This window comes from Diadema setosum, chromosome 12 (genome assembly GCF_964275005.1).
Source record: "Diadema setosum chromosome 12, eeDiaSeto1, whole genome shotgun sequence".
Lineage (NCBI taxonomy): Eukaryota > Metazoa > Echinodermata > Echinoidea > Diadematoida > Diadematidae > Diadema > Diadema setosum.
Genome location: NC_092696.1, coordinates 1661170 through 1798833, shown reverse-complemented (window position 1 = coordinate 1798833; position 137664 = coordinate 1661170). Strand labels below are relative to the sequence as shown.

The 137664-nt window shown below is 38.5% G+C and overlaps 1 protein-coding gene across 1 annotated transcript; it reads left to right on the top strand.

Annotated features, from left to right (window-relative positions):
- The first annotated feature begins 53635 nt into the window (after window positions 1–53635).
- On the top strand, window positions 53636–114391 carry LOC140235654 (uncharacterized). The gene is made up of 14 exons (XM_072315663.1): window positions 53636–53714; window positions 62698–63003; window positions 64619–64966; window positions 66103–66228; window positions 66661–66745; window positions 67511–69218; window positions 70081–70242; window positions 84371–84553; window positions 87693–87875; window positions 92751–92933; window positions 109987–110172; window positions 111508–111687; window positions 112458–112528; window positions 114286–114391. The coding sequence occupies exons 1-14, from the start codon at window positions 53636–53638 to the stop codon at window positions 114389–114391; spliced, it is 3906 nt and encodes a 1301-aa protein (XP_072171764.1).
- The last annotated feature ends 23273 nt before the right edge of the window (window positions 114392–137664 follow it).

Here is a 137664-nt window from a genome sequence, read left to right as displayed (position 1 = left end):
TATTGCAATATTTTGAAGAATATGTAACAAATTATTTTTTGAGAAACAGTATGAAAAAATTTGTATTGTATAAGGTAAAAACAGAAGTTGGAAAAAGAACTCTTTCCTTTAGAGGAGTCCAGAGTTGGAATCAGTTAGCCTATGACTTGAAAAGTAAGCTCTCTCTCACCAGTTTCAAACGAGCTCTTGATATATCTATGCTGTAGCCTAAGCAACTGCCCAGGATTTTTTTTCTCTCTTTCTCTATTTGATATTGTTAACATAACATGTTACCGTAGGTATTTGTTCCGTTTTCCTTTTTTTTCTTTTTTCTGTATAGTACATTTTTTAATTTATCGTTGTTTTTGTTGTTACCTGACACTTGTTCCTTTCTTTATCATTGTATATGCAGTTTGTATGTATTTCTGCTATTTTTATGTTGTTCACGGATTTGCAGAAGAACAGCTTTGCTGCAGCAAATTGCCGTGATTAAATAAAATAAACTGAAACTGAAACTGAAACTGAAACCAATCTTTTTGCACTACGGTAATCTTGTTATTGTAGATACTGGAAGGAAAACAGACTCACGAAGAAAAAAAAAGGCAACCTATAAGCAAAGACGGTAATGCCTTTGGTATAATATGTAATGTGCATAAAGGTGCGTGTGTATACTTCATATCATTTTTAACTGTGTCCAAAACCTGTGTGTGTGCCATCACACAATAGTATTGTGTATGTTTCTATTTGTGCCATGTATAACGATGTATAGGCCTACCAGCCTACAAACATTACCGTGGCATATAACACGTATCAATATGTACACGACAAATAAAAAAAATTGTAAAAAAAACATAATAATAGTCCTAGTAAAAGAATTGTATGTCAGTTTATGGAAGAAGAAAGGAAGAGAAAGAGAGAAAACCAAAACAGGGAGCAATAAGGAGAAGAGCGATTTGAGTGGTTTGAATAATTTTTGAAGTGGAAACAAAGTACGATTGAGCCTTATACGTACAAAGTATTTACCTCCTGCAAATTATAAAATAACAGCACTGCATGCATAGATACACGCACACACTCATGATATATAATTATAATATATGATCCCACATACAATATTTATGTACGTATTAAGACAGACAGAGAGAGAGAGAGAGAGAGAGAGAGAGAGAGCGACGGAGAATTGTGAATCAGAATCATTGCTTTGCCCTAACATAGCAATTACTCTTACAGTACATTATTGCTATTATTTTTCCTTTGTTTAACGTGTAAACCGCTGTGTGTGTCGTCAGTTGCTAGTGCTTTTTTTCCGTCCTGGTCGATTGTAGAGATATTGCATGACATTGTGTGAATATGAAGCTATGAAAACTTGTTGAACATTGTAAATCAGATGCTTTAAAAAAAATCAAAACTTGTGAATGAAGAGAAAACAAACCATACAATATTGAATTCTCTCCATGCAAGAGTAAATTGCAAGAACATAAATGTTTAAGATTGTGGTGGCTCAATTAAGAAACATCGCTGACTGAGCCTTATAATTATGTTTAAAAGGGAAAATGTGTGAAATAAAGGTCATGTTCCACACTATCCAGATATCTCTGTAAATACTGTCTACATTCTATTGATAAATCAATGCCGATAATCTATTTTCTAAAATTTTATATTTCACAGAATCCAAATGGCATGGCATGTACTAAGCATGCGCAGTATTTATACTGCGCATGTATACAGGGGGGGGGGGGGAGGGGGTGGTGGCTGATTATAGATACATAGGTCTGTAATAGTGAAACTAAGTGAACAGATGTTGCCTGAATACGGCGAGAAATTTAGAATGTCAGATAGTCACCATATATACCAGGAGCAAGGCAGGGCACACAGGTGCGGATAGGATTTGGATTCCCCCGCCGGATCCTCCATGACCAAGGGGGAGAGTTTTAGAATAAGCTGTTCCGCTGGCTTCAGCAGCTCTCTTGAGTTCAAAATGCCAGGACCACTCCATCTTACCAGGAGGAAAATGGGAAATCACAACGCTTTAACAGAACTCTTCTGTCAAAGCTCAAAACACTGACAACAGATGCAAAAGCCATCTGGAAGGAGCACCTAATAAGCCACAGGCTATGCTCTAGCCTACCTAATGTTTGGACGGACTTCGAGACTTCCCACTGACTTTGCTTTTGGACTAGATACGGAGATCGCATCTGGAGGGGACCACAAGGCCTACACATAACGATGGAAAGGAGCGATGCAGGAGGCTTTTAATACACCTTGGCCAAGCAGATATCCCAAGAAAAGGCTGGCCAGTCAAGGAGATACAGGGATAGAGCCCGGCGCCCTCTCCAACCTGAGGAAGGAGACCGGATGTTGGTGAGGAATCTCATCCCACAGTCTGGACCTTCAACACTACGCTCATACTGGGAAAAAGACATCCATGTGGTCAACCGCCACCTGTCACCCGAGATTCCAGTATATGAAGTCCGCCCAGAGAAGGGCCAAGGCCGTGTACGTGTACTCCATCGCAACCTGCTGTTGCCCTGTGACCACTTGAATCCCAAGTACCAAACGAACAAGTGATAACCATCGACATGTTACTCCAGAACAGAACCCACAACCACCCATCCCACGCCTTGGAAGACAGGAGGAAAGTGACTTGGAAGGTGAGGAAGTCACATGGATCCCAGATTATGGTAATGGGGCCCATCCATTGGTACCAGGGACAGTCTCGGATGCCCAAAACAGTCACCTGGATGTACAACCACCTCTGCCACCTGTAGGTCATCCTCCTTCCCCACCTGAAGGACCAACCTCAGATCACCCGATACAATTGTCTGATGGTAAACAAGCGAGACTACATGACCAAACCCACACACCTCAACCACCGGTACCACTGCCTGTCTATTTTATACCACCACCTTCTCCTCCCCCATACAACCATTGCTACTGCCCCCCTCTGACTCCCTCAGTATCTCAACCCATCCATGAATGTTCTGATTCCTCCCCTACAAGTGTAGAACCACCACCGGCACGACGTAACCCACCTAGGTCCCGACGTCCACAGTCCACCGGTCATGTACTTTAATGGAGTCTACTGTAAAACAGTAATGCTTGACTCAATGGATTACATAAATATATTGAGAGCAAACAAGTTAGACAGATTGCAGAATCAATCCAGGATTATTATGTTTATCTATATGTGCCTTCTTCAAAAATTGTTTAGCAGTGCACGATGAAAGCATATGACCAAAGTAGAGAAACAGACCATCAAAAATGGCCGCCAATCTATTGCGTTTAAAGATGTTTCCATGATTTAATTTTCATAAAATCTCCACAGAAAGGCAGAAATAATAATTTCAGTAATGAAGGTGCCAAGACAGTGACTAGGTAAACAATTGTTCATAACATTCACTTATATGCAAATTAAAAAGCGAAAATATGTTAATTAGGAGTTACCAGTGATAAACCAAAGCATTACAGCATACGATGCACATGTACAGTAGTAGTTTACTTCTGTTTTTAAAGGCATAATTTACCATCTACAGATGAAACAAAAACCCAGCATTAGTGCTTTAGAATAGTTCTAAAATGTGAGATAGGGGGAGAAACAACCACTGTGAAAATTTGAATCAGTACAATGGATACTAAGCATTGTTAAGTATAGAAAATGTGAACAATAGCTATAATAAAATGTTTCTATACTAAACCGTATACTGCTACGGTTTATTGAGAAAAAAAAACTGACATCTCCTGATATCTTAGGCTTTATTGCAAAACTTTAATATGGGAGGGTGTTTTGTGGTACAACAGATCTACACATATGTATGAAAGGCGATATCTTGAACACTTTTTTTTTTCAAATGCCTGCTCCCAAAGGTAAACTGGACCTTTAACCATTTTGACAAGTTATCGGGCAAACAAAAAGTACATTGTGTCTTCAGAGTCCTATGCAATTTAAGTCCTTCAAGCAATTAATTCAAAAGAACAGAATAATACTTAGGCAATATCTATGCAAATTGTTATGCAGGAGTATACAAAACTGGCAAGTTTCTATTATAACGCATTACCGCAATAAATGAATCTGAATCATAATCCTGAAAATAGTTATCATTATATCAAGATCGGTTCACGATTCCTAGCAGCTAGAGTGATAAAGAGATACATAAACCAAGTTTAGTTATAAAAGAAAAACGACTTTGTGACCCCCGCTACAACAAAAGGATCCTAAAGTCGCTGACGGGTGAGCGAGAAAATTGAATTTGAAATCAGATCATCAAAATCTGTCAATACATTCGGATTTCTCTTTTTGACAGAATTTTGTAGTCTAATGTATATTCTATCATCTGCCGAAATTTCGAAGGTAAATGGTACAGAGAAAGGCAATAAAATAAGATTTTTCTAGGCCATGATTTTCCGACTTTCAACGGAACAGAAACGTGTCCGAAGATTTGGGTGTGGCGCCGCAGCTGGACTCCGCCTCTAGCAACGAGGGAGTGGTGTCATTGGTCACTGTGTGGCATCCTGGTTATTGATTGGTCGTGCGTAGACTGCTGGCGCTAATCTTGAATGAACATCGCGGAGCGTACCTTCTACTGTCAAACGAGGAAAACAGATGAACATGAACAGGCTGTTTTTTTTTTTTTCGAAACGCTGATTTCTTTAACCACTCGACATGCGCTTATAAAATCATCCATATCTCCGTAACCGAGTACTTTTCCGAGATATGACATTAAAGTGGAAGAGTAAGAGAATAATGTCGTGTTATTTTCAGAAAATTGTAATCCCCTAACTTTCGGATCCTTTTGTTGCTGCGGGTCACTTTTGACCATTTTCTCAACATATTTCCCCCTAAACAAAGCCTTGCTATCAAAATGTACTTTGGTGTGGACAGTGTGAAATAGATAATTTATCGGTCAAACAAAGTGTACATGGTGTCATCAGAGTCAGAGGAACATCAAATACTGGAATCGACAAATTAAAAAAAAAGAGTAACACTATTTGCAATTACGTATACACGTTGGTATGCAATTGCAATTCAATTCAATTCAATAAGCCAGTTCGGAGTTAGCTCATGGGCACATTGGAAAGAATGACCTTTCTTTTTTCTCAGTTGGTTAGGGGCACTTCACTCGTTTTCAGAGCGACATAATGCATAAGCTTTACGTAACAATTTATGGATTCATCAATCCCGTTCAAAAAAAGAATAAACTTGCGTAGACAAGATGAGCAGAATGATCTGTCAATTCACACTTGAGAAAGCATCCATTTCATTATTTTGCATTGGATGTATTGACAATCTCTTTCTATTGATATTGCCAAATACCAATTTTGCTGTCAGGTGGATGTGCTGGCAAGCGGCATTTATAGGGATTACATGAATAATCATTACATGACAGATGCTTATCCCAGTAAATTTAAAAACCAACATGCCTGTTGGTCCGAATGACCTTGTTTGTGCTCATGCGCAAAGTGGAACTCCGAACTGGCTTATTCAATTCAATCATAGTTTATTTCCAGTCAACGAAAATCAAAACATAGTACAAGGTATACATGTCATGAAATAATATTGTTCAAACATTTGCAAAAGATTCATGTAGTATACGAGATAAATCATATTACGTATATATATATATATGAAGAGTTTGTTCGCAAAAACCGATAAGTCCATATTTGGCAAATGGAGATATTTGCGATTAAAGGTCAAGAAAAATAGAGAGAATAATAAGAAAATTTTTGCTTCTTTTGACCATAGCTTCAAAAATGTACCTTTATATGTAGTGACCAATATATCATTTAAAAGGTATCATTTTGTACTTTATGACAAAGACCGTACTTTAAAATCTTCAAAAATGGACTTATCGGTTTTTGCGAACAAACTCTTCATATATATATACACACAATAATTAGGAGGAACAATGCATATATACTTCGTGGACGTGCGGAAAATAAATTCGATTATGGAAAATAGTGATCCACTAATAAGCAAAGCTTGTGGGACGTGGATCACTAGATAAATAATGAGTAAGTAATATATTTTTCGACGTTTTTTATAGCTATTTTATTTGATATATATTATTTAAGTCATTTGTAAAGATATACATGTGGTTATTTTGAGATACGCAGGTCGGGAAAAAAATAAAAATAGAATATAAATGCCAATGCCCGAACACTGATCACTGAACCACGTGTACCGGGAAAATATGAAAAGGACAACACACTCGTACACACATTCAATTACCCATACACATATAAGACGCGAGACAGTACCGAGAGGAGAGAAGACAGTAACAATACAAGTCTACGAAGAACAAAAGACAGGAAAGGAAGAGGAAAGAAGAAAGAAGAGAGGTCTGCATACAGAACACGCCAAGTCGTCGAATCGTCGTGTGGGATAGTTATGTACATGACTGTTTCGATGAAATGAGTCGTGACATATTTTAGGTAAGAAGTTGCTGTTATAATTTAACAGGAACTGACCAAGTTGAAACATATACAAAATAATATTGTATTTCTTTTTTGTATTTTATGGTAAAAAAAAAAGCATCTGCACGTTCTCGGGTATGCAGATTAAAAACAATTCTAAGCGCTCTCTTTTCAATAAAAAAAGTTTATCAAGTAATATCTGATATATATTACCCCAAGCAAGGATCCCGTAGTTTAAATAAGGTAATATCAAACTAGAATAAAGAGTTAGTAATGCAGATGAAGGAAGATAATATCTTAATCTGTTCATTACGCCAATGTTACGTGAAATAATGTTACATATGTTATCAATATGATTCCTCCATGAAAGCTTGTTATCAACACAAACACCAAGAAATTTAAAGGAAAAAGGCTATAGAAGCGGCAGACTTCGAGATTCTAACAAATTCTTAGCACATTGCCACAATATATGAATGTTAATAATTATAGTTATCATACCAAGAGGTAAGTTGATGATTCCTGGTGTGATAAAGAGATATACAAAAAAACAAAACAAAACAAAACATCTATTAAAAATATGTTGATAATCTCATATGCATAATGAATTGTGTAAATAACTAGTCATTTCTATGCACATTTTCCATAAATCAAAGTCTTCCTATCAAAATGCACCTTGGCATAAGGGAAAACAGCTAATTTATCGGGCAAACGAGGTGCATATTATAGTGTTGTCAGAGTCCAAGGTAAGTCAAGTGCTGGAATCAATCAATAAAGAAGAACTGTAAACACTTCTGTAAATATGGTTGGAAATTGGAATTTAAGAGGCCGTAGACCAGGCAGGCTTCGACATTCTACAACGCACTGCCGCAATACATGAATATATTTCATAACAGTTACTACATCAAGACCTGTTCATGGTCCCTGGTGTGATAAAAAGATACAAAATTAACTGCAACTACTAAACAGCACACCTCTGTAATCTAATTTGCATAATAAATTATGAAAATTTTTACCCATTTTCTAAGCATATTTTCTACCAAAACAAGGTCTTGCTATCAAAGTGTTTCATGGCGTCATGAAAAAAAGGACAAGTTACGCAATCACATCAATAAACATTGTTTTATAGATAAGTGCAAGGTCACAGTATCTTTTCCTATACTTTGTCATTTTCGTTGGATGAGGTGGTATATAGGACCTAATCATTTTCAATCTGCAGGTGAATGTAAAATCAATTGCGACCCTGCATCACAAAACCACCAAAAAGTCACCAGACATGGATTTTTAGACGAGGGTAGATTCTGAAAGAGCAGACCCAAGCTTTAATCATGTATAATTCCAATTCAAATGGACTCTCCTAACCTAACTTAATATTGGTAAGAAAGCACATACCCTGGAAAAGCTTGAACAGAGAAAAGAGGCTCTGAAGTACAAGGTCTATTTAAGCGCTTAATCTTTACCAAGCCGCGCTAGCTGTGCCATTAAAAGGAACAAAACACAGGATATAAACCACCGGAGCAACAGCAATGAAGGTGACAATGAAGCTGAAATTAAACATGTTCTATAAAAACATTCTGCCCATGATTAATGCTAACTTTCAAAACAGTAGCGTCATCCTTTCAAAAGTTATTAGTCTTTAAGGTGAAGAGTGTGCAAAGATTTCAAGAAATGAAAAGCCCTCTAAGACATGTACCTGATCATTTTACTCTCCCCCAAAAAGGGTTGTAGAAAAACTGCTTACAACACACTTTCCCATTCATGATAAGATCTCAAACTGAAGAATAATATAGAAGGATAGCTCTTGTCTTGGTTGAGCCATTTCACCTTTTTTTTGAGTCCTTACGTAAAACCAAGCGGTGCGACTCTTCGTTTTTTTTGTGATGCACGGTCACAATTGGAAACTTTTATAAATCTCGTCTGAAAATACAGTATAAAATATCTCTCCACCTACTCTGTATAAGGTTCAAGCAAATAACAAAAGACAAAATGTAAGGAAAATCCTGTAATCTCGGAAACAGAAACTAATGATGACTGTGTAATACTTACGTCATTAACACCTTTATAATTTTGGCTGTCGAAGAAGCAATCTGAGTCGATAAGTCTATTACTAATCGAGCTGAAGGAATCTACGTTCATGCAAGATTTGCATCATCAGATTGTAGATGACATGCAAACACTGCGGTACATTGTAGGTTAAATTTATGACATTTGCATCGAAACGTTTTGCGTTGCTTTTAAGTGCACTTGTAATCATCTCAAGGCACATTTGCATGATAGAAGTTAGAGACATCAGTACTGGCTGTAGGCCAGATCAAAACGTTCCCACCCATTGAAACCTGATGAAAAAAGATCATGTCTGACACAGTGAACAGGTTTTTCATTTTTTTTTCTTTTTTTTGTACATGAGCGATTCTCCAGATTCACAGATAACACGTACAGTGTCAGACTGTGATAACCAGCGGTAGATAATACAGTGTGAGAGACTGTGATAGGTAACATAGTATTGGAAGCTTCAGTTTGACATACTGTGTTACCTACCAAAGTATCCACCCTGTGATTTTCCACAGTGTGAAAATAACACAGCTTTACCACATGTCCCAATTTCACAGTTAATCCTAGTGTGACATAACACACTGTGTTTCACATTGTGAATCACAGTGTGTTTTACTATGTGGCAAGACTTTGACTGTAGCAGTATACCATGGTCTAATGAATCGAATTTTTTAGACAAGTCAGCGTAAATCATAGCCAATGGAATTGTTTTTTCTCTCTAAAGCTGCTGTAATGTAAAAGGGCTGTTTCAATGGAGCAAAATGGGCGGAATCTAGACTGTTCTTTGATCAATAGGTCCTCTTCTGACAGGTACTTGTGCAGTCTTTAGTGCATGATACGCTAGAGGATTTAAGAGAGAGTATGGATGATTGAGATTGGTCTGTAATTTTCTACACCGGAATAACTTTACCTAATTTTAGGGGTCTGGAACTATGTCTGAGTAAAATGAAAGGTTGAAAACATAATACAATGGCTGAGCAATGAATTGAATAATTCTCTTAATAAATCTAAAACTTAATCCACCTTGTCCGCAAGAAGCTGAACTTTTCAGACTTTTTGTGATCTAAATTATTTCTGACTCGACGGCCGGCATGAAAAAAAAAATGATTAAGGAATTTTATGGTGAAAAAAACTAGTGAAATATTTTCCACCAGTATCAACATTTTTTTTTTACATACAGAAACACCAATATTAGAGAAATACTTTTTGAACTCATTAGCAATTCATCTGCCATCTTCAATCTTTTTTTCCGAGCACTTCAACAGCATTTTGGGAGCATGGATACGTTACATTTCCCCAAATTTCATTAAAACTTTTCACATTTTACAAAGGTCGGTTTTATTTCTCAAGATTAAGTTTTTGAAATATGTTTTGAAGCACGCATTGTGAGATGTAACGTATTTCTATACCACTGATATATCAGCTTATTTTTTATAACAAGACCTGTAAATATATGGACGAAATAATATCATTTTATGAATTTCAGAATGCCTTTCGTTACCCAAGGTTTTCTTGCAATTGTTTTCTCACTTCTGGGCCTGATTTCAACATACATGCTCGTTAGGTGATCAAAATATTATATCTGAAAATATCATACCAGGAGAAATGGACTTCTCCAAGACATTTGGGAATATATTGTCAATACATTTAAATGATGAGGATGTCACTCGGGTAGGCTTTGTTATTAATTGGAACAGGCCATGTGTAAATCTATTGTACATGAATTAATGGAGTGCTTCAAAATATCAAAGCTAAAATCACCTGCAACATGATACAACTTGATCTCTCTGGTAATACTTGCCACAAAAATCTCCAGCATTCCATTGAACGCTTGTGCATTCGAAGCGCCTTGTAAACCACACCTTCTATGCTTTTCTTGTTTTCCATTTCGATCTCAACGGCTGCACGTCATAACATACATATGGGCCATGTTTGTTTGAGGGCTGGTGAGTGTCAGAATCACAATAATAATAATAATGATAATAATAATGATAATAATAATAATAATAATAATAATAATAATAATAATAATAATAATAATAATGATAATAATAATAATAATAATATGGATAAAAGAATAGTTAATATGCCTGAATTGAAATTGGTAAACAATTCTTTGGTGTCGCCTTATTTTGATTACGGCGATGCATGTAGTGTGGCAATCAGCCAAAGGTGTACCTCTTTTTCCCAACGCCTGAAGACGTAAAACAGAGCCGGGAGAACAACTTTAAAAGTAAACAGTTATTCTCAAATTACTACTAGTGTTACCCGGGTCTCGGGTAACTGGGTTGAATTTACACTCCAATATCACTCTTGATCTGTATGCAGAGAAAGATAACACACGTCCAGTCAAGATGGATGCAGGGATGAAAGTGTTTCTCTTTATTCTGGTATAAATCATACCGAGTTTCAATAATGATCATATAAATCGCAATCAAAATAATTATCGATACTTCTTTTCATCAACACAACGTGAATGACACATGCAAATTGTTGATATGAATATCTAATTCCTCTTCAGTGTAATTCATAATTTACCTTGCTCAATATTATGACGCTTGATTTATACCTCAAAGAGTCTCTAAAATCAAAGGTTAATTATGACACTTACTCGTAACAATCAATCTTAATATTCCTTTGTAGTAAGCATAATTAACTGTTAAATTCTCCTTTAACAAAAGCAACCTTATAGCTTAACATTAACCAGTCATTTAAAATACAATTGATTTCATCAAATAAACGCAACTACATATCATTTGATTAATCCCTGTTTGTATCCATAAACCGAAACACAAATGATTAAATAAAGCTAAACCTGGAATGCATTCACTTCTTTGGCAAGAATTGTTTTGCAAGCAAGCGGGAAAACTAGTCATCTTGGTACACTGCAAAACAAATCTAACTTCTTTAGTTTTCCTTTGTTTCTCTAAAAGCCAGGTTTTCTCTCTCTTTCCTGCTCGTTCCTATATTTCATTCCTCTCATATAAAACAAAACGCTTCTATAACATCTTTTACAGCATAAACTTTAACAACATCTGAGATGATCCCTGCCGTCAGGCAAAAGCGAAAGTATTTCGGGAATGTTACTACAGTCGCTCTGAAGACCAAACTTTGGGGACGATCCCTGGATAATTCCTTTTAATTTCCTTATACCAAGTGAGGGACTGGCCAAAAAGTGAGGAACTGAGAAGCTGGGAAAGTGAGAGAGACACTGACCACAACTATAAACACACCGTCCAGAGAGCTGGTGGTCAGAGCTCTGGCCGATAAGGTGCGGAGGTTGGCGTGAGTCATCCAAACTGTGTTCACACCGGCCCTCCGTCTCTATCTCTATTCTACCTGTATCTACAAATGTACACTATTATCATCATCCGTCACTGTTTCCATTCTGCACAATGCTACACTATTCCACAAGCATCATGCCAAATATCCATGTATTTACAATAAGCATACTCGTTAAGGCATTTGGGTTTTCAGTCAGAATAACATATCCAATGTATGTCAGTCACTTCACAGTCATTCCCAAGATAGCCTAAAGGTCAACGGACCCTTACACGGCGCACCGCCTAGGAGAGTGTTTACACTGACCGTTCTACTCTTTCTCTTCCACAGGACAGTACAGCCTATGGCTTGTTCATACTTGCACAAGCAGCACTTAATCCGGAATTAAATCAGCTTAAGTTGTAATTTCAACTCTTACATCATGAAAACTACTAAAATCACTACACAAATATAACAGTAACACCATTTCTATTATTCACCAACACTAGCATACCAGTCATATCTAGCTGTAAGTGACAATAGATTTGTACAAATACATATACTTTATAACTTCACTGAGAACACCATTGGTGTTCAGAATTCCTTTTTTCTGAAGGAATAATTACTACATTCAACTACAAAACACTAAATGTCATAGAATCACCAGATTTACCAATAGGAAAGAATGATTTTGAATAATTGAAAAGGGGTAAAAGCAAGGTTTCTTACCTGTATGCAGAGAAGATAACACACGTCCAGTCAAGATGGATGCAGGGATGAGAGTGTGCTCAAAACCACATCCATCTGAGTGATGTCATTTTTCTCTGAATTTCAAGCAGTTTGGTTAACTCCACTCCGGGCTTTAGGGGTGGATGGATCAAGGTTGTGAGGGTATGTTCTTTCTTTTAAATCAGTGCAATTGTCCAAAACTTCTAAAATAAAAGGGGGGGGGGGTCTATTTTCTTGGGGTATCACATCTTTCCCTCCTGAAAGAAATGTCGTCCTCGACATTTACACAATAACTAGGGCTGATGCTATCAATGCATGGATTACAAAAATGTATGTTCAGATTAAAGTCAATAAAATCCATACCATATCATTGTCAACTGACATTATCTCATCTCTTAACCGTCTATTCATACAACACAGTAAACAAATAACTCCAAATGTAACATCATAATAACATATCCTGACACATGGCGCTCCTCCACATCACACTTTGCATTTCACTTTCGCAGGGTTAAACCCCTTACATATGCTACATTGTATAGCACACTAAGAAGTAATACAGCTTCCCAGGCTCGCGTTCCTGAGAGTGTATTCTTCTGATCCTTACAGATCCACATGCGAAATATTATAGTTTTACTCTATATTCGAATACAAAAATGATATGGCGAAAAGAAATGACTCTTGATCTGTAGAACTTCATAACTAGCGAAACATAATAAAGTTCTCCCACTTTTACACTGCGCAGTGTTTCTTTTCTGTTCATTTCTTTTACAATTTATCTTTGCCACATGATTCAGGGGTACAATTTCTGAGAGAAAACTGCTTTCCACAGAGGTTTAAACCACTGGTTATCTAAATCACAACTACCTTCATTCGACGAATTATCGTCTTACTCAGCGTACCCCTCCACTATGGGGCACACGTAATGTTCGGCGTATTGGTCAACTGCATGGTTCACTGTTGATTTCCCACCTGTTGTCCGTGGTCATACATTGTGGGGAATGCAAACGGCATTCCGTAAGGTACAAAAGGGTTATACCAGGGGTAGTGATAGGTCGGGTTCATAGGTAGGTTGGGAGGATACATATTATTATTTGGTGGCCTTGATACCTCGGGCATGGCAGGGTTTATGTCATTAATATACAATGGCATGCAATGGGGGGCAGGATTTCCGAGATTGTGGTATGTTAGGGTATTTGGGGGTTGCCTGTTTCTGCGAGGGCGGCCTGAGCTGAAGGGTGCGTCGTCAGGTGGCGTTGTCTGGGGTGCCGCAGGGGGTCCCTCAGGGTTCGTCGTCATTTCTGACTCCCGGTTGAGAGCAGCATGTTGTGGCGGCACCATCGTCTGCTGCCCATCTCCATCGATCGCGGTGTCCTCGTTATGATGACCCTCAGTATCTGCGTTGATTTCCCGGTCTGGCTGGTGGTGACCCTCAGGGGCTGGTACCGTGGTGATTTCCCGGTCTGGGTGGTGGTGACCCTAAGCGTCCGGTGCTGCGGTGGCCTCTCGGTCTGGTTGGGGCTTGGCGTCTGGTGGGGGTACTGGTTCTGGCTCGGGTTGTACCTGTTGTACCTGGTGACGGGTTTCAGTGAGGGTCTCTTGACGGCCTTCCTGCTCTCCATACCCACGGCTCTACCATTCATGATGGAGATCATCGTCAGAGCTCTCCTCCATGCAGGCATCGGAGGGATCTGGGGTCTCATTTCGGTGTCGGTCAGGAAGGTGTCGTTTTTGTCGTCTGCTCCTCTCCGGTGCTCCTCTCCTACTTCTCTCTACAGCCGGTCTTACAGAGGGAGTTTGTCGGTCAGCGAGTAGCGTGTCGCAGGGGAACAAGAGACTCCGATGAAGGGTACGAGTCCTACCCTTACCATCGTCTGGCTGAATGTCGTAGACGGGAAGGTCACCCTTCTTGGACACAACAGTGTATACTCTGTCCTCAAAGTATGACCGTAATTTTCCAGGTCCTGCTTTCGGAGAGCAGTCTTTGACGAGAACCCGATCGCCCGGCATCAGCACTGTACTCGCTGGTCTCTTATCGTGGTACTTTTTTCCTCTCTCTGAAGCCTTCTGCGCATTCTTACGTGCAAGGTCATAAGCCTCTTCCAGTCTTGTTTTCCACTTCTGAACATACTCTGGAAGATTCTGACACTTTGCCTGTTCTGATGTGGTCAGACCGAATGCAAGGTCGATAGGGAGCCTTGGTGAGTAGCCGAAGATAATGATAATGAATAACATTTATATAGCGCTTAATACTGATGTTTCTAAGCGCATTGATTCGGAAAAAAAAGAAGTTTGACATTAAAATAAAATACAGCATTATGTAAATATACAAATTATGATATAACATGCAACAGCAAAACAACATAATTAAAGTTGAGTAAACAGATAAGTTTTCAACGATGACTTGAACTTATCAATGTTATCAGCATTACGAATATGGAGAGGAAGTTTATTCCAGAGAGACGGGTAAATAACAAAAAAAGCCCTATCACCATAGCGGGTGCAGGTGCGGGGACCATGTGATAGTTGGAGAGTGGAGGAAGAACGAAGAGAACGGGTTGAAGTGGAGGAGCGGAAAGAAATTAAGTCTTTGAGGTAAGATGGAGCAAGATTATTACATATCTTGTAAACGATAAGGAGGAAGAGTAGGTAGTGGGGTGAGTAGTTGGTAGCATCATGTCGTGTGTTGTTGTAGGCATGGACGACTTTATTGATGTGGCGTTTCCAATCGTGCTTCTTCTCCTCTGCCAAGGTTCGTATCATGGCTAGCAGGGTCCGATTGAACCTTTCCACTTGTCCGTTGCCTTGGGGATGATACGGGGATGTCCTGGAGGCTGTGATCCCAGAAAGTTGTTGTAGTCGGGTGAAGAGTTGGTTCTCAAACTCCCTTCCCTGGTCGTGATGAAGCCGTTTCGGGAACCCGAACTTCAATATGAAGTCATTGAAGGTTCGGTCCACAGCGGTCTTGCCAGACTTGTTCGTAGTCGGGTAGGCCTGCGCAAACCGCGTGAAGTGGTCCATCACGACCAGAACATACTCTTCACCTCCTCGACTGCGTTCTAGGTGGAGGAAGTCGATACACACGAGTTCAAATGGTTCAGAGGTGGTGATGGGCACTAACGGAACTTTGGTGTTCTGAGCAGGTTTCTTCTGCATGATGCATTTACATTGCCTGGTGATGTATGTCTCGATGAAGCTCTCCATGTGGGGCCAGTAGAACCGTTGCCGGGCGAGGTCAACTGTTCTGCCAGTCCCCAGATGGCCCATCTTATCGTGCAGCTCGGTACACGCCAAATTCCGCCACTTCAAGGGGAGAACAAGTTGTGTTTTTGTTTTCGTTCTCCGCCTGAGAATTCCATCATGTCCAACCTCTAGTCTCCTCCATTCGTGCATCATTGCTCTGGTTTCTGGAGATTCGTCTGTTCGTTCATCTGCACATGGCCACCTTCCCTTTCGCTTGTATAGGAGCACTCGTGAGATGTCTGGGTCTTCACTGCTGGGCTGTTTTGATGTCAGTCATGGAGAAGGAGATAATGGATTCTGGAGACATGTCTGTTTGAGTGTCAGCGGGCTGTATGAATAGTGCCTGGACCAACGCCATTTCATCCTGGGTCTGGTGAAGGGAACCTCTCAGTGCGGCCTTGGTAGTCGTTGTCGTGATCTCTTGCGTACACGATTCCTGTCGTTGGGTGGGGGTCAGGGGCATTCTAGATAGATCATCAGCATCGCCGTTCCTCCTTCCTGGTCTGTACTTGATTGAGAAGTTGAAATCAGCGAGCTCACCAATCCATCGATGCCCTGTGGCATTGAGCTTTGCCGTGCTGAGGATGTAGGTCAACGGATTATTATCCGTATACACGGTGAAAGACTCAGCATAGAGGAGGTAGTTCGGAATTGCTCAGTAATCGCCCACTTTAGCGCCAGGAACTCAAGTTTCCCCGAGTGGAGATGGTAGTTTTTCTCCGCGGGTGTCAGGGTTCGCGATCCGTAGGCGATCACCCTGAGCTTCCTATCACTCTCCTGGTACAGTACCGCTCCCAGTCCCTCCTGTGAAGCATCAGTGTGTAGGATGTACGGTGCACTGAAGTTCGGGTACATCATCACAGGGGGCTGCACAAGGTCATCAATGAAGGAGTTCACGATTTCCTGATGAGATGGTGTCCAGGTGATTGGGGTGTTGGAGGGGGCTTGTCCGTGGTGCTTTGTCTTGCTTGTCCTTTTGGTAGGTCTGTGTGTCCGTGGTTTTGCGTCCCTTGTGGTCACTGGTGCTTTTAAGAGGTCGTAGAATGGTTTGGCACGCTTTGCATAGTCCTTGAGGTATCTGCGGTAGTAACCAGTCAGGCCAAGTATCTTGCGCAGGTCTCCTACCGTCTTCGGGGTGTGGCTCTTAAGTGAAGTGAGGGCCTCTGTTTCACTTGGGTCCGCCTTGTACCCTTCCCCAGAGATCACTTTACCCAGGAACTTCACTTCCTGCTGGAAGAAGCTGCACTTTGCTGGATTCAGCTTCACTCCATTTTCCCGAAGACGCTGCAAAACTGTCTGGACATGCCTGAGGTGATCATCAAAGGTCTGGCTGTAGATAACAATGTCGTCCAGGTACACCTCACAGATGTTGTGGTTGAGGCCCTCGAGGATTGTCTCCATGCACCTTTGGTATGCAGCTGGTGCATTCTTCAATCCGAATGGGATTCTATTCCACTCGTGGAGACCCCATGGAGTGATGAATGCAGTCATCGGTCGGCATTCCTCGGCGATGAAACCTTGGTGGTACGCCTTACCCTGGTCTAGGGTAGTGAACCACCGGTTTCCTCCCAGTCCGTCAATCAGGTCCTGCATTCTCGGTATTGGTTGTCGGTCAGGTATTGTTTTCTTGTTAAGTCCACGGTAGTCGATACAAAGACGGAGGCTTCCATCTTTTTTTCGCACACACACTACTGGGGAGGCATAGGGTGACTCAGATTTCCTGATCCACCCACGGTCAAGGAGATCCTGTAGGTAGACTTTCACCTCTTGGTAGAGTGGGCGGGGAATAGACTGGTAGGTCTTCTGTACCGTGACGTTGTCGGTGAGTCTGATGGTCATCTTGAGATCGGGGATACATCCCATGTCCTGGTCACCTGATGAGAAACTCTCTATTTCCTGGTGAAGGAGTCCTTCCACAGCCTTCTTCTCCTCTGCTGCCAAGTGGTCAAGCTTGAAGGAGGGTCCTTCCATTTTCTCATCGGTACCTAACACTGAGGCGATGTAACCATCGGTTTGGGGTTGGTAGTTGGTGGGTTGTGGGTCACGTGGATAGTCAGGGAGTATCGAATGCATTGATTGTAGTCTTCCCAATTGCGTATACCGAGGGACTACAATCGTATTCTTGGAGTAGTTGTACACAGGGATGTCTAGACGAGGAGACTGACCTTGGGAGACTTGTACAACACAGGAGGGAACTTCTACATCTTCGGGCAGGTTGCTGTTGATTCCTGGCTCGAACAGAAGTGTCTCTTCCCTCATGTTCCCAAGCCTCACCATTACTGTCAACTTCGTCCAGGACTCCGGGCGCAAGAGGATCGGAGAACGACCAGTTCTTACGTTGCACAACTCTTCTGGTGGTCCTGTCCTCAGTAGGGAGATTACTTGGTCAGCTGCTCTAGGTGACACTTGCATTGAGCTTCCAAGCTGTCGTGTGATGCCAGGAAGGCTTCCAATTGGTGTTGCCTGGACCAGCTCACTGGTCACATTGTACCCAATGATGGTCTCAGGCAGCTCCTCGGGTGTCACTAGAAAAGGTATGAGTATGGTTGATGATGTGTTGGTGTCAGGGTCGAGGCTAAACCAGACTTCTATCCAGCCTTTGTATGGTAGGGAAGTGCCGTTGGCCGCCTTGAGCTGGAGGTCAGTATCTAGTATTTCCTGGACTTCCCTAAGTTTGACTTGTGGAAGCACCTCTCGATAAATTCTCTCTGGCATCACCGAGACCTGGGCTCCTGTGTCCCAGAGAGCTGTAGATGGAATCCCATTGAAGGAGCATTTAACTAGACACCTATCACCAACAAGGTTCACAACACGTCCCCTTTGTTTTGACGTGGGGACATGGCCAGGGCTTTGTGGGAAAATCTGGTTTACGTTTGGTTGTCCGGGTCTGGTCGTGGTTGGGGATCCTGGTCTTGGTTGGGTTACACCCTGTCCCCGCTGGGTGCCCCCTGGTCGTTTCCCTGTCGTTTTCTGCATCCCCGAGCGAAGTGTTCACTGCTTCCACACTTATAACAGTGCTATCAATCATCCCCTGTCCCTTCTTGGCGGCATGATGGGCAGCCCCTTGGTCGCTGAGGTGGTCGACGTCTGGATCCTTGTGGTTGTTGTTGTTGTGGGGAGCGCTGAGATGTCGACATTTTCCCCTGAATAGCTTCAATACTCGCTCTCAATTCTGCAATCTGGGCAGCCATCTCTTCGCGCAGGTCTGGCTTCCGTTCCTTGGGGGTTTTGGGTGGGGGCTCCTCAGTCGTGATTGTGTTGATTCTTTGAGGTTTTACCCCAACCTTCTGGAGACGCTTTGCTTCTAGTGCTGCAGCCGTGGTCAGTTTCTCCAAAAGTTCTTCATCAGACACCCCTGGGGTGAGGGATTGCTTAATGTCCTGTCGGATGTTATCATTCGTTAACCCCGTGACCACTGCATGTACAAACATGCTCTGGACGAGATGGGGGTCATACCTCAACCCAGCGGTGGAGTCCTCAGATGCGAGGAGAACCCTTTGTTTCAGGTCGAGTGCCCTCATGACGAATGCTTGCGCTGTTTCGTCCTTCATCTGGCTGATATTCGACAGCTCTTGGTAGACTTCCGTGGCGTCCTTCTCCTGAAAATGGGCCTTCAAAACCGTCCTCAGAGTGACCAAGGTTAGGCGGATGTGATTCTCAAGGTAGGACCTTAAACGTAGTCCTGGGGTGATGGCCCTCACTACTGCCTCGATCACTTCCCTCTCACTGTAGCCCTTTGAGAGGGCAGCCTCGATCTGGTGGTTGAGGCTGGTGTAGGTTAAACGGTCTTTCTGGTTGGGTTCCCCGATCTGCCCACTGATCCGCAGTTCCTTCCGGAAAAGTGGAGGGACAGTCGAGGGAGTCGTAGTCGGCATTGCGTGGTCGGGGATGGTGGCAGCAGGTGGTGGGGTGGAAGGAGGCAAGGAATGCGGTTCATCTTTTCGAAGCGTGTTCTCATCAGCCCGGGCTTCCAAACGACGCAACCTCTCCTGGAAGTCACTCTCCAGCTGGCTCATCCTGGCCTTGTGAGCCTCTATTAGAACCAGCATTTCATCCTTGTCGTCACTGGAGCCTTGCTTAATCGCATCAATCCGCGATTTCAAGGTCTCCAGTTTTTTTCTTGTCTCCCTCCTCCTCCGAGCTTAACTTCCGAAGGGAAGACTGCACTATCCGTACTAGAGCTTGTCTTGACCGATCCTCGTCCGGCGTGGGTATGCCCAAGAGAGGACATACCTGCCGTAGCTCCTCGATTCGAAGACCAAACAGCTGCTCTTCTATTTTGAACTGAGATTCCTCGAAGGCTTCCATGTCGAAAGTGTCGAATCCTCGGATCTACAAGGTCAGGCTCTCCCGGCAGCTACTTTGCTGATATCCTGCCCCTATCTGGCCTTGAAGATGAGTTGTCCTTCGCTTTGACCCAAGCCTTCGCCGTGGAGTCTCAGTACGTATAGCTGTTAGCCAATTCGTCGTCGCATCACGAGGTAAACTGCTCATACCAGGTTCAGTGTCCAAGGACAGCAAGTCTTCATCCTTCAAACCCGTTGATTTGCTGTCCTGGCAGGGTCGCCAGAAAATGTTACCCGGGTCTCGGGTAACTGGGTTGAATTTACACTCCAATATCACTCTTGATCTGTATGCAGAGAAAGATAACACACGTCCAGTCAAGATGGATGCAGGGATGAAAGTGTTTCTCTTTATTCTGGTATAAATCATACCGAGTTTCAATAATGATCATATAAATCGCAATCAAAATAATTATCAATACTTCTTTTCATCAACACAACGTGAATGACACATGCAAATTGTTGATATGAATATCTAATTCCTCTTCAGTGTAATTGATAATTTACCTTGCTCAATATTATGACGCTTGATTTTTACCTCAAAGAGTCTCTAAAATCAAAGATTAATTATGATACTTACTCGTAACAATCAATCTTAATATTCCTTTGTAGTAAGCATAATTAACTGTAAAATTCTCCTTTAACAAAAGCAACCTTATAGCTTAACATTAACCAGTCATTTAAAATACAATTGGTTTCATCAAATAAACGCAACTACATATCATTTGATTAATCCCTGTTTGTATCCATAAACCGAAACACAAATGATTAAATAAAGCTAAACCTGGAATGCATTCACTTCTTTGGCAAGAATTGTTTTGCAAGCAAGCGGGAAAACTAGTCATCTTGGTACACTGCAAAACAAATCTAACTTCTTTAGTTTTCCTTTGTTTCTCTAAAAGCCAGGTTTTCTCTCTCTTTCCTGCTCGTTCCTATATTTCATTCCTCTCATATAAAACAAAACGCTTCTATAACATCTTTTACAGCATAAACTTTAACAACATCTGAGATGATCCCTGCCGTCAGGCAAAAGCGAAAGTATTTCGGGAATGTTACTACAGTCGCTCTGAAGACCAAACTTTGGGGACGATCCCTGGATAATTCCTTTTAATTTCTTTATACCAAGTGAGGGACTGGCCAAAAAGTGAGGAACTGAGAAGCTGGGAAAGTGAGAGAGACACTGACCACAACTATAAACACACCGTCCAGAGAGCTGGTGGTCAGAGCTCTGGCCGATAAGGTGCGGAGGTTGGCGTGAGTCATCCAAACTGTGTTCACACCGGCCCTCCGTCTCTATCTCTATTCTACCTGTATCTACAAATGTACACTATTATCATCATCCGTCACTGTTTCCATTCTGCACAATGCTACACTATTCCACAAGCATCATGCCAAATATCCATGTATTTACAATAAGCATACTCGTTAAGGCATTTGGTTTTCAGTCAGAATAACATATCCAATGTATGTCAGTCACTTCACAGTCATTCCCAAGATAGCCTAAAGGTCAACGGACTCTTACACGGCGCACCGCCTAGGAGAGTGTTTACACTGACCGTTCTACTCTTTCTCTTCCACAGGACAGTACAGCCTATGGCTTGTTCACACTTGCACAAGCAGCACTTAATCCGGAATCAAATCAGCTTAAGTTGTAATTTCAACTCTTACATCATGAAAACTACTAAAATCACTACACAAATATAACAGTAACACCATTTCTATTATTCACCAACACTAGCATACCAGTCATATCTAGCTGTAAGTGACAATAGATTTGTACAAATACATATACTTTACAACTTCACTGAGAACACCATTGGTGTTCAGAATTCCTTTTTTCTGAAGGAATAATTACTACATTCAACTACAAAACACTAAATGTCATAGAATCACCAGATTTACCAATAGGAAGGAATGATTTTGAATAATTGAAAAGGGGTAAAAGCAAGGTTTCTTACCTGTATGCAGAGAAAGATAACACACGTCCAGTCAAGATGGCTGCAGGGATGAAAGTGTGCTCAAAACCACATCCATCTGAGTGATGTCATTTTTCTCTGAATTTCAAGCAGTTTGGTTAACTCCACTCCGGGCTTTAGGGGTGGATGGATCAATTTTGTGAGGGTATGTTCTTTCTTTTAAATCAGTGCAATTGTCCAAAACTTCTAAAAAAATGGGGGGGGGGGGTCTATTTTCTTGGGGTATCACACTAGTGTTGTTCATGTATGGCATAGCTTAGGGTGAAATAAAGTAGCCAAAAGACAACATAATTATCTGCTTTGATTCACGTATAAAGATGCTGAATGGCATGTCCCCCGATTATATAAAAACAATTGTCTATAAAGTACAAGACAGCGCCTTACTCTCTCCGTAATTAAAACGATCTACGGCGAAAACAAATTACTGTAAGAGATAATTCTCATACAGAGCTGCAGCGGCGTATAATACTATATCTTTCCCTTTTTCCTGCTTTTAAGCTCAATTTGAACAGAACCGGAATCCCTTCCGCGTGATTTTTGCGTCTAGTGATGATATTCTGCAAAGCTATTAACATCTTTGTGTAATGTAATTTCAAGTGGTTATATCATTTTGTACAGATATATGAATTGATTGTGCTGTATCTTCTTCTCATTCTCAGTCCCTGTATTTCATGTGAGAAATAACTTACTTGCAAAACAGAGACCCATGAAAGACTAGATGGGCTACCCTTCTATATTTTTGTTGTTGTATTTATGTGTAAAGCGTTTATTTCATTGTATAGGATGTTTGTTACAACGGAAATTAAACAAACATTTGCGAAATCACACGCCTTAAAAATGCTTTGAGTCATTCAATTTCGCGACAATCTCTTTGTAAATTATGCACACCTACAAATCTCATAGTACAATGTTATCTTGGAATAAGACAGAGGGCAGATTTCGACATACTCTCTAAAAAAATCGAGTGAAAATATTCACTCTTGAAGGAGTGAATACAAAAAAGAGTATATTTAGAGTGAAATTAGAGTGAATTTTGAGTGAAAATGTCATTTTCACTAATTTTGAAGGGACCTTAATGATAACTCGAAGATTTTGGAGTAATCCCTGAGGTCACTCTAAAACTCCAATTTCACTCTAAATTCACTCTTTTAAATATTCATTCCTTCAAAAGTGAATATTTTCACTCGATCTTTTTTAGAGAGTGTAATTTTCGTTCGACTATCTGTTAATGACTGAAGTATATGTAAAAATTAAGTCATGTCCCAGGCTTCCACATTAACATTTTTATCTTACACACTTTAAATACCTTGTTTTCAATATTCTTTGTGTGGTCTTTGTTTTTCAACAGATTCGAAGTCTGGTGTTCGATTATCACAGAGGCTATGGTGATTCTCAATCTAAATGTCATGACGATTCTCAATATCAATCATTGCTTGGAGGAGACCTGGTACGATGGGTGTGTGCTCTGCCAAGTCTTGAGAAGTTCACTCTGAGGTGCTCCTACTTGACCGATGATTTCGTCTCAGCAGCTGCCGCCTCAGCATCATCCTGTCAGGTATGTTATCTTTCACTATTGAGTCATCTGCTAAGGGTGCGCAAACGCGCTCTCCTTTTGACAAATGACTGACAAATTATTAGTTTTCCTTTTCATGTTGGGTTTTTCTTTGTCATTCGAAGTAGCTTTGTAGTTCAATTTCGTCTCGAGAAATCTGGAATATGCCAATCCTAGTTTCAAATTCGTCTTTTGTCGATTGTTTTCAGTGTCTTTTCAATTAAACATCATTGTATATATTCACAATTCGAGTTCGTCCGTCACACTCGTTTCGCACAGACCCAAAAAGTATTTTCAACTTTTAGCGATCATTTTGTCAAACTTTGCTTCAAATTCATATTATATATTTTCTGTTGTGATCGCGACTTCATGATTATTTCCTTTTTCCTTCAACCATTTCATTTTTCCACGTTTAGTAATATCAAACAACACACACGTGTACAACATCCGTACACAAACACACACACACACACACACACACACACATACAAACATACCCTGATCTTAGTACACACGGATACAAACATATGTACTGTCACACAAGCGAAAACAGTTTCCCATGATTTCGAGACACCTATGATTTAAGACAATTTTACATGTGTAGAATCTTAAATGTAAATATATATATATATATATATATATATATATATATATCAAAAGACAGTGTGTTTTCTGCTGTTTTCCGTGTTGGATGAAGTTTGCCTCATATGTAGATGCAATAACATAAAATCAGGAAATGAAACATTTCAAGATGAGAGATTGTCTTGGTTTGATCTTATGGGTAAGAATTGGAATCCACGCACATGTACAACACATGTCCCAGGCATCTTCCTCGGCAATGTTGGTTTCTTCGATTTCTGTTACGTTATTCATTCTTGCTATTTTCAAATATATCTTTTAATACTTTTTCTATTAATACTTTGAATGGGCCCCTCTCCAGATTCAAAACCTGCACTTGATTTTGACAGCATTCAGGACGATACACAATATCAGGCCTCGATGGGAGATGACTTGGCCAAATAGGTGTTTGGTATGCCACGACTTTCTTGTTTCAGTCTGAAATGTCCCTACTTGCCTGATAATTTCCTCTCAACAGCCTCCACCTCATCATCATCCTGTCAGGTACGTGATCTTCCTGCACATTATGCGATGTGCCAATTGCTTTTGGAAGGGTTGTAGGCTTCCAACATGTAGACTACTGAGGGAGGATCAGGGTTTTTGAAGCCCTTGTCCTCACTCAGTATCGTCTGTATTGTAATGGTATATGATTGTAATGGCAAATGATTTATAAATCATCTCACACGTTAGGTTGATAAGGTCTGATGACCTGAACAGTACATTCATCCAATTTACCTAATTAGCTAAGTATTTTGATCCACTTTGTTTTGATATGTTTTGCCCTAATTTTTGCTTTGCTTTGCTTTGTATAAGATCAACAAAATTCGACCGTATATTGACAAAGGAACCACTGAAAGATTAGTTCATGAATTTGTTATGTGCTACATTGATCACTGCACAAGTCTTTTGTATGGCTTACCAGACAACCAACTCCAGAAACTACCCTAGAAAGTTATCCAGAATGCTGCTGCAAGGCTAGTGTACAGTTCTGGTCGAGGTAAGGATTTAGCTTTTAACGTTTTGCGAGATATTCAGAAACCACTCTATGAGATGTCAAAGAGCATGCAGTTCTAAGGGGTATCAAAAGTTTATTCGATGAAAATCGGTTTTGAAATGGCTGAGATATCCCAAAACAAGGAGAAACAAAGAGATCCTAATAAAGTTGTGGCATGTCGCCTTTTATTATTAGCACTTTTTTGAATATCTCAGCCATTTGAAAACCAACTTTCATCAAATAAACGTTGAATCCTTCTTAAAATTACATGCTCTTTCATATTTCATAAGAGGCTTTTCATTATCTCACTTAGGAATGTTCAAAACATGAATCCCCACCTCAACCAGTACTGTACAGTCCCTTTAAGATCTTACTGCTTGTTTATCAATGTTTCCACAAAATTGCTTCTTCTTACCTTTCAGATCTCCTTGTAAAATATGAACCTATGAGAGTTCTTAGATCATCACGGGAGGATCTATATGCAATACCCTCCATTTCAACAAACTCCTATGGCAAACGTAGTTTCAGGCATGCCGCCCCCAGAACTGTGGAACAGCATCCCATGTGATATAAAACATGCGAGTTCCATCAATAAGTTCAAAACGTTTTTAAAAACGTATCTGTTCAGAAAGTAACATAGTGATTGTAGATGATGATTTACGCAGCATTGTACTGTTTCTGTAAAATTTTATCTTTTTTGTATGTTTCTTTGTCTCTCTCCAAAGCGCATAGAGACCTTGCCAAAGGTATTATGCGCTATATAAGAACGGTGATAATAGTAATAATAATAGTAATAATAATAATAATAATAATAATAATAATAATAATGATAATGATAATAATAATTTGGTAAGCATGTTTCATTTGTGACCCTGCACCACAAACCAAACCAAAAGTCATCAGACATGCATTTTTAGTTCAGAGCATATTCTGAAAGAGCACACTTCAAGCTTTAAAATGATCTATAACTCAAATCAAATGGACCCTCCTAACCTAGCTAAATATTGGAAAGAAAGCACACACTCTAGAAAAGTGAGAACTAAGAAAAGAGGATCTGAAGTACAGTGTCTATTCAAGCGTTTAATCTTTACCAAGCCGTGCTACCTGTGCAATGAATGGGACAAAAAAGCAGGATGAACCCACCGGTTTAACCACAATGAAAGGATTGTCAGATTAAACTGAAATTGAGTATGTTATGTTAACACATTCTGTCCATGATACATGCCAACTTTCAAAGCAGTAGCATCGTCCTTTCTATTAAAAGTTATTAGAGTTGAAAGTGACGAGTGTGTATAGGTTTAAAGAAATGAAAGAGGGACTCTATAAAGACACACCTAATCACACTTTTATTCTTAAAAAATATTCAAGATAAACTGCTAAAAACACACTTTCCTGTTCATTTTATGACACAAAATTTTAGCATTATATAGAAGCAGTCTTGCTCTTTCGGAAAAAGAAAATCAAGATTGACCAAATTGACCCTTTTTACTTATTTTCAGTCCTCACACAAAATCAGTGCGTGCCACGTTTTGTTCGTTTTGTGATGCATGGTCACATTTTAAGATTTCCTTTTATGTGTTTGTAAAGCTGCACTTTCCGATTGTTTTTTTGTGTGTGTGTTTATAAATGTATCATCCCCACAATAAAGCACAAAAATACTAAAATGCGTCTCCTTTAGAATTGATTCGTCCACTGTCATATAATTGGAAAACTCATCAGAAGCGGGAAAGATTTGAATTGGAAATGTCCTGGATGTACACTTAAGTACCTCATTTTCACCAAGTCTTGGGACGACCACCCCCCCCCCCCCACAGTTACCGACAGTGTGATTGTACGTCACTAATGTGACAATGCTGTGTAGAGGTATAATATACATAAGTGCATGTAATTGAAAACTAGTTCTATTTTAGTGATTGATGTATTGATAAACAGTTATACCACACATAGACCTTCGCAATTTTTGAAAAGACTGTTCCACTTCTGTCAATGTTTTCAAATTTCCAAGAGACTACCTCTTCCCAAATACTAAGAATAGACAGTCAGTGTTCTCTTTTCTTGTTGTTTTTCCTGTGCGAGCCATAATAACCATGTAAGGTGTTTTCAAAGTATTAGTATATCTCCACTCCAAAGTTGGATGTCGTGAAAACACGAACGTATAGTGAAATTTTCTGCTACATCGAATAACGTAGATTTCTACTGCAATTACACATTTATTGCCAAGCTTTAAACCTTTACGATGTGAGGTGGCCTTGTTTGCGGGCTGAAAGTTCATAGGATCAGAACCGCTTAAAGTTGATGTAAGACCACGAATGATATACAGACAATTAAGATTCCAATGTATCTTTTTTTTCGGCATCAAGAATTTCAGACTTACAGATTTGAGGGACCCAAACGGGTCAACATAAACAACAACAACAATAATGATAATAATAATAATGATAATAATAATGATAATAGTGATAATAATAACAATAATAAAAGTAATAATGATAATGATAATAATCACAACAGCAAAACAGCGGCAGCAGCAGCAAAAGCAACAAAACAAGCATAGAGCCTTGTGAATATATCACCACCAATCACCAATATGAAATATGTACACGTATATACACATATACATGCAACGCTATTTCTAGCCATTAGGAAAAGTGTAGAATAATTCATAGTTCAAGGGAATTTTGGCAAATAGCAAAATGGATTTCAGAAACATGCAGTTGTTGGCTTTTTATGCCTTAAAAAACAGCCAAGTTTTATTTTCTCCGCTGGAATTCTCTGGAAAGTAATGCCGGTTTCATTGGTGCGATATGTTGTGATGTAGAGCGTAACAGCATACAATATTTGCAATCAGAACAGAAAAATGGAATATAAGAAGCTTGTGATTTCTGTTACAGATCCAAGAGCTTTCCTTGCAACTTTCCACAAAATATTCGAGCCTCGTTTCAGAGTCAGCTGCAGTCAGTTTGGCTAAATTTCTTTGTCGTCTGCCTCATCTTACACGCGCCAGTCTTGTAAGGGTTACTCTGCGACCGTCTTTCTTCATGACAATGGAGTTACAGGCTTCCAACTGCAAAGTAAGAATTAGTTATTGCAATATGTTCCTTACCTGTTCAAAATGATGGAGGAGAGGGGAGCATATCAGCGCAGACTTGAGGTCGATATTACAATCTATTGCTGAAAGTGAAAACTTTGCAGGGGCAGTGCTTACAGAAAATCTTTTGTCTGGTACAGTGATTTCTTTAATCATACAGGAAAATACATAATAAAAACATAATCATTTGAAGCATCACCATTATAATCATGTTCATTTCTGCCATTTCCCATCCGGCAAACTAGTCGTACTGTAAGCCAGGTTTTTTAATAGGAAATCAATTAAAAAGACAATTTTCTGCAGTGGTGGTGGTTGCGCCATTCCTTATGAGCAAGAAAAAAAAAACAGTATGATGCAATTTCTATACGCTATGTTGCTATAAATCAACTTCGTTCAGAGGAATAAGAATCTGTTTGAGCTTATAGACATGTTATGTCTTTTCCGTTTTCTGCATTACGCTACAGGTGGAGTGCATCACTATCAATGCCGAGCCGTTAAGATCTTTCCTGAGTGACAATCAGGGAGGCATACAGGTATATATTTTGTTATTAGGTATTTGATTTTTCTCATTCTTTTTTTTTCTCTCAATTATGCGATTATTAATAATAATATGTGATATCCATGAAGTGTATAGTTATTGATGGTCCAGCATTACCTTAGTAAGACATCTAGATGGAACCAGATTAAAAGTCACAAGAAGAACAGCGAAGAGATTTTACTGTCTCCTACTGCCCTCAGGTCAGGTCAACCCTTTACCGCCCCTGGTGTGTAGGGCAGCGACAAAGACTCTCCGCCCGTCTCTGTTGCTGGCCATCCTCTGGAGAGAAGCCCAGGACTGTCTGTGATCTGATATTTCACCTTCCACTGTTCTTTTCCATGTCTACTTGGGCCTACCACGTCTTCTTTCCCCTACAGGTGTCCAACGAAGGACCACTCTAGGAATGGAGTTTGCATCCATTCGTAAGACTCAAACTGCCATGACGACACAATATTTGAAGACCCCGTCACGCCAGCCTTACTCAATCTACTCTGCATTATTTTGGTTATTATGGTCGCCCCTCTTTTTTTCACAACTTTGGTCCTGCCATGTTTTATCTGCCATATTGAAGGAAAAGTTTGCAGACTTGGCCTTTTCATCCACTTTCGTGATTTCCATGTCAGGGCACACCTTGCTTACCCTTAATATATGACTTTGAAAATGTTATCTCAACAGGCTCAATGAACATTACCTGCGATTTATGATATTTTGATTTTGTAAAGAGTGGACAATAAAAATGAAATATTCCAAATTGCTGCAGAACACATTCTGAAGATTTAGTCGGCCGTAATGGAAAAAAGTTGTATATTCTATTACAAACTCTAGACATAATTTCTTGTCGAATTAGTTTGATGTACAGTGGTCGCGGATTACTATGGGAAATTCTCTCAAGAGTGTGCCGTCTAATCTTAATCCAGTTCAATCTTATTCAGCGGTACGTAATGGTGAACATTGAGGAGAAACAAGAGGGAGGTAGAATTAATCTGCTGCGAAGAATGTAGAATCAAGTTAAAGGACATCAGCAATGTGCTCTACACTTTGATCTTATACGATAGGGTCTTTAAGTAGTATCACATATTGATACATAGCTATTCAATTCCGAGGTAATGTCGGTAATTTTAGCGCCAAAAGAAAAAATAACAACAAACAAACCAAATCAAAACAAAACAAACAAAAACCAACTGAACTCAAAGAAATGTTTTAAATTCCAGCATAATAAGTTATTTGATATGAAGTGAAAGAAAATTATTGCACATTAGGGAGTAGAGCACAGCTCTAGTCATGAAGTTATTAGATGTGGCGTCCCTCAGGGCAGTATATTAGGACCTTTACTTTTCATCATTTACATAAATGATTTGTGTAGATCATCCGACATACTTTCTTTTATACTTTTTGCCGATGATTCAAATATTTTCTTCTCCCACCAAAATCCAATCACTCTTGTCCATACTGTTAATTCCGAATTTAAAAAAGTGATTCAATGGATAAGAGCTAACAAATTATCACTGAATCTTCAGAAAACTGACTATATGTTATTCAGTAAGTCTATAGAAGTTTTACCCACAGATATCATCTTTGATGACGTTCACTTAGAGTGAGTATCTCATACAAAGTTTCTCGGTATTACAGTGGACGATAAACTTTCGTGGAAGCCTCATATCATTAATATTAGTAAAATAATTTCGCGTAATATTGGTATTATTAATAGACTTAAATCTCATAGCCCGTTGTCTTCTTTGCTGACGTTGTATTTTTCATTAATATTACCTTATCTAAATTATGGAATCTTAGCATGGGGTAGTGCCCATCAAACTTTATTAGATAGATTATTGTTATTACAAAAAAAAGGCACTTCGTATTATTTGTGGCGTTTCTCCACGTTCCCATGCAGATCCATTATTTGTTAGATATAAGATTTTAAAAATCAAAGATTTGTTTTTCTTTCAGCTGGGTCAGTTTATGTTTAATTATAACACAAATGCACTTCCCAGCATTTTTGATTCAATGTTTCCACGAAATCAATATTTTCATAATTATCCCACCAGGCGATCAAATGAGTTTCATTTACCCCTTCTGAGAACGTTATTGGCTCAAAATACATTTATATACACTGGCCCTAGATTTTGGAATTCTTTAAGTTGTAATATAAAAAATTCTTTATCTTTGATAAATAAAAATATATTTTTTTTTTTTTTGTTGAACTCATATTAAGATATATACGATTCATTACTTAGCTGGTCTTTACAGCCTAAGGGTTCATCGTCAACCATTGATTTCATCATTGTGTATTTTTTTTTACATTACCTTATTTGTATAAACTTTGCTCGGCTGATTGAGCTGAAACACCTCAATTCCCTCATACGATCCCGATGTTCAGCGTGTTGGCTTTTCCTTTCATTTCCTTTTCCTTTCTCTCCTACCTTTCCATTATTCTTTTGTGTTTTATTACTGTCATGGTATACCCTACCGTAAAGTAATGTAATGTCGTTGTGTTTCTACTGTCTTGTTCTCTCCTGTCTTTGTAAAAAAAAAAAAAAAAAAAAAATGTTTAATGTATTCACAAGAATCCTTTGAGTGGTTCACAATTTACAAGCATGCTTTTCAGTGAACCTCTCAATTCTTTCTTTTTTTCCCCTCCAAACATAACTTTGTATTCTGCCGGTATGCATGTATAATTTCCTATTTGTTAACCACTATCTACCATGTAAAGTCAAATACATGCCTATGTTATATCTTCTGATTCATTTCATGTTATGTTTGACGAAAAAGAAAGAAGGAATGAAATAAATGAAACGAAATGAAATGAAATGAAATGAAATGAAATGAAATGAAATGAAGAGGTGTGATAAATGTCTCAAAAGTAGGCCTAGTAGTCCGGGAGCCAGCGGGGGTCAGCCTAGCTGAAAAGGTTACCAATTTTTATGTATATAGCAATTTAGTACATTTGCCCCTGAGTATGGAAATGCACGTCTGGCTGGTCATCGGTGGTGGGTGTGGCCAGGAGGGCCATAAAAAGGACCCCCCAAAATTAGGCTAGCCTAGCTGAAAAAGTAACCTCTTGAAACCTGAGGGACATTGTCAGACATAACCCAAGATTCAATAAAACACCATTGCCAGACGTTTTGGGTGGTGGGGCTTAGCCGCCAGACGCAAAATAGTGGCATGCCACAATTAGGCTAGCCTAGCTGAAAAAGTAACCCATGAAAACCACTAGAACTTGTTCGTTACACTTACAGGATAAATGCATGACCATTGCCAGACGTTTTAAGTGGTGGGGTAGCCGCCAGACGCCCTTAAAGACCCAACTTTTTTTCAGCTAGGCTAGCCTAGCTGAAAAAGTAACCTAATGAAACCCACTGGAACCTGTTCCTTACACTTACAGGATATATGCATGGCAGTTGCCAGACGTTTTAGGTGGTGGGGGTAGCCGCCAGATGCCCTCAAAGACCCAATTTTACCAGCTAGACTAGCCTAGATGGAAAAGTATAACCTCCTTAAACCCACTGGAACGTGTTCTATGTTTGTATCTCACCTGGCAAACACTGTCGACATAGTATTGCGGTGTTCTTTCAATAATTTTCCACACTTGAGCTATATATGACCACCAAATTCACACCTTAGATCATCTAATGATGGCTGTCAAGTGTAAATATTGGTAAAGTCCGACAACGTCAACAGTCAAAAAGTCAATGAATTGTACCATTTGAAAATCACTGTAATCACAAAGTCGATATGTGCACGAGACATCACTTTGCTTTTGCCTTGTTAGATGGTGAATATTGTGAAGCTTCCGTTTCTAATTCATACAGCATCAGCGTACATGTCTGAGAAGAGTGGTAAAGAAGATTAGAGACTTTGGCAACAACGTGCAAAATTAAATTTTGTGCCTCATTTGCTGAACAAACGTCGTAGGAGGACAACAACCTGTTAGACAATATGGCGGAACAATAACTCTATATTATTAGTGTTATATAATAAATGACAATGATGTAGTTCTGAAGCATACTTTTCATTAGATACTTTTGCAGTGACTCAATACTTTTAATCGAACTAACTATATATCCCTGACTTGCACATGAATTACGGCAGAACGATTCGGTGAATAAAGTTTTCTGTCATGTCATTAAGGAAGAAGTGAACGTGTCAATATTTTGCTGTTTGTTCCATAAAAATTTCTGAAGTGGTTAAATGTATTTTCCTAAAACAGTTTTTTCTTTTATACACGTTGCATCCAATGCCTATTCGTTGAAAAAGTGCAGGCCGTATATTCAAAGGTCAAAGATCATAGATTAATGGACCTAGGGTATACAACATTTCACTAGTTGTTAGTTGTTAGTTGTTTTGTTTTGTTTTGTTTTTTTTTGGAGGGGGTGGGGGACATGATTAAAAGTGTCCTAAAACCTTGTATAATACATGTATTTAGTTTTGTAGTCACGACACTTGCTATGTATAATGCCAAACTCTTCCCGTTCATACAAATGCAGCCGTTTCAGGGAAATATTTATGGTATTCTTATACTTCATGATTTGGTAAGTGCTAGTGGTTCATAACATTCAATTGATACTATGTATAGAACAGAAAGTGGATTTGACAATGGTATATGATATCCGCAATCTACTCTTTGACAGCCATCTATCATCCGATTAATACGTATAAATTTAATATACAGTAGTCCGGGCCCTATTCAGTAACTACAAGTTAGATAAGCTGCTTTTATTTTGCACGCGACCATGGCGTTATAGCCAAAGATGATCTGAAAATCCCTGTGTGCCTGCACAGGATTGGAAAACGAAACAACTTTCTGTGTTTAGAACAACGAAACACAAACTGGTGCATGCATTATTTTCAGTCACTTTGTTAGTCATAATGATGGTTTGCTCATTGCAGTTCCGGAGTCTCAGCTCGAGGGACTCGAATTCATCCAAATCAGTCGGAATGCGTGTATCACCCAAAACAATATCTGAACAGATAACTGCAATCCTCCATAGTCTCTATTGGTTGCCGATAAGAGCTGGTATCAAGTTTGATTTTCATATTATATACCTCGTATTTAAATGTTTTCATCGAAATGCCCGTGTAAGGTATGCGTATCTCAGTTAACTCTTTAAACCATAGTTGTAATCTACGTGCCAAGAATCTCATGTCTTAAATAAGTGTGAACTCCAAGACATGTCGTGATAAGGACTTTACGACAATTGGCATCGTCATTATAAAACAAATTCCCCTTTATTATAAGACATGTTTTAGATTCTAGATAAATTCATGTCTATGCCAGAAATATATGTTTTGACGACTCATAAAGACGTCACCGTTACATGAATATTGTACGCATAGAAATATGGATACGTCTAAATGCATACAAACAACTTCTTAAATCCTCTCACATTTTGTTTTTAACATATGGTTTATACTTTAGAAATTTAAGAAGCATGCTCTAGTTTTAGAGGCTTTGAGTACTGGTAAGAAGCATATCCTATTCTTATAGATTATGTGAATAAGTAAGCATTCAAGAACGTTTTGAATAAAACGTTTCTAGACAACTGCATATCATATTTTTAACTCCCCCTTCATGCAGATGTATACTCTTGCCTAGAAGGTTTGTTTGATAGATAGTGATAGTGCTCACATTATTGGAAAGGTAATTGGGTAAATGTTTGGTGTCAGTAAATCATTCAAACACAAATAAGTTAACTTTTACATTAACATTTTCACAACTCACAAATTCCACACACACACATTTCATGATTCACAAGATCCAAATTACACTAAACCTATTTACATCTCAGAGTGCTAGGGTTATAACATAAGTTTGATATACTGAGCAAAATAGGCTTACATCAGTTCGCACTATTCAAGGTTTAAAGTAGTTGAGTAACTAACGGGTACCCGGTGATGTGATGCTATTAAAAGTTGTACCTTGAGATGACTGGGCAATATTGCCCCTCTAAAGGAGCAGGCAGTGACACTGACTTGCTCCTTTAAAGGAGCAATTTTGCAGCAGTCATGGAGCAAATACGCACCACATAGGTGCAACATTATACCTATAAGGCACAAGATTGCACCCTCAAGAGAGGGTACATTCTTGCATCCTTCGGGTATAAAGTTGCACCTAAAGGTACGAGGTTGCGCTTTTTTCAAGGGGGCAAAGTTGCTCCCGAGAGTGCAACTTTCGCCCTTTCTTGCATTTAGCGGGTACCAAGCAGCACCCAAAGTTCCAAGATTGCACCCTCAAGCCAAGCCACAATCTTGGAAATTTGGGTGCTTCTTCGCACCCTCACGAAAGGGTGCAAAGTTGCGCCGAAAGGTAAAGGGTGCAAGATCGAACCCTCAAGAAAGGTGCAACTTTTTAGCAACACTAATAGTGTTGGTGGAAAGATGCACCCTCAAGAAGAGGTGCAAGTTAGCACCACTTAGTTTGGGTGGAAAATGCACCCAAGGGAACAACTTCTCACCCTCAATAAAGGGTTCAACTTTGCACCCTCTCTGGAGGTGCAATGGTGCACCCACATGGTGCAAAATTATACCCTTGTGCAGGATACAACTTTTGCACCCATTTCTTGAGGGTACGAAATAAAACCCATTGGGAGCCGCCAATGTGACATCACTTTCCATCCTTAAATGGTGCAAAAACGAACCATTTTTCTAAGTGTGTATAAAGCATGTTATGAGCTGGAAGTTTCTATTTTACTATTTTATCTTTGCTCGTCGCCGTCTTTTCAGCTACAAGGTAATCTTAGGTCCTATAGTACGTCCATATATGAGCTCATTGGCTTAAAGAAGTTGAACATTCAGTTACTGAAGCATTTGCTTTAAAACATTAGCATTTTAATCCCTCCAACCAAGTGCTGGCAGTACTATTTCATACACACGTGAATTCCTTGTTCCTGCGAGCTAAGTTTCATATGAGCGTGACCGAGTATCATTTTTTTGTATTGTTCAAAGGTCATTTAAAACAAATTTGAATATATATTTATCTTTTTTTCTAGTTCAGAGGAGCAAAAGTGGAGATCATGTGATACATGTTACAGGAAGTCTATATTTTTATGTGTACTCGTTTCTTCAACTACATAATGATTTCATGTAAAGCATGTTAAGGAAAGTTGATAGTTTGGTTATTTTATCATTACTCATCTTCGTCTTCTCAACAACAAGGTGATACACATGAGCTCAATGCTTAAGAAGTTGAAGGATGTTTAATTGCTGGTAGCCACGTATGGGCTTTTGTCTTATAATATTTTTGCATCTTAATCCGTCGAAACTAAGTACATGCAGTATTAGTTTATAGATGACAAAACATTTTTGTTGTTGCTGTGAGCTTATTCATATGAACGTGACGAATTCTTAGATATGCCTCTCATATGTTTCTGTCATATGTTTTAGTGAAGAAGAACAAATGTTAAGCTTATTGGCAAGAGAGGTTGATCATTACTTTACATTTAAGTTCATTTAAGTGCTGGAGCATAAACTTGTCTTGAAATATTAGCATCCAAAACCCTCCAAACCAAAAACGTACAATACTAGACACGACATGAATGTCTTGTTGTTGTGAGTTATGTTTCTTACAAACACTGATTTTTTTCTGCTTTTGCAATGTACTATGTTCAGAAACACTCTTGAACAATTTTCAGATTTCGTTTCTTTTTTCAGAGAAGAAAACGGTGAGTTCATGTGAAGCATGTTCCTAGCAGTTTTATTTCGTTAATAATTTGTCTTTACTCATCTTCTCAACTGCAACGTAATACGGTATGTATAAAGTCATATGCCAAAGGTGTTAAGCTTTACTTCCCATTTTAAAGTAAATTTAAAAGCGGGAGCATTTTCTTTAAAAGCTGGCATTTTAAGCCATGTACACCGAGTATTTACTGAATAAATTTCTTGTTGCAGTAGAATTTTGTTTTTTATGAGCTTGATGGAGTATTAGACGAGTATATCAAGTGTTTGCAAAAACTGTCAATGTATTCCCTTTTGCTATTGTCCAAACAGTTCATTTGCCAAGTTTTGATTGTCTTTTGTTTTAATCATCAGGGGTTTGTTTTATTATGGTCATAGAGGAAAGAAACTAAATTATAAAAAACCTTTATATAACAGGAGATACTGTAGGACACGATTTCATCGAAAGTTGTGATTTTCAAACATATCCAAACTGCAATTGATGAATATTTCTCCCCAAGGCATAGAAAGAAAATAGTTTTTGTCTTGTTTTTTTTTTTCTTCACGTCAGTATGTAATAATACCCGCGGGTTTACGCCCATCCCACCAATTTCCATCCGGATCGTGTACCCGGTCCTGTCTTTTTTTATTTGTTTGTTTGTTTGTTTGTTTTACACTGCATATCAAATGAGAACATGTTTGGGAAAAATCCCCACATATTTGACTGAACAATTCTTTTTTTTTTTTTGCTGCCTATTATTCTTTCCAAATAAGTTTTATGGTTATCACTGAGGACAAATGCAGATACCCCATTTCTTTTACCAAAACCACAGCACGGTATATTCTCATATCTCTCCAGTATTTTGTCTCAACACTTGCCCTATTGATATTTCAAAGCAAGTTTCCCTGTGCGCTCAAGAGACTGTGCGCTCAGATTTTTTTACATTTGTACAACTACAAATTAGTTATACCGAGGACAGAATTTCAGAATTTGTGATAATTGGGATGAAGGAATAAGAATATTGCACGCAATATTGGTGTTCTACGTAAATTACGGTATTTTCTTCCGGTAGAAACTCTTTTTGTATTGTATAACTCACTCGTTTTGCCATATATAAATTATTGCAACATTGTCTGGGCAACTTCATACAGTAGTACAAATTCAATATTTTTGCTCCAAAAGAAAGCCATGCGTATTTGTGCTGGGACTGATTATAGAGCTCACACAGACCCAATATTTCAAAAGCATAAAATTCTGAAAATTGATGACATCAATTTTTTACAGACTGCTACCTTCATGTTTCGCTACAACATTCAGTGTTTACCTTCTTATTTCATGAATATTTTCCAACTCAATAAACAAATCCACTCCTACCCTACAAGAAATGCCTCCAATATTCATCTTATAAATACCAGAACTTGTTTAGCTAAAAAATCAATTCGGCACACTGGCCCAGACGTATGGAATTCTTTACCATCTCAGTCCCGTGCAATTCGCACGATTGGTTCCTTCAAAAGATTTGTTAAACATATGAGTATATGAATATAAGAACGACCCAAGTCCATGGAGGATCATTTCGAGTAAACTAAAAAAAAAACTTCATATCTTTTTTATTTGTCCGATAATATTCTATTTATCTGTGATGGGAAGGCAACATTGTATATACAAATTAGAACATGTATTATTATGACAATTAACATTTACATTAATTGTGGAGAGGCCATTTTGTGTGGTGGACTTGGGTCGTTCTTTGATTCATATGGACTTGGGTCGTTCTTTGATTCATATACATGTTATTCTGCTATAGAGATGAGAGAGGGCGCTATTATATGAATGTAAGAATGACCCAAGTCCTTCATTCTTACATTAATATAAGATTTTACTCATTCATTTCAGGCACTTCCGGGGGAAATTAGGATTTATCATTTACACACAAGATGAGTCCATGCATAAGCTACAATTTCCCATGAAAAACTGAATTTGGCCAAAAATTGGACTTGGGTCATTCTTATATTCATATACTCATATGCTTATTGCTAAATATCAGTGACTTAATTAACATATCCAGAACATGAATTTCTTTTGTTACTTGAAGCATCTTCATTCTATGTTGTACTCTGCCTTCTGTTGTAGGCATGCCATGGAATATTTCTCTATTTTTATATACAGACGTAACTGGTCCGTACGTTGCTACACCCAGCCGTTACCTGGCAACAGGGTGTATGCACCTGCAATAGTGTTGTATTTGCACAGTGTGTTATTGTACAGTGAACGAGGAGTCTTTCTATTTCTCTCTCTCTCCTGTTCTTTCTCACCATCTTTCATTATCGCTGTCCCCTTCTTCTTTATTTTTCTTTCTTAGCATCACCTGCGTACATGTCCGTGTATGTTTTGTTATGTAACTGTTTCTGTTGTGTAAAACTAGTTTGTCTTGTTGTAGTTAAGTAAACCGACAGTTGGTTGAAACTGTTTATTCATTTATCTGTGTATGAGGCCCCAATATCAAGCTCGGCTTACTGGGGATCCTCCTCTATGGTACCTTGACTTTTTGTTTATTATCATTATGTCTTCTTTCTTTGTCACAAAGATTTGATTACCTGTCATGTGCAAAATCAGCCATGAATTATTATGAATCATGTGTTTATTTCTGAAAGTGATCAGAGTTGATTACATTGTGCCATACAGAAACAATACAAAAAAATGAATTAATATTTTCAAAAAATAGAACAAATTGCAATGAATAAGAATGATGACATGGCAGAGTCACCATAAGAATGCATGAGTTGGGGCTAAAGGAAGCAGAACAAAAGAAGAAGGCATGCATAGATTATAGACAGGTGAACTCGCCAGCAAGCGGTAATGTTATGGAATTACACTGCTATCATTTCTGAAATATGTGAACCTTCTATGTCATCATCCTTGTTCAGTGTGATTTTTTTAAGGGTTTTCAAAGTATTGTTTTCTCTGCTCAAGACCAACAATACATTCCACAAATCTATACCGGGAGCTGTCGATTTATGTACTACATGATCTGAAATAATATATGAAACTCGTCTGGAATGTCCCTTTAGAAAGCATTGATATTTTTGGTTTATATTGGGTTATGTCTGACAATGTCACGCAGGTTTCAAGAGGTTACTTTTTCAGCTAGGCTGGCCTAATTTTGGGGGGTCCTTTTTATGGCCCTCCTGGCCACACCCACCACCGATGACCAGCCAGACGTGCATTTCCATAGTCAGGGGCATATGTACTAAATTGATATAGGACCTATACATAAAAATTGGTAACCTTTTCAGCTAGGCTGACCCCCGCTTGCTCCCGGACTATAATGCTGGATGATTTGTTTTTAACCACTCATCTCTGTTTTCGGGTAAGACGTAGGCATGGTAGGCTATCGGGAAGCATTGATACCAATTACGCGCCTTACATGTCGTCGCGCAAACAATTCACCCTTTTGTGAGCTTGCGGCGTACGTTGCTGCCTGGACATGGTGAAGATGAAGTTAGTCATCTAATATTTGAGGTGCTGTCAGATTCCCGCAAACGAGGATACTAACTTTAATTTTAGAATTTGTAGGCAGCATACGTCGTCAAGGATCAATTGTTTCGAGCGACAATTATGCAACATCGCCTATTCGGGTAAAATGCAGTGCGTAAGTGCTCTGGTGGTAAACTTGTTCGGATGTTGCCACAATACTTTCTATTGAATGCACACCAGTGGCAAGGATGAAGGCCCGTTTACTCCGAGCACGGTATGGGCAACAGGCCGGGTTTTTGCAATGGTTTGCCAAAAAGGAACTATGTCTGGTTCTATTACAATATCACTTCCCTGCCAATAATTTTGTTACAAAATTGATCTTCTACTGTTTATTTCGTTGTTCATGATTTAGTCATAGGAATGACGTTTCGGATGATTTTGTTGCGAATTTCTTTCTTTTAACTGAACCAGACATGGGTCTTTTTGGGGCGCCATAGCAAAAACCCCGGCCCGTTGCTCGTACCGTGCTCGGTGTGGACGCGCCCCAAGGGTTCGCTAGCCGCGCGTTGTATACATTTATGTAACGGCCCAGACTAAAACCACATAATGTCAGTGATTACAATTTTCTTCAATGAACCAAAAATATGTCCTTTGGGTTGATCGTCATTTTTCTTTTGCCTTACTTTGAAAACTTATCGTTTCTCTACCAAATATCAAAATTTTGCAGCTTATGACGAAACTGAAATTGAGATATTAAAGTTTTACTAGACCATTAGCTACTGTATAATTTTATAGCTTAGTACTGATACTGTTATTACGTAAAAAGTCCGAAATTCGTATTTAGCCTACTTTCAGAAGAAGATTTCGAACTGGACGGTCTTTCATTTGAATAAGACAAGACAAGACAAGACAAGACCCAATCCTCTACTAGCTTGGAACATTGTCTTTCTATTAAATTCTACTCTCACTATCCAACAGATACCCTGAGTTATGACAGCAGCTCAGAAGACGAGAGCAACCAAGAAACAGATCAAGGTTCTGGGCAAGAAAACTTACCAGCTCCGGACGAATCTGAGACAAACAACTAAGGAAGCATGATACTTTTAGTTACTATTAATAGATATATTGTTACTTTTCGAGGAGTTGGTTTCTTGAGAGGACCAGGACAAGAAAGGACACGTGCAAGAGGAAGAAATCAAGCAGGAGAGGGGAACAAACCAAGGCTAAACATCATAAAAAGAGGAGAGGAGACACAAAGTTCTTTGGAATCATCTTCTTACTTATAGTCTTTCTAATATATCCTCTTTTGTCCTATGCGGTATTAAAAGGCTGCGTCTTTCAGCCAGGACCTGGCAACAGGGATGAGGCAGCAGAGGGCAATCCATCCACCGTCTAGGCAATGAAGCGTGCCATCTTCCACCAAGTGGTCTGCCGTGATCTGTCCATGGAGCTACTATTAGAGTATCTCCATGGTCTGTCTTTGGAGAATGATAAACCTGTGGCTGTGGGTGTGGCTATAGAAAATGAGACCATGGTGAAAAGAGGTCCCGAAGAAGAAAGACATTGAACCAAGATTTAAAATTCGGGAACAAAGCGAGGAAGAACATTAGTGTCTATGCTATGGGATTGCATGAAAACAAAATCTAATAAGAAACCTACACACTTAACAACTCCACATCAGGATTCAGAGAGCCACTGTACAGTCACCTTGACAGTGCGCTGAAACATTAACGGCAGAAATGTGAGAGCTCTTTATTGAATCAACGGAGGCATACGCCTATGTACTGCTGAAAGTTGAAAAATGGAGACACTGCTTGAACAACGTTGTGATAGCACCTTGTTGAGATTATCGTGGCTGAATGACGATCCTTGTTGACGTGTCTTGAAGAAACATTTCTCTTTCATGCGTTTTCCCCACTTGTCCTAATTGTTTTCCTCTTTATTATACTGTGTTTGCAATCAATTTGTATTTTAGTCGAAAAAATATTTTGGGGCTTCTCATAGAAGGATACAGCTAGCAAGAGTACTAGTACACACACAAAAAAAAAATAGCAATGACACTCTGATTGAGTAGCGATTATAGCAGCGAGTTATTTGTTTTATTCTTTCAGCTCATATTTATAGAAATATTGGTATCATGTTTTATAAACATGTCAATAACTTCAAGTGTGTTGTTTTGAATCTTCTTTAGTTTATGTAAATGGTCTCAAGAATAAATATGATTGTGTTAATAGGAATGGATATCGCTGTATTTGTTTATGAGAACACCTCTAATATTTCAATTTCTATAGGTACATTGTTCTTTTTGACCTAGTTTGGTAATTAGTCTTACTTTGGTTGATGTACAGATTTTGATCTGTGATTATGTTGAATTGAAATAATGAGATGATTATATCTTGTATGGACCACATGAACGACCAGATTTGTCGTGCTGTCAAAAGTGAATATCGGCAATCCGTCTTTTTTTTTATTTCTATCGAAATTAAATTCTATACTCCTATACGACGCAGATACAAACAGATAGACGGAAACACACACACACACACACACGCCAACGTTCTTAACAATTACATTATGGGGAATAGCAACTTGTTTCGATGAAGCCAATATGCACTGACGGTAGATTTAATGCGATAAATATTGATATCTTCGAATACATTTCGTAGGCATGTATATCAACATATACTCACTCCATCGTAAGATTATCTCTAAGAAATCACTTTTAACATAATATGTAACACCGATGCCAATATTCCTCCAAAGGTTTAGGAAAGTTATTACATAATTATTTCATATTTACTCTTGATGATGATTTTTTTTTTCAATTTTGTACAGTATTGTAACTCCAACTGAAAAGAGAAATTCGAATTACTCTTGAAGAGAGTAATTTTGTGTTAATAAAAGGAAATAGCAAAATAAAACTTGTAATACTCGCCGGAGACGTTGAAGAACGAGGGCATAACACCACGATGATCTATTATATTGCACGTAGGAGCTTTGGCACAATATCATTCTGGCACGTAGAACCGGGAATATATCTAATTGTTTACACTCTATTCATACCTGACAAAAGTCCTCAAATGATAGTCGGACAAATAGTCACATGATAAAAACTAATTAGAATAGATAGCTATGTTTCCTGGTTTGCTTGTAACCACTGTCATTGTTATAGACGCTGTTAAAAAAAAAGATTAAGTTTGGTATGATGAATTATGTTGCAGGACATATTGACGATTTCAGGCAGTTTGAAATAGAGCTGCATAATCATGAAAAAAAAAAGATATGATAACACTATTGTTGCTTTAGACCGTCTTTCGACATGTAGGGCTATTGTGTGTTCAAAAGGTGTACATTGTTCTGGTGAGACAATTTTGCATTACAATGTGACAATTTTATTTCACATCTCGTGGATACCGCTTGAATCCAGTGAGATTGTTGCCCTTTATAGATTATACTTCATGTCGTAATGATTTTTGAACATCTGATCTTTTCAGCGTTAACTTACACTAATGATACAGTTGAGTGGACATCCTTGCTGTCCTTGGGGCTTGAAGGTCACATGGATGCCTTCCATTTTGATGTGGTACCGGTCCAGCTTTGGGGTTGGGTTCACTCCTTTGAGAGTGAATTAACACTCCTATAGGACTGCACATTCAATTCGAATCTAATTAATCCGATCAAGTCCACATGATCCTTGTTGATCAGTCTTGTAGAAACACCTCTGTTTCATGCGTTTTCTCCACTTATTTTTTTTTCTTCCCTCTTTCTAATGTTTTGTTTTCAAATACTTTGTATTTGAGTTGAAAATATTGATTTATGGGCTTCACGATACAGATAGCAAGAGTACAAGTATAAACAAAAGGTAACAATACGCACACTCTGAGTGAGTAGCGAGTATAGCAAGATATTTCTTTGTTTTATTATTTCAGCTCATATAGGAAAAAAATGGTATCATGATAAATAAACATGTCATTAACTACATGTACGCTTTGTTATTCAAATTCATGATTTTCTTCCGTTGAGATGTTTTCATTGCAACTGATTGACAAATTGCCCTACATCGACGTAAATAAGCACTGAATTGATCAGTGTTTTAGTAGTAGCCATGTTAATCATGGGCGTACATACTCAAGCAGGATTCGAACCTACGACCTCCTGATCACCGGACAGGTGTCATCTCCACTAGACCACCGAGCTTTCGCCCGAAAGCAAGTGTTGGTTCTAATCCTTATAACATGCAACGGGTACTGTACTGCATGCTAGCATAGGAATTGCGCGCGGACAAAGACCTGCCGATTTCAATAGAGTACCCCCGCCCGTGGTCCGCTTAGACAAAAGAAGGATTAGTAGGCTCTTCCTTCTCAAGTGGACAAAAGACACTCTTCCAGGGCCCGGGACAATCACTTCAGTTTCAAATACAGGATCTGGGATTAAAGGACTCAGATTTGGAAATGAATTACTGAGGCAGAAAGAGAAATTGATAAGACAAAATAAACTGCTAGTATCTTTGGAATCATACAATTCTAGAACGCAATTTTGTTATCATTTGAAAGAGGAGATGTTGCTCTAAAACTTTCTTACAGAGTCAAGGGAGCGTTCTATTGAAGAAAAAACACGACTGACTCTTTTTTTTTCCATGCTACACAAAAATTTCTAATATTTTTTCTGATGTATCAATTATTTCTGCAATATTTCAGGTTCAGATTGATGTTATGGCAAACTGACTACATGACACGAAAGAACAAACATTTCTTGATAATTGTTGTGTAGAACTCAATTCAAAACAGTCAATAGTTTCAGAGATATGGCGGTTTTAAATTTCATTGTCAGTGCAGTTTTGAAACGTTCTGGCGTTAGGAAAAAACCTCTGGCACGTTAGAGGTTTTGGGCCTGGCACATTAAGAGTTAACATACACGAATGAGCCAGTTGAGTGGACAAAGAAACAACGAAGAAATAACAAAACAAAACAACAACAACAACAACAATCAAAAACGAAGAGTAAACCGCTGGTTCCGAGGGCTTCATAGCGGGAGTTGCCTGCACAGATTTTCATTCGTTTTGCCAATGAAACTTTGATATATAACCAGCAGCAGCTAAATCACGTTGCTTTCTGTGTGGCAGATATACTCACGCATGTTGAAATAACTACACGACAAGTGTACTGTTGCAATATCATTATTCATTACGAGGAGAGAATCTATCCATTTTAAAAGATACCACCTCATGCATTTGTGCCTGCAAGTGAATCTCGTTAGGATTTAGCTATGTACTGTGGAATTTTGCCCTATTTAGGAGCTTTAATAGATACAAATTCTTTTCATTCTAAAACAACGAGGGCTTCATTCATGGCAAAAATGTTTAAATACCAAGGTAAATAATATAATACTTTAAAGAAACTGCAAACAGTATAACTGCCCAATGCTTATGCGAGATCCTTGATGTGTTGAAATAAAAAGCGCTTGGTTATGAAACAAAAAATGAACCAGTGATTTATGATACTTGTGTGGAATGTACGAAATTGATATCTATTTGACAATCAGGTTTTTTTTACTGCATGTTGTGTTAAGTTGATATTTTGATATGTGTGTAGTATATTTACATGTACACCTCTACATGCATAGTCTTTGAAATCCGAGTAAATATTTCATATAATCAAAATAAAAACAAAATATATCTATGTCAAATTCTAGGTCATGCTGATTTGATTGTCTACTATGTTGCTGAAAATATGAAAAAGTAGTGCAGACATGTATGGTATGTATGTATGTATGATGTGTCTATATGTGTATGTGTGCGTGCGTGTATGCCTTTGTAGACGCTATAATATGACTGATCCTTTTTTTTAGGTCTTATATAAACAGTGATTTTTGATACCTAAATACTCTGTATTGTTTACACACACGTTTCTATACACAGCACACAAAAATAAAGATATACTTCAGCATTCCTTATGTAGAGAAACAATGTGTCATGCAACTCCAAGGCTGTCCAATGGAATTAGGAAACATAAGTCATAAACAAAGATATGTGACAGACTTGTGTCACAGTATCATTAAATGATGTTACAAAATACGATCTGAACATTCTCTATGTGTACAAAATACGAAGATGTACTCATAAATGCATCACCGTAAACACATAACCATGAAAAAAAAAATGGGGGATGAGTTTTCTTCAAGTTGTATCCCTCTGTTCATCTGTACAAAGAAAGACAAATTGAAGAAAACTCATACCTCATGTATTCACCCCCTTTGTTTCATAGTAATTTATTGATTTCAAAATAGAAATTGGTGGTGCATACATGAATAGGTTTACGAGTAACCTCAACAATCCCCTATAGTTTAAATTGTACAAATTTCTGTCATTCTTCTGTTCTCTTCTCCCTCTTGCTATCTTACTCTTTTATCCCTCTCGCCAATTTTCATGTCTTCGTCTGCTTCCTTCTTCTTGGCTGTCTGCTCCACCCTGTCTACTTCTCCCACTTTTCTTTGTTTCTTTTCTCTTTCTTCTCTCTGCTATACTCCATCCCTTGCTCTCTATCTCAGCTCACTCCTCTTGTTCTTTATCTTTCTGTTCTCTGACTTCCTTCATTCAAACATCGTTTATCGCTTTAACACACACACACACACACACACACACACACACACACACACATACAATTCATCTTTCTTATCTTAAAAGAAAGCACATACTCATAATAATTACGATGATTACATATTTGTAGGCCGGTTCATGATTTGTATTTATATCAACAAATAAGCCTATGTGTGTGCATATTGTTCACAAATGTATCTTTCACGGAGAAAATGTATAGCGTCGATATGACTCTGACTTTATTTAACCCTATAAATGCCAAGCTATTTTGACCCCTTCCCGGCCAAAGGGGGGGGGGGGGGGGAGGGCACTTTGTGTCCCCCTATATAAGTTCTTTTTATGATATATGACCGTCATATTTGGCACATGGGTACAGCAACTCATACTCTTATGACCCGACATTTGAAATTTCTCAAGGTCATCCACTGAGGGCGCGATTTACCAAAATTTGAAGAAATACATAGGAAATATGCTGAAATATTTTTTTCTTTTTATTTCTTTATCCCCAGCATATATGTTTCTATTTTATATCAATCATTTTCATATTTACCATAAAGGAAAAGCAAGTTAAACTTCACTATTTGCAAAGGTTGAAATTTCTCATGGTTAACATGTGGAGGCGCTATTCATTACAATATAAAGAAATATATGAAACCTATGATGCATTGCTTGAAATGGTTACATATGAAGGGTTTGTTTGCAAAAACCGATAAGTCCATTTTTGAAGATTTTGAAGTACGATCTCTGTCATAGAGTACAAAATAATACCTTTTAAATGGTATATTGGTCACAACATATAAATGTATATTTTTGAAGTTATGGTCAAAAGAAGCCAACATTTTTTTATTATTCTCCTTACTTTCCTTGACCTTTAATCGCAAATATCTCCATTTGGCAAATATGGACTTATCGGTTTTTGCAAATAAACTCTTCATATATTGGTATCACATTTCATATTTCAAAAGTATTGAGATATTGAGTTTGCAAATTGATAATATGATAAACACAAGATAATACAGGCAAAGCTTGTGTGAAGATAATACAAAATCAGCTAATCATTTTCTTTCACTTTTTTTCATTATTTTTTTTTCTAAGCTCATAATTTAGTTGTGTAGCAAGCTGCAGAACTGGGGGCATTTCATGAAGCAACTTTGTCGCAAAAAATCGTTTGTTTCAGCCAATCAGATGCAAGAACTTCTATAGCTTTTAAGAGTTTGCCAGAAGAAATATCTGCCAAACGCTTCATGAAATCCCTCCATACACTTCGCCGATACAATTGAAGTGCTAGATGGCGCTATCCAGTTCATTGACTAAATCTCCCGTCAAGGAATCGTCCTTTGTAGTGCATTCTGCATGCATAGAGATCAGTAGGTGTGATTAATGGTTCTTATAATGAGATCAACGGTTCTGCAGGTTAAATATTGTTTAAGCGTTGACGACCGGTGTCAATCCATGTATAACCCGAGACCGACAGTTCTACAGAAAAAACCAGGACAACACAAACAATAGATAAATAAACAAACAAACAAACAAATAAACAAATAAACAAACAAAACCAACACACACACACACACACACACACACACACACACACACACACACACACACACACACAAATAAAACAAAACAAAACTGAGTGAGCCGAGACATTTACTTTTTTGTTCGGGTTGATTTCGTTTGCTACTATACTCAGATGACATGACTTGTGCAGGTCATGATTATGGGTTGAAAAATAAAAGATAAATTATGTTTAAATCGGCTACAAACAACCTGTGTGACATCATGATGTGGCATACTTTGTGCAGATTGGGCTATAGCCCAGAATCGTCAATGCAGGTGTCAGCAATTCAACAATATTTCGCAGTGAAATATTGAGAAACGCCATTACTACTGTCATCTATTACAAAGGAAGTACAGGACCTACTTGTATTATGTATGACTTGTCGTCAGAGTACGGTCGTGGCTGCAATTGCTATTAAAGTTTCTTTAAACATGACACTGAGTTGGATGACTGGGAGTTTTTTTAACATCCTGACTTTATTTAAAATGATGGAAGTGGATATCTATAAATTGTAACTATACGTTGCACACTCAGAATTAATTACAGCTTTTCTTGAACATTTTCTTCTTCCTCCTCCTTTTCCTCCTCCTCATCTCTCGATCCCCCCCCCCATGTCGCTTTGCTTGTAAGAAGACGATTTACTTCCCTCCCCTCTTTTTCAATTCCCGATTGACATCATTGCAATGATGGAAGTATAGCAGTTTTTACCATTTATATAAAATGTTGTTTGCGACTGGGTTAATGTTTGCGTGAACTTTGCTAGATTATTCTTATTTTGTTGATGTTGACATGCAGACTGATATATCAGAAGCATATCGTTTGGAGGTGAAACGAAAACCCGCTATTAGTGCTTTAAAATACTTCTAAAATGTGAGTTGGGGATAGAAACAACCACTGTAAACATTCGAATCTGTATAATCGATGTTAAGCGTTGTAAATTACACAAAATGTAAAGAATAGTTATATTAAAGTGGTTTCCATAATAAACCGTCTACAGTCACGGTTTATTGAGAAATACACTGATATCTTCTTTATTGCGGAATTTATGGCAGGATGTTTCATGATATAACGTATTCGGGCAATTACCCCCAGAGGGTTACTCCCCGGTCAAATACTGCTTAATGGTAAGGTTAGAGTAAAGATTAGGGTTAGGGTTAGGAGTTTGGAATAGGGTTAGGGTTAGGTTCAGGATTAGGATTAGGATTAGGGCCAGGGAAATGGTGCGGGGTAATTGCCCATGGGGTAATTGTCCTAGACCTATGATACAAAGACAATACACATATTATGCATCAAATATTATGGTATCGTGAACACGTTTGAAATCCAGACTGCTCCCAAAGGTAAACAAGACCTAAAATCATGCTATTATTTTTCCATTTTTTTTTTTTCGGAGCTGTTATACTTTTTATCGTCATATATCATAGATATGTGTAAGACATGAGTAAGTGTACTTATTTGTGAATCTAATTCTCAGTGGGCTTCCAGACTTCTTCCTCTTCTTTTTTCTTTTTTTTTTTCCTTTTGTATTTATGATGCTTCAACTGATCTTCCCATTGATGTTATTATTACAGAGGGGCCCACATTCTACAAGCTCTGTCTTTTTAGTGGGTCTCTCCATTTTTCGAACTTTAACAAAGTTATACATGTACTTCATTTCGATCATTTCTGCTTCCTTTTTACTACAATGTATAATCACGATAAGGTTCTCAATTGTTGTACATTTTTTTGATACATAATGTTCTGTTTACCTTATTCTCTGTTGTCAAAAGAAGTGTGACTTAAATGTTTTGTCGAAAAATGAAATAAACTTTGAATTGAATTGAATTGAATTGAATATAAAGTAAGTCATGAGAGTGATATTTGCATCATACCCCTTAATCTGTATCTTAATCTGGCATGTGCATTACCCTGGACTGTAATAAAAACGCCTGGTGCAATACCGACTCTTTTATGTAACAATTTTTAAGCTAGCAACATCAAATATCTCTGTAATAACCCAAATGTAATGAGGGAAGCAAAATTTTAAATGCATTAACTGAAGTCAAGCTGCAGTGAGCCTAATAACTTTTAACGCAAAATATATAATGTTTCAAAGATTTTTTTTTTGTAATGTCAACCTTGCAATGTAAGGTGTAATAGCGCTAACCAGTACATGTAGACCTTTATACAATTTCTCTTTATTATGCTTATATGGCAACTTTACCTTGAATATGGCAGTTCTTAACCCAAAATGTAATATCGACCCTAAAGTTAGCTGCATGTATAATATCGCCACTGCATTTTGGGTTAAAGGTTATTACATTTAGCAAAGATATTACATCAAATCTTTTTTTTTTTTTTTTTTACATTTAGGGGTGATGAAGCTTAACATAATGGAAAAATGTACAAAGCTCTTCATAATTAGGCCCTATGTATTTCACGTTTATTATACATTTCGTTTATATACCTGTCCCTGTTTTCCAACCACAAAATTGGGTCTGTATTGTTCATGAACGCTCTGTTAGTCCAATAATTTTATGTTTTTGTCACGTTGTATTTTCTATGACACAATATCATCTACTGTTCTTTCGGTTAGGCATCAATATCATCATTAAAGGGGTTGGCTAGTAACTGATCAGTGGGAATCAGTGAGAATGCTGAGGGATGATTGTTCCAATCCTTGTGGGATTCATTTAAGAGTACATTATATATCTATTCTTGTGTGAAAATTATTTGCCTCAGAATGGTCTCATATTCAAGTAGTGTGCAGTTTAATGCTTCCAGGTAAGCGTCCCTGGTCAGTGACGGGTCATTAATCTGCACATTACTTGAACATGAGACCGTTCTGAAGCAAATAATTTTCACACAACAGTAGATATATAATGTACTCTTAAATGAATCCCACTAGGATTGGAACAGTCATCCCTCAGCATTCCCACTGATTCCCAGTGATCGATTACTAGCCATCCCCTTTAAGAAAGCAAGTCAAATTGAAAATAGAATGAAGTAGTAGCAGGCAGTAGGCCTAAAACCCTTTCATAAATCAGTACATGCCAGGAACGGCGCAGTGTTTTCAAAAGTGTGGGGGCCCACTTCCGGGTTTCATGAGCTAACAAAGTGATGACACCTTATGTATTCCTTTGTATGGTGCACAAAAAGTGTGGGGGCCCGAGCCCCCACGGCCCCCACGGCTGCGCCGGCCCTGCATGCCGCGCGATCACGTGACCACAGACTGGTGTGACTTCTATAAAGCTCTGTAGAGAGCAAAGGTTATAATGTTCATACTGTCAAGACGTGTGATTGGTTGATTCTGTTCAAACTCTGTGATGAGAACAAAGTCCATTTTATTGTATATCAAATATATCAAGTATCAAGTATATCATTGAAGTATATCATTGTGTATGAAATATGTATGTTACCTTCGCGCTATTAAATGCAAACGTTAGGGCATTCATGTACTTTCGTGTAATTATTATTTCACACAGTTTCTGCTTGGATGCTACATTTTCTACACGCTGTTCTGCATTGTAGTTATCGGACACTCACAGGTAGAGAGAGGGCGTATTGCCTACCTATATTAGGCATTACACTCAGCTGCAAACACGTGTTCATGATGTTTGCTTTGATATCAGCTCGATCAATGCCATCTTACTGCAATTTTGCCGATACTGTCTTTGAAGTAAACCAAAACCCCAAAAGAATTGTGAATTGAGTGAAAGCAGCAACATTCAATATGAACACATGTGTAAAAGTTTTAGGAAAATTGGATAATCAATGCAAAAGTTATGAATCTTTAAAGATTTGGTGTTGTAATGGCTTGATAAGGAGACTACTCCATATGGCACCATAGTGGACAACAATACCTGTTAATTTGACCACTTTCATAAGTGATTGATCTCATTCATTCAGATAGAAATTCAGTCTTATGCATGACATTTGTTCAGATAATTAGGCATCAATGCAACGAGGAAGAGTGTCCCTTCCCTCACAACCACAATTGCACTTTCCATATTAGTTGACAAAAAATATTATGAAGTAGTAACCCTCTAAAGTTAGATCACCTTTTTCTGATATGCACTGAGTATATAGGTCGAAAACAATGGACGAAGGCACACACAGTTTTTCTAAATAGTTATTCAAGAAAAACAAAGGTCATCGAGCTGATACAATGAAACATTTAGTTGACATCATTAACTGCTAGCAGCAGTTGTATCTTGAAGGCCACTTTCCACCTAGCAATGCTGAGCTTCGAATATATCATTTATGATTCAATGTCGAACTTATACACAACCCAGAATGATGTATTCAAGAGACGAAATGGACACCTATTAAAAAGTGACACCACACTTATTTGTTTCTTTATCAATTTACTGGCCATCTGAATTCGCATTTCATACAATGATTGCGTGCATTCTTGAACAAAGTTTCACATTTAATTTACAGAGGACATTTACGCTGTCACGTTAAAATCCTGTCCAATGATGTTACGAATCAATCAAATTATACAGCTAAATTAGCTGTGCCGTAATGTACATCTAATGACGTGTTTAGAGGGTAAATTGTGTCTTCTTCAGTCTTGTGATATATACATAATGTGGAGCACCGTCAATATCAGGCAGTTGCAAATATGCGAAGTCTCAAATTGTATATTTTAGACCTTTTTTTATTTTGTATTTAAAATCTGTTGCAACAATTACTCAAGTATGTCTTTCGTATATAGGTGCATTAAGAAGAAGAAGAAGTCCCCCTCCCCGCAATGATGGCAATATACGATGGTAGAACTGGCGTCGCCAAACTTCGTAGCCATGAACGCTTACTATACGAAGAAAACCCAATGTGCGCTGTAGTAATTATCTCAACTGGTATAACTCAACAGCCATTTGAATTTGGTGTCAGTAAAATCATGTGAGGATATTACGTCTACTTCCTTGAAAAGTACCCGCTACTCATGGGTGAAGTGGGTAACACAGTGAGTGTTGTAAAGAGCGTGAATAAATATGATTTGATTTCAGATGAAATATTGCTATTTCACCAGGTAGGGCCTGACACCGTATACACAGCGAGTACATTCATGACATTTTCATTGTAAGTGTTTGAGCCTGCACCACTTTATTCATCATAGCCAATACAATGCATGCTGCAGTGCCATGCGCTGAATTGAAGACTGTAGTTAGCAGTCCTGTATTTACGTTAGGTCCGACTTTGAGCGCGGAAAAAATGTGAATGCTTTGAACAAAGCCATTGTAATGCACGATGATAGCAAAGGGATAAATCTATCCCTCGTTGAACTTTGGACTATGTCTCCTATGAACTGTGTCAATAGTATGCTGTATGCCATCTATGTATTAGCAAGCAAACGGCTGCGCCCGATAAGAGCGTCACATTCACTTCTACGCACTCATTTCATTGAAGAATAATTCTGTCTCGGATCATGCAGGGCGCATTGGTTGGGGTGTGTTCGAATATCACCATTAAAAAGGCATGATCACTGTTATTACTTGACCATGTTGACAGTTTTTCGGACATTACAATCAAAAGGCTTATTCATCTTATTCTTCATGGATTTTCTCAGTCTTTGACTACGGTATGTGATGGATAGAAAATACGACCTCGTTCTCCTTTTAACATTGGCTGCTACTGTGCTCTGTGGCCACAGTGGAAAAGGTAGGTGTGACTCTGTTCTGCACTCAACTTAGCTTGGTAAGAGGGCCTGTCGTTGAAAAGTGTGTCCAAACTGATACAGCCAACAAGAAACTTTTACCGAATTCAAATGCCTGGTATTGCAATCACGGTGTATGGTCTGTCGTGACTGTTCAGTTCAGTTTATTCACCATCAATTTAGGAGTATACAATAAAAAACATACACAAAGATACATAACTATATAAAAAGCAAACAAAAACAAAGCAGAAAACAATTAAACTTGATGGTGGGAACCCCAGGAGAAGCAGTGCTTATAAATAGGGGCCCCAGTAATGCTTAAATATTAATATACATGTAAAACAAACAAGCAAAAGAATTAATATACATTTCAAGGTTGTACATTTGGTTTGGTGGGAATGGGAAAGGGAAAAAACAGCATACATATATAAATACATATATATGCACAGATACCATGGAAAACAACAGCGAAAATCCAGGAGAGATGAAAGAAGAGTAGAAAACAAGGTGAGTGTGATTGGGAAGGTGGGAGTATATAAGCGATAGATGGACTATAGACAATAGACGTAGTGCTCGCAAGCAATGATTTTCATTCATGTGAGTACAAGTGTGACTAGGATGACAATAGATTTGTTTTTTTTTTTTCAATTTTCCCTCGGAAGGAGCAAATTAAAGGACAATCTCTTAAATCGTGATAAAGTAGAACTATGCCTTATATCTTCTGGAAGAGCATTCCATAGTTTTGGGAATTTTACTTGGAATGAGTTCAGGGCTAATGTTGTGCGTACCTTTGGTTGTCGCAGTGAGTTTCTCTGACGGGTATCATACAAATGAACAGAACTATTTAATACGAATAAATCATTAAACACATTTGGTAATAAACCAGCGTGGAGCTTATACATAAAGACTAAAGAATTAAATGATATCGACTCAGTAATAGGTAATACACGAAGCTGAGAAAACAGGTTGCTCGTGTGGGCATAAATACAAGAATTAGTTATAACTCTGACTGTCTTTTTTTGGAGTATTTCTATTTTTCGAAGTTGACTTTTGTATGTATGACCCCAGATAATATTACAATAATTCAAATGTGGCATTATGATACTATTATACAACATTTTTAATACAGTTTGGGGTAAAGTGTGCTTCAATCTTCTAAGAACACCAAGGCTTTTTGCTATCTTGAGTGAAATGGCACTGATGTGAGGCCTCCAGGAAAGATATTCGTTTAATACAACACCAAGAAATCTTATATTATCCACCATTGACACAGCGTGACCTCCTATACATACATTTGGGTGGTTACATGGTATTTTTCTGTTTCTTGTTCTAAACAAAACATATTTGGTCTTATCAAGATTCAAAAATAATTTGTTACAATTAAACCACTCATATAAATTAACCAGTTCTGCGTTAACTATTGTTATCAGATCATTCAGATTTTTGTGGGATACGAGAATTGTTGTGTCATCGGCAAATAATAAAAACTTGACTATATTAGAAGAAGATACAATGTCATTAATATAAACAAGAAACAAAAGGGGTCCCAGAACTGATCCCTGTGGGACACCACAACAAAGATTACCAAAACTGGATTTAACACCGTCCACCGCAACGTACTGTTTTCTATTCGTCAAGTAATTGGTGAACCAATCAAGAGCAATACCACGTACACCATAACATTCCAGTTTACGTAACAGTATGTGGTGGTCGAGGGTGTCGAACGCTTTCGAAAGATCCATAAAGACCCCAACACAATAGTTACCAGCATCTATTTCGCGAGATACTGAGTTCACCAAGTTCAGTACACCGAGTTCGGTTGAGTAGTTTTTCCTAAAGCCGAATTGTTGTGGTATCAACACGTCATTGCGAACAAGGTGACCGTGTAGTCTGGCGTGGAGTACTTTTTCAAGGAGCTTGGAAAAAATGGGTAAAATGGCAATAGGTCTGTAGTTTTCTATACTGTTTTTGTCTCCTTTTTTGAAAATGGGAACTACTTTGGCTGTTTTCAAACTATCTGGAATCGTGCCTTGAGTCATGGATTGATTAAAAATAAAACAAAGAGGATCAGCAATATAATGGATGCACTTCTTAATAACTTGACTGCTGATTTCGTCAGGTCCAGACGATGCTGATGATTTCATACAGCGAGCAATATCTAATATTTCGGAGACTGTTGTGGGTTTCAAAAAAAGAGAAGAGAAGGATTGTTTTGGGAGAAATTTATCAAAATTCTTACTTGTCATTGGGATATGCTGACGGATACGTTTTCCAGTATTCAAAAAGTATTTGTTAAACGCTTCGGAAATAGACTTTTTGGTGTTCAGTTTATCTTGATGATGATACATAGTTGTAGGAAGATTATTACTCTTTTTGCCAAGCAGATTGTTTATGTGTCTCCACGTCTTATTCATGTCACCTTTTACAGAGATAAACTTATTGTGAAAATACTCTTTTTTTTGATATTCTAATAATATTCGTCAAACTGTTTTTATACGTGACATAAACCTTGCGTGTTTTATCAGTTGGGTTTCTGATATAAGTTCTATAGTATAGAATTGTATTACAATCTCTGCTTCCGTTTTATTGATTTCAAAATTCCCGGAGTTATCCAAGGCTTTGACATATTCTTTATGGCAACTCGAACTAACGGAAAACACATTTCATATAAATGACAGAATTTTTGAATAAACATATTATACGACTTGTTAACATTGTCAGTGTCATAGATATCAGACAAATCAACCGATTGGAGCTGCTGGATAAAATGATCTATCTTATTCACGGTTATTAATCTTGTCTTTGTCCATTTTTTGTTGGATATTTTCATTTGGGGTTTGTTTCGGTTACTGACATGAAATATAGGAAAATGATCTGAAATATCAGAATAAATAAGACCACTCTTGTAATTTATATCAATACAATTACAAAATATATTATCAATCAAAGTAGCTGTATGGGGCGTAATTCTTGTAGGTTTTGTAATAGAGGGAAACAAACCAAACTGAAAGAGTGATTCAAGAAAACTATTTGTTTTGTTATCTCTTTCATAATTGAGTAAGTTAATATTGAAGTCGCCCATCAAATAAAAATCTTTATTGCCAATATTGGTAGGGCCTATCTCTTAGGTAGTCGGAGAGAATCTGCGTGAAAATAGAGATGTCAGTATTGGGTACTCTATAGCAACAACCTACTACAATGGATTTATTCGTTTGGGGTATTTCAATAAACACTGAATCACAAACACTACTACTGGCTGGCATTCTAGAACAGAGTGTGAATTCCACACCGTTTCTTACATAGAGGGCGACGCCGCCACCTTGCCTGTTCGGTCTGTCAACATGAACGAGTGTATAGCCATTGAGAGAGAAAGACTCAATTGATGTATCATTACGAAACCAGGTTTCTGAAATACCAATGACAGTAAATTTGTAGTCTACAGCAAATAAGAGTAGTTCCAATTCTTCATGGTTTCGGACAAGGCTTCTTGCATTTACGTGTAATAATGCAAAATCATCAGAAGTTGCCTTAGTTTTATGAAGGAAATCTTCACAGAACAAATAATTACAAAAATTGGACTCATTGACACTGTCGTAGGCACTCAATGCATCATTAAAATCATTGGTTATCGGATTAAACTTGTTCATGCTCATTGGATTCACAGAGAGGGAGCAAAATCTTTCTTCATCAACAATTTCATTTAACTTAAAATATGAAAATAATGACCACAGAAATTGATCATTACTATCGTAGTGATTAAATGGAAACAATTCAGAATTACATGTACAACAGAATGAATTATAACGTAAACAGTTCTGTTTGGAACAATATATACAAGAGTATAACGGATTCGGTTTGACAATACCAGGATTTCGCTCAGCAGTGGAAAAAGGTAGTTCACAAAACAAACATTTGTCACATATCCAATCACATGTTTCATTAAAAATGGCGATGCTTGAGGGTGTGCATTTCAAATGGCACCATGACTTACACGAGACACAGAGGAGTGCGTTTTGATTGTTTCGCACGGAGGTATTACAAACGATACACGGGTATTTCGGAGGCATTTACGAAATTGAAACTAATTAGACGAGAATGTAACTACAAAATGTGTATGTACAGTTGCAAATAGAGAGAGAGTGAGAGGAGTAGAAGAAGGTAGAGAGGGAAAAAGAAGTCTCAGACTTACACGTTTCCGAGTTTTTCGAGGTCGTTTACAGTGTTTATTGGTATTTTCCTGTTGTCTGTGGTTAGAACTGTGATTCGTCCGTCTTGGGTCCACGTTCTTTGTACGTTCTTGCGACGTTTTGCTTGCATCAAGAGTCGCTGCCTGTAGGAAGTCAGAGATTCGTTGATGTAGATTCCCTTCCCTTTCAGCTTCGCTTTGGACTTGTAGACGAGTTGCCTCGCGTTGTACGTGGCGAAGCGGACAATGACGGCTCTCGGTTTCGGAGGTCGACTTGTTCGCGCGTTGTCGGCTTGTTGTCGAGGTCGCTGTGTAAGTCTATGGCTGCGGTCGATGTCCTTTGCGTGGAGGTCGATGCCCAATTCAGTCTTGGCGAACTGCGAGATGACGGTGTCTGTGCTCTCGTTCTCGTTCTCGGGGAGACCATGGATGACTAAGCAGTTTCGACGACTATATTGCTCCTGGTCGTCGATTTCCTCGTTGACTTCATCAAGTCTGCGATGAAGTTGCTTTAGCTGGTTGGAAAGAGCCTGAACTTCTTTCTCTTGTCGTTCCATGTCCAAGCGGAGGGACTCGTATACCTGTTGAGTGACGTCCTCCAAGACGGCTTCTTTCACGGCTTGAATGAGGGCCGCCATGACAGGTTGAGAAAGGAGGGCACGCCGTATCTTTTCAGATAGGAGACAATCAAGGTCATTGTCTCCTTTGTCTGTTGACTGATTGTCCGTGGTGTCGGTTGGGTGACCAGCTGAACTCCCTTCAGGACCGGTGGGAGTGGAATCTACCGCAGAGTTGCCGGGGCCAGTTGTGGTCCGATGTCGTGCTTCCTTGCCTTGTCGTGTCAAAGGCATCGTCACCACTTCAAAGTTGTCACAAAATTCAGTTATTTGAACGGAGTTGGTGGTAACAGAGCTTATCCCATGTTTCTTGAGCTCGACATCGTCGACGTCAGGCTGAAAATTATTTCTCAGATGTCATTTCAGCCACGTTTTCAGAGAGAAAACAGTAATTTTAGTGGAGCAACAAGCAGCGCATGACCCTGCGAAAATGGTGTCGAATGCATTCACTGTGAAAAGTAATCAATCATGATATAATTATCAATAGCTGCCTGTAGTCACTACTCTAATGTAAACATCCACGAGTCATATCATAAGTCCGCGAGCTATACTTAAAAATGTCCATAGAGTCTTAAAGTTTATACTGTAACGAGTCTAATTTCAACCCATGAGCCATATAGTCTGCACACCAAACGGTAAACATTATTTCCCGAAGGTTCTTTTACCCGAAAATGAAATAAGGGTCGCTCCTCCGAGGGTTCCTTAACCGAAAAAAATAATAAGGCTCATTATTCCTAAGGTTTGTTTATCCGACATTGAAACTTTAAGGGTTGCTGTTTCGGACGTTCTCTAACCCTAAAATGAAAAAAAGACTGGTTATCCCGAGGTTGGTAGATCATTTATTTGAAAACAACATTATGGTTCGTAATGCCGACAGTTCGTAGTATGCGTAGAACGCTCATCCTTTTCAAGCTATTGAAATAACCAACCTGATTTGATTTTTGAATCAAGGAAGCTTTCTGATATCCGACCTTCATTTCTTGATTAGCAAGAATGCAGAATAACGTATTTGGTTTCATTTTCGGATTACAGAACCTTTTGAACCTTCGGAGAAACGAACTGATCGGGAAAACGGTATAAAATGTTTGGATTGACTAATAAGCCTATTTAATTTTCGACAATGTTTGAATAAATCAACGTTTAGGTTAAGGGAATTTGTGTATTTTGGTATAACGAACATCCCCTTAGTAAAACAGATCCAAAAATGAGCTAGATACTCAGAGAATAAAGCCTATAGCTTGACACTAGGCTTATGAGCTCGACTTTTTTTTTAATGGAAAAAAGGTGCATGATCTCGACACTACGTAAATTATGCCGCATGATATCATTTTCAGCTCGTGTATTTCTTCTTTTTCTTCTTCTTCTTTTCTTTGCGTAGTGTCAAGCTTATGACCTTTATTTTCTCTTGTACGTAGTCAGTGGGCCTTATTTGCCTCTAGTTAGCTCCTAAACAGCACAGTTTGAGGGCCTTTTTTTCTTCTGATTTCATTTTCACTTATTGAATAAAGATTTTTAAAACAGTGTAGTATTTGAAAAGTTACATATGTTTGGTAAATTCAGTATAAAAAGAAGGCTATAATAATACTACATGACACCAAATGAATGTGAATCAGTATAAAGTGAGTTACATTCATATTAGATGGATGAGATTATGTGAGGGGGAACCTACACGGAAGCAAATGTTTTTTGGGGTAGATCCCTAGAAAAAGAATACACACACACACACACACACACACACACACACATACAATCAGTTACACTCACACACAAACACACACACTCATACACACTGCGCTCATTATTGTGTATGTGATGTCGCGCTCGTGAGCTGTATGACTCGTGGATGTCGAGCTCGTGACGTGCGCCCCCGAAGGTAGGCCTATGTTTACCAGTATCGTACTTACACTTTTCCCTCAGTTTAATGAGAGCACAAAATAAACTCGAACAATAAAGGTGCTCATTTAATGCTATACCAGGAATCACCTCTACGTCTGGGACCACAAACTTATTCACATTCACATGTTCATTACATTTGCACTATCTTAAATCCCCAAGGAATAAGATTTACATTTGTATTTTGTTTTGTGAATATAGTTCTTAACAAAGGAACTGAAGGGGATTATATCAATGACTTCTTAGGGCAGTACTCGTTTTGCTTCAATGGAGAATAATTACGTTGGTGACTTTAGTTTGGGTTTACCTCCCATTACCATTCTGCTCAAGTCAAAATATTTCCGGAAGACATTCTCAATTAACAATCAGGATATCATAATGTGTGTGGGAATAAGATCTCTGTGAACCTGGATCACAAAACCAACAAAAAGTCGCCAGACATGGTTTTTTAGTTAAGAGTAGATGCTGAAAGAGCAGACTCTAAGCTTTAAAATGATGCATTACCCAAATCAAATTGACTCTCCTAACCTATCTAAATACCGGAAAGAAAACACACACTCTGGAAAAGTGTGAACCGAGAAAAGAGGCTCCGTATAGTACAGGGTCTATTCAAGGGTTTATTCTTTACCGTGCCGTGCTTGCTGTGTTATGAAAGAGACAATACATTACAAGACATGAATCCCATGAGCAACAACAATGGATTATCAGAGTAAGCTGAAATTGAGCATGTTCTATAACACATTCTGTCCATAATTAACTCCAATTTCCAAAGCTGTAGCATAATCCTTTCAAAAGTTATTAGACTTGAAAGCGAAGAGTGTGCAAAGGATTTCAAAAAATGAAAAGAGGCCTCTAAGACATACCCGATCACTCTACTCTCTCCCAAAAAAAGGGTTGTAGAAAAACTGCTGTAAACATACTTTCCCATTCCTGTTATGATCCCAAACTAAAGAATAATGTAAAAGAAGGATAGTTCTTTCAAAATATATGAAAAACTCAAGATTGACTCGGGTGAACCATTTCACCTTTTTTGAGTCCTCACGTTAAAAAGCAAGGGTGCGAATTTTTGTTGGTTTTATGATGCATGGTCACATAATATATGCTTTTGATATTGCTAAAATCATATTGTAAATGTTTTCTTAATAATCTCTGAAATAAGGAGAGATAAAACAACTTATCGACAGGAGAAAGGTTAGCACTGGTTGTTTTGATGGCAGTTAGAATTGTTATTTTTTCATCTCTCAGATTAATCAATTATGGTCTTGAATGTAACACTAAACTCGATCACCGCTTCAAATTACAAAACCGGTACAACCAGGGCCTATAATTTAGTGGGAAAATTTTGAAAAACTTTGTTGTTGTTTTTTTTTCAAAGAGTAAAATGCACATTGACTGAACAGCTTTCTATAGTTATGCTTAACGAACTGACGCATCATGAACATAACATAGTCTGATCTCTTTGTTACTAAAATATGGTCATGAAGTCGAAGACAGGTAGCGTTCGTACGAGGAAACTACACTCGGGTGTATATCATTATAATGTGCATGTATAGTTTATGTTAATGAGGGCATATTTCATGACATTGATTGACTTTGCTCAAATTTCCGTTGTGTAGCCTCAGTGGCAGAGCGGGTTGATAGATAGAGTTGCGACACTGGGGTACAAAGGTCACGTCAAAATAGTTCCCCCTGGTCGTCGATGTCGACGAATTATTTGTACAGGGTTTTCACATAGGCGCGCAGTACCCGGACCCAGCGGCAGTGTGAGATACCAATTGCTTGCGACGGGAGTGTGACTTGTTGGAAAAATGTCCTGTTTTAACGGCAATCATGCAAACTTACATGAAGTAGAGAAGACTTAGAGAAAGGAGTATTCTGCTGTCGAAGTCAAGGAAACGGATGCAAACAACCGGTCAGGATGAAATGTTTTCAAAGTGGTTTTAACGCTCCTGGATGATGTTGATGGGCGAACGTCAAAATATAAGGACGAAAATATTATGTAGTCCCAGTCCTTTACAATTGTTGTTGTAATTCAAAATTCCGGGCTGTGGGTCTTTATTGTTGTTATGACGACTAGGGGGAACTCTCGCGTAGAACCCATGCGCGGAGCGCGTAACTCTACTTTGCGCGAGCCACAGAGCAAAATAACGATAAGTGCATTGTTTGCGTCATAATGGGGTACGCGGTTTTTCCAAGGTCTTATCGACATCAACGATCAGGGGGAACTATTTTGAGGGATTGACCAATCAGTGCGAACTTCCGGTGTCGCAACTCTATCTATCAACCCGCTCTGCTCAGTGGTAGGCAATGCCCCCAACGTTCAAGGATGGAAAGGAGAAAACATCCGACTGCCATGTGGCATCCAGGAAAAGCCTCTCGCTGTGGTCTGGGTCCAGGAGAGAATCTCAGAGGAGCAGCAGAGGACGATAAAGGCTGAATTCGTCGATGGAGACTTTCGGAGCAGGGAGGAACGGTTCGACATCGACAAGAACTTCAGCCTCGTCATCACCGACTTGGAGGTGGCAGATGAAGGTCATTACTATTGCCAGGTTGTGCTGAAAAATTTCGAGAATTTTGACAATTCTACCCTCTTGACGATTAGTGGTAAGTAACATGTATATATATATATATATATATATATATACGGTTACATCTCGTTATTCCGAAGATTCGTTATTCCGAAGGTTCTTTGGGCCGAAGGATCGTTATTCCGAAGGTTCGTTATTCCGAAGATTCGTTAATCCAAAATGTGATGAAGTTTGTTATTCCGAAGGTTCATTAATCCGAAAAAATAAATAAGGTTCGTAATTCCTAAGGGTTGTTAATGCGAAAAAGAAACAAAGCGCGTTGTTCCGAAGGCTCGTTACGGACGCTATATCACATGGATTCAACGAACCTTCAGAAAACCGAATCCTATTTCATTTTCGGATTAACGAACCTTCGGAATAACGAACCCAATTTCATTTTCGGATAAACGAGCCTTCGGAATAGCGAAACCTGTTTCATTTTCGGATTAATGAACCTTCGGAATAACGATCCTTCGGAATATTGTCACAAATGTTCGGATTTACGAACCCTTTTTCATTTTCGGATTAACGAACCTCTTGGTTATAGGGAATTTGCGTGTTTCGGATTAACGAAGTTTCGGAATAACGAACTTCGGAATAGCGAACCTTCGGAATAACGAACAGCACCCATATATATTTCCCTTTCCTCGTGCACTTTGTCATGTCATGAATTAGTAGGAGATAATCTTAGACGTTGATAAAATGAAGTATACATCAGATCCTAAAGGTAGGATACTGTTAAAGGAGACCTTCGCATAATTCTCAGATGTTTGGGTTTTTTTTTTCCATTTTAACAACTATAAATTAGTAACTAAGGGCAAAGTTTCAAAATGTATGATAATTGGTATGAAGAATAAAATATTTTCACAATTTATAACAAATTGAAATGAACAAAGATGATGACATGGCATGTAGGGTCATCATGATGATGATTAGAATGCATAAGTTAGGACTCAAGGAAGCAAAACATAAGAAGAAGTCATGCATAGATTATACAGAGGTTAACCAGCAAGCAAGCCGTATATTGTGTACTGTATTTTGGAATTATACGTGCTACATATTTTTTTTATATGTGAGCCTATAATAGGATGTCATCATCGTGGCTTGTTCAGTGTAATTCGTTTAACGTTTTTCACAGTATTGTTTCTCTGCTGAAGAACTACAATAAATTCCACTAATTCAGACATGGAGCTGTTGAGTTATGTACTGCATGACTGTGAAATCATGAAAGTCGTCTGCAATGCTCCTTTAATCTCTCTTTAGCTCTCACAGAGACGGGCGTGCTATTGCACGTTATGCAATATGCCGATATTAATGCAATCACATTTTCTTCCATTTTTGTTTTTAAATTTCGGTGGAGAGTTACTGTAGAATATTTGTACAAGTCATCCCCCTCCTTCAAGAGAGGGGGGGGGGGGGGATGGGGGAGGAGGAGTTACACTCCCCCGGGATTTGCACATGGATCCTGAGCATTAGGCAGTTTCAAGTCTCATTTGTGTTACATTGTAGATCATGTTGCAAAAGTACAACTGTCTTTATATGAAAGTATATAGGATAAAGTCAGAAAATCATTTTAGTTAATTCTTATGGAAAATAGGGATTTGTATCTAAAAAAAATTGTCATACCAAAAATGATTCATCTATTCCTCCAGCGATGACGTCAAGACATACGATTGATGAATGCGATGACAAGAGTCAATCTCATCATAGCCGGTGTACATACCATTCTCCCTCCAACAACCCTTCTTTTACGCTTACCTGTGTCGTGAGTGGATTCAAACCTAACATTTCCATGCTATGGACCGAGGAGTCGGGAGAGAAACTGAATTCCGTGGATTCACAGCAGAACACACTTTCTGACGGCACATACGAGAGGTTCGAGACAATCACTGTATCAGCTAAACATTGGACAGAGCAAACCTTCATGTGCGTGGCTACCGGTGACTCGCTGAATGGAACGTCGACCAGAGAAATCACCATTCTGCCTATACATATATCAGGTTCCGTGAAACTTTCCTACTTCTTTGTTTCTGAATAACATTAGGTAAACACGTTCTGAAACCTAAACAAATGTTCGAATTTTTAATAGCTTTGTCACGGTATAATCTAATACGACATTTTGAACAATCTAACATTACCACACACGATTATAAAGTCTACTAATGAAAAACAAATAAGTGAAGGCAGAAAAAAAGCAAAATAGAAAAAAAAAAAAACTAACGACTTTTCTCAGCGTGTCCTCTGAATTATGATTTTGACACACTTTGAGTAATGTATTCTGTGAAATCAATATGTATATGTATATATGTGACCCTGCACCTCAAAACAAACAAAAAGTCGCCAGACATGAATTTTTAGTTAAGACCATATTCTGAAAGAGCAGACTTTACGCTTTAAAATGATGTATAACTCAAATCAAATGGACTCTCCTAACCTATCTAAATATTGGAAAGAAAGCACAAACTCAGGAAAAGTGTGAACAGAGAAAGGAGGCTCTGAAGTACAGTGTCTATTTAAGCGCTTAATCTTTACCAAACCGTGCTGGCTGTGCGATGAATGGGACAAAAAACAGGAAGTAAACCACTAGAGTAACAACAATGAAGGGATTATCAAATTAAACTGAAAGTAAGCATGCCTCATTAACACATTCTGTCCATAATCAATGCCAACTTTCAAAGCAGTAGCACTATAATTTCAAAAGTTATTAGAGTTGAAAATGAAGAGAGTGGACAAGGTTTTTCAGAAATGAAAAAGGAATTCTTAAGACACACCTAATCACACTATTCTACCAAAAATGTTTGAGATAAACTGCTAAAAAAAACACACTTTCCTGCCCGTTTTATGACACCAAATTTTAGCATAATGTAAAAGAAGACCCGCTCTTTCAGAAAATATGAAAAAGTCAAGTTCGGCCAGGTTGACCCATTTCACTTATTTTCAGTCCTCACGCAAAACCAATGTGTGCGACTTTATGTTCGTTTTGAGGTGCACGGTCACATATTTTCTTTTGGAACTGGGGCAAGGCATAGAACAGAATGTCAACCTTTTACTATAGACCCATTTATTCATTGCCTTCTACATCCGGTGATAATTGAAAACTTGCATTATCTTTGTTTATATTTGTATCAATTTTCAGGAAAACGTGCTCATTTTTCTCTAATCATTGGACTCGCCATTGGCCTGCCTGCTGCCCTGATCATCGTATTTCTCCTTGTTGGAAAATTTCTTCAAAACAAACATCCGGACTACCTACCAAGAAAAGGTGTAGATGTCTAATACTTCCAGTTTTAACTTTTTTTTTTGGCATTCTTGTGAGTATGTTTGTTTGCGTGTGTGTGTGTGTGTGTGTGTGTGTGCGGGAGGAGGGGGGCTATAATGAGCCACTGATTATTTAGTTGAATAACAGTCAATCTTCATTAACATTAACCCATGAAGAGGTGCTAGGGAGTTAAAAGTTGTGCTGATAAATCAGTTCTTGATTATAGTTGTCTGACGTATTCAGCATAGGCTTATAAACAAAATGCTTGCCGTGGGAGATGTAAAGACAGAGTTCTAGGATAAACATACAATCAAAGATAAGTGCTAATCAGTCATCAAATATGATGATTTCAGTGAATCTAGGCAGCATGCATATTTGTATATATTTAACAATAATATCAATGATGTTGTTACCATTGTTCATGATATATTTCAGGATGTGGCTGGAATCCGTGCTGGCGAAGACCAAATAAACCAGAACGATTTAACGATGAAGAAGAATTAATGCTGAGTATGGAAATATTCATAATTGTATCCGTTCATTCATACATTAATCACTTGTTTTACATTCTAAATGTCGTTAAAAAGGCCAATAAAATAGAATCCTGTGTCAATTCCATTGAACTCAATTCAATTCAATTCAATCATAGTTTATTTCCAATCAACGAAAATAAAAAAAACATAGTACAAAGTATACATTTCGTGAAATGATATTGTTCAAACATTTGCAAAAGATTCATATAATATCCGAGATAAATTATATAACAACGTATATATGTTTATATATATATATATATATATATATATATATACACAATAATTAGGAGGAACAATACATATATACTTCGTGGTCGTGCGGAAAATAGATTCGATTATGGAAAACAGTGATCCACTAAAAAGCAAAGCTTGTGGGACGTAGATCGCTAGATAAATAATGAGTAAATAACATATTATACGAGGGTTTTTTTTGTAGCTTTTATATTTGATATAGATTATTTTAATCATTTGTAAAAATATCTATGTAGTTATATTGTCAAATAATGAAACGACATATCTTTAAATTCCATGAACAGTAATAGAAATAAACGCTTCTGTATTAGCCTGTACTTCATAAGCAAAATTTTCATGATTTATTTTCATGTATTTGCTTATTTTATTTCTTGTCCCGCCCGATTCTATATATATATGTATAAATATGATACATATTGGAATGCTTGTGTGAGCGTTTAGATATTTTCATATGTAATGAATATCATTTCCCTTTATCTTTATTGATTTATCTTCTAAGGATCATCGTCGCTTACAGAGGAACAAGTACAGAAATGCCAGGAAGAGCTGATGGCATATTACCGTTTGTCACAACGCAAGGTCACGGTGGAACCACTCAACTTTATGGAACGTGTTGAACTCGATGACATTTATACCAATTTGAGTATAATTGACCGAACAAGCAAGGGTAACACTAAGACACCAATAACGTACGAGGATCTTGTGACGAACGATGAACATACAAATCTTTCTAAGCGCCTCCTGATCCAGGGTGAGGGGGGTGTTGGAAAATCAACACTTTGCGCTAAAATTGCATGGGACTGGTGCCAGGGTAGGATTCTTCAGGATTTGGACATGGTACTTCTAATTCCTCTTCGAGATGTCACTAACAAACGAAGTATTGGTGGTATTGTAAAAACCTACCTCTCCGATTCAAATCCAGCAAAATCGTACCAGATCGATGACTATATTTCAAGAAATCAAAGCAGAATAGTCATTATTTTTGATGGATTTGACGAGTTTAACGGGAAATTAAGTGAGAAAGACAGCAGTGAGGTCATTCATATTCTAAGAATGGAGCAATATAAGTCATGCAAAGTAATTGTGACCACACGACCTTGGAGAACAGACGAGTTTGTGATGGAAAAGAAACTTGCTGACGCTTACACGTTTCTTAACGTAGAAGGATTTAACACGGAGAATTTATCAGCTTACATTAAGAGGTACTTTCTGATAAGAGAGAAGAATAATCGTGCAGAAAGTTTGATCAGTTTTATGGAGGAAAATGAAGTCATCCGGGCAAACATGGCCCCATTTCCAATCTACTGTGCTATGCTTTGCCTTATGTGGAACAATTGCAGTGAAGAGAAACAAGAGAAAATGCAAGAATTGAAAACTTTCTCGAAAATCTTTAGAGAAATGATCTCTTTCTTGAAAGAACACTTCGCATCAAAAACTTGTGGAAATCTTCAAAATCAGAACGTTCTTGAGCAATTGAAGAAAGCTCATGGGGCAATTCAAGACATTAGTGAGATTGCACTTAACGGTTTATTGGACAGGAATCTTTCGTTCCCTGAAGAACAATTCAGAGATTGTCATGATGCCATGGAAACATGCTGCAGCGTGGGTGTTTTGACTACAGAAACAGAGGTCATTCCAAGGGATCGTCGGCGCGATGCCAACTTTTTATCCTTGGTTTCATCAACGGTTTCGTTTCCCCACAAGTTGTTTCAAGAATATATTGCAGCGTTGTATATTTACAATCTATTTGCAAATGATCGCCCCCAGTACGAAAAGGTGAAAAGCGAATTTCTTAGTCGATGTCAGGAGTTCCGCTACCTACTCTACTTCACCTCAGCTTTAGGGAATGAACTTGGCCTTGATATCATCCAAGGCTTAATAGACTCTGCGCCACATTTCGTGATGGATTATACACGTGAAGCTTACCGAAAGAGTTCTGATGATCGTCGATACCGTGATTTCTGCGTTGACGTTGCGTTTGAATGTCATACTGAAGAAGCCGCCAGAGCAGTGGGAAAACGATGGAAAGAGTACGAACTCTCATCAGATGTGGCAGGATATGAACATACAACTTATACGTTTGAAAATCATACCGAGGAGGCCGCTAGAGTAGTGGGAGAACGACAGAAAAAGTACCAACTCTCATCATATTCACCAGAACATACAAATTCAGGAGTCGCTTTCATGATGCGCTTTAACCAAGTGGTGAGTGATTAAGCTAGGATATCGATTTGAACAGTGCTAAAAAAAAACTAGTACATAATAACAACGCATTTCTGAGCGTTAGTATGCATCTTTGTGTGTGTGTGGGGGTGAGCGCGCCCGTGTGTAATTAAATACAAACCCCTCAACTTATTATTTGTTATTATAGGTGTAAGATCTGGAGTCCTAAAACGCATAATTGTGGGGAAAAAATTGAACATAAAGTCATTGATGTAATCATATGAAAAAAAACACATAATGAAGTTGCAACAAAATTCGCTACATAAATTAAAATATTGAAAAATTCTAAACCACCATGGGATTTCTGTTGATGGTAAACTATGTAAATGTGTTTCACTGGCCTTTTCAAAAAGTTTGACTTAGTCAACATTAGGAAATAATTTCCACTTTTGTCATATGAAGAAGCACTATAAACTGGGGTAAAAGTACAACTTTTTCCAAAAATAAGAACGTTCCCTTACAAGTTACAGTTTTAAAACTACTATTAGTTAAAATCTTTTTAAGTGTGATCATGATTTTACCAAAGACGCTTTATATCGAAGGGATATGCCATACTACCAACGTGATCTGCAGAGTACCAGACCGATACAATACATTTACGGTTCACAGTATGAGTGTTGATGAAGTCACGTCAGTGTCACTCCTCAGCTCTTTGTCACAATAAAACAAGTTGAATTATGTAAACATTCTTTCTTTCATTAGCTCTGATTAATGAAATTAAGATATGATTGATTTTATCAAACTTATATCAGTTGCTCTGAGTTTCCCACTGCATGTACATTTTCCACCATCACCGTGGGTTATTACTTTTTACTACCTGTCGATTAATGTTCCTTCCAATTAGCCATCATTGGAAATAAACAGTGTGAAATGCGGAAGAACTGTGTCACGTGACTTGGCAGAGGGTATGTGTTCCAGGAGTGTACTCAGAAAAGTAGAAATATCTAACTCACAATTTCACACGGACTTCTACAACATACTTGGCGCTGAGGCTTCGAACTGTCAGGTAAGAACTTAGCACCATAGTTGCCCGTATGTTATAATGTATAGAATATATACTGATGGTGTGCTTTTTAAGTATTTCGAAGAGGCAATGCATACATTTCATGGTACTCCCATTACTTCCCCTTATCGTTATTATGCGTAGTAAGTCTAGCTGCCAGGGCGTCGTCTGTTGAGTCTTTTAATTCCAGAGGTCACCTGGACAGCAGTCTTGCACAAGATGCAGCACACTTTGGTCAGGAAACTTATATACACAATAACAAGAAACAACAAAATAAATAGACTTCGGTCGAGAAATCACTGCTTCATTGTGGATAAAATAATAGCCTAAAAATGAAGGAAAAAAAAGAAAATGGTAAGTAATACATCAAGGAGGTACTAGCTCGCGTGATACACCTCCTTGGCTACATTTGAAAATGTAATTTCGTATAGAGGTAATGCTTATGTTCACGTCTCGTGGAGCCGGGAAATGTGTGAACGTCTTGCCTGGAAATGTTCAAATCTCGAAATTGCTTTAACGAAAATATGCCGGGTTTGGTAAGTCCAGGCTGCCAAGCCACGCTAGGGCTTTTGTCGGGAAATGTGCGAACCACTCCCTTCACTGATTCTGTGCATGTATGGATTGATGATAAACTCATATTACCCCTTTCAGGTAATCGCGGTTCAATTATCCGCATCCAAATAATGCGGATGAAGTAGTCAAAATCGCGTTCATATATCCCATGAAGTGCGCACTACTTTTACGAGCACCCGTTCATATAATGGTGCGAGTTATTTGTGCGAGTTATTTGTCATGGTTACTGCGCACGCCTCTATAATGACGTACTGTTTCCGGTGAATATCCTCACGTGTATGCACACCTCTCGCGCGCTCAAGCTCAGCAATCAGCGGTTGTGCGGGAAATCGAGTGACCTTTGACCGAACTGTGGAATGTTAGTGCGGATAAGTCGTAAAACGCGTTCATGTATTCTCGATCTACTCCTCATGCTGCAATTATGCGCATAATAGCAGCATAAAAATAATGCGCACTTTTCTACTCCTCTCCCGTTCATGTAATCGAAATTTTACGACTTGTGCTCCTATTATCCGCATCCACGATTACCTGAAAGGGGTATTAGAGTCTCTATCAAAACTACACTGTACGCGTGAGCCATTACCGTTTTTCTTTACAGTTATCTTGTCTAAGCGACCTCCTGTACATAGCGGCCTCCTGTCTACAATGATTTTTTTTTTCATTTCCCTTCAGTGGCGGCTAAAGAAAGGTTTGACTGTACAGTACAACCTGTGTTCGCGACCACCAGTCTGTAGCAACCACCTGCCATAACAAGCACTAAAAAACAATTCCGTCGAAAAGAAAAAGCATTATAAAGATCCTGTCTATTCTATAGCGGCCACCTGTCTACAACATATATTTTCCGTCTCCGTTGTTGTTATAGACAGGTTTTACTATGGGCTACAGTCAAATCTGTCTTAGCGACCATTATGTCTACAGCGCCCACCTTCCATTTTACGACCATCAAAAATAATTCCCTAATAGAGAAAGGCATGTTAAACAATGTATACAGCGGCCTCCTGTTTATAACGGCCACTTTTTGTTTCCCTTGGAGTGGCAGCTATAGACAGGTTTGACTGTATAGTAAAACCTTTCTTAACACCACCACCTGTCTATAGAGCCCACATGCCGTAAACGACAACTAAAATTAATTCCCTTCATTTTCAAGAAGTAGCTGAAACTGTGGAAATTCCGTCTTTTCCGCCCATCCCTGCATTCGCCATACCAAACTTGACATTCATTAATGTGCTAATCACTAACAGGGGCGTCACCAGCTTTTTTCAAGGGGGGTGCGTTTTGACCCCAATGTACGAGATTTTTTTTTTTTTTTTTTTGACAGACATTTGGAATATAGGAAGCTCTCAATCCCTAGACTTTTACTGTTGTTGAGGGAAACCAAGCGGGGAAAGGGCACCGGCGTAGCTAGGATTTCATCTTTTACAGTGAAAAAACCATTTGGAGCTATATTTTTTTCGCTTTGGAAATAAAGGGGGGAGGGCGCACCGGGCGCAGCTGCCGGCAATTACTGGCAGCAACATCAGGAGAAAGGCATAACAATTAAATGCGAGCGAGCGGAGCGAGCGAGCTTGAATATGTTGACATTTTACAGTTTAAAAAAAACCCTGCCGTTTGTTGGTATATTTTTTCGCTTTGGAAATAAAGGGAGGGGGCGCACCGGGCGGAACTGCTGGCAATTACTGGCAGCAACATCAGGTGAATTGCATAACGATTAAATGCGAGCGAGCTTGAAAATTTTACATTTTACAGTCCAAAAGCTGCCGTTCTTAGCCATATTTTTTCGCTTTGGAAATCAAGGGAGGGGGGCGCACCGGGCGGAACTGCTGGCAATTACTAGCAGCAACATCAGGTGAATTGCATAACGATTAAATGCGAGCGAGCGAACAGAGCGAGCTTGAAAATTTCACATTTTACAGTCCAAAAACTGCCGTTCTTAGCCATATTTTTTCGCTTTCGAAATTAAGGGGGGGGGGGGAGCGCATGCCACCGAGCGCAACTGCTGGCAATTACTGGCACTGGCAGCAACATCAGGTGAATTGAATAACGATTCAATGCGAGCGAGCGAAGAAAGCGAGCTTGAAAATTTTGGCATTTTACAGAAGAAAAACTGCCGTTTGTAGCTATATTTTTTCGCTTTGGAAATTAAGGGGGGGGGCACCGGGCGCAACTGCTGCAGACAGGTAACATCAGGGGAATTGCATAAAGATTAAATGCGAGCGAGCGAAGAGAGCGAGCTTGGAAATTTTACATTTTACAGTCCCAAAACTGCCGTTCTTAGCCATATTTTTTCGCTTTGGAAATTATGGGAAAGGGCGCACCGGGCGGAACTGCTGGCAATTACTGGCAGCAACATCAGGTGAATTGCAAAACGATAAAATGCGAGCGAGCTTGAAAATTTTACATTTTACAGTCCAAAAACTGCCATTCTTAGCCATATTTTTTCGCTTTGGAAATTAAGGGCGGGGGGGGGGGGGGCGCCGGGCGCAACTGCAGACAATTACTGGCAGTAACATCAGGGGAATTGCATAAAGATTAAATGCGAGCGAGCGAAGAGAGCGAGCTTGAAAATTTTACATTTTACAGTCCAAAAACTGCAATTCTTAGCCATATTTTTTCGCTTTGGAAATTAAGGGAAGGGGCGCACAAGGCGGAACTGCTGGCAATTACTGGCAGCAACATCTGGTGAATTGCATAACGATTAAATGCGAGCGAGCTTGAAAATTTTACATTTTACAGTCCAAAAACTGCCGCTCCTAGCCATATTTTTTCGCTTTGGAAATTAATGAGGGGGGGGGGGGGTGGAGCGCATGCCACCAGGCGCAACTGCTGGCAATTACTGGCAGCAATATCAGGTGAATTGTATAACGATTCAATGCGAGCGAGCGAAGAGAGCGAGCTTGAAAATTTTGACATTTTACAGTAGAAAAACTGCCGTTTGTAACTCTATTTTTTTCGCTTTGGATATTAAGGGGGGGGGGGGGGGCGCACCGGGCGAAACTGGACGATTACTGGCAGTAACATCAGGGGAATTGCATAAAGATTAAACGCGAGCGAGCTTTAAAATTTTGACATTTTACAGTCCCAAAACTGCCGTTTGATGCTATATCTTTTTTTTGCTTTGGAAATTGAGGGGGCGCACCGGGCGCAACTGCTGGCAATTACTGGCAGCAATATTGGGAGAATTTAAATGTGAGCGAGCGGAGCGAGCGAGCTTGAAAATTGTGACATTTTACAGTCCCAAAACTGCCGTTTGTAGCTATATTTTTTTGCAGTAAGGGGGGGGGGGGGGTGGGGGCACCAGGTGGAACTGCCGGCAATTACTGGCAGCAACTTCAGGAGAATGGCATTACGACTAAATGCCAGCGACCGAGCTTGAAAATTTTGACATTTTACAGTCCAAAAACTGCCGTTTGTAGCTATACTTTTTGCTTTGGAAATTAAGAGGGGGCGGAGACGCCCGGTGCGCCCCTCCCCCTGGATCCGCCACTGGTAGTCAAGGGTGTCGGTTTATGTTCATGACTGGGGGAGGTATGACCAGCGAGGGGGCGTCGAAGTGACCAAGTATGGGAAGGATGTCAAAAATCTATGTATATAGTCAACACTGTATAGAATACACTTGCACTAGTAGATAATTATGTATAAAATCAGTGCTGCCAGAACCAGGGGTGCGAATTGCTTTTGCCCACGATTTTTTCTCTTTTTTTGTTTGTTTTGTCCCCGATGCAAAATTTCACAAAAATAAATAAATAGATAAAAAATGATAATCACTCAGTGTCCGGCGTTGAGGTCGCTCGCAGACTGAAGGTTTTTTTTTTTTTAGGGTCTGAAGGGGGGTGCGTTCGCACCCAACGCACCCCCCCCCCTCCCCCCCTGGTGACGCCCATGACTAAAGCGTTTTATTATTCCTATCACTTGTGGTTCCATATAGAAGATGTTTTTTTTTTTATTTTTTACAATCTAAAACTTGAGGCCTACGCCCCTCCCCTCCACCGGGCTTGTTGGCCATAAACCCCCCCCCCCAAAAAAAAAAACAAAACAAAACAAAACAAAACAAAACAAAACAAAACAAAAACAAAACAACCAAAAAGAAACCACACAAAAAGCAAAACAAAGACAAAAACACACAAGATATAGATGGCGCTGTGTAGCTGATGCCACGCAAGATGAAATCGGTGTGTTGATTTCTCTCGTTTTTTCACCTTGTCCTGAATTGTTATCGCAAAGAGACTTGCATGTGATGTTGATTGTACTACCAGGAACTTTACCGAGTAAGTTATTTGAAAAAACCGACCAGTTGTTTACTTCTGAAATGCATTTCGCCTGTCTGTGTGCAGTAGTGTTTGCTGTGTGCGGAATGGCGCCAGTAGTGAACGGGCCAGCCCCGGCCGCAAACTCAACCCTTGGAGCTTCTAAAGCTACGCAGCAGGATTCTTCCGCAGCATCCAAAGGGTTAATACGTACACATACCTATCACCGACTGACATACAGTGCCCATGAACTCCGTGAGTTACGTAACCCGCCATACAAATTGCCGAACAGAGCCTACTCAGCCATCAAAGAATGTGGTATTCTAAAGAAACCAAGGGGACGACGAGCCGGTAAACACATCCACAGGAAAATACCAGTTATAATAACTTCGTCACGCCAAACATCGATCGAAAGTGAAGATAGACAAAGACAGGTCACAAAGATTACGAAAGAAAGAAGAAAGTAACATTGCCCTTAGTGTACATGGTCAATGCACAGTCCTTGAAAAACAAATTCGATGAATTTAGTACCACAGTTCGAGACCAGAGCTTTGACCTAGTTTCAGTGAGCGAAACATGGTTCAATGATGACTATCCGGAGGGAGCTTTTGGAATTCCTGGCTATGTTTTGTTCAAAAAGAACAGAATCGGAAAACGTGGTGGAGGTGTTGCCCTTTACGTAAAAAGCAATATGGAACCAAGGCACATCGATCACGTCCACGTACCACCTGATCTTGAAATTGTTTGGGTGCAACTGCGCCCTCAACGCCTGCCTCGCTCTGTGTCCTCCATCATAGTAGCATCCGTCTACTCGCCGCCCAATAATGCAAATGAAGACTCGCTGATCCAGCACATTATTTGCTCCCTTGATGACATTTTGGCGAGACACCAAGATGCCGGAATCATCATACTGGGTGACGTCAACCGGTTGAACTTGTCGATAGCCATAAGTTGAAGCAGGTAGTTGACAGGCCTACGAGGAAAGACGCCATACTCGACAAAATCGTCACCAATCTGCAAGGTCTTTACTCTCCTGTGCAAATGACCACTCCAATTGGCAACAGTGACCACACAGGTGTTGTTTGGCAGCCCAAGGAGTACCACGTCCAGCACATCAATCGAAGCTATCGCAAAACAGTTCGACCGATGAAGGAGTCAGACTTGCGGCAGTTTGGGAATTGGTTAGTCAACCATGATTGGTCATCTGTCACAAATGCCAGCGGAGTGAATACCAAGTGTGATAATTTCTACAAAGATCTCGTTGATGCAATTCAACTGTACCTCCCAAGCAGAGAATCCAAAACCCACTGCAAAGACAAACCCTGGATTACCCCGAGGATAAAGCAACTTATCAAGAGCAGACAAGTTGCTTTCCGCACCAATAGCAAAGACTGGTCTCGTTTGAGAAACAAAATCCAGAGGGAACTCAAGGTCGCAAAAGAGGACTACTACAAGAATCGGATTCAAAGACTCAAGACACAGAATCCGAGCGCGTGGTACAGGTTTGTGAAAATCGCAACGACTAATTGTTCACCGATCAGTGAGATTCGTGTCCCTGGAATCGATGCGGGAGATAGCAAATCGATCGCCGATGCTATCAACAAGCACTTCATCGACATCTCAGCAGACACTCCAACACTTGCCAACCATGACCTACCGACATTCAGGCCTTTTGATCCCTCTACAATTCCCCAAATCCAGCCTTGGAATGTGTACTCAGAACTGAAGAAAATAAAAGTTGGTAAAAGCTGTGGCCCTGATGGAGTGCCTGCGAAGCTCATTCGTGAGTTTGCTGTTGAGTTGTCCTCGCCACTTTGTGACATCATCAACACGTCCTTGCTGGAAGGAGAAGTGCCATGTCAGTGGAAGAGATCCATTGTTGTGCCAATACCTAAAGAAACCCCGCCTACGATAGAAAGACTCCGGCCGATAGCCTTGACGGATCACTTCGCCAAAGTTGCGGAGTTGTTTGTCTATCGTGTCCTGCTTAACGACATTCGAGCAAGTATCGACACACAGCAGTTTGGAAGTAGACAAGGCATGTCCACGACTCACTATCTAGTGCACCTCCTACATCAGCTGTACAGTCATGCGGATAAACTGAAAACTATCTCCACCTTGGTAGTTACAGACTTTTCGAAAGCGTTCGACCTCATTAATCATAACATCGCATTAAACAAACTGTACGTCATGGGTGCCCGTCCATCACTCATCCCTTGGATTAGCAGTTTCCTTGACGGAAGACAGCAGATGACCAGATACAATGGTGTCCTATCCGCACCATTGACTCCTTCTGGAGGTGTACCGCAAGGGACAAGACTCGGGCCGCTCGTCTTCCTCGCTATCATCAACGACGCTCTCTTGTCTACCCCGTCTGTCGGTAGGTGGAAATACGTCAACGACCTGACATTTGTTGAGAGCCTTCGCGTGAACGAGGAAAGCGCCATGCAGGGTGTCCTGAACGAGTTCCAAGATTGGTGTTCTGTTAATAGCCTCAGTGTAAACCCATCTAAGTGTAAAGCAATGCGTATCTCATTTACACGAGACGTGCCACCACCAAACACCATCGGAGTATAAGCTGAACGATGCCACTCTGGAAGAGGTCGAGGAGCTTAAGCTACTTGGTGTGATACTTCAGAGGGACCTCCGATGGCAGAGTCACATCCAAGACATCACCAAGAGAGCCTCTCGAAAGTTCTACGTCATCCGCACGCTAAAACGTTTCCGTGCTTTCACCGAGGATCTCATGACCATCTATACATGCTATGTTCGCCCCTTGTTGGAGTACTGTGTACCTCCTGTCTGGCATTCTTCCATCACCGCCCAGCAGAGTGCAGAACTTGAGCGGGTACAGAAAAGAGCACTCCGAATCATCCTGGGAGATAGATACCTGAACTATGATTCTGCTCTGCAGCAAAGCGGACTCACAACCCTGTACCAACGACGCGAGGATCTATGCTTGAATTTCGCTCTTTCTCTCTTCAAACACTTCAGAGACTGGTTTCCTGAAATGCAGAGCTCTAAAAGACGCCTTAGGCGCAGTGAGAGATTGAGGGAATACAGATGTAGAACTGAAAGACTGAAAAACAGTGCGATGCCTTACTTTGTGAGAACGATCAATGCACGATTTATGTGAATCAATAACAAAGGTTATCATGATTATCAAACTCATACCAGATATGACGCCGGATAAGTTTGAATAATGTTGAATATGGGTGCGGTCCAGCAAGGTCAACAGTTTAACGTTCATGTATTTTCTTTTATAAGCACTACACACAAAGTATTACGATGTACTCTTCCTCTCCATCTCTCTCTCTCTCTCCCCCTCACCCCTATCTCTTCCTCTTTCTCCTTCCTTCTCTTTCCCCCTCTCTCTTTCTTGCTTTCCCACCCCTCTCCCCTCCTCTTCTATACCGCCTGCAACATTGTGAGACTCTTTGACAGAGAATTATATACAATGCCACATTACCTGGAAGATTTATACCAATGCAATATTTTTGATATGTTGAGAATGACTAATATATGATTATTTCCGTAATTTTCCATTATATGTATACATTTTTACTGTTGTTTTTTTTTCCTCTCTTTTTACTTCCCCTGGCAGCCACAATTTTTATAGCAATATTCTACGAATATCAGTTTACTTGGAAAACACACAACTCTGTCTCTTCCTCTTTCTCTTTATATCTCTCCCCATCTCTCTTTCTTGTTTTCCCACCCCTCTCCCCTCCTCTCTTTCTGTACCGCCTGTAACATTATGAAACTCTTTGATAGAGAATACTTACAATACGTGGAAGATTTACAGCAGTGTAATATTTTTGTTATGTTGAGAATGACCAATACATAACTATTTTTGTAATCTTATAATATATGTATACATTTTTATTGGCAATGTTTTCTTCCTTTCCTTTTCACTTACCCCAGCAGCCACAATTTTCTTTTTGCTAAGTAATATCCAACGAATATTACTTTACTTGGAAAACATACAACCTTTCAACAGGTTTGCGCAGCCATCTTTTTTTTTTCAGTGGTAACTAATGATAATTTGAATTTGTTCATTTGATACTGTTTTTAATTCCCGGGGATATATTATGAGAGTATATTAGGCATATTTTATGATATCACACCGCATCAGTTTATTTTATGATGCAGAATCTATAATTTTGTTGTACTTCGATCAATATTATTGTAAACATTCATTACATTGTACATTTGACTGTTTGTAAACATTATGTGATCAAACGCAGTCTAAGTGTGACGAATGTACACTTATAATCAGTAATGCCGCGTGGTGGGAGAATGAGAATTTGTAGTGTCTGTATGTGTTTATGTGTGTGAGAGTCACGCATTGGATGTGATGAAGAGATGATTGTGTGTATGTGTTTATGAGTGTACCTGTGTTTGCGCGTGCGTGTGTGTTTGTGAGAGAGAGGGAGGGAAAAGATGTGAATACAATGTAAGAAAAGGAAGTAACCCCATTGGTCCCTTTTAATCAGGTTACGTTTATTCGTCACGTACAGTGTGTTGAATGTAGTGAATGTAATATATTTTATAATGAATAATGTTTTAAATGATGTTAATTGTTATTCTTTAAATAGTGATGAATGATTTGAAAATTGTAAATACTTTCTCTTTTTAATCAACTATGTATTGTGTGAACAAATGTTGCACTTCAGCCTTTTGGCTGCGAGAACATTTCATTCAATAAACCATACCATACCATACCATACCATACCATACCATACCATACCATACCAAAAACACGAAATGACATTCTATTACACTTGGGATGCTTTACCTGCTACGTTTGGTTAAAGTCTGTCATAAGAATTTACAGAGAAGTTTAATACGTTATAAAAGATTTGATCAATCACCCCATGCCCCCACCAGTCCTAATGCTCGGAATTCCTTGATATGACATTAAATTTGACTTTGATAAGAAACTATAATATTCATCAATTTCTTCATAGCACGTACGAACCTAACTCTTTCTTATTTGACTATAGAGAAGAAGAATTTTTATAAAACCATTATAGTTTGGACCCCTCTCCCTCCCTTCCAACCCCTAAGAGAGTTGGGATAATCTAAACAAATCGAGATCCTACAATGTATCACCATAATGATGCTTCCAGCCAAGCTTGGTAGAAATCTTTCAAGGATTTTATCAAGAAAATATCAATGGTGATGGTTCTTGGGCAGTTTTCATATAGGGTTTATGTTCCATTTTATACCAAATATCAGGGAAGTAAATGATTTGCACATTGTTATTTTCCCGGCAATGCATCGTGCAAATATGAAATCATTTACTTCACGACGCTTGCTCATTTTCCGGTTCCACAAACTTACACTATGGCACTTACGGGTTCATTATCACTATGGATGTACAAACCTACAGCTGTTTCCTTTATTTAGTTAAAACCTTGGGCCATGCCTACGAGCCTCCATCAGGATCTACAAAAAAAAAATAACGAAAAATAATACACAGAGTACTATTAAAAATGAGCAGATATCAGTATTGATAATATGAATTATTGTACAATATATACACCACAGACACTGGCGCATAATGCATTTTGGCATACGGAACAAACACATTATTCAGATTATACTGTAGAAAATTACTCATACCTATTATGATGAGGTCTATAGGCTACATAGCAATTACATAGCGTGTGGTTGGTTTTGCTGAGTGGGTTTTGTTTGTGTAAAGAGCGTGTGTGGGTACCTGGTGTCTGTGTTTGGATGTGTGTGTATGGGGGGGGGGGGGCGTTTAGAATAACGATATCATTGGAATATTCATCGATACTTCTCAATTATTTTAGTGAATATACAGCACAGATGATAACACAAACAATATACATTAATGGAATTTATAATACATAAACAACTCATTTTTGTCAATGATTGTTGGGAGGGGAGCGGGCGTCAACCACAAATGTCAAAATCTGATTAACCACACATGTCATAACACGTCGACCACAAAATAATGTCAAAATGTCCCAATTTTACTGCAAATGTCATAAACGCGTCACAGGGGAGGATCCAGGAATTCCGTAAAGGGGAGGCGCCTTTACAAAATTTAAGGCTTGCGCACCCCCCTCCCACACACACACACACGAAGGGGAGGTTTTACATTTTTAGAAGTGAAATCCAAGAAGTGAAATCCAAGAAGATTACAAATATTCTGAAATGTACAAAATATCACTGGAGGGAGGAGAAGGGTCACTTAAATGGTGATTGTGTAAAAAGAAATAACCCGTATTAACGATATTAATCGAAGCAAGAATTTGGATCGTGTAAGGCAAGCAATAGAAAGGAAGTACAAAGAATGCATGATAAAAGTAATCCAAATTTACAAGGCAATATTTGAAACGATTTAATGAAATCTAATTCATTCCAGTGTGAAAATATTCAGAACCTCCTCGAAAATGTAAGAACAATACGTATTTTGAAAGCTTTTGAAAAATGTTAGAATATGTGTTACAATTTGGATTTCATAACTATGTTTGAGCTAATTAGTCTGAACTTACTTGTACGAGAACTTGTTTGTGTCATCCTCTTTCGTAGCGTTTGTGTTTATTGGTAAAGTCTATATTCCTCTTCTTTTTTGTTCTTAGTATTTTGTTTCTGTATGTTGTAATGCATTTCATTATGTTATGCTTGTTGTTGTTGGAATTCTTTGGTTGTTACTTTTTGATTGATTAGTTAACTGTTGTATGGTTTTGTTGTTGCTGTAACACTGTATTCACGGCCTCTCTGAAAAAAACAGCATCACCTGGCTGATCAAGGGCATTTTATCCCGTGATTAAATTAAATCAAATAAATAAAACAAACAAACAAACAAACAAACAAACAAACAAATGCAGCATTAATGGATATTATGTACGCAAAAAGAAGGCCTCATGTAGTCTGGATTGAGAAATGAGAGAGAAACACACACTCCATTGTCCTTTTTTAAGTAGACAAACTGATATCCATAATATGTCGCTATTATAATCTAAAGGTTTTTATGTTACCATGTAGAGATTCTCTTAAAAAGTATAAGTCTCTATGGCGAAATAAAATGATAACATGCCAAGTCGACTTCAAGATACACATACATGCATTTCACGTGTAGGTCTGTTGTTAGATCGTCATGGCGACATAATTATCATTCTACCGAATTAAACATGAACCTCTATCGAAGCTTTCTGGTGAGGAACAGGTAACATAGATATAGACATAGACATAGACATAGATATAGTGCACAGTACAACGTTGTGCAAGAGTGTATAATTGGAGCCACGGATTCTGACACGTAGGTAATTACTGTGAAGCGTTTGGGCACCATTATAAGGAGAAACGACTCCAGGAAATACAAAACTAAAAGATATCTCAGCAGTAGGAGGAGAATGTGAGGTGTTAATATGGACTCTTCCTTGGATACACTTGTTTATCAGTTGGAGAATTTCTGCTATTTTGAAAGGAAACAGATTATTTTTGAATGCTGACAACTTTTGATAGTGTCTGCCCACAAACTTAGAACCAGATGAAATAGTCATAGAAGAGGAAGATAGAAAGTTACTAAGATTATCGTAATTTTGTGCTTCTCCACCAAATTTCAACAGATTAAGATTTGAATGTAAATGACGTGGTGTTCTAGTTCAAACGAAATTTTCAACGTCAATACTACAATGTTTTATATTTATTTTTCGACGAGCATTCAACTTCTCTTTAAAGCACAGCGTCATATCATTTATCCACTTCTGTCTATACCATTTTATTTTCACGGGGTAACCCCTTCAGCGAAAGAACTGATTAACAATGTGACTCCACATATAGTACACACAATACATGCAAACTGCACCAGAATATGTAAGAACATGTTGATTAAAGAGAAATATCGTTTGTAGAACTCATCAGATATCAACTTCAACCTCTGAGATCCTGGCTCTAATGCATAGAATTATCATAATCAAATTAGAATGATTTCAAAAGCTGGACTAACTTTCAATTTTCTCCTGTAAAATTCATAATATTTCAAGTTAATATGGAAACACAAACCTTCTCTTCAAGTCCGTTCGAATTCATTTTGTTCTTCAAATAGGGACACAGCATTTCTTGTAATGTTCAAAATCAAAGAAAATCAACAATTTCTGTACTTTATTTTGCATTTCATTACGTCGAATTCCCCCTTTTTATTGTTTGATTCTCTTTTATTTTTTTCCGGTTTCTCTTTGTTCCTTAACAGTATGGATATATCACCTACGGAATGGTCAGCAGTATATTTTCTATGCTGGATAGTTCCCTCTTTTTACGCCTCCGCCATGAAGTGTCACCGGAGGAATTGTGTTTTGGGGTTGTCCGTCCGTCCGTCCGTCCTTCCGTCCGTCCGTTCGTCCCTCCGTCCGTAATCCAATTTGTGATTTGTGATGCTCACATTTATTTTTACATCTTGAACATCATCCCTTGGTAACTTTTGGACCGTCCAGTGCCCACACCTACGTACGCTGCTAAAATCAATCCAGCAGTAAAACGTATAGACCTGTATTTTTCCAAGAGCGTCTCGAGTTAGCAGCAATCTTCCTGGTATTCAAATGCTCCAGAATACCTAGCTACGTACTCATTCAAAATACCAATAATCTCCTAAAGCTGCCCCCACGGTTGTGTATTAATAAAGGTGTGTTCATGTATATGTTCAATCGATGACGTTTGATGGTAAAGTCCCATTTCAAGGTTCATGAATTTAGCTTGCATATTTTATTCAGGAAAATAAAGAGTCACGTATACAGGCGTACATAGGCCTACACATACACACACACACACACACACACACACACACACACACACACACACAAACACACACACACACGCTCTCACACACACAAAGAATAAGGAGTAACGAAAACCGATGCCAAACTGCTGTATTTGTAAGACTGTTTAAATGATTTCTTATATTCATGAATTTGATGAAATCTTGATGTATTCAGATGATAGAAAAACTCCACCTAAATAATTATTTATATAGTTAAAAGTAGATATATTCGATACACAACCTAATTAAAGTAAAGTAAGTGTTTAATGCACAAAGACAAAACAATCATAAGTCATATTACTTTACATAATAGTTGTCCCGAAATACAGACATGTACAGTGTGGAGGACTCAGAAAACCAATGTCATAATACCAATGATAATGATTTGTCATAATTTTAGTTGAAACTCATTACGATCGTGTTTTGCAAGCAAGCTCGTTCCGTATATTAATGGCCCCATCTTTAATGATTTCTCTTTATGAATTTTGTTTTCTGTAATATTTTGATTTTTTTTTCACAGATTGAAGATTTGATGTTGTATTATAGCAGCCATTATAACGATTTATGGCTTCAAACCTCAACGGGAGGTGACTTGGCCCGATGTGTGTGTACTATGCCACGTCTTTTGAAGTTCAGACTGGTGTGTCCCTACTTGCCTGACAGTTTCCTCTCAACAGCCGTCGCCTCAGCATCATCCTGTCAGGTATGAAGTTTGTTAGTTATGTGCTTTTGGGATCATAGAAAAAGTCATTTCAAAAATAGTTAACCACAAGTCATAATCATAAGGCTTTTCTTTCTCTCGCAGATTAACATTTAAGTGAGTTGATGTACTTTAACATTGTATGTAACCTTAGTCATCCCCAATGTTTAACCCTTCAATTCACTATGACAAAAAGGATCTGTAAAGACACTGCTATTTCAATGTTGATTTATCTAAAATAACATAATTTAGGGATATTAAGCAAACGAAATAATACAACCGGCCTCCTTGTCTTCTGCGACAGAAATTTTGACAAGAAAAGATCTCAGTTCTTCACTTTAGGCCTTCTTGGACCCTTAAAAACCGTTATTTTTTTTTTTAATCAAGAAATGATCTCTCGGTCGGAGGCAGTTATTAGTTTCTAGAATGAGGGGCAGCCTGTGATGCTACTGCTACACAAAAAAAAACAATAAAAATGAAGTTAATCGCCTCCCTCTACCCACGTACAGTCATAAGTACTCCTGTGGCGAACTGTGCATGCTTTATATACGAGCCCATTCTCGACCCAAGCAATGGATGAAGTCTTATTGATTCAACCCTCAAAGATGTTATTATATGCATATCGATCCTTGTATCACAACAGAATGGCTATAAAACGCTGACAACAACATTAAGGAAACTGAAAATGAAGTCTGAGGAGACCTCAGATGGAGAATGATATATAGCTAACTTAATTTGATGGCTCAGTCAAGGTCAGATGGCGTGGTCTGGACACTCCTTTGCCTTTTGTTTGTTTTTGAAAACCATGAAAACAGGGTAGGCCTACCTATCATAGTATACTCGATCCAGCAACAGATCATTAGCTGATCAGAAATGTCCCCATGAGTCCACTGGCCCCATACCATATCGATAACATGACACAATGTTGATATTCTTATATAAATTCACACGTTTTAAATGCATTAAACCATAAAGTTAGCGATACTCTCCTTGTGAATTATGTACTACTTCTGCTCTCTTTGCTAAAATGGTATCCTGGATTACGACAGAGGGGAGATGTTGTTCTCATCAAACCTTAGTTTAAAAAAATATATATAAAAAATCACTTGACATCCATGGCTTGCAATGCAAATACATTCTTTTCCTAAGCACTGTTCTCTCGTATTTGTGTTCCATCCTACGTACTTCCTATTGGAAATATATATTTTTTTCTTAATCCTTTCATCACAAAGTGTAGCCGCGGCCGGAGGCATATGTTTTCTGGTTGTCCGTCCGTCCGTATTATTGTGTTTGGACAGCATAACTTGAGAACCGTTTGAGATATACTAAAGAAATTAGGCATATGTATGTATGACTGGACCAAGTTGTGCGTATCTACTATTCATTGGGTGCAAATGCTCAATGTCAAAGATGAAAGATAAAAAGTCAAAGGTCAATTTAGTTTTAATGCTCAAAATGTCACTATTTCCTCATAGAATCATCTATGCAAGAGCCAAATGTGTTCTCTTTAAACCTAGAGTGAACATGTATTACGCCATACTATCTAGATAAAGTTATGAGGTGAAAAGTCCAAAGGCCAAGTAAAAAGCTAAAATTTCACTCTTTTCTTCATATCTTGGAAATGTTTCCAAGTATCTTGAGGGAACTCAATACATATGCATATGCAACTTGTTTTTGTACAGCGCACGTCAAACTTGTCAAGTATCTCAATACGTTTCTTTGTAACTCAACCTCATTCCGCTACGATTTAATGTTTTTAAATTGACTACCGATTCAGCAGACGAGGTTTCCGATAGACAAAATATGATCTCGACCCCATTTATCTACAACATACCCCGTACATATCAAACCGGGTGTGCACAATAAATGTTAACATCATATGTTTGATTTATACATGTATGTATACAGCATAACAAGAACCTGAGTCGAATACAAGTGAGTAGGGTATAGGTTTAGTGCAGTGCAGTGCCAAGTCACACAGCTAGGTGATAATATATTTGTGAGCATCATGACACAGTTATGTAAAGCAGAGGTACTACAAGTAGTATTATGTCTTAATACATGTAGTAAGTATTGGAACAGTGACAATATTTTGCTGGAGTACATATCCTGTTCATCAAAGTAATATTGGCAGTAGTATCAGCAATAATTATAATGATGATGATAATAATAATAATAATAATAATAATGATAATAATGATATAATAATAATAATAATAATAATAATAGAAATAATGAACAACATGCATACATGGTATGCATACCTATACTAGGTATAAAAAAAGGTCCATAACCTCTAACATGGCCATGATAGCGATAATTTGGTCACTTCCACAATCGCTAACCCACTATCTATTTTTCTCTATTCATATTCAAGACATGGTTGTCACTGTGTGTTGAATATGAACCCAGAAAATGGACTGTGTTGGTTGGTCTCTTTCTCTCTTTATTGCCAATATGATGAGCATCTATTTATTTTATTTTGAGAATCCTTTCGTACAAACTGATTTTAAAGGGTAGGAATCGAAAAAAGTCTAAGTAGGTCCTGCCCTGTTAGTATTGATGTCCCATAATATCTTTGAATGATTTTAGTATTTGATCAACATCTGAGCACAAATTTAGACAAACAGGATGAATTACAAAAGTTTATTTGGATCACCGGGTCAGCTGACCTTTTTTTTTTCGACACTTCTTAGTCTTCATTTGAAAACAGAGTACATCTTATTTTTTTTTCGACCCAGTAACTGATCACTTGATTAATCAGGATAATTCATGATTTCACTGGTTGTCATATCGATTACAGATATTAATGACAAATCAAAGCAAATGTACAAATCCAGTCAATTCAAAATGCGTTGGCCTTTATTTTTTTTTTCATTACACTCATTATGCATAATGTACAAGCATACCTTTATCTGTACTGGTATCCATGAATGGGACAGAGAGTACATTTCCTTCTCTTCAAACCTTAATCTATGAATAATATTATTGGATCTAATGTTTGTCCCTTGAAATGCGTGCACGTACTTGTGTAAGGCATATTCCAGCGTTATTCGTATCATGTACTTTTTTCGTCATGCATTCTTGCTAATTTAACTCTATTTTGATTGTTGTTAATGTATCTTTTTTTTTTTCTCCACAGATTCAAGATCTGGAGTTGCATGTCAGAAAAGAGCAAGAGTATATAAAACATCAGTCCTCAGGAGGAGGTGACTTGGCCCGATGGGTGTGTACTATGCCAGGTCTACGGAAGTTCAAGCTGTCGTGCCTCTTCTTGCCCAATGGTTTCCTCTCAACAGCCATTGCTTTATCATCATCCTGTCAGGTATGTAATTTGCGTCCTTTGCTGTTGGGGTCGTAGAAGACCATACTTGAAAACTAAACTGATTAGGCAAATCATGATTTTCTTGAAAGATAAAATGATTCATATATATTTCTATTTCTAGCAGATCGACAACATTGTGACAGAACTAAGGTTATTTGTAACTAGTCTTCTTCATCTGTAAACCCTTGGTAAGGGTACTTCAGTTGAAATGAATGTTTCCTGAACCGAATACAATAAAAAAGAACGAGATCTGTCACCTGGCATTCTGCCTTCTCGGAAGTTGAGACGACGAAATTTCACATCTTCGTTGTTGGTTTTTTTTTTCTTCTGGAAACCACTTTTATTTTTGTCTCTCTCTCTCTCCGTCTCTCATACCTCTCTTACCGCCATGATTAACTGCTATCTCATTGTTTACGTACGACCACACTTGACCCATATAATATTACTTAAGTTCGTTCGTACTATTGTTTAAGATCACAGTTTATGGAGATAGACTATACGGACATGGAATAAACAGAAAAAAAAAAATTATTCTCCTATACTTGAATCACTGGCTGTGCTCACCCTCCACCCACTCGAAAACTGAATCGCATCGCCAATCGTTCTTTCCGATAACAGTAAGGAGCTGGAATACCCTGTCCTTGAAAACCGCTGCAGCGCCATCTGTAGGAGCATTCCGTAACCGGCTAACGGTTCATCATAGTGGCTAGTCTGTCTTTGTTCTCCATAATATGTGCTTGTAAATATCTTTAAATAAACGGTATTATAATGTTAATAACACAGTGTGCAAGAATCTTCATCTTATTGAAAGAGGCAGACTTAACCAAGAAAAGAAGAAGAAGGAGAAGTCAATTAAAGTCTGTGAATTGTTTTCAATGGTTTGATCTTGTGTCATAGGATTGGAATCTATACACGTGTACATAGATGACGATGAAAAAAAAAAAGATATACATATTTGGACAACATCCATAGCAGCCAGCAGGCTGAATCGCAGCCATTACGTGAGTGTGAGAACATTGAAGTATAATGTAGAAACAAACAAAGATACACAGGGACCGCGGAAGCGGGAGGGGGCACACACACTTTTGGATCGTGAAAAAAAAAGAAAGAAAAAAGAAGAAAGGGAAAAATGGGGGGGGGGATCACACTACCCGATTTTTTCACAAAAGTGTGCTTCAGATCGCTTTATCTTGATTTTAAAAACGCAAAAGCTCCGTCGAGTGGGAGGGGGCATCCCCCTCGCACACCCTCCCCCTCTACCTCATTAGACTTTGTACATACACACACATGATGCACACGCGGAATAGGAGCTAAATGCCGTGATTTTGCTATCAACACTTTCCTGAAAAAAAGTCAATTTTTTCCATATTTTTCTCTCTTTTTTTTTGAAGGTGGGAGTGGGGGGGGGGGGGGCTAGAAAAAAAAGGCCAAGTACTTCACCCAAAGTTTGCACCAGATTGCTGAATTTCAGGTCTGAAAATGTAAAATCACCTTCGTGTGGAAGGAGAAATATCCCTTTTGTATATCCACCCTCATCAGTATCCTTTTTCTGTTTGATTTCTTAAGAACAGACAACTTTCATGAAATTGATTCTAACAATGAATTAATTCAAGAAATCTATTTAGATGCTACACTTCATAGCGTCGAGTGACCGTGCAAAGGCCGTTAACGCGGTGCGCACCCCCCTCCCACACACACACACACGAAGGGGAGGTTTTACATTTTTAGAAGTGAAATCCAAGAAGTGAAATCCAAGAAGATTACAAATATTCTGAAATGTACAAAATATCACTGGAGGGAGGAGAAGGGTCACTTAAATGGTGATTGTGTAAAAAGAAATAACCCGTATTAACGATATTAATCGAAGCAAGAATTTGGATCGTGTAAGGCAAGCAATAGAAAGGAAGTACAAAGAATGCATGATAAAAGTAATCCAAATTTACAAGGCAATATTTGAAACGATTTAATGAAATCTAATTCATTCCAGTGTGAAAATATTCAGAACCTCCTCGAAAATGTAAGAACAATACGTATTTTGAAAGCTTTTGAAAAATGTTAGAATATGTGTTACAATTTGGATTTCATAACTATGTTTGAGCTAATTAGTCTGAACTTTTGTACGAGAACTTGTTTGTGTCATCCTCTTTCGTAGCGTTTGTGTTTATTGGTAAAGTCTATATTCCTCTTCTTTTTTGTTCTTAGTATTTTGTTTCTGTATGTTGTAATGCATTTCATTATGTTATGCTTGTTGTTGTTGGAATTTTTTGGTTGTTACTTTTTGATTGATTAGTTAACTGTTGTATGGTTTTGTTGTTGCTGTAACACTGTACTCACGGCCTCTCTGAAAAAACAGCATCACCTGGCTGATCAAGGGCATTTTATCCCGTGATTAAATTAAATTAAATAAAACAAACAAACAAACAAACAAACAAACAAACAAACAAACAAATGCAGCATTAATGGATATTATGTACGCAAAAAGAAGGCCTCATGTAGTCTGGATTGAGAAATGAGAGAGAAACACACACTCCATTGTCCTTTTTTAAGTAGACAAACTGATATCCATAATATGTCGCTATTATAATCTAAAGGTTTTTATGTTACCATGTAGAGATTCTCTTAAAAAGTATAAGTCTCTAAGGCGAAATAAATGATAACATGCCAAGTCGACTTTAAGATACACATACATGCATTTCACGTGTAGGTCTGTTGTTAGATCGTCATGGCGACATAATTATCATTCTACCAAATTAAACATGAACCTTTATCTAAGCTTTCTGGTGAGGAACAGGTAACTTAGATATAGACATAGACGTAGACATAGATATAGTGCACTGTACAACATTGTACAAGAGTGTATAATTGGAGCCACGGATTCTGACACGTAAGTAATTACTGTGAAGCGTTTGGGCACCATTATAAGGAGAAACGACTCCAGGAAATACAAAACTAAAAGATATCTCAGCAGTAGGAGGAGAATGTGAGGTGTTAATATGGACTCTTCCTTGGATACACTTGTTTATCAGTTGGAGAATTTCTGCTATTTTGAAAGGAAACAGATTATTTTTGAATGCTGACAACTTTTGATAGTGTCTGCCCACAAACTTAGAACCAGATGAAATAGTCATAGAAGAGGAAGATAGAAAGTTACTAAGATTATCGTAATTTTGTGCTTCTCCACCAAATTTCAACAGATTAAGATTTGAATGTAAATGACGTGGTGTTCTAGTTCAAACGAAATTTTCAACGTCAATACTACAATGTTTTATATTTATTTTTCGACGAGCATTCAACTTCTCTTTAAAGCACAGCGTCATATCATTTATCCACTTCTGTCTATACCATTTTATTTTCACGGGGTAACCCCTTCAGCGAAAGAACTGATTAACAATGTGACTCCACATATAGTACACACAATACATGCAAACTGCACCAGAATATGTAAGAACATGTTGATTAAAGAGAAATATCGTTTGTAGAACTCATCAGATATCAACTTCAACCTCTGAGATCCTGGCTCTAATGCATAGAATTATCATAATCAAATTAGAATGATTTCAAAAGCTGGACTAACTTTCAATTTTCTCCTGTAAAATTCATAATATTTCAAGTTAATATGGAAACACAAACCTTCTCTTCAAGTCCGTTCGAATTCATTTTGTTCTTCAAATAGGGACACAGCATTTCTTGTAATGTTCAAAATCAAAGAAAATCAACAATTTCTGTACTTTATTTTGCATTTCATTACGTCGAATTCCCCCTTTTTATTGTTTGATTCTCTTTTATTTTTTTCCGGTTTCTCTTTGTTCCTTAACAGTATGGATATATCACCTACGGAATGGTCAGCAGTATATTTTCTATGCTGGATAGTTCCCTCTTTTTACGCCTCCGCCATGAAGTGTCACCGGAGGAATTGTGTTTTGGGGTTGTCCGTCCGTCCGTCCGTCCTTCCGTCCGTCCGTTCGTCCCTCCGTCCGTAATCCAATTTGTGATTTGTGATGCTCACATTTATTTTTACATCTTGAACATCATCCCTTGGTAACTTTTGGACCGTCCAGTGCCCACACCTACGTACGCTGCTAAAATCAATCCAGCAGTAAAACGTATAGACCTGTATTTTTCCAAGAGCGTCTCGAGTTAGCAGCAATCTTCCTGGTATTCAAATGCTCCAGAATACCTAGCTACGTACTCATTCAAAATACCAATAATCTCCTAAAGCTGCCCCCACGGTTGTGTATTAATAAAGGTGTGTTCATGTATATGTTCAATCGATGACGTTTGATGGTAAAGTCCCATTTCAAGGTTCATGAATTTAGCTTGCATATTTTATTCAGGAACAGGCGTACATAGGCCTACACATACACACACACACACACACACACACACACACACACACACACACACACACACGCTCTCACACACACAAAGAATAAGGAGTAACGAAAACCAATGCCAAACTGCTGTATTTGTAAGACTGTTTAAATGATTTCTTATATTCATGAATTTGATGAAATCTTGATGTATTCAGATGATAGAAAAACTCCACCTAAATAATTATTTATATAGTTAAAAGTAGATATATTCGATACACAACCTAATTAAAGTAAAGTAAGTGTTTAATGCACAAAGACAAAACAATCATAAGTCATATTACTTTACATAATAGTTGTCCCGAAATACAGACATGTACAGTGTGGAGGACTCAGAAAACCAATGTCATAATACCAATGATAATGATTTGTCATAATTTTAGTTGAAACTCATTACGATCGTGTTTTGCAAGCAAGCTCGTTCCGTATATTAATGGCCCCATCTTTAATGATTTCTCTTTATGAATTTTGTTTTCTGTAATATTTTGATTTTTTTTTTTCACAGATTGAAGATTTGATGTTGTATTATAGCAGCCATTATAACGATTTATGGCTTCAAACCTCAACGGGAGGTGACTTGGCCCGATGTGTGTGTACTATGCCACGTCTTTTGAAGTTCAGACTGGTGTGTCCCTACTTGCCTGACAGTTTCCTCTCAACAGCCGTCGCCTCAGCATCATCCTGTCAGGTATGAAGTTTGTTAGTTATGTGCTTTTGGGATCATAGAAAAAGTCATTTCAAAAATAGTTAACCACAAGTCATAATCAGAAGGCTTTTCTTTCTCTCGCAGATTAACATTTAAGTGAGTTGATGTACTTTAACATTGTATGTAACCTTAGTCATCCCCAATGTTTAACCCTTCAATTCACTATGACAAAAAGGATCTGTAAAGACACTGCTATTTCAATGTTGATTTATCTAAAATAACATAATTTAGGGATATTAAGCAAACGAAATAATACAACCGGCCTCCTTGTCTTCTGTGACAGAAATTTTGACAAGACAAGATCTCAGTTCTTCCCTTTAGGCCTTCTTGGACCCTTAAAAACCATTATTTTTTTTTTAATCAAGAAATGATCTCTCGGTCGGACGCAGTTATTAGTTTCTAGAATGAGGGGCAGCCTGTGATGCTACTGCTACACAAAAAAAAAACCAAACAATAAAAATGAAGTTAATCGCCTCCCTCTACCCACGTACAGTCATAAGTACTCCTGTGGCGAACTGTGCATGCTTTATATACGAGCCCATTCTCGACCCAAGCAATGGATGAAGTCTTATTGATTCAACCCTCAAAGATGTTATTATATGCATATCGATCCTTGTATCACAACAGAATGGCTATAAAACGCTGACAACAACATTAAGGAAACTGAAAATGAAGTCTGAGGAGACCTCAGATGGAGAATGATATATAGCTAACTTAATTTGATGGCTCAGTCAAGGTCAGATGGCGTGGTCTGGACACTCCTTTGCCTTTTGTTTGTTTTTGAAAACCATGAAAACAGGGTAGGCCTACCTATCATAGTATACTCGATCCAGCAACAGATCATTAGCTGATCAGAAATGTCCCCATGAGTCCACTGGCCCCATACCATATCGATAACATGACACAATGTTGATATTCTTATATAAATTCACACGTTTTAAATGCATTAAACCATAAAGTTAGCGATACTCTCCTTGTGAATTATGTACTTCTTCTGCTCTCTTTGCTAAAATGGTATCCTGGATTACGACAGAGGGGAGATGTTGTTCTCATCAAACCTTAGTTTAAAAAATATATATATAAAAAATCACTTGATATCCATGGCTTGAAATGCAAATACATTCTTTTCCTAAGCACTGTTCTCTCGTATTTGTGTTCCATCCTACGTACTTCCTATTGGAAATATATATTTTTTTCTTAATCCTTTCATCACAAAGTGTAGCCGCGGCCGGAGGCATATGTTTTCTGGTTGTCCGTCCGTCCGTATTATTGTGTTTGGACAGCATAACTTGAGAACCGTTTGAGATATACTAATGAAATTAGGCATATGTTTCAATGACTGGACGAAGTTGTGCCTATCTACTATTTATTGGGTGCCAATTCTCAATGTAAAATATCAAAGATAAATAGTCAAAGGTCAATTTAGTTTTAATGCTCAAAATGTCACTATTCCTCATAGAATCATCTATGCAAGAGCCAAATGTGTTCTCTTTAAACCTAGAGTGAACATGTATTACGCCATACTATCTAGATAAAGTTATGAGGTGAAAAGTCCAAAGGCCAAGTAAAAAGCTAAAATTTCACTCTTTTCTTCATATCTTGGAAATGTTTCCAAGTATCTTGAGGGAACTCAATACATATGCCTATGCAACTTGTTTTTGTACAGCGCACGTCAAACTTGTCAAGTATCTCAATACGTTTCTTTGTAACTCAACCTCATTCCGCTACGATTTAATGTTTTTTAAATTGACTACCGATTCAGCAGACGAGGTTTCCGATAGACAAAATATGATCTCGACCCCATTTATCTACAACATACCCCGTACATATCAAACCGGGTGTGCACAATAAATGTTAACATCATATGTTTGATTTATACATGTATGTATACAGCATAACAAGAACCTGAGTCGAATACAAGTAAGTAGGGTATAGGTTTAGTGCAGTGCAGTGCCAAGTCACACAGCTAGGTGATAATATATTTGTGAGCATCATGACACAATTATGTAAAGCAGAGGTACTACACTTTGTATGTCTCAATACATGTAGTAAGTATTGGAACAGTGACAACATTTTGCTGGAGTACATATCCTGTTCATCAAAGTAATATTGGCAGTAGTATCAGCAATAATTATAATGATGATAATAATAATAATAATAATAATAATGATAATAATGATATAATAATAATAATAATAATAATAATAGAAATAATGAACAACATGCATACATGGTATGCATACCTATACTAGGTATAAAAAAGGTCCATAACCTCTAACATGGCCATGATAGCGATAATTTGGTCACTTCCACAATCGCTAACCCACTATCTATTTTTCTCTATTCATATTCAAGACATGGTTGTCACTGTGTGTTGAATATGAACCCAGAAAATGGACTGTGTTGGTTGGTCTCTTTCTCTCTTTATTGCCAATATGATGAGCATCTATTTATTTTATTTTGAGAATCCTTTCGTACAAACTGATTTTAAAGGGTAGGAATCGAAAAAAGTCTAAGTAGGTCCTGCCCTGTTAGTATTAATGTCCCATAATATCTTTGAATGATTTTAGTATTTGATCAACATCTGAGCACAAATTTAGACAAACAGGATGAATTACAAAAGTTTATTTGGATCACCGGGTCAGCTGACCTTTTTTTTTTCGACACTTCTTAGTCTTCATTTGAAAACAGAGTACATCTTATTTTTTTTTTCGACCCAGTAACTGATCACTTGATTAATCAGGATAATTCATGATTTCACTGGTTGTCATATCGATTACAGATATTAATGACAAATCAAAGCAAATGTACAAATCCAGTCAATTCAAAATGCGTTGGCCTTTATTTTTTTTTTCATTACACTCATTATGCATAATGTACAAGCATACCTTTATCTGTACTGGTATCCATGAATGGGACAGAGAGTACATTTCCTTCTCTTCAAACCTTAATCTATGAATAATATTATTGGATCTAATGTTTGTCCCTTGAAATGCGTGCACGTACTTGTGTAAGGCATATTCCAGCGTTATTCGTATCATGTACTTTTTTCGTCATGCATTCTTGCTAATTTAACTCTATTTTGATTGTTGTTAATGTATCTTTTTTTTTCTCCACAGATTCAAGATCTGGAGTTGCATGTCAGAAAAGAGCAAGAGTATATAAAACATCAGTCCTCAGGAGGAGGTGACTTGGCCCGATGGGTGTGTACTATGCCAGGTCTACGGAAGTTCCAGCTGTCGTGCCTCTTCTTGCCCAATGGTTTCCTCTCAACAGCCATTGCTTTATCATCATCCTGTCAGGTATGTAATTTGCGTCCTTTGCTGTTGGGGTCGTAGAAGACCATACTTGAAAACTAAACTGATTAGGCAAATCATGATTTTCTTGAAAGATAAAATGATTCATATTTATTTCTATTTCTAGCAGATCGACAACATTGTGACAGAACTAAGGTTATTTGTAACTAGTCTTCTTCATCTGTAAACCCTTGGTATACAAGGGTACTTCAGTTGAAATGAATGTTTCCTGAACCGAATACAATAAAAAAGAACGAGATCTGTCACCTGGCATTCTGCCTTCTCGGAAGTTGAGACGACGAAATTTCACATCTTCGTTGTTGTTTTTTTTTTTCTTCTGGAAACCACTTTTATTTTTCTCTCTCTCTCTCTCTCTCCGTCTCTCATACCTCTCTTACCGCCATGATTAACTGCTATCTCATTGTTTACGTACGACCACACTTGACCCATATAATATTACTTAAGTTCGTTCGTACTATTGTTTAAGATCACAGTTTATGGAGATAGACTATACGGACATGGAATAAACAGAAAAAAAAACTTATTCTCCTATACTTGAATCACTGGCTGTGCTCACCCTCCACCCACTCGAAAACTGAATCGCATCGCCAATCGTTCTTTCCGATAACAGTAAGGAGCTGGAATACCCTGTCCTTGAAAACCGCTGCAGCGCCATCTGTAGGAGCATTCCGTAACCGGCTAACGGTTCATCATAGTGGCTAGTCTGTCTTTGTTCTCCATAATATGTGCTTGTAAATATCTTTAAATAAACGGTATTATAATGTTAATAACACAGTGTGCAAGAATCTTCATCTTATTGAAAGAGGCAGACTTAACCAAGAAAAGAAGAAGAAGGAGAAGTCAATTAAAGTCTGTGAATTGTTTTCAATGGTTTGATCTTGTGTCATAGGATTGGAATCTCTACACATGTACATAGATGATGATGAAAAAAAAGATATACATATTTGGACAACATCCATAGCAGCCAGCAGGCTGAATCGCAGCCATTACGTGAGTGTGAGAACATTGAAGTATAATGTAGAAACAAACAAAGATACACAGGGACCGCGGAAGCGGGAGGGGGCACACACACTTTTGGATCGTGAAAAAAAAAGAAAGAAAAAAGAAGAAAGGGAAAAATGGGGGGGGGGGGGATCACACTACCCGATTTTTTCACAAAAGTGTGCTTCAGATCGCTTTATCTTGATTTTAAAAACGCAAAAGCTCCGTCGAGTGGGAGGGGGCATCCCCCTCGCACACCCTCCCCCTCTACCTCATTAGACTTTGTACATACACACACATGATGCACACGCGGAATAGGAGCTAAATGCCGTGATTTTGCTATCAACACTTTCCTGAAAAAAAGTCAATTTTTTCCATATTTTTCTCTCTTTTTTTTGAAGGTGGGAGTGGGGGGGGGGGGGGGCTAGAAAAAAAAGGCCAAGTACTTCACCCAAAGTTTGCACCAGATTGCTGAATTTCAGGTCTGAAAATGTAAAATCACCTTCGTGTGGAAGGAGAAATATCCCTTTTGTATATCCACCCTCATCAGTATCCTTTTTCTGTTTGATTTCTTAAGAACAGACAACTTTCATGAAATTAATTGTAACAATGAATTAATTCAAGAAATCTATTTAGATGCTACACTTCATAGGCAAATTGTTTAATTTGCACATCAAAACATCCTGCTACCTTCGTAAGTGGGCCCGTTTCAAATCGATAAAAGACGGAAAAAATGCATAAAATTGCACTCTTAGTATAACATCAAAATGCAATTTAAAGTTTTCACCGTGGGAGGGGGAACACCCCGTCCCACCCCCCCCCCCTTCCCTCCTCTCGCCCGGGCTTGGTTGCTTCGCTCCCTCGCATAGTAACCACAACCCTCAAAAAATCACAAGATCATTATCAAGGCTACGCCGGTGCACCTATAAGCATTGGGGGGGGGGGGGGGGGGTTCAAGTCCATAAAAGACGCAAAAAGATACATCAAATGGCACCATCTACAAAAGTGACAAGATCATTATCCAGGCTACGCCGCGCTCGTGCGTCTAAGCGGCGGGGGGGGGGGGGGGGGGTTAACCTTGATACACCCCCACCTCTTCTGCGCAGCCACCCCCCCCCCCCAACTGAAAAACGTTCCGCGGCCCCTGATACATAAAAAAGAAATATACCCCCCCCAAAAAAAAAAATCAATAAATAAATAAAATAAATAAATAAAATGAAAAATAAAAAACATAAAATAAAATAAATAAATAAAAAAATAAATAAAAATAATATATATCAGAGTTAAATATTGCACAATGAAAGCAAATAACAGAAATAATGGCCATGTCATGTACCTCCACATGTGTAGCTATTCCAAAATATATACTTGATAACAAAAACATACAAAAGATTAAACAAATCAAATCTAACCTACGCCAATAATGAAATCAGATGCTTAACACATTTTGCTCGCTGTACATAATGCACGGAAAATGACCATGAAAACTACAGGACTTAGTGTGAAGCTGGGGAGAAGAGAGAGTGTGTGGAGAGAGAGAGAGAGAGAGAAAGGGAGAAAGGGAGAGAGAGAGAAAGGAAAAGAGGGAGACGGGGAGAGCAAAAGGTGTGGAGAAATGTTTGAAAACTAAATTTAGACCCGAGACAAGCTTACGACTTACATATTATTAATTATTACGCTGAGAATAATACTTTACTATAGAACACTAATTCGTGTACAATAAAATTATAATTCAAATTACAATAGAACACTAATTTGTTTACACTATAATTATGCCTCCGCCACGAAGTGGTGCCGGAGGCATTATGTTTTCGGGTTGTCCGTCCGTCCGTACGTCCGTCCGTACGTCCGTACGTCCGTCCGTCCGCTTTCGTTTACGCGATAACTTGAGTAATATTTACTGGAATTTTACCAAACTTGGTCCAAGTATGAAGTATGATGGGGCAATTATCTGATTAGATTTTGGGTGAAATCGGCTAAAGGTCAAAGGTCAAAGGTCAAGATCAAATCATGAAATTGTATCCGTTTACGCGATAACTCGAGACTGGATTGAGCAAATTTCACCAAACTTTGTTGTAGGATGATGTATGATGGGACATTTACTTGATTAGTTTTTCAGTGAAATTGGACAGAGGTCAAAGGTCAAAGATCAAGGTCAAATCCTAAAATTTATCTGTTTATGTGATAACTCAAAACTGGATGAAGCAGCTTTCACCAAACTTGGTCCAAGGATGATGTATGATGGGACAATTAGTTGAGTAGATTTTAGTAACATTGGCAAGAGGTCAAAGGTCAAAAGGTCAAGGTCAAATGCTACAAATGTTGCAATTTCCCCCATATCTATGCAATGCCCAAAGGTATTTTCTTGAAACTTGGTGTGGACATGAACTACTGCGTAAAGATTCTCCAGAGAAAGTTTCATGTCATAAGGTCAAAGGTCAAAAGGTCAAAGGTTAGGTGAAAATGTTACAATATCACTTTTCTCGCAAATGGTTCAATGTATCTTCGTGGAACTTGGTACATACGCATGTACTGACTGGCAGGGATTATCTAGGGAATTTAGGGGTCATGAGCCAATAGTCAGGGGTCAAAGGTCAAGGTCAACTCCTCAAAATTTTACTATTTCCCTCATATACTAGTATGTGCAATGCTTGCATTATTAGTTTCAAAACTTAATAAATGCATTACCTAATGGAGATTCTCTGGGAAATTTCCAGCCAGAAGGTCAAAGGACAAAGGTTAAGGGTCAAAGGCCAGGTTTCAATGCCCCCCCCCCCAAAAAAAAAAAAAAAATCATTTTGTACCGTCATTACACTCTTTCTTCATACCTTGGAAATTACTCAATGCATAAACTTATAAAAAGGTCTGTCAGAATTCAAGTAAAAATTCTCAATTCCCCAAATTATGTGTACCTGCTCTCTCAAGAAAATTAAAGCAAACCCAGTTCAAGACATTTCTGACAAACCTGTCATTTCAATATTTTGCCAGTTATGGGAAACTGTCATGGATCACACATTGTGAAGACATTGTACTATATGCCTATTGGGAGAATCATGCATTATGGCGGAGGCATCAGTCGCCATAGCGACATTTCTAGTTCAAATTACAATAACATTAATCAGAGGAATTATATGTAACCATTTATCATAAAACGTCTTTAGAAATACACCTGTATGCGAAAAGTTTGTGAATACTGAAGAATAAGCATCCATCCCGCGTTTATAAATCAGATTATAAATTGAAAATACAACGTGCATCACAGTACCGTGTCGTCGCTTGGGCGACAAGACCTTGTATCTCAAATTTTGGTATAAATGACTTTCTCAGACTATTGGTCAGACAATTAGTCAAGCGACATCCCGTTCAATGTTCAGCTTCCCCAACCCAAATATACGGTCACCATGGCATACCCCCCCCCCCCCCAAAAAAAAAACAAAACAACAACAACAACCAAACAAACATCCAACTGTATGTGGGTGCCTCGGCCACCATGACCCTTTTCCCAAACATTTGACATTGCACATACAAAATTAATAGTACGTAATCTGATCCTGCCATCCCAATCACGACATACTTTGATTAAAACAGAATACATGTAGAGAAATGATTTCATTGGTGATTGTGATTTTTAGAATGCTTGATAATAATTCTAGAGACTTCCAAAAAAAAAAAAAAAAAGATTAGAGCCTCTTCAACTCACGCGAAATCAAATTCATATCACATTTTAGTCATTTTATATAATGCACGTAAAGCCCGTCTAGATTGTAGAACATAGTATGTAACTAGACATAAGAGAGAGAGAGGGAGAGATTAAAATAAAGTGAGTGGGTGAGGGTGGGGGGGGGGGAGAGGGGGAGATTGGGAGAGGGAAAAGTTTAGGAAGTTGCAAAAAGGAGGTGTAATCAGGATATACAAAAACATATTAAGAACTGAAACAAACAAGTTTCAGCTTAATTTTGATTCAAGGCATAAAATGTGACCGTGCATCACAAAACGAACAAAAAGTCGCACACACTGATTTTGTGTGACGACTGAAAACAGGTGAAATGGGTCAACCGGACCGATCTTGACTTTTTCATAATTTCTGAAAGAGCAAGTCTTCTTCTACATTATGTTAAAATTTGGGATCATAAAACGGGTAGGAAAGTGTGTTTTTAAGCAGTTTTTGGCAGAATAGTGTAATTAGGTGTGTCCTTAGAGCCCCCTTTTCATTTCTTAAAAACTTGTTACACACTCTTCACTTTCAACTCTAATAACTTTTGAAAGGATAATGCTACTGCTTTGAAATTTGTCATTAATTATGGACAGAATGTGTTATTAGAGTATGCTTAATTTCAATTTGATCTGATAATCCCTTCATTGTTGTTACTTCAGTGGTTTACATCCTGGTTTTTGTCCCATTCATCGCACAGCGAGCACGGCTTGGTAAAGATTAACCGTTTGAATAGACACTGTACTTTAGAGCCTCTTTTCTCAGATCACACTTTTCCTGAGTGTGTGCTCTCTTTCCAACATTTACAGTAGATAGGTTAGAAGAGTCCATTTAATTTGAGTTATACATCGCTTTAAAGCTTAAATTCTGCTCTTTCAGAATATGCTCTTAACTAAAACGGCTTGTCTGGCGACTTTCTGTTCGTTTTGTGATGCAGGGTCACAAATTATCAGAAATTATCACACTGACTGGTATACAATAACCGAAAGATATGTTACATAATATAATGATATTTACCCTGTAAATACATCGGTGTTAGATTTAACACCACGGGTGTTAAATCTAACACCGATCAAACTTCAATAAAGGACCACACCCACAGGTGTTAAAAATGCACTGTGATGGTGTTGAAAAGTGTTCACCTGACACTTCGTGGTGTTAATTTGACACTGTATCTGGTGTTATTTTGACACTGTACTGGTGTTAATTCAAAAATGACACCACATGGTGTTGATTTGATATTTGCTGGTGTTAATATCAATGGTTTAACACCCGTCCAGCTTCAATAAGGGACCACACCAGCTGGTGTTACTTTGGTGCAAATTTTTTTTCACATTTTTTCAAAAATCTAGTATTTTAATGGAAAATTCTTGATCAACAAGAAGTGCAGTTACTAAGAAACTCTTCGAAAAACAGTTTAAAATTTGGAAATGACACCCGTAGGTGTTAATTTAACACCATAAATGAGCACCGAAAATTTAACACCAGCTCGGTGTTCACTATTTAACACCGGACTTTTTGCAGTGTAGTCTTCACATTGTGTTATATTGAAAATTTATCACATTACGGTAATTGTAAAATAAAAACCATGTGAAATTCTTTTAGTATTCAACATTATCAACCTGCAACTTATCAATCTGAAAACATATTCAAATGTCTCTGAATTATATATATACCTTGGTGTGAGTTATAATGTGAACACAGAACAATCATAAAAGTACCTGTACAATACAAGTACCACTTGAACACCCAATCTCAAGCTGAATTTACTTGTTAATTAAGGCATTTACACTGCTCCTGTAACGTTCAGTCGTGCACTTGATCTCCTTGTTGCTATGACTTAGGGCTCTGTAGCTGCTCTGTGTTGGCGGAAACCAGTCTGGAAATCTCGCATAGAGTGAAGCAGCGAACCTCAGACACAACTGATCTCTTCTATCACAGAGGGAAGTGATGTTGCACATGACACAGGCCTCCTTTTATGATTCATACCTGTTACCCAAGATTATACGGAGCGCTCTTTTTTTTTTTTTGAACCATTTCGATGGCGTTACTTTGTTTATTAGTATTGTTATGGACATAGGCGTAGCCAGGATTTTTTAGAGGGGGGTGTTTAACCCTATTAAACCCAAGCTATTTTGACCCCTCGCAGGCCCGGGGGGGGGGGGGGGGAGGGGGCACATTGTGCCCCCCCCTTTATAACTTTTTTTATTATTCGATGTATCATTGAATTTGAATTTTCTCAAGGTCACCCATGGAGGGCGCTAGTTTCCAAAATATAAAGAAATACATAGGAAATGTGCTAAAAACATGATTTTTCTGCATAATTTCTTTATCCCCATTATATATGTCTTATCATAGACCAATCATTTTCATATTTGTCACAAGTGATAAACAAGTGAAATCTTATTATTTGTTATGGTTGAAATTTCTCAAGGTCACCACATGGGGGCGCTATTCGTGTCAACATAATAATACATTATGAGACCTGAGATGAAATGTTTGGGATGGGTACATGTACAGTTATGACATTTCATATTTGCATAATAGTGGAATTTCAAGATTACAAATTGAAAATATGAAGAACTAATGATGTTAGAGGCATAGCTTGGGTGAGGGAATCAAAATATCACAAAATAGAAGGGCAATCTTTAGAAAGTATTATTGTTTTCAATTATCTCTATTATATCTATTGTTTTATGCCTTTGTCACATAAAAACACAGGAAATAATAAGAAAAACTTTCCAGGACCATAATTACTTCAAATTTTACTCGTTCAACAAATTTCAGCCAAGAAACACCCATTTCATCCACTGTAATGCTGTTGAATAAAATGGGAACAGAAAAAAGATGCAAAATCTGACTGACATGGTTGTCAGTTTATGGTTGCCATGGCAACCAGCAACATCAAATATAGCTGAATTACATATCAAAATGTTCGCAATAAGATTTTAGGAAAAGTCACCAAATTTGGTTGAAATCGGATAAAGGGCGAAGGAGTGGCAAATGAAAATCTGGTGGGGGGGGGGGTGCCCCCCCCCCCCCCGACACCGGGCGTCTTTTATATTTTTTCGTAAAAGACGCACGGTGTCAATTCGTTGTGCGCTCGATGGCTGTAGAGAGCACGCGCATCATCCATACGGGGAGTGAATCCGTGGCCCAAACACAGCCTGGACGCAGCAGAAGTTTCTCATGCAGTAGCCTAAAATTGCTACGTCGTGTCTGTGGGCTCCCAAATCCGTATGCTTTTGCCAACGGCCGTTGAACAAGTGTGTGTGTGTCAACGGCGTAAATCCGTGCTGAGGAGTGTGGGAGGGGGGGGGGGGGTGATCGGCGATAGTCACCATCACCACGATTACAAGCCCATAACCGGACGGGTGCAGCCAGTGACGTACCGTGGCGGGTTGGTCAAGACAGGGGGAGGGGGGGGGGGGCACCTCGTGGAAAAGTAATTTTGAGGGTGTGTATGCATGCTTGTGCGTGCGTGCGTGTGTATGTGTGTGTGCGCGTATGTGCGTGTGCTGTCAGTCTGGAAACTGTAATGGGGACTGCAATACATAACGGAATATGATACATTCCACTGCGCAGTCATTTTTTTCCTTATGGATTATGGAATGACGGTGTGAAACGACAAATTACTGGCAGCAACATCAGGAGAATTACATATCAATTGAAATGAATGCGAGCGAGCGGAGCGAGCGAGGTTGAAAATTTTGACATTTTACAGTCCCCAAACTGCCGTTTGTAGCTATATTTTTTCGCTTTGGAAATTAAGTGGGCGCACCGGACGCAACTGCTGGCAATTACTGGCAACGACATCAGGAGAATGACATAACGAGTATATGCGAGCGAGCGAAGCGAGCGATCTTGAAAATTTTGACATTTTACAGTCTCCAAACTGCCGGTTGTAGCGATATTTTTGTCGCTTTGGAAATTAAGGGGGCGCACCGGGCGCAACTGCTGGCAATTACTGGCAGCGACATCAGGAGAATGACATAACGATTATAATTATGCGAGCGAGCGAAGCGAGCGAGCTTGAAAATTTTAACATTTTACAGTCCCAAAACTGCCGGTTGTAGCTATATTTTTTTGCTTTGGAAATTAAGGGGGCGCAACGGGCGCAACTGCTGGTAATTACTGGCAGCAACATCGGGAGAATGGCATCACGATTAATGCGAGCGAGCGAAGCGAGCGAGCATGAAAATTTTGACATTTTACTGTCCCAAAACTGCCGTTTGTGTAGCTATATTTTTTCGCTCTGGAAATTAGGGGGCGCTCCGGACGCAACTGCTGGCAATTACTGCCAGCGACATCAGGAGAATGACATAAACGATTATTATGCGAGCGAGCGAAGCGAGCGATCTTGAAAATTTTGACATTTTACATGCAGTCCCAAAACTGCCGGTTGTAGCTATATTTTTTCGCTTTGGAAATTAAGGGGGGGGGGGGGGGTACCGGGTGCAACTGCTGGCAATTACTGGCAGCAACATTAGGAGAATAACATAAAGATTATAATATGCGAGCGAGCGCAGCTAGTGAGCCTGCAAATGTTGACATTTTACAGTCCCAAAACTGCCGTTTGTGTATCTGTATTTTTTCACTTTGGAAATTAAGGGGAGGGGGGCGCACCGGGCTTAACTGCTGGCAATTGCTGGTACCAACATCAGCAGAATGGCATAGCGATTAAATGCGAGTGAGCTTGAAAATTTTGATATTTTGCAGTCCCAAAACTGCCGTTTGTAGCTATACTTTTTTGGCTTTGGAAATTAAGGGGGGGGGGGTGCAACGGGCGCAACTGCTGTCAATAACTGGCAGTGACATCAGGAGAATAGCATAACAACTAAATGTGAGCGAGTGGAGCGAGTGAGCTTGAAAATTTTGACATTTTTCAGTCTCAAAACTGCCGTTTGTAGCTATACTTTATAATAAGGGGGGCGCACCGGGCGCAACTACTGGCAATTACTGGCAGCAACATCAGGAGAATGGCATAGCGATTAAATGCGATCGAGCGGACCGAGTGAGCTTGACAATTTTGACATTTTGCACTCCAAAAACTGCCTTTTGTAGCTATATTTTTACGCTTTGGAAATTGAAAGGGTAGTCAATGGTGTCGGTTTATGTTCATGATTTGGGGAGGTATGACCAGCGAGGGGACGTCGAAGTGACCAAATGGGGGAAGGATATCCAAAACCTGCACTTTAGAACATCCTCTAATATTATTGTTTGTGTTTGTGTGTGTGTGTTTCATATACATGAAAAAGTTAGGAAATAGCCCAGGTCAAGTCTTATTATTGGCAATGCAAGGCATTTTGATATAGACTAGTATGTAAAGCAACACTGCAAAATCATTAATGATCTAGCTTTGATATAATAAACGAAGCGTAAGGTATACCAAAGGTGTACATTCTACATCGAATTGCGCAACGTTATACAGCGACTCTTTTTGCCGTTCGGATGTTCTGAGTACACTGCACACATCCTGCTTATATTCAGAATGCCAACCAGGAATCATGCTGAATCGCAATATTTTGTCGGCTCCGGACTTTTTGCACAATGTTTCACGTTATATACCTCTTTAATTATGGTTACAAGAAATCTTAGAAAAATATCTTATTTCTTGATCCCCCTTTCATGTCGATTTCTAAAGCAGTTTAGTAACCCTTGAATTACCATTTTGGTAAGTTTTTTATTCTTTTTTTTGACGAGCGGATGCGGGGGGGGGAAGCTTGGCGCCCCCCCCCCCCACAACAGGGATCGAATGTACCACTGTTTTGCATGAAATATAAAGTATGAGGGAAGTGGCAGCAAAAATATGAAGACTTTTTGTTTTTGTTTGTTTTTTTTTCTTTTGCTTGTCAGCCGACTTTTGGTGGAAAATCAGACCTTGAAAGAACGAGGAGTTTTTGCTGTTGTTTCTCTTATCTTTTGATTTTCTTTCTTCTTGACTGACAGGTGATTTTGACACCCCCCCCTCCCTTTAAAAACGTAGCATAGCCCTGAATAATGCCCAAATATATTCAATGAAATGGTAATATGGATCTCCATTTCTTTGTATGTAATAACGTACCGGTATTATCTTCCTGTAGGTATTGTATTTTTCTATTTTCTTGATTTAAGTCAATAAAGCAATCATCCCAGAGGCATCGTTCTGTAATGATGGTGGGTGGGGGAGGGACTTGGAGTTGGAATATCTGTGCGAGGGAGCGGAGCGACCGAATGGGGGGAGAGTGTGGGAGGGGGATACCCCCCTCTCAGACGAGGAAGATTTTGCATTTTCAGACCTGAAATTAAGCGATCTGGTGCACACTTTTGGTGAAATTTTGGATTTACATGTTTACAATGTAGGCCTATATATATAGGGCTATACTATTTGACGTTGTCAACGTCTGGGTCATACCTTATGTCGATATTACTGTCTTTGCGAGCGAGCGAGCGAAGCGAGCGAGCGCTTGAGAAAATTATGTATACATTATCCTACAAGACTATTCAGCTCTGTTACCTGTCTGGAGGCGGGCGTACGAACGTCATGCAATATGCCAAAATTGATGCAATCACATTTCTGCTTCCTCCATTTTTTCCCTCAAATTTCAGAGGGGGGGGGGATGATTGTACAGGCCATCCCCCCTCCTCCATTTCAGGGAGGGGGGATATATCCCCCCCCCCATCCCCCGGGATTTACGCCCATGGTGTGTGTGTGTGTGGGGGGGGGGGGGGCAATGCACGGTGCAATGTGCGTCCCTCAAGAACATACATGCATCCCCCGGTAATATTGGAGGTGTTCAAAAAGGGGCATTAAATGCAAATAATTTGATATTAAATGATTTTAGACATTAAGTGTAAAATCTTAGTCAATACCTAGTTGAATCATTACAAAAAATCTTTCATTGCAACAACTTCCCATTTTCGTCTTGCACAGATGCACTGCGTTGGCGAATAAAATATTACCACACCAGACACTACAGAACAGAACTAACTTAGGTCTGCTGATACTGGCACGTCATGACATGGCTATTAGGAGTGTCGATCGTGAAAAAATCAGGAATTTTTAGTTTTGTGCGCCTCCGCCAACAAAAAAAAAAAAAAGGAAGAAAAGAATAAAACCCGGATATGAATGGGACTAATAATTATATTATCAAAACTCATTCAAATTATTGCATATCATTTTATCTTCAAAATTTGTGGTCAAATCATGAGACAGAGTAATAGTAGCTTAACTTTGGAGGAATAAAAATTATTCACTTTCCGGAAATGGAAGTGGCAGCTAAAGGCTTTTGTTTTTATATTAGTGTTAATAGTCTGGATCACCCCCCCCCCACACACACACACACAAATTAGCTTAAATTAACTTCAATTATTAAGAACAAAAAAATCAAAATTTGAGGCAGTGCATTGTGTAGCGTTTTTTCTCACTTTATTTTGGGAAAATAAGGAAGTTGAAGTTTTTGGCAAAAAGCCGAAAGGTTCAGCTCCCCTCCCCTCCGCCGACGAAATTGTGCTCGTATAACCAATGTTACTACTAGTAATAAATGTATGAAGCATCAGTATAGTTAAGACTTAAGACCCCAATTTCATGAATTACTTTTACAAAAAGCCGATAATGGAGAGGGGAAGACCGGATCGCCGTTTTTGGTGTAACGCCTGCCACGCATAATTATGGAAAAGGGCGCAAAACAGCATTGGATAAGTAACCGACGCATTTTGTGTATAAACAGATGGGAGAACCTGACCCAGACCACACCCGTGTAGCCAGGGGGACGATGGGTGTGGTCGCCCCCAAAACGCAAAAAAAAAAAAAAAAGAAAAAGAAAAAACATGAAGAAAAAAGGAGTAAACAAGACAAGAAGGTGAGGAAAGGAAAGAAGAGAAGTAGAAACGTCGATGCTTCGATAATACACAAAGCGCGTCACAGAATCGGTATAGCATGCATTGCACACACATAATAATTATGCATCATACACAATTTACGGTACCGCGTACGGTATAATACCGGTAAACGGTGAACATTATGCGCAATGTATCTTCGCGATTCGGCCAGAAAGCAAAGCAGGGAAGAGAGAGAGAGAGAGAGAAAGAAAATGAACACTAAAGAAAGGAAAGGCGGAATTCAAAACGGAAATAAAAGCGGTAAAGACAGCTTTCGTTTCATTTTTTTAACATCTAAACATTGTTGAAGAGGGGTGTTGAACAGCTCAAACACCTCCCTTTTGCCCAAGGGAGGTGTTTGAACACCTCAAACACCCCCATTTCGGCAAAGGGGGGTGTTTGAACACCCAAAACACCCCCCCTCGCTACGCCCTTGGTTATGGATGAATGCCACACTGGTACACAATATTCTAGGACTGGTCTGATGTAGCTAGTGAAGATGGTTAGTAGGTCTTCAGATGGCGCCCTGTATCGTTTCATGACGCGGAGTACGTAGAGCTTCCTTGCAGCTCGCTTGGCAATGTCGTCGACATGCAAATCCTAACGAAGATTACTTTGAATAGGAACACCAAGGAGCTTGACCTTGTTTATCATTTTCTTCCAGTACATTGTCGTTCAGCTTAAGCTTGAGGGGTGGGAGTGGTGTTTTGGTGAACGCGACACGCATCACCTTACATTTCGAAGGGTTGAGTTTCATCTCCGCTTTGCCTTTGGCACACCACCTTCGAGTTCCTTGAGTATGTCCGGGACAACACTTGCTGCTTGCAGAGTTGATTTTTCCTATTCTTAGCAGTGGTTATGTCATCTACGTATTTCCAGCACTCTACTAGAGGTGTCTGCTGGAGTGCATAGTTGATCATTGCGAGGAATACATGTATAAGACATGTTTCAGGCTTCCATCTTTGTCTTGGTTAATGTTGGTTTCTTCGATGATAACCTATTATGAAGAGCTTGCTTCCAAAAGGCGCTAAATCCATTGAAAATGATAGATTTATATCTTTGGAAGCAAGTTCTTTATTTGTTAAGCTATTCATTCTTGTCATTTTGACATGGTCATATGTTATCACTTGTATCTATTAATACTTTGATTCGTCCCCCTATGCAGATTCAAGATCTGCACTTGATTTTTGACGACAGCATTCAGGACGATTCCCACTATCAAGTCTCGATGGGAGATGACTTGGCCAAATGGGTGTTTGCTATGCCACGTCTTTCGAAGTTCAGTCTGGAGTGTCCCTACATGTCCGATACTTTCCTCTCAACAGCCGTTACCTCTGCATCATCATGCCAGGTGTGTATTCTTTTACTGTGCGTTATGTAATGTGTCATTTGCTGTTGGGATCGTAGTAGTCTTCCAACATGTAGACTACAACGGTAACTAAAACTTTTCTTTGTGGACTGTAACAGCCTAACTTGATAACCGTTTGAGGCATGCTAATGAAACTTGACATGATATGCGTATAAGTGGACGAAGTTGTGCCTGTCAACTTTTGCTCAAGGTTAAAGGTCAAATGTCAAATTCTTAGAATTCAGCTTTCCCCCAGTATCTAAACAATGCGTGAATATATTTTCTTAAACTTAGTGTTTGCATGTATTACCAGGGATCATGAGGTTAAAGGTGGAAATTCAAGTGAAAATATATATATATATATATTTCTCCATACTTCAGAAATGGCACAAGGTATCCTCATGAAACTTGGTACAATATGCATACAGACCGATTCGGGTTCGTTGAGGGTAGCGGACAAGTTGCGGTTACACGGCCCAGCCATTAGGTCTCGCTGCGGTGTCCACGCCTACCCCCCAGCCCCCCCCCCCCCTCCGCCCACCCCCAGGGCAGCAGACACAGCTGAGCAGACAACACTGCACACGCGTGCTGCATTGCAACTGTCCGTGCGGGTGCATCAGGGGGTTTGGGGAAGGGGGGGGGGGGTAGGCGTGAACACCGCAGTAGTGGCGCTGCCCATGCCGATAGAGGGCCACAATACACAAATCGCTACTTTAATCGGTCTATACTTTATTGCCTGTCAATGATTTTCTGGGGAATTTTGATGTCATGGAGTCAAAAGTCAGGTATCGAGGATTAAAATGCTGAAACGAATTCCCAACAAGTTGATCTCCAAGCCAATTTATCCATCCATCCAATGAAATTGTAATGTCAACAGTTCAATGTACTGAGTGGTCCTCATTTATACAAGCTTGTTTGTTTGTTTTGTTTGTTTTTTTTTTTACGTAGGTTCCTCTTTTCCATTAACGCAATTATTTTAAATAATTATTAGTTTCATATAAAGTATGCATTTTTTGTAATACATTGACCGTTTTGAATATATGTAAGAACAAACATATGTTTTTTTTTATAACATTTCATTTCATTGAAAAAAGAAGAAGAAAGAAACATAAATGGGACATAGGTCAAGGACAGAAAACTCTCAAAACATTTGTGACAGTTTTGTCATGTCATGTCATGTCATTTCATTTCATTTTTTTTTTTGCCAGTCAACTACCGTCTCAAATTGCGAAGATTATTATCTAGACCTATTTGGAGAACCATGCGATATTGCGGAGGCATACCAGTTGCCACAGCGTCGTTTGTAGTTTCTTGTTTTTGTTTTTATTTCTTTTACAGATCAGCGAAGTTTACTTGGAACCTTCCATACCGTACTCCAGCTTAGTCTCAGAGTCAGGAGCAGCAAACTTGGCTGAAATCCTGTGTCGTCTGCCCAATCTTACACGTGCCAGGCTCAACTTGGTTGAACTGCCAGAGACATTCTTCACGACAATTTCCTCACAGGCTTCTCGCTGTAAAGTAAGAATCAGTGATTTTAATCTGCTCACTATTTGTTCAATGTGAGGGAGGGGAGGGGAGTATATCACAACTGTCTTGGAGGTGATATTACGATTTATTGCAGAAAGTGAAACCGTTGAAGGGGCAATGATGTTTTCAAATAATATTTTGTCTGTCACATTGATATCATTAATCACACATGAAAATTCAAAATAAAAACATCATAATTATTTGAAGCATCATCATTATAAATCACATTAATTTCTATCATTGTCAATCCGACAATAATTACGTTCAGATGACAAACCCTAAACTAGAGGTTAACTTCGACGTGCGTCCACACTACGAGGTTAAATTCCTGCCCCTTTGAGTGCGTTGATTTTTGTGTCCAGACAGCCGGCATGCCTGGGACTCGTGGTTAGAGCGCTATCCATAAGATTTCTCGTGGCTCTTAACATCGAGCTAACCTCGAGGTTAGCTAACTACGAGTACGTCTTCACGTTCCCTTACTAAAAGCTCAACATCGAGGTTTCCTATCCTCAAAGTTAAGGTTTTTTGTCTGGACGTAACTAATGTAGCCGTACTTTGAACCAGGTCTTTTGACAGGAAAACTGTTGAAATGACAAATGATATTTTCTGCAGTTGAGGTGGTTGCGCCATTCCTTATTAACAAGGAAACCCAACCAATATGATACAAGCTATGGTGCTATGAATCCATTTCTTTCAGGGAAATACGAATCGGTTAATACTGATAACGATGTGTCCTTTTGATTATCTTCGTCATGTTACAGGTAGAGTGCATCACCATTAATGACAAGCCATTAAGATCTTTCCTGAGTGATAATCAAGGAATCATACAGGTATATATTTTGTTATTAGCTTTTCCCTTTTCTCATTCTGTTGTTCTCTCAAGTATGAGATTATTAATAATATATTATATGTGATATTCATGAAGTGTAGTTATTGATGGCCTAGCATTACCTTAGTGGGACATCTGGGTGGAAGCAGAGAAAAAGTCACAAGAAGAACAGCGAAGAGATTTACTATGGGAAATTCTTTCAAGAGTATGACGTCTTATCTTAATCCAGTTCAATCTTATTCAGCAGTACGTAATGGTGAACAGTGAGGAAAACAAGAGGGAGGTAGAATTAATCTGCTGCGAAGAATGTAGAATCAAGTTAAAGGACATCAGCAATGTGCTCTACACTTTGATCTTATACGATAGGGTCTTTTAGTACTATCACATATTGATACATAGATATTTTATTCCGAGGTTATGTCGGTAATTTTAGCAACAAAAACAACAACATCAACAAACAAACCAAACCAAAACAAAAGAAACATAAACCAACTAAACTTAAAGAAATGCTTCCAATTCCAACATAAGTAATTTGATATGAAGTGAAAGAAAAAAATTGCATATTAGGGGTTTGGGTGTGAAAATGTGTCAAAAGTAGGCCTAATGCTTGATGATTTGTTTTTAACCACTATCTCTGTTTTTGGGTAAGACGTAGGCATAGTAGGCTATCGGGAAGCATTGATACCAACGCGCCTTACATGTCGTCGCGCAAACAATTCACCCTTCGCGAGCTTGCGGCGTACGTCGCTGCCTGGGCATGGTGAGGATGAAGTTAGTCATCTAATATTTGAGGTGCTGTCAGATTCCCGCAAACGATGATACTAACTTTAATTTTAGAATTTGTAGGCAGCATACGTCGTCAAGGATCAATTGTTTCGAGCGACAATATATGCAACATCGCATATTCGGGTAAAATGCAATGCATAAGTGCTCTGGCGATAAACTTGTTCGGATGTTGCCGCAATACTTTCTATTGAATGAACACCAATGACAAGGATGAAGGCCCGTTTACACCGAGCACGGTACGGGCAACGGGCCGGGTTTTTGCAATGGTGTGCCAAAAAGGAACCATGTCTGGTTCTATTACAATATCACTTCCCTGCCAATAATTTTGTTACAAAATTGATCTTCTACTGTTTATTTTCTTGTTTATGATTTAGTCATAGGAATGCCGTTTCGGATGATTTTGTTGCGATTTTTTTTCAACTGAACCAGACAAGGTTCCTTTTGGGGCGCCATAGCAAAAAAACAAAAACAAAACAAAACAAAACAAAACAAAACAAAACAAAAAATCCCGGCCCGTTGCTCTTACCGTGCTCGGTGTGGACGCGCCCTAAGGGTTCGATAACCGCGCGTTGTATACATTTATGTAACGGCCCAGACTAAGACCACATAATATAACTGACTACAATTTTCTTCAATGAACCAAAAATATGTCCTTTGGGTTGATCGTCATTTTTTTTTTTGCCTTACACTTAAAACTTATCGTTTCTCTACCAAATATCAAAATTTTGCGGCTTATGACGAAACTGAAATAGAGATATAAAAGTTTTACTAGACCATTAGCTACTGTATAATTTTATAGCTTAGTATTGACACTGTTATTACGTTAAAAATCCGAAATTCGTATTTAGCCTACTTTCAGAAGAAGATTTCGAACTGGACGGTCTTTCATTTCATTTCTCAAACGTCACCTAATCCTCTACTACCTTGAAACATTGTCTTTCTATTAAATTCTCCTCTCACTCTCCAACAGACACCTTGAGTTATGACAGCAGTTCAGAAGACGAGAGCAGCCAAGAATCAGATCAAGGTTCTGGGCAAGAAAACTTCCCAGCTCCGGACGAATCTGAGACAAACAACTAAGGAAGCATGATACTATTAGTTACTATTTATAACTATTATGTTACTCTTCGAGGAGTTGGTTTCTTGAGAGGACCAGGACAAGAAAGGACACGTGCAAGAGGAAGAAGGGAACAAGCAAGATAAAGAAATCAATGCAAGAGAGGGGAACAAACCAAGGCTTAACATCATAAAAAGAGGAGACACAAAGTTCTTTGGAATCATCTTCTTACTTATGGTCTTTCTAATATGTCCTCTTTTGTCCTATATGCGGTATTAAAAGGCTTCGTCTTTCAGCCAGGACCTGGCAACAGGGATGAGGTAGCAGAGGGCAATCCGTCCACCTTCTAGGCAATGAAGCATGCCATCTTCCACCAAGTGGTCTGCCGTGATCTGTCCATGGAGCTACTATTGGAGTAGCTCCATGGTCTGTCTTGGAGAATGATAAACCAAGACGAAATGAGGGGGGGGGGGGGTGGTCCCGAAGAAGAAAGACATTGAACCAAGATTTAGAATTCGGAAACAAAGCGAGGAAGGACATTAGTGCCTGTGCTATGGAATTGCATGAAAAAAAAAAAATCTAATAAGAAACCTACGCAGTTAACAACCCCACATCAGGATTCAGTGAGCCGCTGCGAGCTGAAACATTAACAGCAGAAATTTGAGAGCTCTATATTAATTCAACGGATACGCCTATGTACTGCTGAAAGTTGAAAAACACGCTAAGACTACCAGCTGTAGACACTGCTGACACGTGATAGTACCTTGTTGAGATATCATCATGGTTGAATGACAAACCTTGTTGGCCAGTCTTGAAGAAACATCTATTTCATGCGTTTTCTCCACTTGTCTTTATTGTTTTCTTCTTCATTAGGTCCTATGTCGTGTTTGCAAACACTTTGTATTTGAGTCGAAAATAATGATAAACATCTAAATCCAATATGATTTTCATCACAGGATACAGTTAGCAACAGTACTAGTATAGTATACTAAAAATAAAAATACGCACTGTCTGAGTGAGTAGCAAGTATAACAAGCGGTTTATTTGTTTTGTTCTTTCAACTCATATATGGAAAATCGTATCATGCTCTCTTAACATGTCATTAACTATACATGTATCTTGTGTTAAATTTTAGTGTAGTTCACAGTGAAGTAATAATTGTATGAATAGGAATGGATATAACTATGTAATTGCTCTTACATTGGTTGATGTACAGAATATTTTGATTTTTATACGTTGAATAGTAATAATGAGATGATAATACTCTATGTGGGCACCATGCACTACCAGATTTGTCATGCTGACACACGCATACACACACACACATACACACACACACCCACACACATATATATATATACACATACACACATAAATGACAACGTTCTTAACTATTGCATTGTGAAGAATAGTAACTTGTTTGTATGACGACCATTATGAATTTACTAAGATTCCCATTGCTTTCCCCGAATACATTACACAAGTAGATCAACATGTATAATGTATAATATACTCACTCCGTCGTAGAACCTATATATTAAATATAAGAATTTCTTTTACGAAATATGTGATTGCGATGCCTATATTAATCCAAAGTTGTAGGAAAGTTTGTACAAAATTATTTCATATTGACTCTTGATGATTTTTTTTTTTTTTACAGTTGAATTGTAACTTCAACTGAAAAGAGAAATTCGAATTTGCTTGAAGAGAGTAATTTTGTGTTAATAAAAGGAAATAGAAAAATAAAACTTGTACTACTCGCCGGAGACGTTGAAGAACGAGGGCATAACACCACTTTGCTGTATTATATTGCACAAAGGAGCTTCAGCACAATATCATTCTGGCACGTAGAACCGGGAATATGTCTAATTGTTTACACTCTAGTCATACCTGACAAAAGTCCTCAAATGACATATTGACGGTTTCAGGCAGTTTGAAATAGAACTGCATAATCATGAAAAAAAAAAATGATAACACTATTGCTGCTTTAGACCGTCTTTCGATGTGTAAGGCTATAGTGTGTTCAAAAGGTGTACATTGTTCTGGTGAGACAATTTTGTATTACAATGTGACAGGTTTACTTCACATCTCGTGGATACCGCATTTATACGGTGAAATTACCGCCCTCTGTAGATTATAATTCATGTCGTAATGACTTTTGAACATCTGATCTATCCCGCGTTAACTTACACTAATGATACAGTTTAGTGGACACCCTTTCTGTTCTTGAAGGCCACATGGATGCCTTCCATTTTGTTGTGGTACCGGTCTAGCTTCGGGGTTGGGCTCATTGGGCTCAGTAACACTCCTATAGGACTGCAAACTCAATTCAAATCTAATCAATCCGATCAAGTCAACACGACCGTTGTTGAATAGTCTTGTAGGAACAACTCTGTTTCATGTGCTTTCTCCACCTGTGTTGTTCTTCCCTCTTTTTGATGTTTTGTTTTAAAATACTTTGTATTTGAGTCAAAAAAATTGATTTATGGGCTTCAGGATACAGATAACAAGAATACAAGTACAGTTGTATACTGAAAAATAACAATATGCACACTATGAGTGAGTAGGGAGTATAGCAAGCTATTTCTTTGTTTTATTATTTCAGCTCCTATATCATAGGAAAGATTGGTATCATGAATTATAAATATGTCGTTAACTACATGTATGTTGATTTGGATTGTTTGTGTAGTTTATGTAAAAAGTGTCAGTGATAATCATAATTGTATGAATAGGAATGCATATCGCTTTGATTATGTATGAAGGCATCTGTAATATACTTCTCATGTACATGTGATTATGAGACTCATGTCTCATAGTATTTTATGACGTATTTCTGTGATTGCTCTTACTTTGATTTATGTACAGAATATATTGAATTTCATATGTTGAATTATAGTAATGACATGATTATGCCTTGTATAGACCACATGGACGACCAGGGGCCTGTTGCATGAAACTCCAACCGGATTTTTTTTTTTTCCGGTTGAAATCACAAAATTCCGGTTGGAAGCTCCCAACCACACTGTAAAAAATGCGACATGCGACATGTTTATGAACTAAACACAGTGTTAAAAATCTAAACACTTTGTTTAACATCTAAACACCCGGTGTGTATAGCACGTGTAAAGTATTGAGAGTTAAAGGTAGGGGATACCTTTTACAGACCTCCCAAAATGCAGCAAAACATTAAATATGTACCTCAGGGGACTTGCTTAGGCCACTGCTTAGAAATTTGGAAGTCAACAGTTATCTAAAATTTGAATAATGCACAAAACTCAACTACTCAGTAGTTCTGTGTGTCAGCCACACTTAAGCCTTTTTGTTGCATTCTTCTGTATTTGTGATCTATAAACACAAATCTAAAAGTACAAGAGCTGATGTAATAACATATAGAGTGTGTGGTAAGAATGTATATAGAAATGTTTGTAAGTGTTGATGAACTTTCTTCATAAAATATACATGATGGACACACATGCAGTACATGGGTCTGCAAAGGTAGCCTAGTAATGTACTGGAATTTACGGTGAGCCCCGAAAACAATTCAATTCAAAATCTAACCGTCAAAAAAATGTACTAAATGTTACCTTCCACTTTCAATACTTTATGGGAGTTTCTAAAATGATATTCTCTTCAACATACCACTGTATTTATACAACTCTTCATTTAAGGCGTGCAAATGGGATTCCCTACCTTTAAAGTGTTTAGCTTGGAGTGTTTAGTTGGAGTGTTTATTCTGGTCACGTTATGTTAATCTCAATATGTCCATATATATATGGAGAAGTGTTGGAAATGGTGTGTAAATTGCAATTTCTAGTTTCCTTTTATCACGAGGAAGTGGAAACTGTTACGACATCAAGATGCGCTATGAAATAATTCATGTTTTAGGCCTTTCATGGAAATGCCTAATCAATAAGGAAAAAGGATAACCTAAATATATGTAATACAACTGTAATAAATTTATATTTTGGTTTCGCATGTACAGTCCTATATTTTAACTGCTAGAAAAAAATGGGAGTTGCCTTTGTTAATGATTTCGTTCATGGCTTAGGGCATTACCCAAATGTTTGTTGGTTAGGCCTAAACACTTCTACTGTCAGGATAAACAGGCGCGTTTACATTTAGAACGCCTCGTAAACACGTTCTAAACACCGCACATGTTTAACATAAACACTGTGATACTCGTATTCTACAAGTCAGCAGCGCATGTGACATGACGGCCGCGGCCACAACGCACGCAGTGGTGACCTGTGCGTGCGCTTCTAGCGCACACTCGTGCTGTGCATGATTATGACCGTATCAGGACAACTCCCCCGGAGGACTAGTCCCCCGGGGACTACTCCCACCTGACAGCTCCCCCGGAGGACCACTCCCCCGGAGGACGTCTCCCCCGGAGGACTACTCCCCCGGAGGACGTCTCCCCCGGGGGACAACTCCCCCGGGGGACTACTCCCCCGGGGGACAACTCCCCCGGGGGACAACTCCCCCGGGGGACAACTCCCCCGGGGGACAACTCCCCCGAGGGACCACTCCCCCGGAGGGCCACTCCCCCGTGGGGCCACTCCCCCGTGGGGCCACTCCCCCGGGGGGCCACTCCCCCGGGGGACCACTCCCCCGGGGGACCACTCCCCCGGAGGACCACTCCCCCGGAGGACAACTACTGCCCCGGGGACGTCTCCTGGGGGACAATCCCTTAACTGAACAGAGATGTTTCTTATTCGTGTCCTAGAAATTAAAATTGAATTCATCTGTGTAAAAACAGTATTCTTTTTATACAGAATTTAAATTAAAGTTAACGTTACCTAAGACACGTCCATCTTTATAACAAAGTTTTTGAAATCTCAGCACAAAGTTTTTACCATTGTACACGCTACATGTAATGTCGAAAAAAGTAGAAACGCAGGTCCATTTTATCACTGAAATTTGGTCAAGAGATAAACACATTGACGGATACACGCTTTTGAGGGGAGAGTTCATTCCTTAGCATGTACCTGTTATTCTTCATTATTTTATAATATTTTAAGAAGTCCATTCTTTGATGATTTTCCTTTTCTTTTTGCAATTCATGATTATGATAAGGAATATGTTAAATGAAAGAAAGATATTATTCAGAGGGGTGAAGGCTCAAATTTTTGAGTTTCTTCAGTTTGTCTCCCTCTACAAAGGAATATGTTGTTAGAAATACCCTTTTAATGGGGTTATGATTTTCATCTTAGATTCTTATGATAGTTACTATCCTATATGTCACTGTCAGTAATACTTTATTGTGCAATTTTCGTTTGTTATGTTGACTGTGAATTTATCTGAACATCATTACAATTCTTAATGTCGGAGAAATAATTGACAGAAAAAAATATGAATATTCTGTGCCTGAAAAGACTTGAACGTGTAAAAAGGTAATATCTTTCAACAGCCCTGGGAAAGCACACCCGCACGACCAACACAAATCTCTCAACCACAAAGATGGGATGATTCGAGTCTCAATTAATTGAAAATTGAGTTTTGTTTCGCACAGTTTTATTTTATAACGTTTCAACATGGAAAAAAAATGTCTAGCGTAAGAGTAATTGAAGTTAGTATGCAAACAACACTTTTGCACGTAATGGTATACCGGAGATTGTGGTATCAGATAATGGTACACAGTTTACAAGTGACCAGTTCAAAGAGTTTGCTTGTCAGTACCAATTCAAGCATGTCACGTCTTCATCACTTTCTACATAGCAATGGGAAAGTTGAAAAGACAGTACAAATCGCAATGTCTAATGAAAAAGGCAATGAGAGATGGAACAGATCCAGGTTTGGCATTTCTTGACTATCGGAACACACCGATCGATGGGCTAGATGCTAGTCCTGCACAATTGTTGATGCAGAAGAGGACAAGGACCACTCTGCCAACAGCTAGTCAGCTGCTGAAACCAAAAGTAATAAAGAATGTGCAAACAAAGCTGACCAAGAAACAAAAGTGCAGTAAAATTACTTTGATCGAAGCGGAAAGCGTTGTTGTTTCAAAGACAAAGTTTCCAAGAAGTTGCATAGTGGAATGTGAAGGAAAAATGCTCCTGTCAAAACAGAATTGACATCAGAAGAGGTACAGCGGAAAACAATCCTTAATGCAACAAAGCTAGATGACTCAACATAAAATCGTATCACAAGATCAGGTCAAAAATATGGACCAGTGTAAAAACCTATCTATTTTATAGGATAGATGCCGGAATTTGACGGGAAATGAAATGACAATGATCACGGGATTGTGATAATGTTTACATGTTGAACTATTCATCTGGAGAGTAGAGTTGGTTACATTTTGAGTGCAATAAAAGTGTTTCATCTAACTTATCAAAAGTAACAGCTTTGTCGATTATTATAAGAGAAACAATGATTAACGTTTCTTCAAAGACAAAAATAACACATTTCTAAAAGTGAACAAAAGTACAGTTTACAAAACAATCACAAGTATTCCTCCAAGTGTGAAGAGCGAGATTGAACTTCGTTATAAGAGTGCGTTGTAATGTGTCATACAAAGCCGTGATATCTCAATATTGAAGTGAAGTGTTACTCACTTTACAAGTATCAGTAATGTTTGTGTTTATAAGATGTGTTGCTATGATTACACATGTAGTAAAGTTGAATGTAAGATATAAGATATGGCAAGTCAAACACGCCCATACAAGACGTATTTCCATTATTACTCAAATAGGACAAGTATATTCTGTGAACAACGTATCAAATAATTGCCATGATAATCCTAAAAAGACAATGGCTTATTAATTAAGTTTCAGTGGTAGTTGATAAATGAAAAAATCTGTGTGAAAAAGAGAAACTTTACTTTTCTAAAAAAAAAGGGAGATGCCAAATGTTTGAAATTAGTACAGTTTGAACGCAGAGACTAGTGCCTAGCTATGCAGCACCAACCAATCCCCACAGACAGTGACAGAGATGATGCTGTTGCTATGCTCTATAGTTACCCCTCTCGAGAAACCCCCGGAGGTAGATGTACTACCTCAGCAAACTTCCTTACTTGCACCCAAGACCTAGAAGAATAAAAACATATCAACCTATCACCTGCGTGTTAACAAAATGTGCACATATACTTTTTGACCAGTGTCCGTTTCTTCCCTTGGGCATCCGATGCAATCGATATCGCTAAAGCATTTGCATTGTTCAAACTCGTCATGATTGTAATACAACAAATTACTGCCAAGATCGTGTGCTTATTCTGACTGATTAAAGAAACAACTAGGGAACTCTCTAAATAAAAGGCTGAATATTACAGTCGTCATCCCTTGATATCTCTTAGAGATGGGCTAAAGAGGATGACATTTTCAGAACATGCTCATCACACCTTAGTTTGATGACTTTGTGCCTACTGACACCATTTTTGAAAAAAAAAGAACGAAAAATGCGAAATCCAGGGTGCCCCGGCCGATAAGCGGGTCGCCGTTTCGGCTTTAAAAAGACATTTCTGGTTATAACTCGGCTATTTTTTGGTCAATTGTGATGGTTTTGGTGTCTAACCTCATGTTTTGGGGGTCAAGGAAATGGATTATAATGATAATTTTAGTGTAAAACCTAATCTTCCACATGATACAAACCTTTTGCCCATATTTAGGCATACAATTTCCTTGCCTTTTACCCCTACCCCAACTGCCATTTTTTGCATTTTTTTCTGTATTTTTTCAAGTAGTATTGACTACCATACTCTTAATAACAAGTTCTAGCTATCAATCTGGTGTTTTCTACCAACAATGATACAGCAAGGGTTATGTTATACGTGTACGTGTGTCATGCAGATACCGGTATGTGGCTGGTGCATTCAGGATGCATGGTAACTGTGCAACCAGTGCTAATACTGTTTCTGCATTATAGTGCCTAATGCCGGTTGGAAGATATTACCTTTTTACACGTTCAAGTCTTTTCAGGAACAGAATATTCATATTTTTTTCTGTCAATTATTTCTCCGACATTAAGAATTGTAATGATGTTCAGATAAATTCACAGTCAACATAACAAACGAAAATTGCACAATGAAATTACTGACAGTGACATACAGGATAGTAACTATCATAAGAATCTAAGATAAAAATCATAACCCCATTAAAAGGGTATTTCTAACAACATATTCCTTTGTAGAGGGAGACAAACTGAAGAAACTCAAAAACTTGAGCCTTCACCCCTCTGAATGATATCTTTCTTTCATTTAACATATTCCTTATCATAATCATGAATTGCAAAAAGAAAAAGAAAATCATCAAAGAATGGACTTCTTAAAATATTATAAAATAATGAAGAATAACAGGTACATGCTAAGGAATGAACTCTCCCCTCAAAAGCGTGTATCTGTCAATGTGTTTATCTCTTGACCAACTTTCAGTGATAAAATGGACCTGCGTTTCTACTTTTTTCGACATTACATGTAGCGTGTACAATGGTAAAAACTTTGTGCTGAGATTTCAAAAACTTTGTTATAAAGATGGACGTGTCTTAGGTAACGCCAACTTTAATTTAAATTTTATTTAAAAAGAATACTGTTTTTACACAGATGAATTTAATTCTAATTTCTAGGACACACACACACAAAAAACAATCTCTGTTCAGTATGGGATTGTCCCCCAGGAGACGTCCCCGGGGCAGTGGTCCTCCGGGGGAGTGGTCCTCCGGGGGAGTGGTCCTCCGGGGGAGTGGTCCCCCGGGGGAGTTGTCCTCCGGGGGAGTTGTCCCCTCGGGGGAGTTGTCCTCCGGGGGAGTTGTCCCCCGGGGCAGTTGTCCCCCGGGGGAGTCGTCCTCCGGGGGAGTCGTCCTCGGGGGGAGACATCCTCCGGGGGAGTAGTCCTCCGGGGGAGACGTCCTCCGGGGGAGTTGTCAGGTGGGAGTAGTCCCCGGGGGAGTTGTCCTCCGGGGGACAAGTCCTAGACCCGATTATGACCATAATCAATGCACAATTGGCGGGAAAGGAGATGTGCGCGCGCGTACGTACCTGTACGGATGGGTCTGTCTGATTGGCTGGCTGCTGGTGCATGCTGCGATTGCATGCCCCAGCAGCGTGATGTGCGTAGGCCTACAGTACGTGCGCATTCGTTCTAGGCTTGTCGTCCACTACACTGCACTTACGACTCGATCGACTGCACTGTACTGCTGATAGCTAGCTGACGTATGACTGCACTGCATAAAGGAGCGGATCTAGCTAAGATGGCGTCGAAGGGATAAAGTTCTAGCCTGGCCGGCCTGCATGAAAGCGGTGAGTCTGCTAAGTCTGCTAAGTCGGTGAATAACAAGATTTATTGCAAAATCGCCCTCGTTTAATGTAAAACTGTAGTAGGCGTGGAAATAAGCTACGCCCTTGAAGATTTTGCTCGTTTGTTTTAGTTTTCTATTTCTAAATCTAACGACTAAGTTGTATCTACATTAGAACGGGGAACGCTCTAGCGTTAAGTCTAACTGTAACGTGTTAGTGTTGTTAACGTTACAATATCTAACTTGCTAGGCCTACACTCTGTAAATTACCGGTACCGTAGTTATGGGTAAACTCGGCCTAGCGGGTCAACTCACTGTATCTTTAATTTTGCGAAGTTATGAAATATCTTTCATGTGAGTGACGATGGGTTAGTGACTATATTTTGAGTGAAATTCAGTTTTATTCCCTGTAAATTCTTCACTCAACAGGTGGTGAAAATTGAATGTAAAGCCCATTAGGATATCTTGGAAGGGGATGGCAATGGCACCAAAGTGGGTGACGATGATGTCCTGACGTGTAGGCCTACTGTATAAATCCTGCAAGACATTACCTCTGCTGGCAGAGAACGAGGCATGGTGCAGTCAGCAGAGTAAATCGACTGGGGATAGATATCACTGTATACTACCCATGTGGAAAGTGGAAATCAAGTAAGTACTCAAAATTGCAGAGCCAAATCAATGAATATTATGTACTTAAAGGGCATGTAAATGAGTTTCTACAAAATGCAGATTTTAGATGCTTTAAGTTCTTCTGTTTTTTTTTGTGTGTGTGTGTTTTTTTTTTTTTTGGGGGGGGGGGGGGGATTACCTACTCCCGACTCCCGAATTCAATTCATTAGCTAGAATAAATACACAGTATGGAAAATTGATTTATTGCAAATATTGTTGAAAGTGTAAATTACAGATGTGAAAATCTTCACCCAAGAGACAAAGGATACAGTATGGTCGTAACTCTGCTTGATAATGATGATGAATAAGAAAGAAGAAACAACAAAAAAGACTTGAATTATTTCCAGAAAATTCAGCAAAGTAAGTAAAAACTGACGCAAGACACTATGTGCTAATGTGATGAAGGGATTCTGTCATTCCTTTTAATTTGAACTTGCTTATGGATTCAGTCAACTTCTTTGCTATCCATTCATTTTCAGAATCTATGGCAGGGCTCGACACTAACGGTGGCCCGGTGGCCCGGGGCCACCAAAATTGAAAGTCGGGCCACCAAATTTCAAAAAAGGGCAAATTTGGTGGCCCGCCTCGGGCCACCAATTTTTTTTGAAAAGTACGTCAATTAATTCGTAACTTTTTGCGCCGGAAATTAGCAGTTATATTTGTTTAAGGATGGATGAAAGGGACTGAATGAGTGCCTGAGAGTGAGTGTTGCGAGTTTGTTGAGGTTTATTTATGAGTAGATGTATGTCCAACTTCCAATTCTTACTATGACTGGATAAAACTTAGATATTTGACTCATTAAAAAAACAGGACTTTTAATGTTTTTTATTGTTTTTTTTTTCGGGGCCACCAAATTTTTCTCTCGGGCCACAAAAATTTGAAATTGAGGATTTTGGTGGCCCCATCGGGCCACCAAACAGAAAAGTTAGTGTCGAGCCCTGTCTATGGGAGCAGTTAAGTCCATTGTATTGCAAAGCCAACTGATTTGTTTTCCTTGTGTAATCATTTCTTTTTACCAGCACCAGTACGTCATGGAAGAATTGATCAGGGATCACGCCAAACCTGTCTGGATTAGAATGAAAGATGCATGCGCTTACTTCTATACAACCCGTCTAAAAGTGCAAACATCTGAGGATTACAAGGACATCGCAAGATATACTGATATACAGTATATCTATAGGCCTACATGCCATATGAAGGAAATGAACCATGGATAATGATTTTGAATGTTAATAATCTTTTTCCCGCTAGCCATGTGATGTCTCACATCGTCATGATGCACTACAGACCTATTAGGAGGCATCCCACCTGTTAGAGCAACCTTTCTATTGTTTTTGTTTTTCTTCACTGACAGTGTGCATCTAAACCTGTATACATGTACTAGAATAAAGCAAATCATATAGGGGTTGATAGGGTTTTGTATGCGCTGGGGCTTCAGTTCTCCGTGTGCGTGTATGCGTGTATTACATAATGACGAACCTCTAAAGAAATATGAAGGTAGGGGGCCTATATAATTCGAAGAGGAATTCAATCCTTATTTGGTTTTGAAATGGCAGGGATATCCAAAACAAAGCGATTCTATTGTCCTCTGTGCTTACGATAATGGTCACCTGTATTCTTATTGCTCATAGATATGTGTAATTGTCCTTTTTTTAACAGCTGGTACGTAAAATTGTAATGTTATCTACTATTATGTAAAGACACTTGCTCGAAATCGTTTTGCACTAAGAAAAACAGTTTCATTCACTTCATTTTATTCATCAACCAATATCCTTGTAATTCACTGTTAAAATATTACTCAAGAATTTTGTTCGATTTGCTTTCTGTTATATTCTTGTGCAAAAAGGAATATAGAAATCAAATCAAATCAAAATATCAGCCATTTCATTTTTTTTCCCCTCGGGTGCTTCAAATACAATCAGCAGATATTGGACGCAAATAAGAGGCCAGTAGTCAGTAGTTGCATTTGTTTGGAATTCTTTGCAATTTTCTTGTAGACCTGATAGGAAATGCAGCATTCGGTAGTTAATATTTTCTTTCTGAGATATTCTTGAAATCGGTCACATGGAGAGAGGTACTGGTATCAGAAATGTAGTACAACATGCATGGAGAATAGGGAGGAGTCTTGCGACTGACTGACAAATTGACAAGGGAGGAGTCTTGCTGATCACATCGCGTGTTCATGACAGCCTTGCATACCCTCCCGCCTCCAGTTGCAATGCATTATTTTTTCTTTGTTCATATCCTCTTGTCTTTACCAAAAATTCTGCTGTGTCGAGATTGAAAGTAGCCCTCCATATAATGATTATGTGGAGTATGATGAGACTGATTAGACTCTAATAGACTATTCATGTATACCCATTGAGTTTGACTTCTTTCTCCAAGGTTCTAGCAAGGTAGAAGTTTTTTTCTCACTCACCTTTTGAAATCCGCTAACATTCTAAGATTTCTCTCGAAATAGCAAAAGTGAAAAATCAATACAGTACTGTTAGCCTACATGTACTTTCAGTGAATGTCGCAGTGAAAAGAACAATATCATGTATGTATTTAAGTTTCATTATTGCTACTGATCAGGGAGTGCAGATGTTCACCACAGGCTAAATACAGTGAAAACATTTTTTTTTTTTTTTTTTTTTTTGGGGGGGGGGGGGTCTCTTTATGATGAGTGCATCATCTACACTCCCTGATCAGTACCAATACGACCATAGTGTTGTGCATGGTATAATTTGCCGTGAGCCTAATTTGGTTCGGGTACACCCCAAAGCACTTTGCCAATAATTGATGTAATCTTCAAGGTCGGCATTGATTTGTTCACAGACTGCAGTTATGTTCCTGGAGGTGTTACATACATGTCAAGCTTCCGAAGCGTTGAGTTGCACTTCACAATCGACAAGTTTATACGTTTGTTTTACAATACAAGTACTAAGAATTAGTTCTGAATACAGTAGAAAGACGGCAATTCTTGAAAGTAGGCTAAGAATTACATGTGACTGAAAAGTAATTGTTAAATGCAATATTTTTTTTCCTCCAAAATTAGTTGTGTCATTTCCTTCAAATACAAACTTTACTGTGTGTATAGGAGAGAATTCCATTTACGTCTTCGTGTACAGGCCAGTGACTCCCAGGTATCTTGCATTTAACTCAGTATGGTGTCGTATAGCAATAACATGGCAATATTTAAAGGGGAAATCCAGTCCAAATACAAGTTAGTCTGATAAGAAAGAATAAAATATTAAGAGTTCATTGGTAAAATTTTGATCGAAATCGGATGTAAAATAAGGAAGTTATGACATTTTGAAGTTTCGCTAATTTTTGAGGAAACAGTTCTTGAATGGTTGATATGAATATGCAAATGGCAACGTGGGCATGTCATTCCCTCACAACTTACTTAATTTCAAGTTTTTCATTCAAACGCAATTATTCCCGACGCTCAAGTCCTGATATATCTAACTGATCACTTTTCTGAAGTTATTCAACCAGCAATACCATAATGTTTCACATTTCATCAACATAAACATTGAATTTCATCATTTTTTTTTTTTGGGTACACGATCAATGGAAAATTGTGAGGTTATCGCATGGTTAACTCATTTGCATATTCATATCCACTTTTAACTGCTTTGCAGAAATTAGCAAATCTTCACAATTTGATAACTTCCTTATTTTTCATCCGATTTCATTCAAATTTTTACTGTTAAACTGGTAAGGTTTTACTCTTTTTTATCAGACTTATTTATTGGACTCGATTTCCCCTTTAAAGGATTTTAACTTATTTTTTTTTATTTATGTTTTATTGAAAAATTATACAAAATCACAATATTTACAACAATCAACTTGATTAGAATTACGTAATCACTGAACAACGTTGAGGAATTGTAAAAAAAAGAACAAAAAAGGCAGAACATTAAGTTACCATATACAAATCAGAACTTGTTCAAGAGCGATAATCCGAGATGGGGAAGGAGAATATAACAAACAAACAAGTAAACAAAATAATGAGTGACCAATTAGCAGTTTCATCCTCCCTTCCAACTGAAAAAGGTGTGTGCACTGCCGAGACTGGAGCAAGCCAAATCAGGGGGCGAGAAGATCCACCTCACCCAAACATAACTTGAACTTCCACACAAACTACACCTCCCTCCCCCCCCCCCCCTCCACACACACACCCCACACATACTCATCCCAACACATATACACTCACACCCCCACACACATACCCTGTACATATAAATATAGATGTAGATCATCCCACCACCCGACCCGGCCCAATCCAGCCACAATGCACTCTGTAAGATGTCATGCAAACCCTACATCCGATGGTAAAGTTTAAAAACACTCATCAATTCACTGGAGGTCAGGTCACGTCAATGCCAAAGAAGGCTACCATCTCAGAAATCGCCCCTGAAGAGCCAAAATCGACAGCAAATGGCAGTGTTACTAGTACATTACAATGTATATTGTACTACATGCACTACATGCGACTACAAAAGATAACGCAATATGGCTTTCTATATACAAAAACACACAAACAAACAAAATATGGCACCAATAAGCATTCAATGTACTTGGTCTATTACAATGGCCTGAGAATTGCATGGAGGAGTTAAATCTCAAAACGCCATTTCTTGAAATGGGAAGTTAATTTATTTTTCTTTTTTGCTATATAGTATTCAATTTCCTTCTGTTTTTTAACAAAAGATTTGAATGCTACTGTATTGGGGAGTCTATTACCAAACTTGCAACTGTAGATATGATATTTCATTAACAGAAATAAATATGAAACAAATTTATCATTACAAAATCCAAAAAGTTTCTCAAAATTGGTTACATTATTGATTGAACTGTTATACCGTGAAATTATGTCAAGGAGGTCCTGCCAAATTGGGGTAACCTTTTCACATTCACAGAATAAATGAACAATTGTTTCCTCCTTTTTATCACATAGGGAGCAGTTAGGAGATTCCTTCCGTTTAATCTTAAAAAGAAAATCATTCAATGCAATAGCTTTGTGGAAAATCTTAAAATAAAAAGATCTTAGTTTGGTATCAATAGTACAAAACAAATTAGTATTGTGTACCTTTTCCCAATCCGTAGCTACTGGCACAGTCAAAATTTCACTCCAAAATGCATATCTTTTGTTCGGGATGTGGGAACCGAGTAATAAGTTGTACGTACTTTTGGGGACTTTTTTAGTGTTCACTAGTTTATGAACAATTGTTTCATGAACTCCCACTATATCAGGATCGAAATTCTTCATCCATTCTTCTGGTATATTCTTAATCAAAAAATTATATTTCCTCCTGTCTGTAACAGGGATACCAAAATCCAATATAATTTCTTCAAAAAGTTTATGGCCAGAAAGGGGTGGATTAAATAAATCAGATAAAGTAAATATTTTTTTTACGGTACCAAGATGGATAAAAAAAAGAAAGGTTTAGATTTCGAACGAATGGATCTGTTATACCAAAGACCTTGACATGCACTTAACTCTGAAAATTTATTACCATAAAATTCAATAGTAGCTTCTTCTCTAAATAAGTACCAACTTCGTAATGCTTCAGCTAATTGAGTATTACCAAGAGAATTTAAAACACTCTCGGGAGCATGGGATTTCCACAAAAGTTGAACGTCTTGATTAAAGCTTTCCAAAAAGGATAGCTCAATACATTTCCATGAAGCATCAAAATCATCATCCAATAACCATCTTACCCACATCATCTTTTGGGCAGTTGCAAAAGAAAAGGGGTCCACCATTTTAAGACCTGCCTGAATATAACTATTACACATTACTTTTCTCTTTACTCTGTCTATACCTCCGTTCCAAATAAATTTAAAGAACAATTTATTCAACATTTTAAAAAAGGAAGAAGGCAATTTAATGGAAAGAACGGAGAAGAGATATATTAGTTGGGGCAACACAAGGGTTTTGATTACACAAACTCTGCCAATTAATGAAAGATTTCGTATTTTCCAGCAGTTTATAGTCTGTTCTATTTTTTTCAATTTCGCTTTATAATTCAAATCATAAATTAAAGCAACATTCAAAGAAAAAACAACTCCCAGACACTTGAATTGAGATTTTTTCCATGAAACACCACGATTCATATATGGAAAAACCTGGTTTCCTTTCTTTGAGCCAATCCAAATGGCTTCAGTTTTACTGAAATTGATTTTACACCCAGAAAACTGACCAAATATGAGTAAAGTTTTAAAAAGTTGAGAAAAAGAATTATCTGTACCATCTAGAAAACACACAGAATCGTCCGCAAACAAAGAGATCTTAACTTCTTGATTTTTAACTGGGATACCTTTAATTAAGTTGTTTTGTCTTATGGAAAGGGCCATTATCTCTATTACAAGTAAGAACAAATAAGGGGAGATTGGACATCCCTGAAAAATTCCTCTTTTCATTGGAATGCGGTCTGTAAGAAAACCATTGTTCAACACATATGACTGTCGATCAGTATATAAGGTCTTGATTGAATCAATAAAATCTTTACTAAAATTAAATTTTTCTAGGGTTAGGAATAAAAACTTGTGGGAGACGCTATCGAAAGCTTTTTCAATGTCAAGTAACAAAATAGATCCTGGAAGATCATTTTTTTTCAGTGTATTCAATGATGTCCAAAACTAAACGAATGTTGTGGCTAATGCTCCTACCTTTCATAAAACCAGATTGATCAGGATGAATAATATCATGTAAACAGCGCTTAAGACGGTTCGCATAACACTTGGCCACAATTTTATAATCGGTTGTCAACAGTGTAATAGGACGGTAATTTTTAATAAAAAGAGGGTCTTTGTCTTTCTTAGGGAGAAGAGTGATTATGCCATTCCTTTGTGAGGGTGACAAAACTCCATTTTGTAGGGAGAAATTCAAAGAATTTATCAACATGTCACTTATGTCAAGCCAAAATACCATGTAAAACTCTACCGGTAAACCATCAAAGCCAGGCGTTTTGTTCGTATTCATGGATTTAATGACATTAAACAGTTCTTGTTTTGTAAGAGGAGAGTCTAAAGATTGTCTTTGATCTTCAGATAGTTGTGGAATATCAATTTTATCAAAAAGAGATTCATTAATATCATTTTCATTAATTATTTCTTGGACATTATCTCTAATAGAGTATAATTCACCGTAAAAGGATTGAATTTCTCTTAGAATTCCAATTGAGTCTGTTATCAAGTTACCTTCATGGTTTTTCAATCTAGAAATATTTTTCTTTTGCCAGCCCCTGTTCTCTAAATTACAAAAATATTTCGTACTTTTCTCCCCTTCTTCTACCCATCTTATCCTGGATCGAGTAATCAAACCTTTTGTCTCAAAGTCATAAATTTTATTAAGTTTTTCTTCAAATTCTTCTAACTTTGTAAAAAGGGAATTGTCATCTGGAGTTGGGCCCGTATTAGCCATCTGTAATTTTATTTCATCAATATCAAATAATAACTTTTTTTTTCATTATTTCTTTCTTTTTTCTTCCTGGAGGAATATTCCATACTCACACCTGTAATAACACACTTCAAGGAATCCCATAATATGTTAGGATTGCAGTCAGAATTTTTATGGTCTTCCTTAAAATCACTGATTGTACCTTTGATAAGATTAACAAAATCTGAATCATGATGAAGATAGTGACAATTCATTTTCCAAAAACCTCTTCCCCTTTTGGGTTGATTGTCATTAAATGAAATTTGTACAATAGAATGATCTGATTGAATTCCAGGTAATATTTTAGAGCTTACACAGTTATCTATAAAATTACTAGACACTAAAATAAAATCAAGTCTGGATAAGGCCCTTGGGTTTCTCTGGTGACGAGTATACTGTCTTAAGTTATGGTGAAAGTGCCTCCACACATCTACAAGTCCAATTTCTTCCATTAAATTACACAGCATTTCACTGGAATTTTTATTTGAATGTTGAGGTTTTATACCTTGATAATCAAGAGGACTGATTACTAAATTAAAATCTCCACCTATAAATAAGATGGGACTGCTTAATTTATCAACTTCAGCAAAGACTTTTAACAAAAAGTCAGGTTCATCCCTGTTTGGGGCATATATGTTAACCAAAGTCATTTGTAATTCATTTAAAATCACCTTTAATATAATAAATCTACCTTCAGGGTCAGTAAATAATGAGAGTATCTGAACAGAAACAGTTTTTCTAATAAGGATGGCTACTCCCCTGCTAGCAGAATTAAAGCTTGAAAAAAAAGCTAGTTCACCCCACTGAGTTTCCATAACATTTCATCTTTTTTATCTGAATGTGTTTCTTGCAAGAAAATAATATCAGTACCAGTGCTTTTCAAATAATGAAAAATCTTCTTTCTTTTAAAAAAGTTTTGCAATCCACGACAGTTAAAAGTATTCAGTTTTAAAGCCATAATGAAGGAGTATCACAGTCTAGTGCTAACATTAAACTCCAAATTATTTGATCTCCATCATAAAATCCGTCTGACATGTTGGATGTACAAAGTAGACTACGCATGAGACAAAAAACAAAATTATTCTGCCAAAAATAAACAAAACAAAACAAAAAAAGTGGTAATTGAGATAACTTTACAACAAAAAGGCGACAAACGTGCAAGGTGAAAAACAAGGTTTCAAATCAGAAACAACCTTGTCGTAACACGTATTGACTGTGACCTTACATACATACACACACAGGCAGTGCAGTTTTATGCAATACTGCCTGACAGGGTAATAGACTACTGACTTGAACTCTAACACAAACTAAGCAGCTCTCAAAATACTGACTGAATCCCTGCAGTCTTTTGTTCAAACTATACAATTATACCCGGTACTTAATCCATTACAGTGGAATGTGGTGTTGCAAATCATACACTTCCAGCAGCCTTCAGCTTACGACTCAGAGTCAAAGTCTTTCAGGGTTTTTAGCGGGCCTGCAGAATCCTTCCCTCCATCTTTGTATTTGATGACTCTGGGTACACTCCAAGGGATAAAGGCAAACTTGCCTTCCTTTCTCATTTGCATCACTTTCTGGACCATGCGACGATGTTGCTCACGTGTGGTTTTGTGTATGTCGTCAGAAATGAAGATGCGTTGACCTTGGACCTCCAGGTTCTTTGTCTGTGTGGCTTTCTTCAGTACTGACTCACGATCCCGGTAACGAAGGAATCTAACATGGACTGGTCGAGGCTTTCCGTTGGCGTTGCGGTGTTGGGTGGAAGGTCTAGCCATCGGGGTTCTGTGGGCTCTTTCTATCTCCATACTGGCCTGGATTCCTAGCTTGTCCCGGAGGATGCTGTGTACAAGCCCACAGCAATCTGGTGTACTACCCTCAGCACCTTCAGGAATGTTGTGAATCACAATGTTGTTTCGCTTGTTCCTATTCACTAGATCTACAATCTGCTCATTGACTTTCTTCAACTCTACAGATGATGCCTTCGTGACAAGTACCTCTCGTATCTCCTGCAACTCAGTTTCAATATGCCCAACCCCCTCTTCAAAATCTCTGTTTTGGTTTTCGAGATCTTTGACCTTTGTCTCCAGTGTGTCCATACGGCTACACAGACTATCCAATTGCTTTGAAAGCTTATCGAGAGTAGGCATGCGAAGCCACATGTCTCTGATCATTTCAGTTTCACTCGGCATTTTGTCTTTCGTATCCTTACGACACTTTTTAGGATCTGGGGATCCTGTGGGCGTTGGTGCGGGGGCTGTCGGCACCGGTTTCATCGCCCCGGCACACTCGGGGCCGGGGGCTGGACGGTCTCGTTTCTTTATCATATTCCCGCACACACTTTAACGAACGGAGCCAATAGGCAAGACGGTAATCGGTCACAGGAATAACGAGGAACTTACCGAAGATAAAACGCTCTGGAATATGACTGAAAGTCCCAAAGAGTCAATATGTCATTCTGAATTCATAGTAGCAAGTTCATAATCCACCGGGATTTAAAATGAGTAAAACTCAACAAAAAATGCAGGAATGGGATTTCACACAGCCATATCCGGCAAAGCCGAACAGCGCCCTCTTCGGATTTTAACTTATTATTCATCAGATATTGCCCAAGCTTTGACTGATGTTTTGATAACTTGCATTCAGAGAATTGCCTTTAACTCTTGTAGCCAAAATATTTGTGAAAGCTAACGCAGGTCTTCCCTGGTATTATGCGATGTAAGTGTGCTGATGATTTGGTACATCCTGGGTAAATTCTATATAATGTTATGCGTTTATCTTTTTTTTCATGCAAAAAAAGTGGAAACAATCCACTTTACATTGATAAATACATTGTACATGGGAATTAACATGCATGATGATATGTCTCATTTAAACACGTAGAAATTAGCATGTATGAATGTATGATGTGTAAACATGTCTCATATAAACACGTGGAAATTACCATGTATGATGTGTAAACATGTCTCATATAAGCACTCAGCATGTATAAGGTGTTAACATGTATCATATAAACACTGAGAAATTGCGATGTTTAGTATGTAAACATGTCACATGTTTAGTGTATGCAATTTTGTGATCGATCTAAAAATCAGACATGTGTTCTGAGAATAAACACTCAAATGGCAAATAAACATGTCGCAGTGTTTTTAATCTGTCACAGCGAATAAACATGTCGCAGTGTTTACAACGTAAACAGTGCGTCATGTTTATTTTTTGGTTCAGTGTTTAGATCTTAAACATTGTGGGTGATTATGTGAATGTGCGGTGTTTAGTATTTAAACACTGTGAGTGATTACGGTGTAAACGTTTGGTGTTTAGGCTATAAACACAGCAGGTGTTTAGTTTTTAAACATCAGAACCGTTTAAAACATAAACATGTGTGTGTGATAAACACCTAGGGTGTGCTGAAAATAAACACAGCATGTGTTTAGTTCATAAACATGTTTAATATATAAACACGTCGCAGTGTTTTTAAACTGTCACAGAAAAGTGTTTAGTTAGGTGTTTAGAAACTAAACAAATTTTTTTACAGTGCAGAGTTTTTATACAACGGATTGTACATTCTTATGTTAGCAACCTTAAGAAATTCTGGTCGGGCAAATCCCAACCTGAATTTTTTGAGGTTGCTAAAAATGTTTTATGCAACGGGACCCAGATTTGTTATGCTGTCAGGGGTGGAGAACTGCAATCCATCCGTTGTTGTTGTTTTTTTTTTTATTTATTTATTTCAAAAATTAAGTTTTATGCTTCTACACGACACAGATATAGACAGACAGAAAAACAGATCCAGACACACCCAACCCAACCACACACACACACAAGCACACACACACACACACACACACACACACACACACACACATAACGTTCTTAATTATTACATTGTGAAGAATAACAACTTGTTTGGATGAAGACCAATATGCACTGCACTTAATACGAAAAACATTGCTGTCCCTGAATACAGTACGTATACGCACGTAGCTATGTAAACATGTATCCTGTACTCACTCCATCCTAAAACTTTTTTGTAGATTAACTCTAAGAAATCTCTTTTACGAAATATGTAATTGCGATGCCAATATTACTCCAAAGTTGTAGGAAAATTATTATGGACTCAATTCATTATTGACTCTGGATTCTTTGTTGTTGATGTTGTTGTTGATGGTGTTGTACAGTATTGTAACTTCAACTGAAAACAGATATTTGAATTATTGTTGAAGAAATGAATTTTGTGTTAAAAATGAACGAAAACAAAATGTAATACTCGCTGGAAACCTTAAAGAACGAGGGCAGAACACAACGATTATACATCACATTTCACATACAATTGTAGGATCTTAGGAACAGCATTTGTTTGGCACATGGGACCGGGAATATATTTCATTGTCTACGATCTAGGCATACCTGACTAAAGTCCTCCAGTGACACCCGGACATATTGTATTCGTATAATAATAATAATGAAAAAATCGAACAAATAATTATATTTAGTGTGGTATGATTGATTTCGTTGCAAGACATATTGACGGTTTCAGGCAGTTTGTAATAGAGCTGCATGTGCATGAAAAAAGAATATGATAACATTATTGCTGCTTCAGACTGTGTTTCGATATGAAGGGCTACCGTGTGTTCAGAAGGTGAACATTGTTGTGGTGAGACAAATTTGCTGTAAATGTGACAGTTTTACCTCACAGCTCTTAGATACCGCATTAGTACGGTGGCATTGTCGCCTTTTGTATATTATACTTCATGTTGTAATGATTTTTGCTATGCCGCGTAATGACACAGTTAAGTAAACATCCTTTCTTTTTTTTTGAAGGTAACAAGGATAACCTCAATGTTGATGATTTCTGGTCCAGCTTCGGGGTTGGGCTCTCTTCTTTCAGAGTGATTTAACACTCCCATAGGAGAGCAAATTCAATTCGAATCTATTCAATCCGATCGAGCCATCATGATCTGCTCGAAATTGCTCACCACTAAAGCCTATAGAATGTATGAAATAATGTATATTTGAACCTGATGCAATTTACTAAGTGGAAGAGGAGGATTCCATCTCCACTAGTAAGATCCAACTGACTTTCAATAATAACTCGTTGCTCGCCTTGTCATCCTTCAGCAATAATTTAGCGACTGTTTGCATGATTTAATTTCTATGAATAGAATCGCAGTCTTATCATTTCCTGAGCTATTTTCCTTCATTTATGTACGATACCTGATGTTGCATGCTGTCGTGGCTTACTAGTAGTATAGTGGTTTCTAAGCCTACTCAGCTTTCGAGGTTCAAACGATAGATATACACAATTTTACTTGTGTAGGGAGGGCAAGTATTGTGAAAAGTCGAGTAACTTTATGGAATGAGGTATAACATATTGTTATACATGTGTATATATGAAAAAAAGAGCATACCGTAATATTGTCATCTTTGTTGGCACTGGTGTGTTTTTTTTTTGTGTGTGCAATTTTTAATGACTTTTTACCTTTCACCTTGTCGTCGATCGTAATTAACACTAGCATTCGATCATGACTTATATTTAAAGTTGATATACCATTGGTGCACTGCAAAAGGATCGGTGCTACATTAAAAGCGATGGGTGTTAAATTTAACAAATGATCAAGTATCAATAGAGGTGGACCACTGCGGCAGGTGAAGAAAGTACGTTTTGATGGTGTTGAAAAATGTTTAAAAGTATTTAAAAGTTTTTACGTGGCACTAGCTACTGGTGTTAGCTTGACACTGTAGAGCTGGTGATATTTTTGACACTGCGATGGTGTTTATTCAACAATGGCCACATGTATATGGTGTTGTTCTAATACCTCTGGTGTTGATGGCGAAAGTATAACATCAGCCAAGTGTCGATTAAAACCACTCCAACTGGTGCTACTGTGGTGGCAAATTTGTTCACATTCTTCTTTTTTTTTTTTTAAAATCGAGTACTTTATCGGAAAGTTCTTGTTCGCCATGTTGATGTAC

Bases quoted from the DNA above. Each gene is read 5' to 3' on its own strand.
- LOC140235654 (XM_072315663.1), top strand. From the start codon at position 53,636: ATGGATAGAAAATACGACCTCGTTCTCCTTTTAACATTGGCTGCTACT. The intron at 63,004-64,618 runs GTAAGTAACATG...CTATTCCTCCAG, and splicing joins TACCCTCTTGACGATTAGTG to CGATGACGTCAAGACATACG. The intron at 92,934-109,986 runs GTATGAAGTTTG...CCCCCTATGCAG, and splicing joins CCTCAGCATCATCCTGTCAG to ATTCAAGATCTGCACTTGAT.